Genomic DNA, 144179 nt, shown 5'->3' with positions numbered 1-144179 from the left:
AGTCACAGAATGTGTACCATATGGTAGTTAAAGTGAATGAATTAGGGCAACACGTGTCAAGAGGAAGAAAACATAAAATCGAGTGTAAAAAGCGAGTTGCAGAGGGAATATATAGCAGGAGGTCCTTTTCGTAAAGTTTAAAAACCTACAAAGCAATGCGCTAAATTCTTTATCGATTCATAAAGATCTAGAGAAAGCACAAGATGCATTTGATAATAGCAAATTCATGACAGTGTGCTGGGGAATGGGGCAGGCTAGTCAGGGTGGGCTTAAATATCTGTATCTATAGCCATATTTACAGCTGTATCTGTAGCTGGATATCTTCATTTCTTTAAACAAAATGGCAAATAGGACAGTGTTAAGATTTTGATAAAACTGGTAGAACACAGTTGTTTGTTCTCTGTACTCAGCTGCATATTTGACATATAACATTAAACAATTTAAGCTTGGATCCAAAAGAATACACCTTCTCCCACAAAGAGAAAGAAGAGAAATAGAAAGCAACAGCGTAGCCCAGAGAGAAGGAGCTGGGAGACCACTGCAATGTCCAGGCAAGAGGTGATGGGTCATGCAGTGACAGGGTGGCAGTGAGAATGGAGAGGCCACCAGATGGAGGTGATTATTGGTTGTGGCCAGTGGGAGAGAGAGTCGAATCCAAGTGACTCCTAGCTTCTGGCTTGCATTACTGAGTGGGTGGTGGGGCCGATTGCCAAGGAAATGTAGAAGAAGCAACAGGTTTGGCTGGGGTGTGGTGTGTGGACATCTGTTTCAGGCAAGATCAATCAGAGCCTCTTCTTCCGGGAAGAAACGTCCAATACGCCATTTGATATTCAGGTCAGGAGTTCAAGGAAGGGTCTGTGGTAGAAATATAAAATTGGTTATCACCAGCATTTGGGGGAAACCATGAGAATAAATAATGTGATTATAAGTTTTATCAGAGGACTACATACAGATGTATAATATGGATAACACTGAAAATAAATTTTTAATGAAGATGAGTTCAGATATGAGAAGTATGATATATAAGTAAAATATGAATCCTGACTTTTACTCATAGTATTTCAAACTTTTTAAAAGGGTGTAGTAATCACGGGGCACCTGAGTGGCTCAGTCGGTTAAGTGTCTGCCTTTGGCTCAGGTCATGATCCCAGGATCCTGGGATTGAGCCCTGTGTGTCGGGCTCCCTGCTCAGTAGGGAGTCTGCTTCCCCCTCTCCCTTTCCTGCTACCCCTGCTTGTGCTCTCTCTCTGTCAAATAATTTTTTTAAAATTTTTTAAAAAAGAAAGTAGTAATCTGTCTTTGACAAAATACATGTCTAAGATCTGGAATATGTGTTGTCTTTTTTTTTTTTAAAGATTTTTTATTTATTTATCTGAGAGAGAGAATGGGAGACAGAGAGCATGAGAGGGGGAGGATCAGAGCTCGGAGAAGCAGACTCCCCGCCGAGCAGGGAGCCCGATGCGGGACTCGATCCCGGGACTCCAGGATCACGACCTGAGCCGAAGGCAGTCGCCCAACCAACTGAGCCACCCAGGCGCCCCTGGAATATGTGTTGTCTTAACCCCTCATCACCGTGACGAGGAACTTAATAATGATCCTTGAAAAGTCTATGATCTCTTTGCTGGGTGGTTTGGAACCAGCAAAAAGGCATGGCTAAATTACCAATGGGAAACCGACCTGATGTTGGTAACCCAGCTAATGCTCAGAATCACCCAGGGAACCCGCAAAAGCAGTGCAGATTCCAGACCAATTGAACTAGAACCCTGGGGCTGAGGCCTGGGAATGATCATTTCAAAAAACCCTACAGGTCAGGCTGGTCCTCAGCCAGGTTCAGGAGACAGAGTAACAGCTCCTGGACAGCTGTCATCGGATGTAGTGGGGATTGTCCACCTCCATTTGACTACTGATCCTCCCCTGGGACCTTGGGCAAGTGATTTAACCTCTTTATGTCTCAGTGGCCTCATCCCTATAATGGGGATCAAGAGAGCACCTACTCTTAGGGTAGTTGTAAGGAGTAAATGAATTAATGTATGCCATGTACTTACAATACTGTCTGGAGTAATAGTGTAAACATGTAATAAAAGATAGTTTCTGTAATTATTATTTTTATTAACGTATGTGACGAGGATACTGGGACACCATTTCTACTACTACTTTTGCTAACTATTCTAATAATTTTTTTAAAAGGGAATAAAATTTTACACTTGAGTCCTTTGTACTGTCTTCACTTCCCCTATCTTCCCAGCCTCTTGAAGTAGTTACCTTGTCTCTTTTATTTCTCTGGCACAGGAAATTTATCCTGAAGCTATTGGAAACATGAAGGCGTATTTTATGCATGAACTAGTCTGTGAGAGTTTTGGCATTCGAGAGAGGATTGATTTGTATTCAAATGGCTCTTATTATTATCCAGGTCCCTCAACAGACCCCGATGATATTTGGAGTTTGAGACAGTTTCAGAGGAAGTTTTTCCATGGTTAAGAAATTTACTGTAAAGCAAACTTAGTTTGTTAGACTTCACATCCATGCATGCCCTGAAGACCTAATTATAAGGACTCCCTAAGGTAGATGTATCATATTACACCCACTTTTTCAAAGGGAACACTCCTGAATTCTTGCAGTGTATATAGATTCCTAATGCGAACATGGTCATAAAGATGAAGAAAACCCCACATGTGTATTATAGATATACTCTTTACCAATCATCTTGCTAATCACCTCATACTAACCATGCAACTTGGGTGTATTTTATGAATATTGCATTGACTCATTTTTTAAAAATTATATGTTTCAATTGTACATTATAATTCAACATTTGTATATACTACAAAATGGTCACCCCCAAAAATCTACCTACCCTTCATCACCCTATAATTGACCCCCGTATCCCTTTGTCCAACCACCAATCTGTTCTCTGTATCAATGTGTTTGTTTTTGTTTTGTTTTGTTCATTCATTTTCGTTGTTTTTTAGATTCCACATGTGAATGAAATCATACAGTATTTGTGTTTCTCCTTCTGACTTTTTTCACTTAGCATACTACTCTCAAGCTCCACCCATGTTGTTGCAAATGGCAAGATCTCATTCTTTTTTATGCCCGAGTAGTATTTAGTATTCCGCTGTGTGTGTGTGTGTGTGTGTGTGTGTTTAGTTTCCATATCTTGGCTATTGTAAATGATGTTGCAATGAACACAGGGGTGTATTTATCTTTTTGAATTCGTGTTTTCATATTCTTTGGATAAATCCTCAGTAGTGGAATAGCTGGATCATATAGTTCTGTTTTTAATTTTTTGAAGAATCTCCACACTGTTTTCCACAGTGACTGTACCAATTTACAAATCCCACCAATAGTCTGCAAGTGTTTCTTTTTCTCTAAATCTTCTCCAACACTAGTTATTTCTTATCACCTTGATAATAACCATTCTAATAGGTAAGAGGTGATATTTCATTGTGGTTTTTTTTTTTTAAGATTTTATTATTTTATTTGACAGAGAGAGAGAGAGAGTACAAGTAGGCAGAGAGGCAAGCAGAGAGGGAGAGGGAGAAGCAGGCTCCCCGCTGAGCAGGGAACCTAATGGGAGGCTCCATCCCAGCACCCTGGGATCATGACCTGAGCCGAAGTCAGATGCTTAACTGTCTGAGCCACCCAGGCGCCCCCTTCATTGTGGTTTTGATTTGCATTTCCTTAATCATCAGTGATGTTGAACATCTCTTCACATGCCTACTGGCCATCGGTATGTCTTCTTTTCTCCTTTTCTTTTTTGTTTTCTTTTGATTTGTTTTTGTCTTGTTTTGTTTTTCCCCATGCTCACCTGCAGCTTACTCACTGCTCTTATATGTCTTCTTCGGAAAAATATCTATTCAGATCTTCTGTCCATTTTTTAGTCGGTTGTTCAGTTTGGGTTGCTGTATTGATTCATTTTGATAGTATTCCTCTACATTGAAAGTTACTCAGTAGTTTTAATTTCCTGAGAAGTTAATAATTCTAATATTTTTGCCTATTAAGTGGTTAATTATGTCGAAGTCACTACTAAAGCATATTTAGAGAGCTAAGTAAAAATATAGCCAACTGAGAGAGGGCATGAAATGGTGCAACATTAAAATTTCAACACATGAAAAAAATGCTCACCATCACTGTCATTAGGGAAGTACAAATTAAAGCCATAAGGAAATACCACTAAACACCTGCTAGAATGACTAAAATCAGGAACACCGATAATACCAAGTGTTGACAAGGATGTGGAGAAACTGGAATTCATATACCATGGGAATGTGAAATGGTATAGCCACTTTGGAAGCAGCTTGACCATTTTTTTTTTTCTTTTTCTTCTTCTTTTTTTAGAGGGGTGGGGCAGAGAGGCAGAGGGAGAGGGAGAGAGAGAATCTTAAGCAGGGCTCAATCTCACAACCTGGAGGTCATAACCTGAGCCGATATCAAGAGTTGGACACTTATTTTTTTTAAAGATTTTATTTATTTATTTATTTATTTATTTATTTATTTAATTTATTTGTCAGAATGAGAGAGAGAGAGCATGCAAGCAGGGGGAGCGGCAGGCAGAGGGAGAAGCAGGCTCCTTGCTGAGGAAGGAGCCAGATGCGGGACTCAATCCCAGAACCCTGGGATCATGACCTGAGCTGAAGGGAGATGCTTAACCAACTGAGCCACCCAGGTGTCTCAAAAGTTGAACACTTAACTAAGCCACCCAGGCACCCCGCAGTTTGATCACTTCTTACAAACTTGAACATACACTACTATTTGACTCAGCAATTCCACTTTTAGGTATTTACCCAAGAGAAATGAAAATCTATGTTCCCACAAAAACTTTAATGCAAGTATTTATAGCAGCTTTATTCATAATTGTCCCAAGCTGGAAATGACTCAAATGTCCTCCAAAGGGTAGCTGGATAAGTACTTTGTGGCATATCCATATGTGGGAGGCTGAATAATGGCATGCCTGAGGATACCCATGTCCTAAAACCTGGAACCTCTGAATGTTACCTCATACACAAAAAGAGACCTGCAGATAGGATTAAGTGTCTTGAGATGGGGGGATTCACGTGTGTCCTCACAAGAGAAAGGCAAAGGGAGATTCGACTCCAGATCGACACAAGAGGAAGCACTGCAAGCCTAAAGCTGGAGACTGGAGTGATGTGGCCATAGACTGAGCTTTGCTGGCAGCCACCTGGGCTGGAAGAGGCCAGGAAAGGCTTCTCCCCTGAAGCTTCCAAAGGCCCTGTCACCCCCTTGATTTAGGCCCAGTGATACTGATTTTAGGCTACTGGCCTCCAGAGCTATGAGAGAGTACATTGTTTCAAGCCACCAAGTCTGTGGTAATTTGTTATAGCAGCCGTAAGAAACTGATACCCCATGCAATGGAATACTACTTAGTGATAACAAGGAATGAACTATTAATATACACAACAACGTGAATAAGTTTCAAATGCATTATGCTCAGTGGAAGAAACCACTCAGAAGGCTATATGATGTCATTTATATAACGTTTTCAAAAAGGCAACACTATAGGGGCACCTGGGTGGCTCAGTCCTTAAGCGTCTGCCTTCAGCTCAGGTCCTGACCCCAGGGTCCTGGGATCGAGCCCCGCATCAGGCACCCTGCTCGGCGGGAAGTCTGCTTCTCCCTCTCCCACTCCCCCTGCTTGTGTTCCCTCTCTCGCTGTGTCTCTCACTGTCAAATAAATAAATAAAATCTTAAAAAAAAAAAAAAGGCAACACTATAGGGACTGAGCAAAGCTCAGTAGTTGTCAGGGGTGGGGAAGGGTTGGTTGTAAAGGGGCAGCATAAAGGAGTTTTTTGGGATTATGGAACTGCTCTGAATCTTGACTGTGGTGGTGGTTATGTACTCTATTTGTCAAAACTCCTAGAACTGTACACTAAAGAGAGTAAATTTTACTGTGCGTGAATTCTAAAATAAAATTTAAAAAAGAATTCAAGCTTTAGCAGCTGGGGAAAATGTCAAAGTGCTAATTTTAAAGATCACATAACACAAGTCCCTGCCCTAAGAGGCACTGGTTTTCAGTTCAGACCTCAATCAGAAAATTTCTCTTTCCACTAAAGGAGACGTTAACCCTTTGGTAGCTGGCAGTATGAGAACACAGAAGAGCAGAACTGAGATCATCTTCTTCAGGTGACTGACGAGAGAATGCAGGGAATTCATTCTAGAGGGAAGAGAAAGCTCCTCACCCGGAGAATAGAGGGAAGCAGCATTCCTAGGTAATAGAGGTCTGCATTTGTATGGCGTATTGGAGGGAACAAACTTCTTCAAGAGCTGTCCTTAATGTGAATTTTAAATAACCACATAAAAGAAAGACTGAGTCTTTCTGCAAAAGGCCCAAGATATGAGAAAGTGACACCATACTGGTGATCTGAGTGCGTCAAGACAGAAGAGGCACAGTAGAACTGGGGCAGCCCTGGGGTGCCTGGCGGGCTCAGTCGGTTAAGCGTCTGCCTTCAGCTCAGGTCATGATGCCAGGGTCTTGGGATCGAGTCCCGCATCAAGCTCCTTCCCCATCAGAGAGTCTGCTTCTCCCTCTGCCTCTGCTGCTCCCCCTGCTTGTGCTCTCTCTTTCTCTCTGTCTCTCTGACAAATAAGTAAAATCTTTAAAAAAATAAATGAATTTGAAGCTCCCTTTTAGGTATTGTTACCATACAGAGTTATTAATGAGAAGCAAGAAAATGTGGGAAGATGTTTACTAAAAATAATAATGTGAGTTTTGAAACATTGTAAATACTCCCTCTCTGTGGGGTCCAAAAACTTAAGCTGTATAAAATGCAGAATCTTGTTATTCAGTCATTGAAATGACTGTGGGCAAGCAATGCAGACAGAACAGGGCAGCAGAGAGGTCTAGGAGCACAACTGTGCCATTTCATTCTAACCTGGTTCCTGTTGAAGCTTGATATCACCTGGTGGCAGTTTATTGACATTGCTGGAAATAATTCTGGGGCCTGTGGCTGGCTGAGTCTTCTGGGACAGCAGCAAAGATTCCAGGAATCTCTGTTAGTTGGCAGTTATCTTGATGGCCTACTCTAGAGAGACCGAGACAAGAATATACTGTACACCCAGGGACTCCTTTCAACCTCTGTATTTCTTAAGGCTGGAATTGTCTGCCATTTCCCTGCCTGACCTAGTCCTCATTTTTATATTTCTCTGCAGAAGATAAGAATTTTAACTGGCCCCAGTTTGAGAAACAAGGTTTGAAGGATTGTGGAAGCCAATTGACAATTGCATTATGTTTGAATTCATCTCGTTGCAGGATGTGTTATCACTGTTCTGTTTTGTTTTGTTTTACAGTAAATGGGATTAATTCATTATATTTGACAGCAACTAGAAAGCTGGCCAATTATCTGTTAAGCAAGTCCTAGTTGGTGAAGAAAAAAATGTTGTTATCTTAAAATGTGGTGAACTAAGCCTGCTTGCTTGCTTTCAGATCTGTTCCTCATACTTTTGCTCTACAGGCCTATTTCCTACACCCTTGTATCAGTTAGAGTCTAGGTGAGTTTGGCCAGTGGGAGGCAGAATAATGATCCTCCAAAGATGTCCATTCCTTAATCCCCAGAGCCTGTGAAAATGTTAAAATGTGACATGGCAAAAGGGGCTTTGTAGATGTGATTAAGGTTATGGATCTGAGATGGGGAGATTGTCCTGGATTACCCAAATGGACTCACTCTAATCATATGAGCCCTCAAAAAGAGAACCTTTTCTTACTGGGGATGGGAGAAATGAGTCAGAAGGGGAAGCCTGAGAGATTGAAGCATGAGAAAGACCTGATCTGCCATTGCTGGCTTCGAAGATAGAGGAAGAGGGCCACGACAAGGAATGCAGGCAGCCTCTAGAGGTTAAGAATCACCCCCGTTTGACACCCAGCAAGAAAACAGGGACATCAATCCTACACCTGCATGGAGTTGAATTTTGCCAACAATGTGAACGAGCATGGAAACAGATTCTTCTTCAGAACCTCCACAATCATCTGCAGCCCTGCGGACCCCTTGACTTCAGCCTTGTGAGACTAAACAGAAGACCCAGCTGAGCCACACTTCCTTGGACTTCTGACCTACAGAACTGGGGCCCCTGGGTTCTGTAATATCAGTTCTTGATATTAGAGAACTAATGAAAAATGTCAACCTAATGAAAAATATCAAAACTAATGAAAAATATCAAAGAAGAACTAAATAAATGGAGATATTTCATGTTCGTGGATAGGAAAACTCAATATTGTCAAGAGGTCAATTATTCCCAGCTTGATCCACAGATTCAATGCAATTCCAATAAAAATCCCAGCAAGTTATTCATGGATATAGACAAGCTAATCGTAAAGTTTATATGCAGAGACAAAAGGCCCGGAATAGACAACACAATATTGGAAGAGAACAAAGATGAAGGACTGAAACTGCCCAACTTCGAGATTTATGATAAAGCTATAGTAATCAAGACAGTATGTTGGTAAAAGAATAGACAGGTGAATGGAACAGAAGAGAGAGCCCAGTAATAGGACCATGTAAATATAATCAATTGATCTTTGCCAAAGGAACAAAGATAGTCTTTTCAACAAATGATGCTAGAACAGCTAGACATATACATGCAAAATAAAAAAAAAGATCCCAGACAGAGACCTTATATCCTTTACAAAAATTAACACAAAATGGATCAGACCTATATGTAAAATGCAAAGCTCTGAAATTCCTGCAAGATAATATAGGAGGAAACCTAGATGATCTTAAGTCATGATACTTTTTAGATACAACACCAAAGGCATGATCCATGAAGGAAATAACAGATAAGCTGGACTTCATTAAAATTAGAAACTTCTGGGGCACCTGGGTGGCTCAGTCGTTAAGCGTCTGCCTTCGGCTCAGGTCATGATCCCAGGGTCCTGGGATCGAGCCCCGCGTCGGGCACCCTGCTCCGCGGGAAGCCTGCTTCTCCCTCTCCCACTCCCCCTGCTTGTGTTCCCTCTCTCGCTGTGTCTCTCTCTCTGTCAAATTAAAAAAAAAAAATCTTTAAAAAAAAATTAAAAACTTCTGTTCAGTGAAAGACACTGTCAAAAGAACGAGAAAACAAGCCACAAACTAGGAGAAAATATTTTCAAAAGATACATCGACAAAGGACTGTTATTCGCAATATACGAAGAACTCTTAAAACTCAACAAGAAAACAAGCAATCCAATTTAAAAATGGGCAAAAGGTCTTAACAGACACCTCACCAAAGAAGATAGGCAGATGGTAACTAAGCACAAGAAAAGATGTTCAACATTGTATGTCATTAGAGAATTGGAAATTGAAATGAAATATGAATACATACCTATGACAATGGCCCAAATTCAAAACACTGACAACACTAAATGCTGGTGAGGATGTGGAGCAAAGGGAATTCCCATCCATTACTGGTAGGAATGCAAAATAATATAGACACTTTGGGAGAAAGGTTGGCAGTTTCTTACAAAACTAAACATACTCTTTTACGATCCAACAATCGCACTCTTTGGTATTCACCCAAATGAATCGAACACATGTCTACACAAAAACCTGCACATGGGTGTTTATAGCAGTTTTATTCATAATTGCCCAAACTTGGAAGCCACCAAGGTAGACAAATAAACTGGTACACACAGACAATTGGATATTATTCAGCGTTGAAAAGAAATGAGTTGTCAAGCCATGAAGAGTGATGGAGGAAAATTGAATGCATATTACTAAGTGAAAGAAGACACTCTGAAAAGGCTACATAGTGTGTGATTCCAACTACATGACATTCTGGAGAAGACAAAACTATGGAGATGGTAAAATGATTAATGGTCACCAGGGATTAGGGGAGAGGGTGGGATAAGTAGGCCAAGCACAGAGGATTTTTAGGGCAGTGAAACTATTTTGTATGATATCACAATGGTAGATACATGTCATCATACATTTGTCAAAACCCATAAAATGCACAACATCAAGAGTGAATGTAATGTAAACTAATATAATGTAAACTATAAACTTTGAAAATAATTTGTCAGTGTAGGTTCATCACTTGTAAAAAATGTATCACTGTGGTGAGGGTTTTTGAGAATGGGGGAGTTTGTGCATATGTGGGGGGGGGCCGGAGGTTTATGGGAATTCTCTGTACTTTTGCTCAATTTTGTTGTGAACCTAAATAAAACTGCTCTAAAAAATAAAGTTTATTAATTTAAAAGATCCTCTATGCTATTTTAGTGAAGAGTCAGAGTAGGTGCTATCTTTGACAATTAGCTTTCTTGGCCAGTCTACCTGACACTCAGAGAAATTCATTCTGGAACCACACTGGTGTTTGACCTTATTTGACTGGATACCAGATCAAATGTCTTAAGTGGCATCTTTTTCATGCATTCTTGAGAAACGCATAAACTGAAAAATGATTTTTTTTTGCCAAATCAAATAGATAATGTACCCAACACGTACCCTTATCAGTTTAACACAGGACGATTAATCCAACAATTCAACTTGTAATAATTTATTCTGAGAAAATAATCATTTAAAGAAATTCAACACAGGGCAACCCTCTTGGGTCCCCTCCCTCCTCGGGAGCTTTGTACTATCACTTTGCTATCGCTCAATAAACCTTGCTTTGCTGCCCACCACTCTGTCTGGTCTACTTCTTCATTCTTCGAAGCGGGGTGACCAAGAACGGCGGGCACCGACAGAGAGAAAATCCTGTAACACCCATGCTTTAATAAAACTACCATTTTGCACCTAAATAAATAAATAATAAAGAAGTCCAACACAGCATTGTTTAGAATAGTAAAAATAAGATACAATTTAAATGCTGACCAGCAGGCAATCGGTTATAAAAAACAAAGTGCACATATACTATCTAATAATGAAAAATGTTGATGCAGATCTATATTTATTGACAGGGAAAGAGGCCCACAGCATTTATTGTAAGAAAATAGCAGGTTATAAAACCATATGCATATCTGTGTGTGTTCCCAAATGTTGATGCAGATCTATATTTATTGACAGGGAAAGAGGCCCACAGCATTTATTGTAAGAAAATAGCAGGTTATAAAACCATATGCATATCTGTGTGTGTTCCCACACAGTACCCCTAGGTGGTAGGTTTTGGAGTGTATCAATTTATTGCTTTTCAGCTTCGAATTCATACTTCATTCCCCATTCTGCAAAAATGGAGATGGGCCCCTATATATTTTTCCTTTGCCGGCTGATACATATGTTAAACTTTACTGCTACAGGGAGCTTTCATTGTAGAAGGAAGGGTTTCCTCCCTTCGTCCAGTGTACCGCTTTGAAAGGTTCCTGTCTCCAGAAACTTCCCCCAACAGACATACCGAACCTCTCCAGTGGTTTTGCAATAGAATGCTTCCAGGGAGACAACTCCCTGTGATTAGCTCTCCCCAGAGAGCAGATTTTGAGCAAGTTTGGACCACACAGCAACACAGTAACTTCCCTGCTGACCTGTGGTCACACCCTGCCCAACAAACCCTCTCCTCAGCTCTTGGTGGGGAGGGTCCGTGGACCCTCTATCTCAGACCTCGAGGTTGTGGTTGCCCCTCATACCTGCTCTTCTTATATTCTTTAGAGCTCTCTTTGTTTCCTACCAGCTGACTCCTCATTACTCCAATCCCCTGCCGTAGTTAGTAATTCTTTATATTAAACTTATCCTGCTCAAAAAAACAAAACAAAACACAAAAAGCAAACCCTAGATAAAATTACCTATAACCGTACTCTTTCTGTGATAACTACCATTTACACCTTGATGTATATACTCTAAACCTTTTCTCTTGTATGAATGTGTATGCATGTATTACATGTGCATGTATATACATATAAAATACATATCTGTGTCCATATATAGTTTTTAAAACAAAAGGTAAAGCACATTATACAGGTTATTTTGTTATTTTCTGTGTCAGTATTGACAATGGCTCCATTGAGGTATATATATATACTTTAAATTGTTAAAATTTCCCCCTCATCTGGGACATTTAGCCTCCTTTCCATCTTAAGTTATTATGAACAGTGCTGCAATGAACATCTTTGTGTCAAATATCTCTTGTCTATTCTACCAGATCCACTCTCTACTCTTCTCCATCCTTTTCTCAGCTCTGCTCTCCTTTAGGGAGAACATTAACTGGTTCCTCTGCCCTCTGGTTTCCAGTGAGGTCCCGCCAACATGAGCTCCTGTAGGAGATTGGAGACAAGGACAAGAGTGAGGTCAGGGTTTTAATTCCTTGTTCCCTACTTGTGAGGTCTCCTAGAGCTGGCTGAAGGTCACTGTTCTCAAGGTGGCCAATCCTCTCTTCCCAGTTCTCAGAACCAGTCCCTCCCTTGTCCTTTTTCCTCTGGGCCTAGGGGTGGTGACAGCTCTGCGCCTCCGCAAGCCCTAGGTACCTGCACCATCCCCTGTGGTTTTCCTACAACTCCTCCGTTTCTTTGTAAATGAACCCCACGTGAATTATCCTAGTTTGAGTGTGCCAGTTGTTCTCTTACTAATACAACCTTTAAACCTAAATCTTCGTGTATATCTTTAATTATATTCTTCAAGTAAATTTCTAGATGGAGAATTTGCTAGGACATTGAGTGTACCTGTTTGGTTTTTTTTTTTTTTTTTTCTGCAAAAAAGTTTATTGTTTCCATTTGGTGCATGGCTTGGGAGAGGGCTCCAGGGTGGTTAAAAAGCTGCCTTGTGGCTGCAGGGAGAGACTCAGGCAGAAGCCCTGGCGCCAGGGTTTGCCAGAGGGGCCCCTCAAAGGCTGCTGGGCTTCAGGGTTGTGCTTGAGGGTGAATCTTTGGATGAGATCCTCACCCAGCCCAGCCTGGGGGCAGCTAGGCTGCGGAGGTGAGTCAGGTGGTCCCCATCTTCTTGATGTGCTTCACCGCCTCATCTAGGAAGTGGTTCTCCAGGAAGTCGCAGAGATGGGGGTCTGCAAGGGCAGAACCCAGGGCATGCAGATCCAGAAGGGCCTGGTTCCGGTTCTTCTCCAGAACCAGGGTGGCTTCTATGGCATCCAGGGCTTTACCCCACTCATCTTGGGAAGTTTTCTGGACAAGGACGAGGCTGCTGCTCTGGTTTGGCATCTTCAAGAGATGTTCAGCACCCTCAAGCTTCTCCTCAGCCAGCTCGAGGAAGAAGGAGCCCACGTCCTCCAGAGCCACATCTTCACCATCAAAACAGGAGACCAGAGAGAGGTAGGTGTAGGAGGCCCGCAGATGCATGTTGACCAGGTGGTTGACGGCGGCCTCCACCTGGGTGGAATCATTCTGATGAATCTGGGAGCTCAGGGCTGATCCATAATAAGGAGCTAAGCTTAAAATAGGGTGTTGGCTGGTCCCAGAGGCAGAGGTTGGCCGAGAAGATGGCTCCCAAGGTTGTGACTGGAGGAAAAGTCGGAGGCTGGTCAGAGGTTGGTAGAGGAGGCATCCCTGGGTTGTTCCATCCAAACACTGTTGAAGCAAAAGACAGATCCATGGAACCTCCCAGCACACTGCCTGAGTAAACCTGTTTTTAAAATGTGTGAAACATGTTTTACTGTTCAGTTCAGATGGAAGGTTTCTAATCTTGGTGATACAGGGGGTCACCCTCTAAAAAATATGTAATCTTAACTCTGGGTCCAACCAGATGAGAATATACATAAAGATTTAATAAGGATAAAGAAGTTGGTAAGGAATACAGCCCACCATTTAACCTGGTCCCTGAGAAGTTCTAGAGACCCCAAATCTTCCTGAGCTTTTTAATAAGCCCATTTTGTGAAGGAGTATTACTAGGATCCAGCTAGAAAGTGAACTAAAGAAAGAAATCCAATCAGTTGATATTGGTTTATTGAGTAGAATAAATAAGACTTCCACATGTCAATTGTTATCTGAGCTTCTGTGAGCTCATTCATCAAATTTCCAACACGGGTGACCAAAATTTGTCTTCACGTTTCAATGTGAGGCCCAATTCTCATGATGATGATTTCTTATACCTGAGCGTTTCTAAGATAATTTAAAACAGGTGTGGCAGATATGACTTATAAACTCAGGAAGCACAAGAAATGTTGCACCTTTTCCAAGGTGAACCATATGAAACTGATGTTTCATAAGTTAAAAATTGTTAAATATCAGCAATTTCATATGCTTTACCATAGTACTTTTCTCTAAATCCATTTAATTCTATTTTGCACCTTCATCTTGCCATATGGGCTAGAAAGATAACCTTAGCTGTTTGTAGGACTCCTCTACACCTACTCTTCATCTACCCCTGTCCTCTCTCCAACCTCCTCCCCTGCTTGAGAATATGTCAGAGTTTCTGGGTGACTAGGGAGTTGAGTGGGGAGGAGGAGAGCATCTGTTCAAGTCAATGCTGTGTCTTCCATGTTCTCTGTCTGCCTCTGTTCTTCCTAGGCTATTCTGGGAGCATGGGAATCGAGAAGCTGCCTAGGGATCTGTCTGCTGAGGCAAACCAGTCAGCAGTTTCTTCTCTGAGGTCTTATTGTTCCCATAGTTGCACAGCTGTGAGTGCAAAGGGGTTTCCAGATGATCACACTGAGGCTTACCACAAAGGAAATGGATCACTGTCCCCAGTACCTGGAACATCATAGGTACTCAGTAAATATTGATTGAAGGAATAAATAAATGATCTGAAGTTGGCAGACTAAGCAGAGTGAGCAGAAAAATAGCAATAGCAAACACAGGATTCTTAATGTGACAGGCGTTGTTCTAATCGCTTTACATAAATTAACTGTTCTTGCAATGACCCCAAGACTAAGGTAACTAAGCAGAACTAAAGGACCTGCTCAAGTTTGTGTCCCACCTCCGTAGTGTGACTCAAAAGCCTATCTGCTTAAGTTCTAGTCCATACTGCAGCCCATTCTAACTTTGGAGAGAAGGAGGTAGGCCTTCGATGTCCTTGGGTGTTTCATTTGCTTCAACACAGATTTTGCTAGGGACATTTCTCTCTGATACTTAAGATCACTAACAAATCCCAGGCAACATCCGGCTGGCAGCAGCCCACTGGCATTCCTATCTGGCCCGCTCCGCAGGACTGGTCATGTGAAAGCGTCAGCTAACAGCAACAACTGCTGCGTGATGAATGGCTAGAAGTAGGGCAGCTAGAAGCGTGACGGGGACGAGGAATGCAATCAGGAAATGCTGACCTGGAACTTGGAGTGGGGTAAGTCGCGCCGTGATGGATGGAGGGCGGCAACTGCACGTACAGCTTGCTGGCACACATCGTCCAAGAAGCGCTGCTTAATTTGAATCGAAACAGGCAGCTTGAGAGTGTCATTCTTCAGTATGATAAAAACAACAACAACAACAACAAAAACCATGATGCAGGGCAATGCACCCAGGGCCATGCACCCAGGGCCATGCACTATGAGACTTCTGAGGCAGGAACAGGCAGAAGAGCCTTCGAGCTGAGAGCTAAAGGGCACGTCTGAGCCGATCTCCAAACAAAGGCTTCTGTTTAATTTTTGGCATGGCAGTTCTAGAATGTACTGAGGTGCTTGTGCACAAGAGCAAAGTATGGTCGGTTCCCTTTTTTTCACGCATCAGTCAAGGGCTCCCTCTGTTATTTTTCCCCTTCCCCATTGTGGTCCTACCTCTTGCATCTCAGCCCAGGTCAGAGATCTGGGTGCCCCGGGTAGTGGGAGACTCCACCCAGCAGGAACATGATCACCCTGAGCAGTCAATGTAATGTTGGGTCCATGCTGTGTGGGCTCCATGTTGTTCTGGAGATTTGCACCACTTATAAGGAGAAGACACTTCATGTGTCTGTGACTTTTCATTAAGTCCTCAAATGAGACTTAAAATGGGTGTTTAAAAATTAACCCCCTTTCGGGGTGCCTGGGTGGCTCAGTTAAGCATCTGCCTTCAGCTCAGGTCATGATCCCGGGGTCTTGGGATCAAGCTCTGCATCGGGCTCCCTGCACAGCAGGAAGTCTGCTTTTCCCTCTGCCTGCCACTCCTCCATGCTCGTGCTCTCGCTCTCTCTCTCTCAAATAAATAAAATCTTAAAAAAAAAAAAAAAAACCCTTTCAGATACATGGTTTGCCAATATTTTCTCCCATTCTGTAGGTTGCCTTTTTAGTCTATTGACTGCTTCCTTTGCTGTGCTGAAGCTTTTCAGTTTGATGTAGTCCCACTTATCTATTTCTGCTTTTGTTGCCTATGCTTTTGGTATGATATCCAAGAAGTCATTACCAAGACCAACATCAAGGAGCTTTTCCCCTTTGCTTTTTTCTAGAAGTTTTCTAGAAGTTTTCAAGTCTTAAATTTGTCTTTAACCCCCCCCTTTTGGGGGGAGAGTCTGTGGGGGTGGGGAAGAGGGGCAGAGGGAAAGGGAGAATCTCAAGCAGAATCCACGCCCAGTGTGGAGCCCAACATGGAGCTTGATCTCGTGACCCTGAGATCATGACCTGAGCCAAAATCAAGAGTTGGACGCTTAACTGACTGAGACACCCAGGCGCCCCAAGTCTTTAACCCATTTTGAGTTGATTTTTGTCTATGCTGTAAAGTAGGGATCCGATCTCATTTTTTTGCATATGGATGTCCAATTTTCTCAGAACCGTTTATTGAAAAGGTTGTCTTTTCTCTCTTGTGCATTCTCAGCATTGTTGTCAAAGATTATCTGATCATATGTGTGTGGGTTTGTTTTTGGGCTTTCTATTCCACTCCATTGGTCTATATGTCTGTCTTTATGCTAGTACTATACTGTTTTAATTACTGTAGCCTTGTAATATGTTTTGAAATCAGGAAGTTTTTTTTTTTTTAAGATTTTATTTATTTATTTGAGAGACAGAGAGACCGCGCACAAGCAGGGGGAGGAGCAGAGAGAGAGGGATAAGCAGACTCCCTGCTGAGCAGGGAGCCTGACGAGAGGCTCCATCCCAGGACCCTTGAGATCATGATCTGAGCTGAAGATAGCTGCTTAATTGACTGAGCCACCCAGGTACCCTGAAATCAGGAAGTATTAATAACTTCATCTTTGTTCTTCTTTCTCAAGATTGCTTTGGCTATTTGGGGTCTTTTGTGGTTCCCTATGAATTTTAGGATTATTTTCTCTATTTCAGTAAAAAATGTCATTGAATTTTGATTGGGATAGCATTGACTCTGTAGATCTCTTAGGGTAGTACAAACTTTTTTTTTTTTTTTTAGTACAAACGTGTTTAAAATATTAAGGCTTCTGACCATAGAACTCAAAAGTAAAAAACCATGAATAAACTACATTAAAAATGGACAAAGACCTTAAACAGACATTTCTCCAAAGAAGATATCCAAATGGCCAACAGGTATATAAAGAGGTGCGCAGGGCTCCTGGCTGGCTCTGTGGGTAAAGTATGCAACTCTTGATCTCAGGGTCATGAGTTCAAACCCCAAGTTGGGTGTAGAGCTTACTTAAAGAAAAAAAAAAAATGCTTAACATCAGTAATTATTAGGGAAGTGCAAATCAAAACTACAAGGAGATACCACTTCACATCCATCAATAGCTATAATAAAATAGATGTCTGTCTTTTTCTCTTAGAGTTGTAGGGATTCTTTACCTATTCCGGATACCAGTACTTCGTTGGATATATGTATTGCAAATTTTTCTCCCAGTTCTACCCTGCATTTCATTCTTTTAATGGTGTTTTTTTGACTAAGAGAAGGTCTTAATTTTAATTAAGTATAATTTTTATTCTTTTGTTTTGTACTTTTTTCTTATATTTTATACCTCAAGTTTATGAAGATGTTCTCCTACGTTTTCCTCTAAAAGCATTATTTTACTTTTCATATTTAGGGCTACAATCCATTTCAAATTAATTTTTGTGTGTCTAATGTGAAAGAGGCATCACATTCTCCTTGTCCAATTGATCCACTACTATTTACTGAAAGGACAGAATGCACAAAATTTAAACTATGGATATTATGTGAGGAATGGAAGGCAGCAATATTCCTACACGAGAGAATGGAAGGCAGTGCTACAAGGAACAATATATTTAGGAATGAGTAAATAGGTCTGTTTGAGGTGGATATCGAACTTTAACATCCATAGTATTACCTATTAAAAATACTGATTCCCAGATATGCAAACCCCCCTACCTCAATTCAGATCGGGTCTGATGTGGATCACAAGTAATTTGTGGACTACACTTTGAGAAATGCTGGTAAAAGCACGCAGGTGCTGTATGTCTGTCTTTTTCAGATCATGCTGATATAATTTAAAAACCTTGTGGAGTTCCTGAGTGTCAATTTATAATCCATTTCATCATATAGACGTCAGACTCACAATTCTCTTTGGAATAAGCTTTCCTCTGTCTTGGACTCCCTGTAAAACTGCTGTGGGATAATGGCCTTAGATTCTTCTTAGAAGCCCCGTTGCTGAAACAGAGAAAGTCTGCAAGAATACTCTTAAAATCCTTAGAAGCCTTTCTGTCTGTCTGCAGGATCTATGAGGCACTGCCCTAAGTCTTCCTGACTTCTAAATAAAGGATCTTACAGCTCTATCCTAGATTTGGTCTCTGCTCTGGAGCCCTTGAGAATTGTTTGCCACTCACAGTACCCTCCTACAGCTTGATGAGACCAGATTAACTACAGGATTTATGAGAAGAAACCAGGAAAGAGTTGACAGATCATTCAAACCAGAAGCTGTTGTGTAAGGCTTCAGCTGCTGATTTGAACTCCTTTTATTTTTTTATTTTCTATTTTTATTTTTATTTTTTTTTTAAAGATTTTATTTATTTATTTTGACAGAGAGAGACACAGCGAGAGAGGGAACACAAGCAGGGGGAGTGGGAGAGGGAGAAGCAGGCTCCCCGCCGAGCAGGGAGCCCGATGCGGGGCTCGATCCCAGGACCCTGGGATCATGACCTGAGCCGAAGGCAGACGCTTAACGACTGAGCCATCCAGGCGCCCCTTGAACTCCTTTTAATCAAAACTTTCTTTTCTTTTTTTTTTAAAGATATTATTTATTTACTTAAGAGAGAGAGAGTGAGTGAGAGAGAGAGCGTGCACATGAGTGGGGAGAGGGGCAGAGGGAGAAGCAGACTCCCCCCTGAGCAGAGAGCCTGATGCAGGACTTGATCCCAGGACCCTGGGATCATGACCTGAGCCGAAGGCAGACGCTTAACCCACTGAGCCACCCAAGTACCCAAAACGTTTTTTTTTCTTTCAGAGATATCCATGATTTCTCTTTTCCCAATATTAAATAACTTTTGACAAAAGTATTTATAGAACTTCTTAGTGGGGCATTCTTAATGCTTGGATCTGGGCTTTTTACTAATCTTGACATTGTATCCTCTACTGTCAGGCTAGGAGCTGAAAGGAGTTTGGTGTTGTTGACCCTCCTACTCCTGTCATCTTGGTTTTTTTCAATTTCCCACACCAGCGGGAATTCAGATCTCCCATAACAGTCCCAATGCACTCAAAGTGAGGAAATAAAGTAATAAAATAATGAATTTTAAAGTCAAAGAAGGAAAAATATGGTTTAAAAAAATCCTATTCTGTGGCTTTTAGCTGACAGTCGGAATCTCCTTTCCAGGTAATATCATAGCAAGTGGACTCTGATAAACCCTTGCATGAGTTTCTAAGCATGATGAATATTTCTTGGTCATTGTTTAAATTCAGTTTGTCGTTCCTGCAAATTCTGCTCTTCTTTATTGTTGTCATTGGAATATTAGAACTGATTCATAAGAACATAACACAAAACTAATAATCTATTTACCCCATTATTTGGTGGAGAGTAGCACCAATGGAGGTTTTGTGGGAGGGTATTGTTTTACCTTAGTTATTGCTGACCTGAATGAAATCCATCTTAATCTTGAGTTCTACTCTGTGATTGGTGCTATAAGCCAAGTCCATCTGCAAACAGATCTTTTGACAATCACTGATGTCATTACCCAGACACAATAGAAAATGAGACCGATGTGCAATCCTTAGAAGACCAGGGTCCCTTGTCAACAAACCCTAATTGAGTAGTGATTTTTGATGAGATGCTAAAGAACACTGAGCTTTTTCTAGGTTTTGAAAGTCAGAGCTCACAATCATTTTACATGCAAAAAAATAAATTACTCACTGGATTAAATGTACAAGTATAATTTTTGGTCACTTAAGGAAATGAATGCTTTGTGAACATGACAAATCATAAACTAAAACAAAAATAAGTTTAAATAACAGTGTTGTAAATGAACATGAAATGCTGGGTTTGGATGAGATGATTTCTATGGTTTCTTCCATATCTAACATAAATTTTCCCTAGTGCTGAAAAATTTGGATTTATGAGAATTCACCAAAAAAGATAACATCCATGCCCTAGAAAACATGGGAAAATATGAGTGAAGATCATAACTGAGCTGAAGCATGTGACTTCCAAGGCTTTCTCTTCAACTTGCCAAGAAAGCATATCTCTGTCCTCAAAGGCATGTAAGCCAGTGAAGATAATTGTGAGAAGTGAGCAAAAGACGGGGCAAGCCAATGTTACCATCAAACATTTCTCCCTAGGATGCAAAATAAGTTTGGGTGTCATTAAAGATATATTTTGGGGGCACCTGGGTGACTCAGTTAAGTGTCCAACTCTTGATCTCAGCTCAGGTCTTGATCTCAGGGCCATGAGTTCAAGCCCCACATTGGGCTCCATGCTGGGTACAGAGTCTATTAAAAAAAAAAAAAAAAGATCTATTTTGGGAGGGTAGTGATGGATTTAGCCTGATATAAACAAGATCCACCCTAAAGCAATTTTACTGAATGCCTACAATGTCTCAAGCAAGTTATTTGGGTAACGAACTGCCCCAGTTTGTCTAGGACTGCAGAGTTTTCTGGAATGGGAGACTTTGATAAAGTTGAGAAAACCTCAGGCTGTTTTGTACAAGCTGGTTACAGTAGTTGTAAGAGAACTAAGCAGAGGCCAGATACCCTTGGTACAGATCCATCACACAGTCAGTAGAGTATATCCCTCCTCTTGTTCAGTGGCTTGAGAAAACACAAAATGGCCCGATGGAAACCTCAATTTTCAGTTCAAACTGAACCATGTTATGTCTCCTGGGAGAAACCTTCCCCCTTTGGGAACTAAGACCTCTAAACCTGACGAGAGCAGAAGCAAAACTGTAAGTAGATGATGAGGTCTAATAACAAGAAAGGCTACTCTCCTGTCTTCCCCTTGGTTTCTGCACCTATATAATCTGTGGGGTCAAAAAAAAAAAAAAAAAAAAAAGGAGCCATACATCTTGGCAGCTGATTTGGAGCATATACTGCACTTTGTAGAAGAGCACCCTCATGTTGCAAGGCACTGTCTTTGTCTCTCATTTGTCACCAAAACAGGGTCTTTGATAGCCATTCCAACGATTCTATAATGTTAGCCACTTCTAGCAAATCCCTTGGGTCTTAGCCCATTGCCTCACTCTTTTTGCTGTGAAATGAGTTCTTTTGTCAGTACAATATTGTGTGGGATTCTGTGACAGTGAATAGGCATTCAGTAAATACACAGATGGTGGTGATGGCAGAAGCATTGCCTGCAGGGGAGGTAAATCCCCATCTAGAATGAGTGTCTATTCCAGTGAGGCCCTATCACTGCTCCCTTCATGATGGAAGGTGTTTAATAAAAATCAACCTGCTATCTGACGGCTGCTGTTCCACCCATGGTGTGGTGCTGTGTACCAGGGTTCAGTGTAGTTTTCTGCTGGGTGGTAGGCTGGGCACTTAGCAGTGGTGGTAGCTAGATTAGTCTTGGTGAGAAGTCCACATGCTTGAACCCTTGCATGACCTCCATCCCTGCTTACTATGGCTGTTTTATTCACAAGCTCATTTAATAAATTGCAGGGTGACCAAGGGAAGAGGTTGGCATACCCATACTGGCTCTTCTTGCTCCCCTGATTATAGAGAATGGCAATCTTATACCCTAGATGAGCATTCACATGGAAAAGAAATGTCCTTACATTCTATGTCGATTATTAAGTGGACATATCCACATGCTTCTTTCCCAAAACTCCTTGTTATCAGTTCTTCAATCTTGCACCTTCTAGGTCACTAACCTCCAGCCCATGAATCTGTGTAGACCTAAATATATAAGCATCTCTCCTTTCAGGCAAAGTGCACACCAAATAGATGGCTTGACTTTCTGCCCACTGGGAAGATTTATCCTCCCTATTGTCCTTCAGGGCCATCCTTGAATGGGATTATGATTCTGCAGCAGTTGACTTTCAACTGGTGCCCACATATTGTGTAGTTGCATCTCTAAACCAGGCTCAAATTTTTGCTTCCTTGATCAAGTGGAATTTCGTATGAGACCATAGGTGTGAGTGAAGGAGAAGTGGCTCCGGTGTAGATAGCATGTTTGTGTAACTCATTTGTGCTTTCAGAACCTGCTCAAGCTAGATCTTACATAAGCCATATCTTTTTGATGATGAACATCCTTTCCTACACCCAAAATGGGTTGATGGGTTGGATTACATCATTTATAATGGGCAGCTCAGGTCACCTGGTCACTTGGTGTAGTTTCATGGTCGGGTACTTGAACTCGATTAGGGCACAGTAGCATTCAGTATATCCCAAAACCTAGATGTCTGTACTCTGATTCTTCTACTGAGACTTGCCGGACGCCATATACAGTTTTCTCATCTCCTGTGGATACCTCCAGCATTATTGAATCTGCTGAGTCATAAGTTTCAAATTATGATAGGACACAAAAGCCCTGGACAGAGTTCTTTCTTGTTCTGGGCCCCACTCGAAGTTAGCAAACTAAATCACTCAGTAAATTAGTTAGAGTAGCAGACCCAAATGTGCTATCTATTGCCCTCAGAGTCCAAAGATACCCACGATGGTTACTTTTGGGTATCAACTTGACTAAGCCACAGTATCCAAATATTTGGTCAAATATTATTCTAGATGATTCTATGAAAATAGTTTTTAGATGGAATTAACATACAAATCAGGAGATTTAGGGTAAAGCTGATTATCCTTCCTAATGTGGTGAGCCTCACCTAATCAGTTGAAGGTTTTACTAGAGAAAGCCTGACCTCCCTGGAAGAAAAGAAATTCTGCCAGTAGACTGCCTTGGGACTTGAACTGCAACATTGGCTCTTCTCTGAGTCTCCATCCTGCCTGCCCACCTGTAAGATTTTGGACTTGCCAGTTTCCAGAATCACATGAGTTAAGGAATCACCAATTCCTTAAAATAAATCTCTCTCTCTTTCTCTCTCAATATATATTATAACCTATTGGTTCTATTTCTCTGGAGAATGTGGACTAATACAGTTGCCTTTTCCTTAGTGGTAGGGGTTGCAAAAATGCACCAACTTGGCCCTCGCTTGGGAACACAGATTATAATATAAGACAAGGGAGGAACTGCAAAGTGAGAGAATAAAGGGACAAGGCTGGAACCCTGAGGGACACCAACACAAAAGTGACAGAGAAGAGAAACTCAAGAGGAGACTGAGAAGGAGCTTCAGGCTACAGAGAAGGAGAAGAGAAGACAGAAGAGCCATGGAGTTATGGCCCCTCTAGTCAAGGAAAGAGAAGCATTTCCAGAAGTAATCAGTGGTGTCAAGTGACAAAGAGGGGTTAGCAGTGGAGAGATCATTGATGACAAGTGTTTCAGAATCCAGCTGTGGTTGCAGGAGGAGTTTACAGTAGTACAAGGAATAAGTGAATGGGTAGTGAGAATACAGTCAAGTAAGTTGCCTCTTAATCAAGTAATCAACCAACCAATCAAAAACCTGGCTTTACAAGGGATGGGGTAGATGGGGTGGTCTAGAGTTTGAAGGAACTCCTCTTCTCGCTCCATTTGAGTGGAGAGAGCCCTGAATGCATGAATGGCTGACAGAGAGGGAAAGAGTGAAGATACAGACAGAAAGGGTATTGCTGATTAAGTGAGGTCCCTGAGGAGGCTAGGAAGGCTGACATCCAGAGTTCTGTGTTATCAGAGTACGCATCCAGAGGAATTATTCTACAGCCGTCAGAATGATGATTTGTAATGGAGTTTACAATATGTTTTCTTTGTCTCATAAATACAAAATTTCCAAAACAAGGGTACCCGAGTGGCTCAGTCGGTTAAGCGTCTGCCTTTGGCTCAGGTCATGATCCCGGGGTCCTGGGATTGAGTCCCTCATTGTGCTTCCTGCTCAGTGAGGAGTCTGCTTCCCCCTTTCCCTCTGCCTCTCCCCCCTGAGCACTGGACACTTGGACACTTAACTGACTGTGCTACCCAGGTGCCCCTGGAGGACACAATTTTTTAGATGCACATTTTATATTTAAAAATCTAATGTGATGCTGATTTGGTTTGATTTGATCTGCCCTCCCCAGGTCACACTCTTAAGAATTATTTGGGCAGTAGTGGTGATGGTTTATGCTGAAATATCCATGTTCTCTTGCCTGACTCCTTAGGCCATGGTTCATCCCTGCAGCATGGCTGGTTAGGATGAAGCTTGTAGGCAATAGTGTGAAAGAGAGTTTTATTTTGTTTTGTTTTTATGTGACACTAAGCAGCCTGCATGTTGACCACATTTTTTTCTTTAGGCCTTATTGGATAGCTAATACTAATGAACAGATCTAACCTACTAAACAAATGACACCTGTCCTGTGAAGACTCAAGAATGAAGAACTAATCTTCTTCGACCCTGAGCATTATTTAGGTCTCTGATTAATAAAAGTGTAGCATCCACTATTAAAGAGTGCCATGAAAATGTTAAGAGAGGACCCCCAAACTGAGGCAAGAACTGGAAAGTAAGACCATGTAGTAACTGGATTAGAGAAAGGAGAACATCGTGAGGGTGATTTTCCTAAACTCCTCAAGTACTTATAAAGAAATGAGACCATCACAGAAGGTACAAGAAAAGGTTTAAAACCACACTGATTTTTGTCCTTACATTTTTCTGTTTTCTGCAAATTTTCTGTAACAACCATATGTTTCTTTTGGATTTTTTTCTTCAGCATTTTATTGAGGAAAAATTGCAAACACACAGAAAAGTTGAAAAACAGTGTAGCGTACACCTGCATGCCTACCTCTTAGACTCAACAGTTGTTGACATTTTCTCATATTTCCTTCATCCATATATAGTTTTGGGGAATCATTTGCAAGTATGTTATAGACATCATGATTTTTCACCTAAATACTTCAACAGGTGTTTCTGGAAAGGGATCAGACATAGTGACTTATTGCAACCACATATATTGTTACACACGAGAAAATTAACAATAGTCCTCTAATATTATCCAATACTCAGTCCATATTCAGATAACCCCAAATTGTACCCCAAATGTCTTTCAATAATATTTTTTGCATGATGATCCAATCAAGGATAACTTATCACATTTCTTTGTTCTGTCTCTTTAATATGTAGCAGTCCTGCCAACTTCCTGAGTTAAAGTCAGAAAAAATAGATGATAAAAAACAGGACATTACCTAAAATTTTTGCATGTTACTTCATTTGGCATTTATAATCACACTTATGATAAAAATGTGCACAGATTTTTAAAAATGGAAGAAATTTAAAAATGTTACCTCTTGAGGTAGGTCTATAGGTAATAATTTTTTTTTAATTTCTATTTATTTTTCTTTGCCAAGTGTATTTTAACAATGAACGTGTAATTAAAAAGGTGTCCAAGATGGAGGTTAGACTAACAGAAAGATTACACAGTGGCGGGGGGGGGGGGGGGCAGGGGACACTAAACATTTTAACACTGAAGTAGTTGTTTGAGGAAGGATGTTGAATTTTATGTAATGTTTTTAGAGATACGAATGATTTCTACCTATCTGGTAGGAGTAGGAGTGGTTTGGCCTGAGGTGACAGGAGAGATGTCAGCTCTCTTTTTTTTTATGCTGTACAAGCAAAAGCAATTTATCCACTAGCCTGTTGGCATGTCAAGGGTAGAGTGGAAGAAGCTTGGATTTGGGAGTTTCAGATTCAGCTTTGCCACTAACTAGCCATTTGACCTAGGCAGGTTACTTGACTTTCTGAGCCTACTTTCTCAACCATAAAATGGGCATAATTACATCTCACTCAACTGTTGTTAGAATTAGCAATTATAAGCAGTATATAAAAAGTACATGATATCATAGTTATAATTCAGATATAATTTAAACAATACCTTATTTAATATTTATATTGAGTAAGAACCTGTCATAAGGTGGTTAGTCTATAATAATAGTTATATTATTATTGTGTTTCAAAATATTTAAAAATACATGATCTCAGTGCACCTGGCTGGCTTGGTCAGTAGAGCATGTGACTCTTGATCTTGGGGTCGTGAGTTCAAGACCCAAGTTGGGTGTAGCGATTACTTAAAAAAAAAAAACAACCCACATGATCTCATTTAATTCTCACACTAACTCTTAGAGCTAAGTACTCTTATCCTCTGTAATCAGGGAGGAAATGAAAACTCTGAGAGGTGAAGTGACTTGTCCTAAGTCACACAGTTAGAGAGCAAAACCAGGTTCTGTGACTGCAAATTCAATATTTAACAAAAATTCTTATAAGGAAGTATATAAAATCATGGAATCAACAATTAAAGAGGTTGGGGTGCCTGGGTGGCTCATTCGTCAAGCGTCTGCCTTAGGCTCAGGTCAGGATCCCAGGGTCCTGGGATCGAGCCCCACATCGGGCTCCCTGCTCGGTGGGAAGCCTGCTTCTCCCTCTCTCACTCCCCCTGTTTGTGTTCCCTCTCTCACTCTCTGTCATATAAATAAATAAAATCTTTAAAAAAAAAAAAGAATTAAAGAGGCTTTACATTTAAAGGTTGTTTCTTCCAGTTACTACATATACTTGGACACAGTGTACATTTTTCAATACTGAATTCTTTTTTCTTTCTTTTTTTAAAATTTAAATTCAATTAGCCAACACATGGTACATCACTGGTTTCAGATGTAGTGTTCAACAATTCATCAGTTGTGTATAACATCCAGTGCTCATATCATGTGTTGTCCTTAATGCCCATTACCCAATTATCCCATTTCCCCACCCAACTCCTCTTCAGCAACCCTCAGTTTGTTTCCCATAGTTAAGAGTCTCATGGTTTGTCTCCCTCTCTGATTTCTTCCCATTCAGTTTTCCCTCCCTTTCCTTATGGTCCTCTGCACTGTTTCTTATATTCCACAAATGAGTGAAACCATATGATAATTGTCTTTCTCCAACTGACTTATTTTGCTTAGCATAATACCCTCCAGTTCTACCCACATCGATGTAAATGTTAAATATTCATCTTTTCTGATGGCTGAGTAATATTCCATTGTATATATATACCACATCTTCTTTATCCATTCTTCTGTCCACGGACATATCGTCTCCTTCCATAGTTTGGCTATTGTGGACACTGCTGTTATATACATTGGGGTGTAGGTGCCCCTTCGTTTCACTACATCTGTATCTTTGGGGTAAATACGCAGTAGTGCAATTGCTAGGTTGTAGGGTAGCTCTATTTTTAACTTCTTGAGGAACCTCTATACTGTTTTCCAGAGTGGCTGTACCAGCTTGCATTCCCACCAACAGTGTAAGAGGGCTCCCCTTTCGTCACATCCTTGCCAACATTTGTTGTTTCCTGTCTTGTTAATTTTAGCCATTCTGACTGGTGTGAGGTGGTATCTCATTGTGGTTTTGATTTGAATTTCCCCGATGAAAGTGATGTTGAGCATTTTTCATGTGTCTGTTGGCCATTTGTATGTCTTCTTTGGAGAAATGTGTTTTCTGCCCATTTTTTGACTGGATTATTATTTTTTTGGGGTGTTGAGTTGGATAAGTTCTTTGTAGATCTTGAATACTAGCCCTTTACCTGATAATGTCATTTGCAAATATCTTCTCCCATTCTGTATGTTACCTTTTAGTTTTGTTGACTATTTTGTGGTGCAGAAGATTTTACCTTGATGAAGTCCCAATAGTTCATTTTTGCTTTTGTTTCCTTTGCCTTTGGAGACGTGTCTAGCAAGAAGTTGCTGTGGCTGAGGCCGAAGAGGTTGCTGCCTGTGTTCTCCTCTAAGATTTTGATGGATTCCTGTCTCACATTTAGGTCGTTGATCCATTTTGAGTTTATCTTTGTGCATGGTATAAGAGAATGGTCCAGTTTCATTCTTCGGCATGTGGCTGTCCAATTTTCCCAGCACGATTTATTGAAGAGACTTTTCTTTTTCCATTTCAATATTGAATTCTGTTAGAGTTTACAGGATGGTGGCTGGTAGCGATTTTCATATTGCTGATTTAGTTGAATGTTATATGTGTGCTCATTATTTATGCTAATGACAGAAAAGATATCATGAGTAAGTGAAACCTATATATAAATGAAAACTTATGTTTTAAACATTTGTGTATCTAAGGGTTTATACCTTGGGAGTTAATATAGTGCAGTGGGACATGCATGAGAATTGGAGTCTGGGTTTAGGTGCTGGTTTTTGAGTTCTGTGTCCTTGAGCTAGTTACTCAGTGTAAGCCTTGTACTATATTATAGGGTGGTTTTGGTAATTGTGTGAACTAGTATACATTAAATACCTTCACAGTGCATAGGCATAATCAATACTGGTTCGTCTTTCCTCATTTAATCCACCAGTTTTCAAACACTGGACAAGTCTTTGAAGATGCGAGACATGAAAGTGGTTTTAACATTAAATAACGCTACAAAGTAGATTTATGTCACTACCCATTCCTGCCCAAGTTTCCCTCAAAGTCCCCAGTGAAGTCTTGGGGTTATATGGGTAAAGTCGGAACTCCCTTCTGCTTATATGAGACTCTAATATTTCTTGCAGCTATTTAGAAGTGGAAGGAAGATTGTTCTGCTTATCTATTATTGATTAACAAACCACTTAAAAATCATAAAAATTATATGGGGTCAGAAATTCAATTGGGCCTTGGCTGGGTGGATTCTTCTCCTTCATGTGGTATTAAGTAGGGCCACTCGGTGCTATCTGGGGTTCTAGAAGCCTTCATTCATATATTTGGCACAGTGGTAGGTACAGTTAGAAAGCTAGGTCCAGGTGGGTCTCTCTTCCTTCCCATGTAGTCTCAGGACCTCCCCACATGGTCTCTACAGCAGGATAGTTGGACTCCTCACATAGTAGCTCAAGGCTCTAAGATCAATTGTTCCAAGGGACAGGAAGTGGAGCAGCCTGTCTCTTAGAGCCTGGGCCCAGAACTTGGGATATTTACTTCTAACATATCCTATTGGTCACAGCAGTCACAGATCCTGCCCAGGTTCAAGAGTAGGGGACACAGACCCTACCTCTCCATGCAAAGAGTGGCAATAATTTGTCATGAAAGCACTTAAATACCATATGCTTGAAGCGACTACATGTCAAAGAGGTACAATGCAGATTTCGAATAAGCACAGTTATGTGCCAGATACTTCGTTGGAATAGCTGATTACTTGTAGATCTGCAGCTGCAGATGCTCCTATGTACTTACACTTTTCATTACTTGGGAGGAGAAGGTATACCTGGAATCTGCCCTTTAGTTTTAGTTGTGTAAATTGCTTCATTATACTTTCATCTCTGCCATCCCTGATCTGGTGGAGTAGGAGATGTAATCTGTTATTCACATATTACTCAGATCTCTACATAACTCACCACTTCTGGGAAATCTTCCCTAGCCAAAACAGGAATAGCCAGCTTTCTCTCTCTGCGCTGGAGAGATATGTACTGTCTTTAAAACTTTTCCAAAATTCAGAACAGAGAGAATTATTATTGGAAGGCACGCTCCAGTAAGTTGCACTTTGTTAAATTAAAAAAAAGATGAGTACTCTTTAAGTAATAGTGTTACACTTAACAATTTTCAATCAAATTTAATTTCTTAGTTGTTACAGTTAGAGATACCTCAGATGCAAATCCTTTTTAGCAGGTTAGTTGCTGTCTCAGTAGCTTTGGAAGGTAGTAAGCAGCAACCAAGATTAATTACATTTTAGGTTAATGTGTTATAGTTAATTATACCATACTATATTTCAAAACTTAGAGGATAGGTCTTAATTCCTAATAGGGCTTACCATGCATAACAATTCTAGTTAGTCTTTTCGTTAAGATGTGAATAAATAGGAAGCTTATAAAAATGAAGCAACTAACCACTTTCCTTTTAAAAAGTCAAAGTTCAATCACCCAGAAAAATCGAAATAGCTGATACATTTATGCTTCTTTGTTTCAAACTGTAGAACACAAAAATTAGCATGCTCTGACTGTAAAACTTAGTATATTTAGGGTAAACATGTCCCCAAACTCCACTTATTGTCTTATGTACAAATGTACTTAAATATTACTCTCTCTAAAATGACACTGAGGTTTTACTGAAGTCAGGAAAATTATAGAAATTTTTATTCTAGCCTAAAACGTGCTTTAGTACTAACCAGAGGGAATTAGGTGGCTATTTGCAACCTAATCAAGAGTCCTTAAACTCCATTATACAAATGATGCACTTCCCCCTTTGTATTGGGTCTAATGGCTTCACTCTTCAATAAAGCTGGATCCTTTGGCACACACTCAGGAGACAGCCAGTGGTTTAGAGATAGATTGCTTTGGGGGCATTGGAGCAGCTGAGAGACTGAGTTATCCTACTGAAAAAGGAAAAAGAGGACACTTCTGGAGTTAAAATAAGACAGAATGCATCTTTGGAGGATATAGTGGCTGGAGACTGGCAGAATTCTCAACATCTCAGGCTAACACATACTTGTTCATTTTTCATTTGTATTTTGGAGGTGCTCTAGAAAGCTTAGGCAAAAATAACTAGAATTCAAATGTACAGTGCGTTTTTTAGCCAGCCCATATACAGGAAATTCTCTGTTGGTGTAGGAATTGTTCTGATGTTCATTCTTTAAAGATTGCTCCTCTTCCCTCTTGGTCAGGATGTAGGGGGAGGAGTTAGTGAAGAGTCCCTAATTTTATTTATCTCGGTCCACACTCTAAAAGCGTTTAAATCATTTTGAGTTCCCATAACGTTTCAAGAGAGATTGGGGTGTTTGTGTGTGTTCTGGGCAGTGCCTGGCATTTTGCAAGAGACTGATGAGCAATAAGTAATGATAATCAGCACATCTCCTTTGCCAGGAGACCAGGGAAGATCGCTGCTATCCTCTCAGCAAAGAGCAAACTAATAAGCAGGGATTCGGGCCAACCTCTCCTTTCCGCTGCAGCTTCTTGTTATTTACTCCGGCTTAATGAATGGCCACCAGCTGTCAGACACAACAGCTTCATAATATTTGCACACAATTTGTTTGGGTCGGTTTTTAATTTCTCTCTCCGCTTGAAGCTGGAGTTACCCGAAGGAGAATTCAGAGAAACTCTGCAGACAGAGGAGCGGAAGATTTCGTTTTCCAGTGTTTTCTGGGAAGAAATTTGGGACAGACAGGGTGAAATCGGGTACCATTTGGTTAAGGTTTAAAAAAAAAATCATCCAGTGTGGGGGGCCAGGTGGTTCTTCAGTGGGAGGGCCACGCAAGACGAAACCAGCTTTGGGGAAAGAAGGGAGAGGGAGAGAGAACGAGAGCAGGGCTAATGAATGAAGGGAATTCCGCTGAGCCGCCAAACCCTGTGCTCCCACCTCCCACCTCCCATCTAGCTGCGGGACGTTGCCTCGAGAGGAAAGCCTCGGAATCCCGAGCCAGCCCCACGCTGGGGCTTACCGGAGCCCGAGGACCCGCCCGCGGGGGAGCCGAGGCGGCGGGCGCCTGTCCCTTTAAGGGGCCGGTCCCCGGGCACCGCCGGCCCAGACGCCGGGACGTGCCGGGGGCCGCCCCGCCCCGAAGCCGCCCGTTTCCTGCCGGGCGGCGCGACGGCACCTGAGCAACTGCGGCGGCGGCGGCGGCGGCGGCGGCGCCTCGGAGCGGGCGGCCCGGGCTGTAGTGCCCGTGCCGCCTCGTCTTCCCGGTCTCCTTCCCCGGCTGCGCTGGATAAGGGTGAGCAGCCTGCGCCGGGCCGGCCGCGGGGACCGCGGGGTGGGGGGAGGACTGTGCCAGCTGCGGTGTCCCAGGGCGGGCGGGAGGGCCGCGCCGGACGGGGGGCGCGGCCCCGGGGCCCGGACACCGCCCGCTGCTTGTCGCCGCCCGCCGGCTAGGCCTCGGGCGCCGGGTCGCCACGGCAGGGCTCCCGTCTGAGCCGGGCCGCCACGCCGGGCGGGCTCCGAGGGGCGGCTTGGCCTCGCCGCGCCGCCCAGGGCCCGACCCGGGCTTCGCCGAGACGCCTGCGAGCGCGGCCGGGGAGTACCCTGGGGACGTCTCCCGGTGCGAGGTTGGCCGGAGAGGGCCCTGGGGTGACCGAGGCGCCTATTTTTAGCTGGGCCTGAGGGCCCCCAGGAGGAAGGCGGATTACCGCCTCCTCGGCCGATGGACAGAGGGAGCCCGTCTCCGGCGGCGTCCCTGGGCCGGAGCTGGGCCATGCTTACGCCATGCTGGAATTTCAGTTCTCGCTGTCCCTCCGGATACTTAGGGAACCGGCGCTGGCCCCCTTCCCAGTGCCCCCTCCTACCGCCGTGTGCGTGTTCCCGGGTCGCGGTGGGGGGCGGTTGGGGCTGGGAAAGCGGCGTGAGGGGAGTTTGGAAAAATGTGTGGACCGCCCTCGAGACGGGGGAAGTTATCCCTTCCTCTCCCCGAGGGGTGTGTCTTCCTTAGTGATTCCCCCTCCCCCTTTCGGTTCCCAACAATGAGATTTTTGGCGTTGGGGAGCTCGGCCGAAAACCAAACCCGCAGCCTAGAAAAGTCGTTCGGTAATCAGACACCTGGTGTGGGATGTGCAGCCCCGCACGTTTGTCGTGAAGGAGCATGTGTGCACGGGAGACGGGCAGCTCCCCACGCGGGGAGCGGCACCTAACCTCGTCCAGCTGCAGCTTGATGAGGTGAAAGAGCTGGCTGTTTAATTTTAGCCATTCCTTCTCCCGGGAGGAAGGAGGAATCGAAATTCGTATTTGGGCCTGTATCAGAGAAGGATTCCTTAGCAGACATGTGAATATGCACTGCCCAAAGAGCTACCTGTTCATAAAGTTGTGAGGTTTTTTGAGATGCTTTGTGGAAAGTCCTGAAAATTTTAGACACCCGTACCCTGCTATAGATAAATACCTTGGTGTGTACGAAACACTTTGAATTGCGTAGGAATTGATTTAAAGTTCGAGTTCTTGCTAAATTAGGTTGCACTTGTTCTCTCTACCTCGCCTAGCCGGCAACTGGCAACACTGTCTCCAGCTTGGCTAAAACGGTTGCTAACAAGACTGGGATGATCTTCCCAAGAACAACATTGAGTACTCTGGAGTTGATTTGTATTTGGGGTGGACGGGCATTGCTATATAGACTTTGATATTTACTGTGTTCTCTGATAAACAACCTGCCCCCTCTACCTTTAGCTTAGGATCTAACAAGAAATAGCTGGGCTTATTGTTTGTAGGTTCTAAGAAAAATTCATTCCCCTCTGTAACATTGAATTAGAAATGACTTTTCTAATTTTGCAGCATGAGCAGTCATAACAGTTATCTGTCAGGTATGCTTGGAGAATGAGGTGTTCTCTTTACCTTTCTGAGACTCATACTGAAACTTGGAATATAAGAAAGCCTAACGAAAAATTTTCTTAAATGTATTAAGCACTTTAAAGTTATAAAGGATATCGAGTATTACTTAACCTTTTCTTGATGACTCAGGGTCAACATTTTTTTGTGGAGAACCATGAATTTATGATTTTGTTCCCAATTTAGTTTTTTCTATATCATCCCTTAGCATCAGTGTCCCTTCTGCTTGATGATGCAAGTGTTTTCTTGGGTCTCACCCCAAGTCTCCTTCCAGTTTGTAGGCCTTAATCTACTTTCAGTAGGGAAAACATTTTAATAATTAGATGTTAAATAGAAGTCAGTATGGCTTTTCTAAAGGGCCTAAGAAGTGAAAGCTTTTTTGAGGTTTAACTTCTAAATGACTCATGTTAGATTGTTACTGTTATTGAAGTAAAAATTGAATTTTACTTGAAAAGATATGGAAGATGTATTTTTAATTGAATGTTTATTATAATTTTTGTATAGCAAAGAAAATTTTAATCTAAAAGATCTCATAATACTTTGTAAAAATTTAAATTGTTAGTAAATTTAATGTTTCCAGGGAAGATTTTGGGTTTTTTAGGGATCTGACCTCTAATATGTAATAAAGAAATGTAGAGAGATCATGCTTTGCAGGAACATTCAAATATTTGAGGATAACATCTTATAAGCTGCATGTTCTTGTACTGTTTATGTTTTTAATTATTTTGAAGGTAAATCCAGAGTATACTTAGAGGTTAGAAGCAAGTAACTGGTTCTTTATAAATAACATTGATTACTCTTATGCATAAATAGAGTTGGGTTTTATTGCTTTCTCTTTCAGTTTTTGTGAACATGATTTTGGATGTTCTGATCTTAAAAATGTAGTTTATGTGCAAATCAAAGGGAAAACATTGGTTTAGATAAGAGTATAAGCTACTTTTTCTATAAACAGAATTAAACGGGAAAAATCTTAAGTACTATGAACTGAGGAGTTTGATTAACTTAACCTGCTGTATCTGAGCTCTAGAAAAAGAAAAGTAATGACAATTTATAATTGTTTGCATGCTAGGCTGTTCCCCACTTGATGTTTAAATATTTTTTGGTGTTTGAAAGAAAGAGCAGTGCAAACCATTTAGGCCCCCCCCCCCGCTCCCGCCCATAGTTTAGGTTTTAATGTTCAAAGGGTAAAATAGGCAAAATGACTAGTTTTAGTAGAGACTCCAGTGGGAGATAGAGTATTCCTAGGAATTTAAGAACTGTTCACTCCTTTTGAAAAAGTTGTGATTTAATATTTTACGTATCACCTTAACTACTACAAGTGGATTAAGAACTTTCAACTTAAATCTGGTTTCAGCAAAGTGATCTGTATACTAAGTAGAATTTTTTTTTTTTTTTTTTTTTTAAGATTTTATTTATTTATTTGAGACAGAGAGAATGAGAGAGAGAGAGCACATGAGAGGGGGGAGGGTCAGAGGGAGAAGCAGGCTCCCTGCCGAGCAGGGAGCCCAATGCGGGACTCCATCCAGGGACTCCAGGATCATGACCTGAGCCGAAGGCAGTCGCTTAACCAACTGAGCCACCCAGGCGCCCTATACTAAGTAGAATTTAAATTAATTTGTTTATACTCCCCCCTCCTTCCAGGACATTGCTTTTTGGGTTTCACTCCTCACTAATTGCTTTGCTCTTTCTGTCTTATGATTCATCCTCTACTCTTGAAGTAGAAATGCTCAGTTCTTGGTTCACTTTTCTTTTTATACTCCCCTGGTGATCTCATCCAATGTCATAAATACCTATATGCTGATGGCTTCCATATTTATATCTCCAGCCCAGGCTTTCCTTTTGTACTCTATACAACCTGTTCTGCATTTCCACTTGTAGGTGAAGTAGTCATAGTGAACTTCCATTTTTCTCTTTAAAACTGCCTCAGGTGCAGTCTGCTCCATCTCATTTGATGGCAGCTCCATCCAACATTCAGGCGAAAGAAAAGTTCGAGTCATTCCTGACTTCTCTCTTTTTCTTTAACACTTGGCATTCTTGGCTCTATCTTATCTTGGAAATATATCCAGAATCAAGTCACTTCTTACCACCTGTATTGCTCGCTAGGTGGGCCCAAGCCATCTTATCTTTTAGCATAGATTTCTGCGATCAGCCTCCTGATTGGCCTTCCTGCTTCTTCCCTAGCTCCCTGTGGTCTTTTTCAACTCAGCAGACAGATCCTATCACTTCTCAAAACACTGTAATGACTTCTCTTGTGCAGAGTAAAGGCCAAAGTCCCTATGGCCTGCAGTGCCTTACAGAATCTACTCTTCCCATTCTCCTTTAACTTGCAAGTTAGCTACTACTCTGCTCCCTGCTTATTACTCTCCAGCCCCACTTGCTGTCTGAAGGCCTTTAAATGACTGTTGTCCCTCCTTGGATCACGTTTTCCCTAAGATATCAGCATGGCCAACTCTCTAGTCTCCTTCAAATCTTTGTCCTTCAAATGTTTTTCAAAAGGTCTGTCTTACTGCTTTATTTAAAGCTGCATTCCCTTGGGGCGCCTGGGTGGCTCAGTCGGTTAAGACTCTTGGGGCACCTGGGTGGCTCAGTCGGTTAAGCGGCTGCCTTCGGCTCAGGTCATGATCTTGGGTCCTGGAATCAAGCCCCGCATCGGGCTCCCTGCTCAGCGGAGAGCCTGCTTCTCCCTTTCCCTCTGCCTGCTGCTCGGCCTACTTGTGCTCTCTCTCTCTCTGTCAAATAAATAAAATCTTTAAAAAAAAGTTCAACTCTTGGTTTTGGCTCGGGTCCTCATCTCAGGGTGGTGATGCCGCCCCTAGTGGGCTCCAAGCTTAGTTGGGGAGTCCGCTCGAGCTTCTCTCTCCCTCTCTCCCGCTCCCTTTCTCTCTCAAATAAATAAATGAATCTTAAGAAAAACATAAAGCTGCACTCCCCTACTTAATGAGTCTTGTATCCTGCTCTCTTTTCTCCACGGCATTTGCCACCTTCCAACATAGTATATAATTTCCTTGTTGATAGTGTTCATTGTCTCTCCTCTCTGCCCCCAACACACACTATAATGTGACCTCTGTGTAGGCAGGACTTTTTGTCTGTTTTGTTTATTGATGGATCCTAAGGGTCTCGGGCATGTATTCAATAAAGATTTATTAAATATCTGTTCATTATAAGTGAATTAAATCCTTATCCTGCAGTTTCTTACTGTCATGGATACCTCATTCTTGAACATACGGAGTTTTCAGTTTGCTTCTTTCCTAGGAACAGAGAACAGAAGAAAAGTTGCAGGAGGCCTTTGGGAACCCCTTGTTGGGAGGTAGTGATGTTAGAGTGTTGTGGAGATCTTCTGGACCTTCCCTGTGCGATTAGGACCATTGGTTAGGTAACTTAAAAAGTTGGTTAAAACAAGAACTCAAATATCTGTGTACCTTAAGTGTTTTGTTTTAAAACATTTATTTTTGTCTGTCTTTTTATTTGGATCCATCTCTTGTCTTTGAGTAGGAGTTACTGATCTCTTTTCTATAAATTATACCCTAAAAACATTGCCTATGGTTTCTAGTATTGGTTTCTTTAAAACGGAATGAAAATATAGGCACTGGGAAACTTTCCAAGTTAAAAATCATTCTAGATTTTCCATTCATTCATTAAGGCCTTCCAAAGGATATAACTTCATTTTTATAGAAATAATAGCTTCTGTTTTTATTCTGTTTAATGAATTTATAGAAATAAATGAGTATATCAAAAAAAAAAAAAAGAAATAAATGAGTATATAGGAGAGTAGACTGCTCGCCAGAAACAGTTAGCTTTCTGTAGACACTAGCCCATGTATTTTTACCAAGGGGAGAAATGTCATTTACTCCAGTGAGAGAGGTCCTTTAAGATAGCTTCCATATTGAATAGGTTTCATGGGGGCTATAGGATCCTAGCTGCCTACCATTACTGGAGGAAAATGTCCATTATCCACATTTCATTATTTTGACTGGTTAGTAACAGTTATGATTAGTTATCAGAACTTACATGATTTTCAGTAATTGTCTATCAAGAGACCTGATGTTATGCTGCATTCTCACTGGAAAATGTGGGACAGTTATTACTTATTTTTGCACCTGAGTCACTTAAGTCGCCAGGGAAACAGTCTGGCCTGGTGTAATAAGCTGGAAGTCAGCACTTAGGAGACCTACAGGTCTTAAACTTTAATAACTTAAAGATTTTATGCAAGTTTTTTTTTTCTCAGTACTTTATATAATGTAGGGTGTAATAGAAAAAGCATGGTAGGGAATCTGAAGAGCTTAAGTTTGGTCTTGCTAGTTAGTACCACTTACTGTATGTGTGAACTTAACTATCTTACTTAACCTTAACCTGCCTAAGGCTCATTTGCCTTGCTTGAATTATCTTACTAGTTGCTACATAAGTGATAGCTAATTATTAGAGTGCTTATTTGCTGTAAGTCTCTGTAAACACTTTATGTACAGTACCATATTTAATCCTTTCAAACAGTTTTATGAGATAGGTACTATTTGGTGGAAACTAGGGAGACAGGTTAAATAATTTGTCAAAGAGCAGCAAGTAAGAGGAGGAACCTGAATGTGAACTGAGGCATTCTGACTATCTAGAGTCCATCCTCACTCATTGAGCTGTTTTTTTAAGTATGCTTTTTATAAACAAACAATAAATAAAGGGGTGCCTGGATGGCCCAGTTGGTGGAGTGTGCCATTCTTGATCTTGGGGACATGAGTTCAAGCCCCACGTTGGGTGTAGAGATTACTTAAAAAAAATAATAAAAATAAGGCACTGTCCATGTGCAATTTTCTATTAGGTGTTAGAAAGCTACATTAATGTTATACAGATTTTTTTCTCCCAGAGTTAGAGGATTGGCTCTTAACATTGGTGACTTAAATTTGAGAACTTGAAATTTTTTGAGTGGAGAAAATAGTAAAAACTTAAAATCAAATGCTATGAAATGTTTTATGTAGCAAATAGGTAGACTATGATCTTTCTAGATTTTAAGAAGTTTTTTCAGTTTCAATTCCTGTGAATGTGTATTATGAGTTACTGCCATGTGATCTTCTAGGCATCGCTCAGTGGCTGTATCAGAAAGGCTAACCGTTATCACCCTGCCTAAAATATTCTTTGTCCTAGCCTTATTTTTCTTCATTGATCAGTTACTACTACCTATCATAGTATATGCTTCTTTATATTGCTTGATAGCTGCCTCACCTATAAGAATATAAGCACTATGAAGTGGCAACTTTGTCTTGTTTACCACTGAACTGTATCTCTGGTAGGTGGTGTTCATTTCAATGAATGAATGAGTTGCTTAACTGAACATGATTAGGACTCAACTGAGCCTTCTGCTTATCATTTGTGCCAGTCTTCTCTGTTAGCAAGGCTAGTTGATTTACATGAAATGCCATGTAAAATGAGACTTCCAGAATAAGGGTTTCAGGGTTACTCTTGGGAGCAGAATGGAAAGCTATTTAATACACGAATTTCGGAATTCGTGTATTAAATACACGAAAATTTATCTGTGCATAGTACCAGTTAACTTTGTTCATCAGTAGTGTAAGTGTACTGAGTAAAATGTGTACATAATTTAGTGATTACATGTGTTTAGATCTAGTCTTTGAAATAAACTTGAACAAGCTAAGCTGTACATTGAAAGCTCCCAAGTGTTCTGAATGCTGTGTTGCTGAACATTTAAAATATTTCCTTACATTTTTAATATCCACACACAGGTTGAATTCATTTATGTTGCTTCTGACCTGTACTTACTTAGTTTATTGGGAAGTCATGTTTATTTGAAATTTGCTCTATAATTCTTTTACAGTTTTCATAACAATGTCTGAGGTTGACTGACGGTTACGATTTCTGTGATGCGAATTTCTCAAGCTTGTCATATCATTTGGTACTCTTCATTTCTGGGTACAGTTTCAGATACTCTGGTGTATAATACTTGTGGTTGGTACACTGTTCTGATGAATGGGAGTAATTTCTTAAATCACTTTCAGTTTGACCTAGATGTTAACTGTAATTTTAAGTTTAAATTGGATCCTTTGTAAAAGTGACTTAGTTCTTTTGTTCCTTTGGTGGTTGGGGGTGGGGGAGGGCCCAAAAAATTGCATTTAGTTTTAACCTGAACAAAGTCTTTCTGAACTTGAAATTTTTGGAGCACTTTTCAAGTAAAATACACATTTAAGATTAGCCTTGGAATTATGTAAAATATAACCCATGCATTTACCTTGTCTGATAGGGGTAGGGGAGAAAAGAAATACTTTATAAATATAAAATAAATGTAAAATGAGCAAGGCTTAATTCTTGTCTGCTTGTCTAGCATTATTTATCTGGCATAAATTGAATAATTATATTCCATATTCTTTCAATTTTATTTAAGCAAAACGTCCCAGCAGCATTTAAAAAACATACTACTTTTTAAAAAGATTTTATTTATTTATTTATTTATTTAGTAATCTCTACACCCAACGTGGGGCTTGAACTCACAACCCCGAGATTAAAGAGTCAATCACTTCACCGACTGAGCCAGCCAGGTGCCCCTAAAATAACACACTACTTTTTGTGTAAGGAGTTTTAGTTATTACTTTGAGTTACTTTATCTGATTTCTTAAGGTAGCTTTGTGCTAGGTCAAGAAAATCCTGGGTATTTTTGGTAAAGGTTTTAGAAATTTCTTATTTTAGATTTTGAAGTATTTGCTTTTATTTTTGGGGGCGGAATTTGTTTCAAAGTATAACTTTCTATAGGTATTCAGCACTGTCATAATTATATTGTATAAATTTAAGAAGCGGGGAAGTATATGCCTGTTTGCTCATTAGTTCTAAATTTACGTTTACCTTTTTGTACTTGTCATCTTTTTATTTTATTGAAAGTTGAAACAAATATTGAGGGGCTCCTGGGTGGTTCAGTCAGTTGAGTGTCTGCCTTCAGCTCGGGTCATGATCCCAGGGTTCTGGTTTTGAGCCCCGTATCTGGCTCCCTGCTCAGCAAGGAGTCTGCTTCTTTCTACCCCCCTTCTCTACCACTCCCCCTACTTGTGCGGGCTCTCTCTCTCTCAGATAAAACAAATACTGAATGATTCATGTGTACAAGAGAATATAGAATGTGTACAATTTAAAGATTAAATATAAAAGAAATACCCTTGTACCAAATACCTGTGTACCTTTCATTCAACTTTATTTAAAATTTTTTTCTTTTAAAATTAAGTACATAAAAATAGTATATAAGATATATGTAAGATAGGGGCGCCTGGGTGGCTCAGTTGGTTAAGCGACTGCCTTCGGCTCAGGTCATGATCCTGGAGTCCCGGGATCGAGTCCCGCATCGGGCTCCCTGCTCGGCGGGGAGTCTGCTTCTCCCTCTCCCACTCCCCGTTTGTGTTCCCTCTCGCGCTGTGTCTTTCTCTGTCAAATAAAAAAAAAAAAAAAAAAAAAATCTTAAAAAAAAAAAAAAAAGATATATGTAAGATAAAGAGTAAGGATATAGTGAACAGCCTTGTACCTAATCCCCAGTTCAAGAACATTATCCTAACATTTAATTTCTTTATGTGCTCTTCCCCGCCAGAAGTAACCATTATATTTGCTTTTCTTGTAGTTTTGCCACATATATTTATATACCTAAAATATTTTTTTCTGTTTGTTTTTGAACTTTCTGTTTTGTTTTGAACTTTATAAATGAGATCCTTCTGTATGAGTTTATTTGCAACTTTTTACCCTCAGCTTTATGGTCCTGATAGTCTTTCACCATGTTATATATAGCTCTAATTCATTCACTTTCACTGCTGAATGGAATTTCGTTGTATGAATATTTTTCACTTTATTACCTGTTCATAGGCATTTAGGTTATTTCCACTTTTCTTTTGCTATTATAAAAAATGATGCTGTGAGCACCCTGCATAGGTCTGTTGGTACACTTGCATACATAAGTGTCTCCAGGATAGTGTTTTAAAAAACATTTTTGTTACTACTTACCGTAATAAATTTTACATTATGAGACTCAGTACATTATCACATGTGCCACATCTATAACCAAAAAAATTTGTTCAAAAAAAATACCTATGTGGTGCTAGTCCATTTCATTAAAAATAAGAATAGTGATTAAGACCCACTAAGTTGATTTTTGCTACCCACTAATGAGCTAAGATTCGCAGTTTGAGCATATTGTTTTGGAGCTTCTGTTCACACTAGGAGTGGGATTGCTGAATTGTAGGAGGGGTACATTTTCAGCTTTATTAGGTAGTGCCAAAACGTTTTCCAGTGTAGTTGTACCAGTTTATTCCCCTCATTAATATATACATGTGATGGCTCACATTCTTGCCTATACTTGATAAATGGCGAATACTAAAGTAAGATACCCTAATGAAATGATACCTTGTAGGTTTGCATTTCTGCTTTCTGAGAGGAAACATCTTTTCTAATGGTGCTGGCCATTTTTTCCCCTTTTCTCTGGAATGGTTGTTTATTTTTCTGTTGGGTTGTTTTTCTTTTTGAGTAAGAGGAGTTCTGTATATGTTTTGAGTATTCTTTGCTGATTAGTATCACAAATGCCTTCTCCCATTTTGTGGCTTCTTTTTTTGTGTGTGTGTTTGTCTTATATATTGTCTTAGTAAAAGTTAAAAATTGTAGTTTAATTGAATTTATCCGTATTTTCCTTTTATGATTTATACTTTGCATCTTAAGTTATCCTTCCCTACTTCAAGGTTCTAAAGATATTCTTAGGTGTTCTTTTATGTTGCCTTTCACAATTCTTTGCCTGGAATTGACTTTTGTTTTTTCTCTTTTATGCTCCTGTTTTCTTTTCCCTAAAATTTTACTGCTTAGTATTTGCTTGTTTTTTAAGGCTAAAATGTGTGAATTTACTAGATGCTTTGAAATAAGTCTTTGAGTTACTAGTTTTTTGTTTTTTTTTAAAGATTTTATTTATTTATTTGACAGAGAGAGAGCGAGGGAACACAAGCAGGGGGGAGTAGGAGAGGGAGAAGCAGGCTTCCCACCAAGCAGGAAGCCCGGTGCAGGGCTCGATCCCAGGACTCTGGGATCATGACCTGAGCCGAAGGCAGACGCTTAACGACTGAGACACCCAGGCGCCCGAGTTACTAGTTTTTATGCACTGTCCACAGCTTGCTTTTATAGAGTCATAAGAAAATAATTATGTAAGAATGTTAAAGTATGGATAAAGTTTAAGGTATAGCTAACTTTGAAGTCTCCATTCATTCCATGTGACTTTATAAGAGATCTGTAAACATTTTAGTGATGCCAGTGTTTGCATGTGGTTTCCTTAAGGACATTTGTTGTGAAGCAGTCTGGTTAATTACTTCCTTAAGTAGCAGCTCTTTGTGCTTGATATTTTGCAATTTCAGCACAGTGCATTGTGTGGACAAACTTCTGTGTATCCCAACTAGTACTAAGAGAATACATACACTGTGAGGAATCTGATCTTCAAGTTAGGAAAATTCTTAGCTCTTTAAATATGACTTCTATTATTTTCATTTCTCTTTTGAAAGAGAAAGTTGGGGTCTTTGTATCTTAATTGTTCTTTCAGTTTTTTTCTCTATTTTTCTATGCCTCATACTAGATTTCAGTACTATGTAGCAGTTTACCAATACTACTCTACTCAGACTTTATTTTGTCGGTTGAGTCTACAGTTTTCATTTCTTAGATTTGGAGTTGCTTTTTCATATAGACCTATTTCAGTTCTTTCTGTTTTTGATTATTTTTCTGATTATTCTATAATCTTTTTGCTACTTTAAAAAAGGAGTCTCTTATCTCTCTGACATCTTCAGTATGTTCAAATTTAAAAATCTTTGTGAAGACTATTTTGTAAAACTAATATCATTTGGTGTTAATTAATTTTTTTATTACTGCCCCCCCCATCATTTCTTCCATTTTTGGTTTGTTAGGCTTATTTTGAGTGGAGATTTTTTAAAACTTTTTTCCATCAGTGCTAACCCCTTGTGCCCCTCGTTCAAGTTATTTAATTTCTACCAGGCCCACGGTGCCTCTAGACACAGTGAAAACAAATAAACAAAAACCCCAAAAACACAAAGTGGGTAGGTGTTTTTAATATGCAGCCATGTGCTAAGGAGATGATTACATGTATTGCTCTTATTTTTTTTTTAATTTAATTTTTTTAAAGATTTTATTTATTTGAACGAGACACAGTGAGGGAGGGAACACAAGCAGGGGGAATGGGAGAGGGAGAAGCAGGCTTCCCGCCGAGTGAAGCTTGATCCCAGGACCCTGGGATCATGACCTGAGCCGAAGGCAGATGCTTAACGACTGAGCCACCCAGGCGCCCCTATATATTGCTCTTATTAAAAGTAGAATGAAGTCTGAAAAATGATGGCTACTTATGGGGGAGAGAAGCATAGTGTAGAAAAAGCACAGGGTATAATCTGTGCTTTGAATTTTCCTTTTTGTGAAGATTTGACTTTGGAGCCATTTAAATATTTTACATAATTATTAAACAAAAATTTAAAAATCCCTAAGAATCAAAAGTAAAATGAAACCACTGAATTTTACTTGTATTCACTTGGTGGACACCAGCGTGACCTATGCCACGTGACTTTAAAACATGGTAGCTTGACTGTATATCCCAATTAGAATATACCCTAGGAAGAGAGCGGAGGAGGAATGGCAAAAAAGGAAAACAAATCTTCAACTATTATCATAATTTTGGTAGTAATGTGTACATTGTTATTCCAGTACTGAGTAATGTGTGCATTGCGGGCTAAATGAAATGAGTGATTACGTTGGTATTACTGAAAACTGAGATTTTTAGCATTGTTGAAAACTGATGTAGTGTTAAGGTCAGTGAAATTAAGTAAAAATCCCATAGTACTAAATTTGTATGAGTCATGCCATAATTTAGCTTATTTAAAATGTATGCATTTTCTAGCCCAAAAGACCTAGAAACAATGATCAACCCAGTAGCAAAAAAACACTCCTGGTGCCTATAATGTGGTCTTTAAATACCTTTCACAATAAAAGTAAGCTAGTGCTTAGAATGGGCATTTTCTAAGACGGGAATTGTATGAGACGAACCTACAAACTAATGATTAATTTCTGTGTTACAATATTACTGCAAGGTTAGAAACAACACACATGTATTATACTATGGTTTCTGTGGGTCAGGAGTTTGCTTAACTGGGTCCTCTGCTTAACTGGGTTTACAGTGTTTAACAGAGCTGCTATTACCGTGTTGACCAAGGCTGGGGCCCCATCTGAAGCTTAGCTGGGGGAAGAGCTGCTTACAAGTTCATGTGGTTGTTGGTAGCTTTCGGATCCTTGAAGGTTGCTCAAGTGAAAGCCTCAGTTTCTTGTGGTTGTTGTCTAGGACGCCCTTCTTACCTCCTTGCCATATGGCCCTCTCCATATGCAGCTTACAACATGGCAGCTTGCTTCTTCAAAGCCATTGAGGGAGAGAAAGCATGTCCTAGTAACATGGGTTACGGTCTTAGGTAATGTAACCATGTATATGTAATCACTTAGATCCTGTCACCTTTGCCCTACTTTATTGATTAGAAGCAAGTCACAGGTCTCACTCACACTTAATAGGAGGAGATTGCACAAGGGTGAGAACACCATGAGGCAGGGGCCAGGGGACCACTCTAGAGTCTGTTTGCCACAGCCTAGAACATTTCCGAAGTAATAGAGAGGACCAAAACTGTGAGGGTAGTGTCAAAACAACCCAGGAGCCATCCTGAATAATATCCCATTGGCCAAAAAGGGGGGAATTTGAACATCAATAGATAGTAATTAATGAATTGAGACCAATCAGATGTTTAACCTGTGAATTCAAGATACTAAAACATTAAAAAAAAAAAACCCTTTAATTAGTTGCTGTTGGACCAGTTTATTATTTTGACAACTAGTGAATAAAGAAAAATAAACATTTGTCCTACTCATATGATTTGTGTCTCAGGGTAACCAAGTAGATCAGGAGAGAAATTTCTGTAGATGTATTTTACCTAGTCAAGAAAGAATAATAGAATACCGCCATTTTGTATCTCTTAATAATGTTTAGGCAAAGATCACCAGTAGCTGCTATTGTCACTACAAAGGGGGAGACATCTGGACATTAGATACATACTTTTAGAAGTATGCCATGCTATCTGTGCCATAGTCATAAGTCATAATCCTGAATCTGATGATTTTTTTTTAAAGATCTATTTATTTGAGATAGAGCAGAGAAGAGAAGGAGCAGAGAGAGAGAGAGAGAAACTTAATCAGACTCACGCTGAGCACAGAGCCTGATGCGGGGCTCGATCTCATGACCCTGAGATCAGGACTTGAGCTGAAGCCAAGAGTCGGTCACTTAACCAACTGCGCCACCCAAGTGCCCCCTGATGTAGCCTTTAAATTTACCAATTTATAGGAAATAAAAGGACAAAAAACTTGTTAAATACTATGAAGATGCCATCAACAGAATTCATACTGGGAATCCCTACAGGACCAACGGGTTTTTCCAACCCCAAATTCTAAGAATGCTAAACTGAATAATAAAAAGAAACCAAGATGATAAATGAATCAGTCAACAAAGAATAACTGAAAAGATATTTACAAAGCAGTTGGATTGATGTGAATACTGGCTTCATACTTGATACTAAGGAGTTGTTAATTTAAAATTTGCTGTAAGACTGGATGTTTTGTCCTCTTTCCTCTCCAGGTTCAGAGCTTTTATAAAGCTGTAACTCTAGGTAATAGGTTTGCAGCCTGATTATTTTTCATCTCCTTTCTCTTCCTCTCCTCTCCTTCCCACTTTCTCCTCCTCCCTGTCCCCACAACCTGTGCAAATTCTATTCCCATTCCTACCCCTTGGTGTCAAGTAGTGAATCTGATTCATTTCTGTTGCTGTTACCTGTAGGAGGTGAATTTCTGACTTTTTGCCTACTGTAGAGCCAGTATCTGGACATCATCTCCATTCTTTCTTTCCTATACTGCATTTAGGTATTGGTTACTGTTTTGGATTTTTACTGTTTCTGATTCAGGTAGAGGTTATTTTAGTTTTGAGTTCAGCCATATCTTTGTTAATCTCTTTTTATGTTTTACCTATCATTTTAAATGTTTGGAATAGAACCATCCTTATTGGAAGTCTTCATCTTCATTTTTACCTATTATGATCCTAATTTGTTGTTTTTTTTTTTTTTTAAAGATTTTATTTATTTATTTGAGAGTGAGAGCGAGAGAATGAGAGAGGGAACACAAGAGGGGATAGGGTCAGAGGGAGAAGCAGACTCCCTGCTGAGCAGGGAGCCTGACGCGGGACTTGATCCCGGGACTCCAGGATCATGACCTGAGCTGAAGGCAGTCGCTTAACCAACTGAGCCACCCAGGCGCCCCTAATTTGTTTTTTTGATGCTCAGTTCACAGTATCCTGACTGCTCTAGTTCTGTTATCTGTTCTCTTCCTTTGTGCAACTCTGCCTTTTTTTAATCTTGTTGGGTGTTTTTCAACTCTATAGAACAAATCTGATTTTAGTATTACACTAATTTGTTATGATTGCAATCAGTTAAAATCCATAAGCCTTGAAGTGTGTGATTCTTGTTCCTGCTAGTTGATATCACTCGTCCTATGCTGCTTTAGTCTATTTTGGAGTGTAGGTATCCTTTGTTAGTCCGAGGCTCTATAATTTTTTCTTTTCAAGGTAGAACTGGTATCCCTTGCTGTCTTAACTCTTGTTTGTTGCCTCAAACTCAGAATCAAATGTATGTATCCTTTAATGTCTTGAATTCATTCTTGAAAACCCTGCTGCTGATAAGCAAAAAGCCATTACATGAAAACATATTTCCATTAATTAAATTTTTTTTTAAAGATTTTATTTGAGAGAGAGAGAGCACAAGTGGTGGGCAGAGGCAGAGCCGGAGAGGGGTGTTGGGGAGCGGGAGAGGGAGAGCAGAGAGCCTATTGCAGGACTTGATCCCAGGACCCAGGATCATGACCTGAGCCGAAGGTAGACACTTAACCGACTGAGCCACCTAGGCGCCCCTCCATTAATTTTAATGGGAAATTATGCTGTTTTCTATTGCAACTGACCAACTTCACACATAAGAAAATAATTTAGCAATGAAGATGAGTGTATGTAAATGTAAACAATTTGAAAATAAATATACTTTGAATGTAAAGTGTAATTGATAAAAGTATTTGTACTTGCCAAAAGTGGAAGAGAAAACTTGGTGGTGGTGGTTGGTGGGGTGTTTACTCTTTGGAAAGTTTATTCTTTTTGTACCATTTTCTTCACTCATATCAGCCTTTTTGATGCTCAAGGTTATCTTGCATTTTTTTTTTTTTTTTTTAAGATTTTATTTATCTATTTGACAGAGACCGGAGAGAGGGAACACAAGCAGGCAGAGGGAGAGGGAGAAGCAGGCTTCCCGCTGAGCAGGGAGCCCTGTGCCGGGCTTGATCTCAGGACCCTGAGATCATGACCTGAGCTGAAGGCAGACACTTAACAAGGGTTATCTTGCATTTTATCTGCACTTAAAAGTCAAATTATGGCACAGATAAGCACCTTTGGGGGAAGAAAGGCCAAACAGAAGTCCTTTAAACTGTGGAAATAGAACACAGGCAGAAGAGACTGAAGAATTGTAGGAGATGATAGCTCTGCATTCCTCTTGATATGTATACAAAGCAGAATGTTCTGGGTTCATCCAGTTGTGTGTACTACATGGATACCTATATATAACTGGAAACCATTATGTTGAATAAGTTTTTGAGTGTGTCTTTAGCTGAAATCATACTGTTAAAATTTCATTATAAAATATTTTGTGTGTGTTTTATTTATTTATTTATTTTAAAGATTTTATTTATTTATTTGAGAGAGAGAGAGACAGCGAGAGAGAGAACACAAGCAGGGGGGAGAGGGAGAAGCAGGCTTCCCGCGGAGCAGGGAGCCCGATGCGGGGCTCGATCCCAGGACCCTGAGATCATGACCTGAGCCGAAGGCAGATGCTTAACGACTGAGCCACCCAGGCGCCCCTTGTGTGTGTTTTAGGTGAACAATCACTAATACCAAAAAAAAAAAAAAAGAAAGAAAAACCATTGTTAGAAAAGGAACTGAAAGTGTTTGGTGGCAAAGGATAAAAAGTCTTTTTTTCTTTTTTTAAATTAAGATTTATTTATTTTAGAGAGCAAGCGAGCGGGGGGGGGGGGGGCAGGGGGGGAGAGAGACTCTCAAGCAGGCCCCCTGCTGAGCATGGAGCCTGATGCTGGCTGGACCATCCTCACCACGGTGAGGTCATGACCTGAGCGGAAATCAAGAGTCAGACGCTTAACCAACTGAGCCACCCAGGCATCCCTAAAAATCTTTTATGAAATATTATTTAGTTGGTTTATCCTTTGTTTTCCTCTTTTGAGATACTCTTATGTTCACATCATTATAAACTGGCAAGTCTTATTATCCAAGAAATTGATTATAATGTTAGTAAGTTCAGACAAAGAACAGACTCTTTTGACTCTTAAGACACTTTCTAAACCATTAATTGGCAACTTTGCGATATGATCATTTAACCTTTTAACATTTAACTGATTTATACTACTATTCAGCCATGTTCAGTATTTACCTATTTTGTCTCCAAGGGTAGCTTGTCTACTTTATCAACTGTTCTGCTAAAATCAGACATTCTATAATGTGTATTGGGTTTTCCTGATTTAGTAAGCATTTTGTGTATATAAAAAAAAAGAGGGGCATTGGAATGACTTGTTTATAGTGAATGACTTTTTATACATGTAAATTTTTTAGTGATATTGTCTGGATTTATCCACAATGAATTTACCAATTTTAGTTTCACTACTTCCTGCTATTTTCAGTACATGACAGCTTTTACTTTTTTTTTTTTTTTAAAACTCTTCAGGCATCTTCTAATAAAACAAATCTTTCATGGATCTTGAAATGTAGGATTGTGGCAGCTGTGTACTGTCTTTTGAAGGCAGTATCTATCTTTGCATGGTTGTTGTGTAAACATGGTTTCTAAGCACAGTCTACAGAACAGGATAGCCATAGGATAGGAGTCTCTTCTTGTGGCTAGATTTTACTTTTTCCAGCATTATGGAGATGTAATTGACATCATGTTATGTAAATTTAAGATGTACAGTGTAATGATTGGATATATGTATATTTTGTCAAATGGTTACCACAATAAGGTTAGTAAACATATCCATCACCTCATATAGTTTTTTTGTGTGTGTGTGATGAGAACTTTTAAGATTTACTGTGTTAGCAACTTTCAAGTATGTAATAGAGTATTGTTTTTTTTTTTTTTTTCAAAGATTTTATTTATTTATTTGAGACAGAGAGAATGAGAGACAGACAGCATGAGAGGGAGGAGGGTCAGAGGGAGAAGCAGACTCCCCGCCAAGCAGGGAGCCCGATGCGGGACTCGATCCCGGGACCCCAGGACCATGACCTGAGCCAAAGGCAGTCGCTTAACCAACTGAGCCACCCGGGCACCCCTGTAATAGAGTATTGTTAACTCTCGTCACCATGTTGTATATTAGATCTCCAACTTGGAAGCTTCTACCCTTTGACCATCTTCACCAATTCTCCCGCCCTCTCTTTGTAAACACCAATCTACTTTCTGTGTCTTCGAGTTTGGATTTTTTTTTTTTTAAGATTCCACATATAGGTGAGATGTTAATAGTATTTGTCTTTCTTTGTCTCCCTTATTTCACTTAGCGTAATGCCCTCAAGGTCCATCCATGTTGTTGCAAATGGTAGGATTTCCTTATGTTTTATGGCTGAATAATATTCCTCTGTGTGTGTGTGTGGTGTGTACATTTTCTTTATCCATTCATCTGTCAGCAGACATTTAGGTTGTTTCCATATCTTGGCTATTGTAAATAAAGCAGCAATGAACATGGCAGTGCAGATATCTCTTTGAGGTAGTGATTTCATTTCCATTGGATATACACCCAGAAGTGTTCGAGGAACCTCTGTATTTTCCACAGTGGCTGTACCAGTTTACATTCCCACCAACAGTGCACCAAGTATTCTTTTCATGTCCTTGCCAGCACTTGTTATCTGGTCTTTTTGATAATAGCCATCCTGACAGGTGTAAGGTGATACACCGTTGTGGTTTTGATTTTCATTTTCCTAATGCGTAGTGATATTGAGCCACCTTTTCATGTATCTGTTGGCCATTTGTATCTTCTTTGGAAAAATGTCCATTCAGATCCTTTGCCCATTTTTTAAATCATTTTTTTGTCATTGTTTTGTTTTTTTGTTTTTTGTGCTATTGAGTTGTTATAAAATTTGGATATTAACCCCTTACTTGATATGTAGTTTACAAATATTTTTGTCCCTGTAGGTTGCTTTTTCATTTTGCTGATGGTTTCTTTTGCTGTGCAGAAGTTTTTTAGTTTGATGTGGGCTTTGCGTTGGTTGCTTGTGCTTTTGGTGTCCTATCCAAATATCACTGTCAACACCAATGTCAAGGAGCTTTGTCCTTATGTTTTTTTTCTAGGAGTTTTACATTTAAATCTTTAATTCATTTTGAATTAATTTTTGTGAGTGTTGTAATATAGGGGTTCAGTTTCATTCTTTTACATGTGAATATTCAGTTTTCTCTGCACTATTTATTGAAGAGACCATCTTTTCATGATTGAATATTCTTAGCTCCCTTGTCAACTATTAGGTGACCAGATATGTGTGAGCTCATATCTGGACTCTTGATTCTGTTCCATTGCTTCATGTGTCTGTTTTTATTCTACTACCACACTGTTTTGATTACTGTAGCTTTGGAGTATAGTTTGAATTCAGGAAGTATGATTCCTCCAGCTTTGTTCTCTCTCAAGATTGCTTTGGCTATTTAGGGTCTTTTGTGGTTCCATATGAAATTTAGGATTGTTTTTTTCTGTTTTATAAGATGTGCCATTAGAATTTTGATAGAGATTGCATTTAATCTATAGCTGTAAGGCTTAGGGCAGTATGGACTTTTTAAAAAAAATTTTTAAAAGATTTTATTTATTTGAGAGAGAGTGCGCACAAGCAGGGAGAGCAGCAGGCAGAGGGAGAGGGAAAAGCAGGCTCCCTACTGAGCAAGGAGCCCTATGCAGTTTGATCCCAGGACCCTTAGGATCATGACCTGAGCTGAAGGCAGACACTTAACTAACCTACTGAGCCACCCAGGCGCCCCCAGTATGGACATTTTAACAATAGATATCTTTGTGTTTATCTGTATCTTTTTAAATTCTTTCATTGTCTTACACCTTTCAGTGTACACATTTTTCAATTCCTGGTTATGTTTATTGAGTAGTGTTTCTGGTGCTATTATGAATGGGATTGTTTTCTTGTGGCTGTATTTTAGATTTCTGATACCTGATTTCTGATATCTGATCACCTTTTGAAGTTCTTAAATATTTCTCTTGTCTGGAAGGAAGTCTTGGTAATCACAATTTTGAAGGTTCACTGTATTCAAAGCTTCGATTATGTTAACTAGATAACTTAGAAAGCAACTTTGAGTGTGGAAATTCAGTTGGTGAAATCTCAGAGACTTGACTTTTTCTTGGAGATTGTTCTTAGTAAGGTAACTTTTCTCACTGTTTTTTGTGTAGGCTGTTTATTGGGAGTCAAAGAATAGCATCAACAGCAAAACAAAACAAAACAAAAACCAAAAACAAAACTTGGGCTTTTTTTTGGCTGTTGTAGGTTTAAATATTTGTTAAAATGTAAAAGTTGCACTTCCAGTTTATGGTAGTTTTAGCTGGACTTTTTAATTTTTAGCTTTCTGTTATATATTCCTTTGTAGCTTCAAGAACATTATAATGAAGTCCATATTGTCATAAAAGGTCCTTGATTTTTGTTTTTCAGAGTACTAGTGAACACAGGATTAATGTGTATTATATTTATGAAGGTTTATTTTGAAAGAAAATCCAAAGGGAGGGACTCATAAGGACTACCTGTATAAAATTATTTGTTTTGAAATTATTTGTGTCATGAAGTAAACCTTTTCTTTCCAGATTTATGCTGGTTGCCTTTTAGTCATTTACTGTTTGACAGTGCTATGCGTTGAACACCATGTTGGGCTTACAAACAGTAGGTGGGAGAGAACGCACAGATCAGTAGGAATGTCACTCATTTGGTGTGTTAAACTTTCAGTAGTATAAAGTAAACCTTGTAGTAAGTAAGTAGAAATCTTAAGTGAATGTTTTTTTAAACTGTAGTTCTCAAGGTACAGTTTCAGAGAAAGGTGACTAAGATTGTGAATGTAAAAGCAAATGCTGCTTCAGTTCAGTGAATGGGAATGGGAAAATATTCTTAATTTTTTAAAGATTGTTTAACTTCAGTTTAGGTTAATAATTATGTAAGTGATGTTCCAGAAAAATATGAAAATGAAAACATATAAGTAGTTGCCTTGCCCTTTTTTAGTTCCATCAGTTTATATGTTTGCAGTTTGGATATGTGTAAGATTTTGCTATTCACAATTTTGCTGTTTGTGTAGACTTTATATCTTTACTTTCTCTTAAGCAGAAGAGGTAGGAATTTGTGGAGTGACATTAAAAAATTGAAATACAGACTGTGGAAGTATAGAAATTGAAATGTAGACTGAAGAATAGATTATATTGTCTTAGAAAAAATAATCAGGCTTTTACTGTTTGGTGCACTTGGTTGTAAAATACTGTATAGTTTTGTTTTAATTTTATATGGTTTTGTATTTGGAAGCACTGAACACTTTGAGGGGCCAGAAAGAGAAACTTGTTTGCTAGCATTTTCTCCCTGGCTTCCTAAGAAGTTTATTAGGAAAAAGGTCAGCTGTAATCCCTAATGTAATGAAAGAGTTTTGTAATATTCTCAGTCATATTCTGATAGGAAATATTGATCATTTCAAAAACTACATTTTGGATTATTAAATTTCATATCAAGTATTTTTAATTGTTTGCTAACATTAGCAGTCGGTTTTGTTTGTACACATAGCTGACAGTTTTTTCTGCTTCTGAAAACTAGATATTCCATTGTTTAGCTGGATCTGGAATTTTGTGTTAATGGTAATTTTTTCTATGAAGATTTTAATCCATTATTCTTTGGCTTCTGTTGCTGAGTAATATGTAAGTCTAATTTAATTTCTTTACAGATTTAAGACCATTGCATCTTTTGTTATATTGTTTTCCTATGTCTATATTTAAATATGTTTATTCTGTTTAGATTTTATTGCCCTTCTAGAATTGGAAGGTTCTTATCTTTCAATAGTTTTTGAAAATTCTCAGTTATTATCTCATCAGATACTACATTCCTTGGTTCTTTTCTCTCCTTGAATTCCCGTTTGACCTTCTGGACCTTTTCTCATTCTTTCCTTCGTGTCTGTTAGTTTTTCTTTCATGTTTTCTCTAGTGTATTCTTTTGTGCTGCATTGTCAGTTTTGATCAGATCTTTCTGTTTTATAATTCTTTAGTTACCATTATCAGTCTATTTAGTTTTAAAAGTCTGTGTGTCTGTATGTGTATGTATGTAAGGATGCTCACACACAATTTCTTCAGTTCTTTCTAATCTCTGTGGTCTTTGTTAGGAGTTTTTAATTCTTTTTCTTGTATGTGATTTCTTTTATGCTTCTACCAAATGAAAGTTTGTTTTTTTTTATACTTACATTATTCTATTTGGAATTCTTGGAGATATAATCCCTGTTTGTAAGTTCACCTTCAGCAGGAGTGTAAATACTGTACTGTTCAGGCTTGACTGGGTAGAAGGAATTTTTTTCCAGAGGATTTCAGGACCTTGGCACCATTTTTGTGTTATTTTTGATTGTGAAGGGGTGGGAGTGTGCTGGGCTGGCAGAGACTGTGGATGCAAATCTCAGAACCCATGGTTATAAAATCTTTATGAACTTTGTTCGCTTTTGAATGGTAGGAAAAGTGGGACAAACTTTCTCTTTTCCTTGTGTAAATATGGGAATTTCTTCCTCTTAATTTAGCCTTTGCTGACTGTGGAACCCTTGAAAGTCTCAGTTTTAATACCTATCTCACTTCCACTTACCCAACTGCAGCTCAGTGTTTTCTGTCTTTGCCTCAAATGGCCATTAACACTTTCATTTCCTATTTGATTTTCCCCCTTCCTTAGGATTTCCCTTGAGTACCAGAAGAATTGCCTGTTTTAGAGCAAAACAATTTTTGTTATATTTATTTGGAAGAATTTTTGCTCATAATGCTAGACATGGATTCCTCAATTTGGTTTTTAAGTCATAATTTAACTCAATTTAAAAACATAAATTATGTTATAAAAGTAATGTGTGCATGATGGGAAAATGTAAACATTCTGGAGGATAAAAAGCAAAAAGTTATCAAGAAAAGTACCCAGAAATTACCATAGAGTTAATGGTTTCTGATGTGTCCTAGGAGTTTTCTAAGCATGTATGAGCATGACTCTGTCAAGTAAAAGGTAATTTTCTCTCGATACCACCTGCAACTTACTTTGTGTGTTTGATTTATGTACAGTATTTCTCTTAATATCTTACCATATTACATGTGAAACTCTACTACAGGCTTATTTAGTCATTTCCCTAATGCTGGACATACAGTTCTTTTTAGTTTTTACAGAGTTACATTGCTAAGTGAACACTCTTGGGTGTATCTTCGTACTTGTGTGATTGTATCTATAGAATATGGATATCTAGTAGTTTTTCTAGAGAAGGAGTTTTCTCTGTCGAAGAGTATTCACTATTTTTATACTGTATGATTTTTCCAAATTTCTCTCTAAGGAGATTGCACTATTTATAATCAAATTAACACTAAATGAGAATACTGGTTTTCGTACTTCCTGGCCCATGCCTAATTTTTTAAGGCAGCTTTATCAAGGTATAACTCACACACAATAAACTGCAAATATTTAAGTGTGCAATATGATAAATTTTGACGTGTACATTGCTGAAACCACTACAATCATAATGAACATACATGCATCACCTCCAAAATTTCCTTGTACCCCTTTGTGATTCCTCATTTTCACATTTTCCTGCCCTGCCAACTTAAGTAGAAATTTGCATTTCCTTAATGTGACTGAGGTTGTGTTTTTATTTTTATATTTATTTATTTTTAAAGGTTTTATTTATTTATTTGACAGAGACACAGCAAGAGAGGGAACGCAAGCAGGGGGAGTGGGAGAGGGAGAAGCAGGCTTCCCGCGGAGCAGGGAGCCCTATGCGGGGCTGGATCCCAGAACCCTGGGATCATGACCTGAGCCAAAGGCAGATGCCCAACAACTGAGCCACCCAGGCATCCCTGAGGTTGCATTTTTAAAAAATACATTTATTGTATATCTTTTTTTCCCTTGAGAACCTTCTAAACATGTCCTTTGGGTTTATCTTTTTCTCACATTTTAAGTGGTATCTGTAAGTGAAGGCAGTCAGACCTTGGTCATTTTTTGGGATTTAGTCACTTTTCTTTTGCTGTAAAAATCTTTAATGTTTCCTAGTCCGATTTCTCAGTCTCCTCCTTTATGGTGCTTGGTTTTACTTGAGACACAGAAAAGCCTTTTTCAAAACAGGATTATTTAATTAATTTTTTTATTTGTGTATTTATGTATTTATAAAGATATTATTTATTTATTTGATAGAGACACAGTGAGAGAGGGAACACAAGCAGGGGTGGGAGTGGGAGAAGGAGAAGCAGGCTTCCCACGGAGCAGGGAGCCCGATGTGGGGCTCTATCCCAGGACCCTGGGATCATGACGGGAGCGGAAGGCAGATGCTTAACGACTGAGCCACCCAGGCGCCCCTAAACAGGATTATTTTAAAATGCAAAGATACACACTTGTGTCTTCTAGTTCTTCATGGTTTAACTTTTTATCCTTTAAAACTTTGATCCATATATTATTGAGGTGTAGGGGCTTAGTTTCTCCTGAAAATGGCTGTCAGATTTGTCAGTACTGCTTATTAAATAACCTATATTTTCTGTGTATTGATTTGAAATGGCCCGTCGATTATATACTAAAGTTTTCATATGTATTTGGTCTGTTTCTTCTGTGTTTATTTGGCTGTTCTTGGGTAAGTTTTAAAAGTTCTTGTTTCCTAAGTGAAGCTTTTTCAATAGTTCCCTCAGTCTTTTTGGATAGTATTTGACATTCTTGTCTCATCATTTGCATTTCATGTTTGGTTTGTGAAATGATGTTTTTTAGTATTATGTCTTTCCTGGGAATAGGCAAGAATAAATATAACATTTTATCATTTTAGTATTTTCATTGTTGAGTGACCTAAAGAGATGAACATAACAGGCTGATATTAAGTGCAACTTTAACACTCTAGTCAGGCTTTTCTAAGGGATGACAGGTTTTGAAGTAGGTTTTCTGTTTACTGGTAAATTGAATTGATACCAGACATCAGTTACTAGAACTACTTTTTGGTAGTGGGATTGGATGACCTATATGGTGAGGTTAGGCAGGAGTAGGACCATGGGAAGAAGTTATAGGGAGATAAGATTTTGGATCAAAACTAGGAAAAATGTTCTAGCAGCTTTCTAAAGCCATAAAGGGGGCTTATGGGAAGTGCTCATCCCAGGTTTTCAGAGACTCACTGACCATTCAGCTGGATCCAGTCTTTGAATGGCTAACTAGATGGACTTTTCTAACCCCAAAATCTTGTGAAAAAGTGAAGGTAGGTCAAGATTGTAGATGGTAGGGGAAGGAAGTCTTCTGTATATGGTATAGCTTTTTTACAGTTAAATTGTTGATATGAATTTTATGTCCTAATGTTAATTTTTGAGCAGTTTTGATGACTTATTGATTTGAAATACTGAGTATTTAGGGGCGCCTGGGTGGCTCAGTTGGTTGAGTGTCTGACTCTCCATCTCAGCTCAAGGGGTTGTGAGTTCAAGCCCTGCATTGGGTTCCATGCTGGGCGTGGAGCCTACTTGAAATACTGTGTATTTAAAGTGTGCTTTTGGTGTTAAAGTTTTTGATTTGTTTATCAAAAGTTAGATTTCTTTACAGAATAAACTTTTAACCAGATTACCACCTATGGAGGTGTTATGCAATGTTGTTTCCTAAGAAAATGGACTAGTTTGGGCTTGATGGTTAAGCAGAAGTCTGAAAGATACTGGTTTAACTTTCAGCACCTACCAGCTATGCAGACCCTTTTTAATTTCTTGAAGAAGCTGTTCAAACTGATTTATCTATTCTTGTATTAAAGAAAAACAAGTAAGTTTGGCTAAATAAACTGTAGAAGTTTCATCATATATTGTGACATGATACCTAATGGAGAAATTAAATTTTATTACTCATCTCTGGCATTAGTTGGATTTGTTTCAGATTGGAGTAGCAGTACTTTAGAATGGGTATTGCTTGAAATAAGAGGTGTGTTAATAAGGTCTAAGTTACAGAAATAACTGTGTGTTGCAGTTTAAAAGGAGAAATTGCACCACAGCTTTGAGATTTCAGTGTAGTCTGTAAAGTTAATTTTAGAAAAGCTGTTGTAAATGGAATTCCCATGTCAGGCAACTCTGTTTCATTTACTAGATTATCTTTTAGTTAAATCTTTGAATTTTTTTCCTCTTATTTTAAAAGATAAATTTATAGTTTTACTGTGGACTCTGGGGCCATTATGCTTTTGGTGTAGCAACTGACTAGACAATGGAAATTTAGATGAGTTTTTATATTTTGATGGCCGTTTCAGGAAATGGCTAATGGCTTCGGTTTTTCTCATTGGTGTCTTTTTCTTACTGATTTGTAGAATCAAGTTTTTAAAAAACTCTTACTACAGATGTAATACACTTGTAAACTTTTAACCATGTACAACTCTACAAAATAAGGTCTTTTTTTTCTTGTTTTTTTAATACTTTATACATTTTCTTAATGTATAAAACTTTAATCTGATCTCTTCATTTGTTGTAAATTATCCAGCCTTTCCTTTATTGACTTGAAATAACATATAGTAAACTAAATATCTATTTGGTTCTGTTTTAGATTTTGAGTTCTGTTATTGTCCTTTTATCTGTATCACACTACAGTATATTGCTGCCTCCCTTTAATTGTTACTGTCTCCTATGTCATAGAATTCTGTGACTGTGTACATGGAAAGTTAGGAGAAGGGGGACTAGCTGTAGGAATGGTACTTGAGCTGGAAGAGTAGAACCACATGGAGACTCAGGTTTGGTTTTTATGCTCTGATTTATTGATACTGTGTGCTTAACTTCCTCAGCAAGATCATGAATTCATTTAAAGTCGGCAAATCAATTTGTGCAACACTGCTAAAACATCCTGCATTCTCCATTCACATTTTTAAATTTAACTGGACAGTCAATTTATAAAGAATAAAAAATTAACAATATAATTATAGTGTGTTCGATAGGACCTCCAATACCATCATTTTTACCCTTACTCTGGACTAATAATTGTTTACCATTAAGAAAATGGTAGCATTGAGGAAGAGAGTTTTCACAAACTTCTATATCGTATCTACCTCCTTGTGTGTGTCGGATCCTATATACTCTTCCTTCTGTTTTTACAGAAGTTTGTGCTTCCACCTAAGGCCACTCTCTCTACTTGTACACCAGATCCTATTCTTGCCCTTTGAAACCGTTGCCCTTCATTCTCCTGCATCATCAATTTTTCCCTTTCTACTGCATCACCTTTGTCAGCATATTAACATGCTGTAATTTCTTCTATTTTTAAAAATCACACTCTCAAGCTCATATTTCCTTCTAGCTTCCATTTCATTTTTCTCATCTCTTCATAGAAACTTCTCCAAAGAGTTGTTCACACTTGCTGGCATCCTTCTCACTTTTGGATTCATTTAAGTCAGGTTTTGATCACAACAACTCTACTGCTTTAGCCAAAATCACCACTGATGTCTGTGTTGCTAAATCCAACAGTCACTTTCTAGTTTTCATTGTACTTTATTACCAACGCCATTTGATAAATTTGATCCATCTCTCCTCCTTCATACACTATACATTTAGCCACCAGGGTAGTATGCTCTTGATTTTCGTTAATTGGCTTTAGGTATAATTCATGCGCTGAATACTCCTAAATTTGTATCTCCAGCTTGCATGTCTCACCTGTCACTCACTCTTTTGTTTAACTGTCTCCTGGACATCTCCACCTGTTTAAAACCTGTCTCCTGATCTTCAACCCCAATCATGTCCTTTCCACATTTCCCTCATCTCAGTAAAGGGCAATTCTGTTGTTTTTGGTGTAGTCTGAAATCTTTGGAGTTGACTTTGTCTTTGCTTGTTCTCTCACACCCCACATTTTAGTCCTCAGCAAATCATCTTGTCTCTGCCTTCAAAATGTATATAATTTGACAACTTCTTAATAGCCCCCATGCCACCAACTTGCTCTAATCAGTCATCTCTTGCTTCGGTTATTTCATTCATCTCCTAACAGTTTTCCCTGTTTTCAGCTTCCCCTACATCCTTTTCTACTCAGAACCTTCCACAAGTTTCCTATATTACTCAGAGTCCAAGCCATAGTCCTTACAGTTGCCTTTAAGAAACTGCATGATCTGTTTCACTGCCCCTGCTACCTTCAAATGATCTCTTTAACTTCCATCTTCTACTTTTTTTATTTTTTAAAGATTTTATTTATTTATTTGAGAGAGAGAATGAGAGAGAGAGAGCACACGAGAGGGGGGAGGGTCAGAGGGAGAAGCAGACCCCCTGCCGAGCAGGGAGCCCGATGCGGGACTCGATCCCAGGACTCCAGGATCATGACCCGAGCCGAAGGCAGTCGCTCAACCAACTGAGCCACCCAGGCGCCCCATCTTCTACTTTTTATCTTGTTTATTATACTTGAATTACACTGTCCTTACTGTTCTTGCTCGAATATGCCATGTATTTTCCTGTCTCCTTTACTGTAAATTAATTGCTGGCCTGTCTTCCCTTTAGTATAATTAGATGGCCATAAAAGGGCAGGGATTGTGGCTTTTTTTTTTTTTTTACCTTTTTTTTTTTTTTTCAGAAAACCCTAGAAAACAGTGCTGACATATAATTGGTGCTAAGTGTATGAATGAATGACAGCCTATTGTGGAAGACTGTATTTAAAAAGATATTTTCATAGGTATGATTTGAACTGGGATTTGAAGGATAAGTGAAGATTTCATACAAAGGACAAGGCAAAGTTTTTTAGATTTGATAGTAGGGAGGAGGTGAAATAGAAATTTTTTTGAAAAATGACGTTTTGGTTTCTTGATTTAGAACCTGTGGTAGCTTCTTACTGCTGATTTTGTCTCAGTTGACTGCTGATCTTTAGCTGGTTGTGCTTTATAAATTCTTCAAAATCATATCTAAAACTCCCAGACATGAATCTTGATCTTGGCAAGTGATTTTATCATTTATGGACTCTTCCAAGCTAGAAATGAAGAGTGTGTTAGTCTCCTCCCTCACTTTCACCGTGCTTTAAGAGTTGCTTTGTCCCTGTTAGTTGTTCCACCCAAGTGTCCCTGTCTGCATTGACTTAATTTGGCCTAGTGAAATAGTAATTTTAATTGGCTTCCTTGTATCTATGTTTTATGTATCTGTTGGATTTAAAACTTTAATTATATTTTTATTTGTAGATGTTCTAGTTGATTCATATCTACCCAGTTACTTTTGATAGTTTCAGTTCTTTGCTTATTTTTCCAATTCCCTCTTATTTATGTGTGCATGTTATAATCTATTGGTTCCGGTATCTTAAATTTTTAGGGATCTAATTCCTTACTTTGCTTTGTTGCCTGTTGCTCATGGTGGCTTATCTTGTGTTCTGTCATTTTGGATTATGAACTCCTATCTGGATGACGGTCTTTGGGTATCTTGAGGAGCCTTGCTTGAGAGAGCATTCTACCAGAGAGGGTGTGCATTTACTTTTAGCCACAGGCACTGTGGGCACCACCATCTTGGGGCCACTTAATTTTTTTGGCTTGGTATTCCAAGATCATGTGGGTTTTTTGGACCTTAAGAGCTTTGTAAGAAAAGACCCTTGGAGCCAAGGCAGAATAGAGACCAAAAGTCAAGACTCTCAATTTCATTTTAGTGCTTTATTATATTGCTATTCATTGGTCTTAAAATTTATTTTGGCTTAGGATATATCTGGACTGTAACATGCATACTGTATTTGAAAGGTTAGCACCAACACAATGCCTACTCTTATATTTTAGCAAGAGGAGTTCAGAAAATATTATAGATACTTCTGTTGTGGAATGGAAATCTGATTAAATGATACTTGTCCACCAATAATAGACTTTTTATCACTGTGCTTTCCATAAGCCATTTTTCATAAAAAGATTAACTTGTTTGTTATACTTGAATTTAAAAAATGTAAGATGTTATCATGGATTTCAAGGAAGGGAAGCATGGTCTGAGTAGTGGCATGTTTGGAATGCAGACTGTTTAGATTCAGTGCGATCAGGTTACAGATAGATCTCTTTTTTACTTATGAACAGTATTTTTACAAAGAACCTGTAATAAGAGCTTTCAGTTTAGGCTTCACAGCCACTTACAAAATTGTATCTATGTTGTATATCGAATAAAGCTCCTGTAAGCTACTCTGTGTGTCTCTATATATTTTAAAGATGTGTTCATTTAGTTGTGCAGACAGTATTGATTTATATAGGAACTTTTATGAAATTTAGTATTCCTGGGTTGAAAACTACCTTTCCCTCTATTGCTTTTTTACAGATGTGCCTGTTTACTAGTATGTTTGGTGTACATCAGTGGAAAAAAATTGACTTTCAGTTTGTTTGGATTTTAGCCTAAATTTTGTTATATTTTTCCTGATAGTTCTTTGAGTCATCCCAGTTAACATAACTTTATCAATTTTATCAACTTATCAACAGAAGAATTGATAAAATTAGGGTTGTTTTGGATGCTCTTTGCTTTAAATCTTTTTAGTTTAAAGAAAATGATGGCAGAAATGAGTAACTGAAATGCTATGGTAGGAAGAAAGTAGAATTTAAAATCTTTACTTGAAATTCAATAGTATACCTATCAAATTGTTTTAGTTTTCCCTTCTTAGAACATGTAACCAATTCCTTTTTATTTGTGTTTACTTAAACCTTTAAGAGTGTAATGTGCATTCAGGATGGTTATTTAAATTTCTGTTTTAATGTAGCAGAATTTAAAAAGTTGAACAGTTATGCAGGTGTTAGAGGCAGTTGAAAATCCACATTTAACTTGTCTGCTCCCAGATTTTAACTACTAATAGCCTGTTGTTGACTGGGAGTCTTCCTGATAACAGTTAACGTATTTCATGTAATATATGATTATATATTGTAGTCTTAAAGTAAGCTAAAGAAAATACTAAGATAATCATAAGGAAGAGAAAATACATTTACAGCACTGTGTTATATTTATTGATAGTGAAAGTTTATGTATTGAAAAATTGCTTGTAAGTGGACCTACACAGTTGAAAACTGTGTTGTTTGAGGGTCATCTGTACATTAAAAATATTTGTGATCTCTAAAAAATGATTCTCATTTTTCTGTATAATCTCAGGTTATATCTATATGTATATAATTGTGCTCAACATAAGTTTTAGCTTTTTGTTATTGTAATGTATTTTGCTGCATTACACTGTCTTAGTTATTTTAAATGGTGTGATTTTTAAAAAAAGATTTATTTTAGAGAGAGTGAGGGCAAGAACGCTAGGGGGAGGGGCAGAGGGAGAGGGAGAGTCTCAAGCAGACTCTGAGCTGAGCTTGGAGCCGGGCTCGATCTCACCACCCCGAGATCATGACCTGAGCAGAAACAAGAGTCTGATGCTCAATGGACTGTGCTACCCAGGCATCCCAAATGGTGTGATGTTTAAATGTGCGATGTTTCTGTAGATGTTCCACACTTAGATAATTTCATTGCTTTACCGTTATAAACAGTGATTCTATTATTATGTATATAGTTTTATCTTTTTTGATTAAGCGGTTTGGTTGAAATTATAATAATTGCTCCTAGATTTTTATATAATTTAAAATTTTAGGTTTTACATTATTAATATAAAAAGGTTGTTGGGTCTTCTGAGAATTTTTCAAGATTTAACTGAGTAAGCAGCTCAAGTTTTGCATGAACAAAATAAGTTATAAGAAGACCAGTAAGTGGAATCTTAAAATTATTTGATTAACATTCATAATACATACTCAGATGAAACACAGAGTCCTATGTACTCAGATGAAACAGAATTTTATATATTGTTTCTCCATTCTGTTAACTTTCTAAAAAAATTTTTAGGTCCTTTATTGGTACAGCTGGGATGAAAACTCTCATCTCTTTTTCTAGAGCAGGATTTTAAATGTGGGATTCATGTATACCCTTTAGGGAGTCCAGAAACCTTCTGTACACCTTAGCATGTTACACTTTTTTTTTTTTTAAGATTTTACTTACTTGTCAGAGAGAGAGAGCACAAGCAGGGGGGAGCGGCAGGTGGAGGGGGAAGCAGGCCCCCCGCGGAGCAAGGAGCCCCATGCGGGACTCGATCCCAGGACCCTGGGATCATGACCTGAGCCGAAGGCAGACGCTTAACCAACTGAGCCACCCAGGCGTCCCTACATTTTTGTTTTGAGGAAGTGGATTGGTCTTTGATCAGTTTTTTGAAGGATTTAAGTCTAAAAATATTAAAGCCACTGGTATGGAATATGGTTTGAGAATAGTTTGAGCTCCATTTCTTATTATCCCATGGATATCTCATTCCTGCTTTACTTGTCCACCACTGGCTGTTAATTACATTCAGATTGGAATCTGTTAAGGCTTAAGGTATGATTAGGTTCGAAGTTCATTAATATTACAAAGGGAATAATAGGGGAGAAATTATTAATGTTGGTAAATTTTGCTGTCATCTCAAAACCTGAGTTGCTACTTGTCTCTCCGTGTTTTATCAACTCAACAAACATTACATTGAGTTGCATATTGTGGACTGAGAAAATTTTAGCAACTTGATTCCTATCATCCTGAGCTAAATTAACTTTGTCTCAACTTCTCCTACCCCTTCCTTTTATTTTTCCATTGTCTTCCCCTGCCCCCACCTAAAATCTCTTCCTGCCTTTGCTCTTCTCTGTATTTTTCTGGATTTCATTCCCAGTGAAATGAAATTTTGGCTCTTTTCTGTCCTTAAATTACTTTTTTTTGTTTTAAGATTTATTTATTTGAAAGAGAGAATGTGTGGGTGCACGCACTTGAGGGAGGGTAGAGAGAGGGAGAGGATCTCATGCAGAGTCCCTGCTGAGCACAGACCCCTGTGCTGCTTGATCTCATGACCCTGAGATCATGACCTGAGCCAAATCCAAGAGGCACTCAACTGACTGAGTCACCCAGGCGTCCCTCTCCTTATATTACTCTTCTACCTCTGTATATAATGTGAAGTTTCTTATTATTTTTATTTTTTATTAGTTTATGATTGATATTATAGTACTTACTTGCCATTTTTTATTTTATTTTTTTAATATTTTTTTAAGATTTTATTTATTTATTTGACAGAGAGGGAACACAAGCGGGGAGTGGGAGAGGGAGAAGCAGGCTTCCCGCTGAGCAGGAAGCCCAATGCGGGGCTCGATCCCAGGGCCCTGGGATCATGACCTGAGCCGAAGGCAGACGCTTAACGACTGAGCCACCCAGGCGCCCCTGCCATTTTTTAAAATAAGCAAAGAATTAAACATTTTTATGAATTTCTTTTAAACAAAAAAGTATAAAACTAAAATAGTAAGGCAGGTTAGACTATACCCATGATTCTGGCACAACTCTTTAAAAAATCATCTTGATGTATCCTATTATACATAAAATGTCTTGGTCATACAAGTAAAATTATGATTTTGACTATTTAGCTTTATTGAATTTGACAAATTCTGGTTTTAAGTATTTACAGTTTTAATGGCAATATTTCATTGAGTTGATATTTGCTAATTGAACCCATTCTGATGTTGGATGTTTTATGTCTCTCTCAGTTTTTCGTATTATGTGTAATGTTGCTGTGAACATCTTTATATGTGCTTTTCCTTGCAAATGTCTTGGGTTAAAGAATCAAGATTATTGGATTAAAGAAAGGCAAGCATTTTCTTGACTTTAAATTTGTCTCGGTGTTCTGGTTAGGCTCCTGTAGATGTGGAAAGCAAGTTCAAGAGAAGGTGAATTGAATTGGGTGGAGGGAATCTACCGAAAATCCAAAAGTGGGAATCATAATTCTTCCAGGCTTATATGGGACCTGGAAAAGGAAATCAGAAAATCATCAGAACATTTGAGGAATGTGTGTTTCAGAGTTCTTGTGGTCTCATGGCTTCTCTTTTCCTTGAACGTTTGCTTCTTGCTCTGCTTGCTTTCCTTAGACCTAGGCTGCACATGGCTGCAGTTTGCTTTTCATCAAGGTCATTCTGACTTTGACTTGACCTTTTTTGTTTCAGCATCTATGGCTGCTGCTAAGTGCCTCTGCATCTTTTCTTCCCCAAATTAAAAATCGGACTACTGACTTGTCCTTTTTCTCCTCTCAACTCCCCAGCTAAGTTGGACAGGCTATGTGTAGCCTATGGGTGGTAATGTTAAAACAAACAAAAAACCAAAAATAGAGCATGGTCGCTGCTCCTTGAAAGCATTTCTGGTTGACCAGTAACACTTAGAGACACAGTAAAATATTTCTAATCGATTAAAGACCTGGAGAGTTCATGAATTATCAGGGAAGAACAATTCTGTATAAAGTTTCTTTTAGTATTTTGTTAGCGTGTGATTCCTGTTCCCCTTCAACTTGTTAAAACCTTGTCTAAGTAAGTCTAGGGTTGTGTTAATACCATTAAAAATTGCTTATGGAAGTATGAAATGTTAAATGCTATTTTATTTGATTGGATTTGGTTAGATTTGATTGTAGATTTGGTTGTAGATTTATTTATTTAACAGCACACAAACAGGGGGAGCAGCAGGCAGAGGGAGAAGCAGGCTCCCCACTAAGCAAGGAGCCCGATGTGGGACTCGATCCCAGGGCCCCGAGATCATGACCCGAGTCAAAGGCAGGCTCAGGCTTAACCAACTGAGCTACCCACGCGTCCCTACAAATGCTGTTTTAGTCATAAAGATCAAGAGTGTGCCTAATAAACAGTTTTGTTTTCAGGTTCCATTTCTGGCTATTTTCAGACTTCTGGTCATTGCTGGTGTAACTTGAAAAAAGTACCCACATTTTAAAATAAGATATAAGCAAACTGAAAGACAAACTAAATAATTTGCTTAAGTTTATTATGTTATCAATATAAGATTTCTAGGTCTGTCTTTCTTGGCAGTTAATAGAGACCACTGTGAATAGCTCTATTTTGTCTTGGAAAATTGTGGAGTCCTATTAAAATGGTTCTGGTGAAGTCTTATATTCATGAAATTCAGATTTATTCAACTTTAAAGCTGATGTTTTCTAAGGTCTCTAAAATCTTAGAATGATTCCTCTGTTTAGGTGGAATTTTGTTTCTCTAATCATTAACTGTTTTTGAGACTTCAGATGGATAATTCAAAAACTTAAAATTCTCAGATTCACTTATTTATACATTAAAAGTACAAAAGCTGAATTTAAGTAGCTTTATCTTAAGCATGTCCATGGGCTTAATTTCATCTGCATTCAATACCTTGCCTTTTTCCACAATAAATTTGATAAGAGTTACAAGATTATAAACCATATTTATGTGGCTTATACATATTCATAGGAATAAGGATAGCTAGAGTCTAAACATCAGAATCATTCTTACTTTGAGGTTTAATTTTAGCTGTAACTACCCTTCAGATGAGGGATTGTAGTGTCTATATTCAAGGCAGATCTGGATAATCACAGCATACCTTTATTTTCTGTAACTTTTGGGTTAATCTAAAAGTAAGATTTACTCTATTGATGAGGCAAGTCCTCTTTTATCTTTTAGCATTTGGGAAAGATTAGGATGGCCAGCTTTGTTTTTGCAGTATATACTTTGTTTGCAGTAAGGAGTACCATGAAAAAAATTGGAGAAAATAATCTAATTTGTAATTTATATTGATACCAAATGATACAGCCTAACATTTTGATTTTGACTTTATTGTATTTCTGTATTTGTGATGTATCCCATTACATCATGAGGCTGTTAGTCCCTGAAATGAAGGTGCTAGGATTTTGTGAATGGGCTTAAGGCTCTAAATGAAGGAATAAACCCCCTTCCCCCCCCCCCCCAATTAAAAGTATGATACTTTTAATGAATACCCAGTGTTTCAGTAATAGTTAATGCCTCTATTTCCACATATAGTTCTATTAGTTAACGTGTAGTAAAAGGAAGAAAGCTAAATACTAATAAAATGTCAAAAGTTGATATTTGGGGGAAAAAAGTAATGGATGTCTAGCTCTTTTCCTTCCATGAGGATCTTTTTTTTTTTTTTATTTTTAAAAAATTTTTTTTTAAAGATTTTATTTATCCATTTGACAGAGAGAGAGACAGCGAGATAGGGAATACAAGCAGGCGGAGTTGGAGAGGGAGAAGCAGGCTTCCCGCCGAGCAGGGAGCCCCACGGGGGACTCCATCCCAGGACCCTGGGATCGTGACCTGAGCCGAAGGCAGATGCTTAACCCACTGAGCCACCCAGGCGTCCCCCTCCCATGAGGATCTTTTCACATGATTTAAAAATAGAAGGATGTGTTACACTCTTTTTAGTTATTGCCACACATTTTTCTTTCATAGTGTATTTGAATTGTAGATGGCAAAATAATTGTGTGATTAACCTGCTTAGATTTGTACATCAAGTTAGATCTGAAATACTACTTGAAAGAGCAGAAATTTGCATGTTTAATTTTACAATACTGACTCAAGGTTGTTTTCTCCCCCCCCCCCATTTAGGTTTTATAGGATCACATTAACAAGAGCACCATGGAGTTTTATGAGTCAACATATTTTATTGTCCTTATTCCTTCAGTAGTTATTACAGTAATTTTCCTCTTCTTCTGGCTTTTCATGAAAGAAACATTATATGATGAAGTTCTTGCAAAGCAGAAAAGAGAACAAAAGCTTATTCCTACCAAAACAGATAAAAAGAAGGCAGAAAAGAAAAAGAATAAAAAGAAAGAAATCCAGAATGGGAACCTCCATGAATCTGATTCTGAGAGTGTACCCCGGGACTTTAAATTATCTGATGCCTTGGCTGTAGAAGATGAGCAAGTTGTACCTGTTCCACTGAATGTGGTTGAAACTTCAAGTAGTGTCAGAGAAAGAAAGAAGAAAGAAAAGAAACACAAGCCTGTAGTAGAAGAACAGGTCACCAAAGAAAGTGATGTGTCAAAGATTCCAGGCAAAAAAGTAGAACCTGTCCCAGTTACTAAACAGCCCACCCCCCCCCTCTGAAGCAGCTGCCTCAAAGAAGAAACCAGGACAGAAGAAGTCTAAAAATGGAAGCGGTATTGTAATCTATTTAACTATATTGTATGATTGTATTTGCTTTAATAACTTTAGAGCTTGAAATATAGATAGCTTGTTAGGTGTGTACACTGTATTAGAGACTAAGTTAGAAACCAAGAACATTGTCATTTCTACTGTATGTTTGCTTTCATTAACGTTAATTGCTGATAAAATAATTATTGATCATAAAACAGCATTTAAAACTAAACTTTATATTAGAAATATAGAAAAGACATTAAATGGAAATATATAAAATCCATCTGTTTTACTAAAACCACTAAGGATGTGTAAATATCAGCAGTTAGAAACTTATTTCAACCAATACTTTCTAATCAATGTGACAGGAATTAAAGATGAAAAGATAAATTAGATACTGTTTTTTGCCTTTGATTAATTTTGCAAACATTTATCATGTAGCTTTTTTTTTTTTTTACTAGGCATTATACTAGGTACTAGTACTACAGAGATGAAAATAGTGCATTTTTAAGCTGTAGACACATGAACATAGTTTTCATAAAATGTCTATTGTAATATATATATATTTTAATTAAGTAGCCTCCATCCCCATCATGGGGCTTGAACTCAAGACCCTGAGGTCAAGAGTCGCAACTGAGCCACCAGGTGCCCCTCTTATAAAATGTTTAGAATAATGATCTTGGTATGTCTAAACCAGTGTAGTAGTTCTAAGGTGGATCACTTAGAGGACGTAGTGCCTGAAATTAATCTTAGAGGCTACATAAATACTAGCTAGTTTTTTGGGTGGTAAGGGAGAGGGGTTAATAGATATAATGGAGGGATACCTGAGTGGCTCAGTGGGTTGAGCGTCCGACTCTTGATGTCAGCTCAGGTCTTGATCTCAGGGTTGTGAGTTTGAGTCCACGTTGGGCTCCACGCTGGCTGTGGAGCCTACTTAAAAAACAAGACAAAACAAACAGATGTAATGGAAAGCACATAAGAAGTGGTGTCATGATGTGTGAAACTGCAAACAGTTTGTATGAAAGGACTTGTGTTTACCATTAAGTTGTTTGTGTGTCTTTTGGAGTATTAAATTAGTTATATTGGATCTTAGATATTTGTTTGCCAGCTATGATCAAGGCATGGTACTAGAGAAATAAGAGTAAGCACCTCTGTTCTCCACCTTAGGGGGGGGGGGGGGAGAAGGACATGTAAGCCAGTAATAAAACGTAACTTGCATAAGAGATGTATGAAGTATAGAAGAAATGCAAGAAGCCTAAAGGACTACTACTTATGGGGACCAGGGATGAGAGCTTTACAGGGAGGCAGTGGCTGAGGTCTTCCAGAATGAGTCACTTCACCCAAGCAACTAGTGGATCTCATTCCATATTGGCAGAATATCATGTGGAAAGGCACAAAGAAGAATATAGTGTATTGTTGAACCATGAAATGTGAGGTTGTGAGTGGTAGGACACAAAGATGAAAAGATATGCAGGGGCTAGATCATGATGGTTTTTGTATATAGTGTTAAGGAGATGGGATGCTATAGCTTAGCCATTGTTGAAGATTTTCAAGCAGGTCCGTTTACATGGTCACATTTATATTTTTGAACTGTATCTTTGGCAGAACTTGAGGACAAGTTTTATGGGGCAATGTTTGATGTAGATAGACTAGTTAAGACATTATTTTCCACAGTTAAATTGGAGGATTGATATGGTGGTGGCAGAAGAAATAAAAAATAGATTAGAAGTTTGCCTGGCTGGCTCAGTCGGTAGAGCATCCAACTCCTGATCTCAGGGTCCTGCGTCCAAGCCCCACATTGGGCATGGAACCTACTTTGGAAAAAAAAAAAGAAAGAAAAGAAAGTAGATTAGAGGTCTACAAAGTAAAAACGACATAACTAATCTTATTAGATAAGGTATGGTGGATTAGGAGAACGCAGGATCAAAGCTAATTACCAAGTTCTAAGTTTTTCAGGGTTGGCATACTAAAATCTTTGAGCCAAATCTGGCCTGCTTCCTGTTTTTTGTGGCCCATGAGTCAAGAATAGTTGTTACATTTTAAGTGATTTGAAAAAAATTCAAAGAAGAATAATATTTTGCTAAATGTAGAAATTGTATGAAATTCAAACCTCTTTGTCCGTAAATAAAGTTTTTTTGAATGCAGCCACACTCATTCATTAACCTCTCTCTATGGCTGGCTTTCATACTGCAACAACAGATGAATAGTTTTGACAGAGTCTGTGTGGTCTGCAGAACCTAACCTATGTAATGTTTGGCCCTTTACAGAAAAAGTTTGCCAACTCCTGATTGGTAGATGGTTGGTAGCACTCAGATTGGGAATATTGGAGAGAGAGTGGATGTATATGGAGAGGAGAATGCATTCAGGTTGTTTCAGGTTCCTATGGGGGGCCACTTACATAGGGAGCAATTTAGGATGCAATAGGATATGTAAGCGCAGAGAGGTAAGGCTAGAATACAAATTCGGAAGCCTTAAGCATGACAGTAGTAATTGAAGTTACGGGTGTAAATAAGAGCATCCAAGGAAATCATTTAAATTAAAGACTCTACCCTGAGGAATGCCAGCATATGAGGTATTCTGTAGGAATAGCTCACAAAAGAGTCTGAAAAGGAATATTTCAAGTGTAAGAAAGAATTATGGGAGCTGATAGAGAATTTTCAATCTTATTTATTGTGGTAAAATAAACAATAACCACAATTTACCATTTTAACAGTTTTTAAGTGTATAGTTCTGTGGCATTAAGTACATTTACGTTCTCGTGCAACCATCAACACCAAGTTGTCTCAATAACTTTTTCATCTTTCCCAACAGAAACTCTGTACCCATTAACCAGTAATTCCCCTTTCCCCTCTCCCCCAGCCCCTGGCAACCACGATTCTGCTTTCTGTTTCTGTGAATTTGACTACTGTAGGTACTTCATATAAGTGAAATCATACATTATTTGTCCTTTTGTGACTGTCTTATTTCACTATGAAGAGGAGAGAATTTTAGGAGGTAGAGATCCAGTAGTATGGAATGCAAAATAGAAGTTAAAGAAGAATTAAAGGATATTGGTAGAACATAGCATTTGGGACACTAGGTTGCTGTGTAAATCCTTTCATGAATATAATGGAGGAGATAAAAATCAGGTATCACTTAGTTGATGGTAGAAAAGGAAGTACAGATCATTCTTTTGTCAATATAAGAAGGAAATGGGTGTGGGAAGCTAGGAATTACAGTGGTGGGAAGGGTTTTATTTTTTAAGGTGGTGGAGATTTGAAAATGCCCATAGGCTATGTAGATTAAGAGTAGCTGAGAAATGGGATGTAAAAGACGGAGCAAGTACTTAGAAATCTTGATGAAGTTAAAAACAGGTGTAACAGAGTAAGAAAGCTGGAATGGTGTTTTTAGAGAGTTTAAAAATTTGAAGGTAAAGCATTCTGGGAATTATTCATTAGTAATTGAATCTTCTGCTGTGTTTGCTATGATGACTTTTCGTTTATTTTCAATAAAGATGATCAGGATAAAAAGGTGGAAACTCTTCTGGCACCTTCAAAAAAGCAAGAATCATTACCCCTCCATCAAGAGACTAAACAAGAAAGTGGATCAGGAAAGAAGAAAGTTTCTTCAAAAAAGCAAAAGGCAGAAAACGGTGAAATGTGTAGATACGTATTTTATAAATACTAATTCTAGAAATGTATTTTAAAAATACTAGGACAAGGGCCCTAGAGACCTCGTATGCTCTTTAATTCCCAGCTTAATGTATACTATAACTATAACAACTGTTAATGCTAATGCAAGTCCAGGGATATCTTGAGCCTTGGGGTTTCGCAGTGCTTTGACAGATGGCCATGGTCTAAGTTTGTGATGAAGAAGTTTATCTGAAATTTAAAAAGGACAAAGCATTTATTAAATATTCTCATTCTTAACTGAGTTTTGGAAGTAATGTAAATAGCACACAAATTATAGAAGAAAAGTATTCCTGAAACATTTGTACTTTTAAATATCACTTAAAGATTTTGCTGGAGGACATTGGCTAGATCTGTCATTACTCTATATTCCCAATTATTTCCTCAGCATAGTTTGTATGTATATATCAGAAGCATCCAGTTAACAGTGATGGAGCAATTTTTATGTGTTCAGAATTGTCTAGGGAAAGCAGTTATGAAATGAATGTAGATTAAATGGTGATATTCAAATAATATTGGGCTGTGGTATCAACTAGTGCTAGAAAATAGTACAATTGGAAAGGGAAAAGATGAAATTCTGTTATTTGTATTAAAATTATGACGTATCTAGGAACTAGGTATAGAAAAGTATTACCCACAAATATTTGATGATCTTAAATATTTATTAAAATTTTAAATAAAAAAACTATATGCCCAAAAGTTTTTTTAAAAAAGAAGAGAGATTTCCATATGTGTATGGAAATTTATGTCTCTAGTCAGCAGACATCAGACTTTAGTGTTCAAACTCTTAAAGTTCTTCCCATTAAAATTGGGAACAAAGTGTGAGGAGGCTTCCTACCTCCACTCTTAATGTTGTTTTGCAAATTTTAACCATTTTAGTAAGATGTGCCATGGAAATTACAGGCATAACTTTTAGAAATGAGATGATATCTGCAAGGAACAATGCCTGATTTTTGTACCTGTAAAGTGACTCAATTAAAAAACTAGCATTTGCAGTAAGAATTCAGTAAAGTACCAGCATAAATACAGATTAATAGTTTTCCTTGGGCACCAATTAAATGTGAATGGATTTTTAGTTAAAACAGGAAGAAGTGACTAACTAAAATGTAAAGGATGTAGAAGAAATCTTCAGATACTATTAAAGAGGAGATAGGCCAACACACTTTTAGTTAAATGATGTACTGTAAAATACTATTGAACTCTGGTACTGCTTTAATTAGAGTGGTTTGACTTGTTAAGTGATAAAATAGGAATTTAAAGCCAAGTTGGTGTTAGATATTTGAAAATAACTGCATTTATCATTAAATTTCAATGTGTGTGCTTGTTATTAATTACTCCATTATATAAAGCCCTGAGTAATTATAATTTTGTTGAATTTAAATTGCAGTCTTGGTAGATGAACCCCTTATTCACGCAACTACTTATATTCCTTTGATGGATAATGCTGATTCAAATTCTGTGTTGGATAAGAGAGAGGTTATTGATCTAATTAAACCTGACCAAGTAGAAGGAATCCAGAAAACGGGGGCTAAAAAATTGAAGACTGAAACTGACAAAGGTAACACATGGCATGCAACCGTTTGTTGTATTGAAGAAACACATTTTTGAGTTCTGGTGGAGTCAAGTAAATTTTGTCATAGAAACAATGAGTTGTAAAAGAATAATAGAATCTTTGTAGTGAAAGGCTTATTGGTAGTTTTCTAGTCCAGTCTGCTAAGTTCTGTAGAGCTGGCCCCTTGAATTTGACTTGCCCGAGATCTCACAGTTATTTTGCTCTCTGGTGATTTTTCTTTTTTTTTCTCTTCGACTGTTGTCTCTTGTGAGGTTTCTATGCTAATTCACAACCACCTTTTATTATTACCTTTTTTTTAAGAGCAGCGGTAGCTTCACAGCATAATTGAGTGGAAAGTACAGAGAATTCCCATATACCCCTTGTCCTCATGCATGCACACATCTGATTTTTTTTTTTAAAGATTTTATTTATTTGACAGTGAGAGAGACAGCGAGAGAGGGAACACAAGCAGCGGGAGTGGGAGAGGGAGAAGCAGGCTTCCCGCGGAGCAGGAAGCCCGATGCGGGGGCTCGATCCCAGGACCCTGGGATCATGACCTGAGCCGAAGGCAGACGCTTAACGACTGAGCCACCCAGGCGCCCCCACATCTGATTTTTTAAACTGACATGTTACTGAATTATTAGACTTCTTTGGGTCTAATGGATTGCAGTTACTTTTTTTTTTTTTTTAATTCTTATGTTAATCCCCATACATTACATCATTAGTTTTAGATGTAGTGTTCCATGATTCATTGTTTGTGCATAACACCCAGTGCTCCATGCAGAATGTGCCCTCCTCAATACCCATTACCAGGCTAACCCATCCTCCCACCCCCCCTCCCCTCTAGAACCCTCAGTTTGTTTTTCAGAGTCCATCGTCTCTCATGGTTCGTCTACCCCTCCTATTTCCCCTGCTTCATTCTTCCCCTCCTGCTACCTTCTTCTTCTTCTTTTTTTTTTTCTTAACATATATTGCATTATTAGTTTCAGAGGTACAGATCTGAGATTCAACAGTCTTGCACAATTCACAGTGCTTACCAGAGCACATACCCTCCCCAGTGTCTATCACCCAGTCACCCCATCCCTCCCACCCCACCCCCCACTCCAGCAACCCTCAGTTTGTTTCCTGCGATTAAGAATTCCTCATATCAGTGAGGTCATATGATGCAGTTACTTTTTAAGAAGAGGAAGTTTGTGCTTGATATTAAGAAGCTCCCCGGGGAAATTGGGTGAATTGGGATGCTTGATGCATAGATTTTTTAATTTTTATTTATTTTTTTAAAAAGATTTTATTTATTTATTTGAGAGAGAGACACACAGCGAGAGAGGGAACACAAGCAGGGGGAGTGGGAGAGGGAGAAGCAGGCCTCCTGCCGAGTAGGGAGCCCGATACGGGGCTTGATCCCAGGACTCTGAGATCATGACCTGAGCAGAAGGCAGACGCTTAACGACTGAGCCACCCAGGCACCCCGATGCATGGATTTTTTTTTAAATGTCAAGATTGTTTGTATTTATTTGATATTTATAAAATCAGATTTCCTTTTTATAATTATCTTTGTGGTTATTTTTTCATCTGTAAAATTTGATTTATATATCATGAGTATTAAGGTTGAATGAGAAGATTTGTGACCATATCTGGTATAGATACTAGCATTCTTGACATTTGAATGTTTTTAAAGTGAGGGCATACTGGCACTTTAAAGTATTCCACAATTTGACCAAGTTTTTAGTTAATGTAATTATTCCATAGTATATTAAAGATGATGAACACTTTTTTCTCTCTTGACTGGAACATTTTTATTGTTTCACCTGAAATGTAAATCTGTTTTCTCTTGGTTATTGACTTTTTGGGTCAAGAATTCTTTTTTTTTGTTTGTTTGTTTTTTTAAAGATTTTATTTATTTATTTGACAGAGAAAGACACAGCGAGAGAGGGAACACAAATGGGGAGTGGGAGAGGGAGAAGCAGACTCCCTGCCAAGCAGGGAGCCCGATGCGGGACTCGATCCAGGGACTCCAGGATCATGACCTGAGCCAAAGGCAGTCGCTTAACCAACTGAGCCACCCAGGCGCCTGGGTCAAGAATTCTTGATGCTTACCTTTGCTGAAGTTATTACTTGTGTTTCTTAAATGCCAACTCTTTATTTTTTTTTAAAGAAAATGCTGAAGTGAAATTTAAAGATTTTCTTCTGTCCTTGAAGACTATGATGTTTTCTGAAGATGAGGCCCTTTGTGTTGTAGACCTGCTAAAGGAGAAGTCTGGTGTGATACAGGATGCTTTAAAGAGGGTAAGCATATTTTTGATTATGGGCGTATTTGGGAACAGTGATTAGAAGTTCATCAAACAAGGAGTGCCTGAGTGTCTCAGCTGGTTAGGTGTCCAACTCTTGATTTTGGCTCAGGTCATGATCTTGGGGTTGTAAGATCAAGCCCCGTGCTGGGCGTGGAGCTTGCTTGAGAATCTCTCTCTTCCTCTACCCCTCCTTCACTGCCCGCACTCTCAAAAAAAAAGAAAAAAGTTCACTGAACAAGATTTTTGCTAGAGGAATAAAATCACATTACCATTATTCATACTCCAAAGCACATAGTCACATTTAATTCTGGAATGGCTTCAGAAGTTATTTCTTATATCCATACTAATCAGTACACTTATTTAGTCAGGTGTCTGAGTCATCTGATATTTTGACAAAAGTGAAATGCTTATGATAAGTAAGATGATTTATAGGACATTTGGCATTTAACCTTGCTTTGCTCTGCTTGGAAGTATTGAAGGCAAAGTCAGGTGATTTCTGGATAGACTATATGGAATGTTTCTGTGACTCAATATAGCACACTTCAAAGAACCTGGGAATCTGTGTGTGTGTGTGTGTGTGCGTGTGTATGTATGTGTGAGAGAGAGAGATCATCCTTCTAAAATAAGTGATTTGTATGGTAGAGTTAACTGCTGTGACTGACTAAAATTTGTAAAAAAAAAAAAAACAAAAAAAAAAACCCCAAAACAAAAAACAAACAAAACACCACCCCCTCCCCCGCCAGAACAAAAGACAATCCATGGAGTTAAAATTTAATTTCTCATGGGTCATGCTCACTATATTATCATGTATACTATGTCATACTGGGAAAGGTGACAAGTTTTCAGATGTTACTTGTGTGCGATAAGATGACATGGTATCTGATATTCAATATTAGATGCTGGACTTAATTGTTATTCTAAACACACACATACACACACTAACACACACACACACACCTAACCACTCACCTGCTTTAAAACCACAAGTGGCTTCCATTTTTTCTTCACTCCAAGCCATCCCCCTCACCTGATTACCTCCAGTAGTCTCCTAGTTGATGTGTCTGTATCATTTCCTCATATAAGGCTAATTGAATTCCCAGTCTAAATTGTTCATCTGCTATTCTTTCTCCTAACTATGTGGACTTTCTTGTCATAGCATTTATCATAGCATATTAAGTCTGTCTATACTTCCGAGGATCTATTGACAATGTGTTTTACCACTCTGGCATTTTATAATGTAGTATGCTTGTTGGACGGTCTCCACATGGTGCCAGCAATGGCCCAGAGTAAACAAGGTATTCCAGGGTTAATCAGGGTACGTGTGGTAACTGCGTGTGACTTTGGATACAAAATCAGATTATTCTGTTGCAAGAAGCTTTCTTGAAATTCTTAATTGAAGAATTTGCACTTTGGTTTACTTTAATTGGGTAAGTGTGTATCTTAAAAGTGTTCTTAGTTATTTGTGGGGATAAGGGAAAAGCCTCCAGTTGAAGTTACTATGCCTGATGTTTGAAATTACTGCTTTTTAAAATTGAAAATAATTGCTTTAAGTGTCCTCATCTGAGGATGTTGGTGGTGATTTATGCGGGCAAGAGTAATTATTTTATTGTCTGAGGGATAGCTTTGAACTCTAGAGACTAGGTGGTAAATGAACCTCCCCTTGACAGCTGTTTTAGGCAGGCCAAGGAGGAAGTCGGGTACTCTTAAAGATAGTGTTTTGAAATAGAGTATTTTGCAACTTCACATTTTTCTCCATCTTTGGAACTGGGCTTTCTTTTAAAATTTTATTGTTCTGGGTTTCTCATGGAGTGGTTCTTTTCTCATCTGCAGGGACTCAGTATCTTTGGTAGGTCCTCTGTATCTGCAAAAGTAAGTTTAGTTTCCCCTTTTCCTGTCATAGAAACTGTCTTGGTCAGACCTTTTAATAGATGGCAAGGTTCCAGGTATAAATAAATCCCCACACCTAATAAAGATTGCTCCAGGTAAGGGTGAAGATAAGTGCAGGAGCACCAACATAGGATGGAGATACAGGAGTTAGAGGACTTGCTGACCAGTTAGATACGGTAGCTGAAGAAGAGTCTAGAATGAATGCTTGTTCTTGCTCTTGAGTAACTGGACAGATTGTGGTGACAGCGGTATTTATGAACACTTTGCTGAGGAGGAGAGAGTAGAGGATTGTGAAAATTTTTAGGAGGTTGTTTTAGGCATCCTTTGGATCATTTAAGTGGGTATATTCATTTCACAGTTGAATATATGTTTCTCTGGAGTTGAAAAAAGATCACTTAGGGTGTGACTTAGGAAAGTAATCTGCTATCACCAATACACATGGTAAATGTGTATTAGACCAGAGAGGATGTGGGGAGTGCTAAGAAAGTTCAAGAATGAGCCCTGAGAAACACCAACATTTAAAGGGCGGGGAAAGCCACCACAAAAGGATACTGAAGAGGAGGAGAAACACCAGGAGACAGTGGAATCACAGATGCTTAAGGAGGGTAGAGAGTTCAGGGGTGAGGGGAAAAGGCAATAATGACATGCTTTAGAGAGATTAAGGAGGATTAGGATGGAAAAATTGGATTTGATATCCCCAGTGAAAGCAGTTTCATTGGAGTATTGGACTGTAAGTAAGTATTGAATAAATAGGAAAGGTGACTGTGTGTCCAGTTTGAATAACCTTAGATGGGAAGAGGAGAATAAACGCTAAAGGGGTTGCGTAGTTGAAGAGGAGATTTTATGTTGTGTGCATGTGTGCACGCATGTGCCTTTATCTTTAAACTACGAGCCATTTGTGTTTTATATTAGACCTAGGTTAATATAGTGGGTTCTAGAGTCAGATTTCCTGGATTCAAATCTGAGTTCTGCCACATTGGGATTTATTTGGCCTTAGGTAAGTGACTTAACCCCAGTGCCTCAGTTTCCTTATTTCCCAAATGGGAATGATAATCAGGTTTTGAAAGTTAAATGAAATAATATACAGTGGGTGCTCAGCGTTCCTAGCATAGAGTAATTGCTCAAAAATGTTTGAGCATATGGTGATCCTTTTGCAATAAGAATATATTTGATATTTTAGTTGATTATTAATTTCTTAGTGTTGGCCTTTAAATACACTTGCCTCAATTATATGATTTTTTTTCAACTTTATTAACTCTTGACTCTATGCTATATCACAAGAGGAAGTCTGCCTACTTAAATTTTTTCCTACACTTTCTCCTTTTTGCCTCTCAGCTTTTGTTAATTATAGCATTTGTTTATCAGATACTTAGAATATTTAATATTTTGTGAATGTAATTTTCATGTTTGTTTTAGTCATAATTTTACGGGTTAATGGTGGGTTTAAAGCTTGATAACTGTTCTTTTGTCATAGTCTCTGTATTCATCTCTTGGTTGGCTAAAGTTATTTTTCCTGGAATTTCTTCAAGAAGGGCTCATAGGAACTATATTTCCTTAAAATGCTTTTTTATTATATTTGAATGATAATTTGGTGGGGTATAATATTTCTGGGTTTCACTTTCTTGAGAATTTTTCATGCTTGCTTTACCATTCCCTACTCATATAGCTGGATAGAGGTCTGAGACCACACTGAATTTTGCACTCTTCTCATGTATTTTTGTCAGACTATACTCTCAGAATAAAAACATCTTTTGGGCAATCTACCCAAGTATTTATTATTTATTGGACTTTTCCAGTGTCCACCCTACTGTACAAACATCAAGGGATTCAGCTTCTTTTAAGTTCAGTAAATTTAATATGGTTTTGGCCTTGACTCCTGTGTCCTCCCTCAGTATTTCTTTGGATAAAGCATGTCTTTTCAATCATGAGATTTGTCCTTTAGCATAATTGAAATAATGGGTATCGATTACACATATCTTTGCCTATTGTCTTTATCTTTCACATTTTAATCCTAAAAAAAAAAAAAAAAGCTTTTGGTTTATTTCTCTTTCTTAATTACTTTTCTCCATCCTGGACTCTCTGTCTCTTACTGTAGTTCAGCAGTGTGTCTTTTTCTGTTCTCTGCTTCTAACTGGATTGTATTTCTGAGGTGGTGTTGCTTTTACTTCCACTTCGGGTTTTGCCAGCTCATATTTCATCTCCTTCTCTGGTCTTTTCTTTGAGCTTATCTTTTCTCGTGAGCTCTGTTCTTTGCTCTTGTTTTTCCAGAAATGACTGCTGTAAGATTTTTAAAAATCATGGCGATATTTTTTAACACAGTTTTGTCTTTTGTTTTACAGTCCTTTTTTGGTGACTTTTTCTTCACTTGTCATTTATTTTTGTTATTTTCCTTCCTTTTTTCATGTGTCTTGCATGGACCCTGTTTTCTTTTCTTTTTTTTTTCCCCCAAAGATTTTATTTATTTATTTGACAGAGAGTTCAGAGGGAGAAGCAGGCCCCCTGCTGAGCAGGGAGCCCAATGTGGGGCTGGATCCCCGGACCCTGGGATCAAGTCCTGCATCGGGCTCCCTGCTCAGTGGGGACTCTGCTTCTCCCTCTCCCTCTGCTGCTTCCCTTGCTTGTGCTCTCTCGCTTTCTCTCTCTGCCAAATAAATAAATAAAATCTTAAAAAAAAAAAAGACTTCACTATGGAGTCTCACTATAGAGAATTTCTTTCGACTCTTCCTAACTAGCTGCTCTCTTTGTAAAGTTTGTATGATTTCTTCTTTCTTGCTTCTTGAGCTTTCCTTCCAAGAAGATTCCTACCTTCTTTGTTCCTGATGTCAAGTGGAAGATTGTTGGATTTTCCTTTCAGGATATGCCGGTTAATTTCAGAGAATTAGGCACTGGGGTACTTCTATAGTCTAGTATATTTTGACAGGGTTGTCAAGCACTTGTATTTGATCTCCACTACTTTTGGCAGTCTTTTCTGATGTTATGTTTTGATATTACAGATGATTGTTTCATTTTGGTTGTTTGCATTTTGGCTTCATATTCCTCTTTTGATCTTTTTAGGAGGAGGAGGAGGAGATTGCTATCTTGACTCTGGGTTTAAAACTGGAGTCTTAGAATTCTTTGTAAAAAATTTATTTATTGGTTGATATGTGTCCTATTGTATGCATCAGAATATAGAATGATACAGTGACTTTCATGAATGATATTTCACTGACTAGTACTTGACCATGATTCTACTTTATATATAATTGTGAACTCTGCATTGGTAAGAACACTTGATATTAGATATTTCATTTTCATAATTTTCATTAGCTCATGTTAACTCTTACTAATTCTGTATTGATTTCCCAATTGTAGTCAAGTAAAGGAGAATTGACTGCAGTTGTACATCAGCTTCAAGAAAAAGACAAGTTACTTGCTGCTGTGAAGGAAGATGCTGCTGCTATTAAGGATCGGTGTAAGCAGTTAACTCAGGTGAAGACATTCTTGTATTTAAGGGATATATGTTCTGAATCAGAAGCAGTGAAGGATTTCGGAAATTGTCTGTAATTATAGATTTAATTATTTGTATACCAAATTTATACCCAGTAAAAGTCACTTTCTTATAGTATTGTGGTGGTGGTGTCTCACTTTTTCATGTTATAGCCTACAATTGAATTACAGTTGAATTTAAAATAACAGTGCTCCTAAATATATTAATTTCAAATAACAGAAGCATTTGGGCATTGGGGGCATGTTTCACTTGTATCTGACCTAGAATTAGTCTCTAAGGAAGCACAGAACTAGGTGTGATCTTGTTTAAATCCAATAAGATAAATGTGGAACTCTTAATAGGTAATTTTATTTATAAAGGGTCTTGTGACATTTATAATTTTTAATCAGTGAAGTTCTTCAAACCCCGGAAATTTTACTCTGAGAGGTAAAAACAAACAAAAAACCTTTAAAAAATTATGTAAAAATCATGTTAAATGATAAAAATTTCTAATTAGAAAATAAATCAGTCCTGGGGATATAATGTACAGCCTGGTAACTATAGTTAGTAATACTGTGTTATATATTTGAAAGTTGCTAAGAAAGTATATCTTAAAAGTTCTCAATCATGAGAAAAAAAATTGTAACTATAGTGGTGATGTTAACTAGACTTATTATGGTGATCCTTTTGCAATATATATAAATATCGAGCCATGTTGTATACCTGAAACTTATATAATGTTCTATGTCAATTATATCTCCAAAAAAATTATGTAGACTGAGAACGTAATTGAAATTCTATGGAAAATGTGGTCTTATTCTTCTTGGGGTACTTGTTTCTCCTTTTAGGAATTAAATACAGTAAATGAGGTTTTTTATCATTCATGAAGCTACTTGATGACATTATGAGGATGGCCTCATTTGAATATAAAACCTTTTATGTGAATTTGAAGTAAATGTTAATGGAAAAACTTGGTCAGATTAAGATTAATCAAAGTTGTTACTAAAATAAGCATGTTGCCTTACGATTACACACTTCAGTTTTATGTGGCTATGGTTTTCTGACTATAATTTTAAAAATTAAAAAGGTATCCACTTCATAGTAATTCATTGAGCTATATACTTAAGATGTGTGTACTTCTTCCTAAGTGTATTATATACATCAGTATAACACTTTGCAGATGGACGTAAACTCTTCTGGGAGGAAACCATCAAGTACATAAAAGTTATAAATTTTGAGGGTGCCTCGGTGGCTCATTCAGTTAAGCATCCGACTCTTGATTTTGGCTCAGGTCATGATCTCAGAGTTGTGAGATTGAGTGTTGTGTCCCACGCTGGATGTGGAGCCTACTTAAGATTCTCTTTCTCCCTCTTGCTCTGTCCCATTCCCACCCCCCAGCCCCCGCATGTGTGCATATACTCACTTAAAAAAAAAGTTTTAAGTTTTTTGTGTCTTAGATGAGGGGGTATAAACTGATCATGCTTGCAGATAACTTTAAAGTTGGTTGGCTCTCTTTTACTTCGATAATATTTGCTCTAGGAGTTCGTGATAGTTGCAATATAAAATGAAATCACCCTTTTAAGATTTGACTTGGGAAGATAATAAAACTTGGAGTTCTGATTTTTTACTTTCCCTTATTCCAATCTTCCATTCTGCTATGAACATGTCTTTTTCTTTTCTCTCAGGGAAGAGACTTCTTTTTTTCTCTGCTAGGTTATTTTTTTAGGCCTTTTCTAAACCCTAAAAGCTAGTACCTGCAAATAATAGAAAACTAATTGTTTTGCCTTATAAAACTATTCTTTCTTATACTCAAGTTAGACTGTAGGATTTATTCTAGGTTCAGCTCTTTAACTCAGACCAGAAAGTGCATTTGGAATAAGAATAAACAGAACAGCAAAGTGTTTATGAAATTGGTACAGGTGGATGCAGGTAAGATGCAGAGACAATTTCTTTTTTAAACCTTTGACCTCAAGCATGTACTTATTTCAGAATTCATGATTGTCTTATATCATTTTTACTGATGCTAAAAATGTTTTTTTATTATAATCTTATGGTACTTATTTTTTTTAGTAGGTTTTCATAATTTTTTTTTCTGGTTTATTCTTCTAGGAAATGATGTCAGAGAAAGAAAGAAGCAATGTGGTTATAGCAAGGATGAAAGATCGGATTGGAACATTAGAAAAGGAACATAATGTATTTCAAAACAAAATGCATGTTAGTTATCAAGAGACTCAGCAGATGCAGATGAAGGTACCTTTTCATTTTTTGAAAACAAAATGAAACTTTGCATTCATTAATTAGCAGACTTTAAGTGCCTAATATGTGTAAGGCTGTGTGCTGGGCGATGGTACCTTGGCTAAACTGGCTCCTTGTCTGTAAGTGAGCACCTTTTCGAGGGGGGGATGAGGCAGAGGCTAGAAGCTGACAAGTAAATATTCCATTACAATATAGTAGTCCTGCCTTATCCCCATTTCACTTTCGGTGGTTTCAGTTACCCATGGTCAACCATGGCCTGGAAGCAGATGATTCTTCTGACATATTGTCAGAAGGTCAGCAGTAGCCTAACACTGTGTCACAGTGCCTATGTCATTACCTCCCATCTCATCACGTAGGCATTTATTATCTCGCATCATCACGAGAAGGGTGAATTCAGTATAATATGTTTTGAGAGAGAGAAATCACTTCATGTAACTTTGATGACAGTATATTGTTATAGTTCTATTTTTAGTTATTAATCTCTTAACTGTGCCTAATTTATAAATTAAACTTTGTGATATGTATGTATGTACGTATGTATAGGGAAAAGACATAGTATACCCATGGTTTAGTACTCTGCAGTTTCAGGCATCTATTTGGGGGTCTTTGGAAGGTATTACCTGTGGGTAAGGGGGGGGGATTACTGTAGAGGTAAGCAGTGGGTGCTTCGGAACCATTGGGTTGGGGAATAGGGAAGATGAGGATTATAGGGAAGTCTTGTTAGAAATGATATGCAAACTGTGTTGAATGTTTTAAAACAATTAGGCATTATCAGGTAAGAGAGTGAAGAAATGGGTACTGGGTTATTACTTGGTGTGATTCCTTAGTCCCATCCCTAGAGGTGATTATTGTTCAGTGGGTCTATTTTGGGGCCCAGGATGTAGCTTTTTAATGAGTGCATCCCAGGTGTTTCTGATAGAGATTGCTCAGTGATAACAGTTCATGAGAAATGCAGTAGGAGTTGTGTTTGGAAATCAGGGCTAGAATGAGGAAAAGATCTAGAGATGTAAATAGAGGCCCTGTCTTAAAGGGCCTTATATACCTGAAGACTGGGGAGCCATTAAAGGAGTTAAGCAACTCAGCAGTGTCATTATATTAGTATTTTTAGTTATTACTCTGGTAGCAGTGTGGAGAGTGGAACAAGATAATTGCAAGGCTTTTGCAGGAATCCACGTCCTAGAACAAGGGCCTAAAATCAGATGTTGACAGTGAGGGGTTGAGTTTGAGTGATCCAGAAGAAAGAGTTAGTAGATGGGGGTTGGTGATGGAGTGGAGGAGAGAGCAAGAGAGAGCTGATAATGAAGGATGACTTCTAAGGTTTTGGCCTAAGTGACCATCTCTTGGCTTACTTTTACCTCTCTTCTTTGAGCGTTTCAGAAGGTTCAGTTCTTACTGTCTTTTCTACATACTACTTGTTTCCATGATTCCAGTTAAGTCTGAACCAGTGGTTGGTTGGTTTGTGCTTTCTCTAAGATTGAAATACCATTTTTATCATTGATGAAGAACATGGTTTGGGTCGGCTTACCTAGTGGGTGTCTAATATTCCCCCTATTTGAGCTTTCTGGGCCAGTGATTTTTTATTTTTTATTATGTTAGTCACCATACGTTACATCATTAGTTTTTGATGTAGTGTTCCATGATTCCTTGTTTGCGTATAACACCCAGTGCTCCATTCAGTACATGCCCTCCTTAGTACCCATCACTGGGCTAACCCATTCCCCTACCCCCCTTCCCTCTAAAACCCTCAGTTTGTTCCTCAGAGTCCGTAGTCTCTCATGGCTCGTCTCCCCCTCCCCTTTCCCCCCTTCATTTTTCCCTTCCTACTATCTTCTTCTTCTTTTTTTTTTTTTTTAACATATAATGTATTATTTGTTTCAGGGGTGCAGGTCTGTGATTCATCAGTCTTATATAATTCACAGCGCTCACCATAGCACATACCCTCCCCAATGTTCATCACCCAGCCACCCCATCCCTCCCACCCCCCACCACTCCAGCAACCCTCAGTTTGTTTCCTGAGATTAACAATTCCTTGTATCAGTGAGATCATATGATACTTGTCTTCCTCTGATTGACTTATTTCGCTTAGCATAATACCCTCTAGTTCCATCCACATCGTTGCAAATGGCAAGAGTTCGTTTTTTTTTTTTTTTTTTTGGATGGCTGCATAATATTCCATTGTATATATATATACCACATCTTCTTTATCCATTCATCAGTTGATGGACATCTAGGCACTTTCCATAGTTTGGCTATTGTAAACGTTGCTGTTATAAACATTGGGGTTCACGTACCCCTTTAGATCACTACATTTGTATCTTTGGGGTAAATACCCAGTAGTGCAATTGCTGGGCCACAGGGTAGCTCTATTTTCAACTTTTTGAGGAACCTCCATACTGTTTTCCAGAGTGGCTGCACCAGCTTGCATTCCCACCAACAGTGTAGGAGGGTTCCCCTTTCTCCGCATCCTTGCCAACATCTGTCGTTTCCTGACTTGTTACTTTTAGCCATTCTGACTGGTGTGAGGTGGTATCTCATTGAGGTTTTGGTTTGGATTTCCCTGATGCCGAGTCATGTTGAGCACTTTTTCATGTGTCTGTTGGCCATTTGGATGTCTTCTTTGGAAAAATGTCTGTTCATGTCTTCTTGGGCCAGTGATTTTTTGAATTATTTCCATTGCTAGCTGATGCTTCAATTTGGAAGTTCTCGTCATCACCTCTAATTTAACATATGTCTAAAATCAAACTCTTGCTTTTGATTAAGTTCTTATTTTCCAACATCTGAGGCATTATTATCCTTATGCTTGAATACTTTGCCTTCTCTCTCTTGCTCAGTTTACAGTTTTTTTCTGAAATCTTTAAGATACTTTATTTCAAGGTACTCTTGCATTCAGTTCTTAGACATCACCTCAGTTTATTATTTCATACTGGCATAATTATAGTGGCTTTTCAGTCTCTCATTTCCATTCTACCATGTAAATAGTATCAGATATTTGTTTCTAAGATATTATTTTGATCACATTGCTAGTCTCATGCTGAAAAATTTTAAATTCTTCTTCACTGCTATCAAAGTCCCAGTGTTTTCCACAGAAAAACACTAATAGCAAAGAAGAAGTGAATGAATCTGTTGTCAGGTTCTTAGAGTTTCCACTGCTTTGTGCTTTCATTTGACCCAATCCTCTATCTTTCCAACCCCCAGCCATTTGATATATTTTTTTCCCACTAGTAAATGGGTTATTGAAGAACTGATTTTCCTAGTCTCAAGTGATTTTTTTCTTTTCCTTAATTGTTACTTATATTAATTTGGAAATTAGTCAAGTATTTGTAGTACTCTTATTAAGGGTGGAAGGTGATTTATTTTTTCTTTTAGAGAAGCCAGGATATAGGTTCTATGTGATTTGTTCTCTGAAAAATAGATATATATACTTTAATTTCTCTCACTTGAATAGTTTTCTTAAAATTATTAAGATTATTCCACATTCTAAAATGAGACCTATCCTTATGGGAATATGAGATTCAGTATTCTTTCTCTTGGTTCTATAATTCTGAGATAAGAAATAAAAGGCCAGAATATTTTAGTGAGTAGATTTTTGCGTGATGAATTTGCCATCTATTTGGTTATAGCTCAGTTTGTAACTTAATATAAATGTGTTAAACATATTTTCAGTTTTTAAACTTTGATTACAAATCTTTCATTGAAAACTGCTGACATGAAATTGATACAGAATCAAGATAGGGTTATTCTGTAGGAGTCTGTTGGGTAGGAAAGAAATTCTAAGTCTTTTCTTTCTTTCTTTCTTTTTTTTTTTTTAAAGATTTATTTATTTATTTGAGAGAGCGAGAATGAGAGAGAGTACATGAGAGGGGGGAGGGCCAGAGGGAGAAGCAGGCTCCTCGCTGAGCAGGGAGCCCGATGCGGGACTCGATCCCGGGACTCCAGGATCATGACCTGAGCCGAAGGCAGTCGCTTAACCAACTGAGCCACCCAGGCGCCCTAAGTCTTTTATTTCTAAAACAGGATTTCTATTTGTATTTATTTTACATTTCCAGTATGGTATCAGCTAGTATCCACTTGCATTCTTGAATGTTGTGGCAGCTTGTATTTACTTTGCATTCACCACAATAAAAATGTAATTCATCCTTTAAATTTGTTTATATTTATTTGAGAAAGATGGTCCAAACTTCATTCTTTTGATTCTTTTTACATTCTCATTATAATAAAGTTTCTTTTAAGTTCATTTTGGCAGTCTTTGTTTCTAAAAATCTTATGTTTGTAAAATACTTTTAGTTCCAGCAAGTTCGTGAGCAGATGGAGGCAGAGATAGCTCACTTGAAGCAGGAGAATGGCATACTGAGAGATGCTGTCAGCAACACTACAAACCAGCTAGAAAGCAAGTATGTTTCCAAATGCTTTATTTTTAATTGAATGGCAGAATATTTTCATTGAATGGCGGAATATTTTCTTGGACCATCAAAATGGTGTTTGATAGTGTTTGGTTAGACTTCTGTGTTTTACGTTTGTTTCTAAAATGAATTTTCAAAAACAATTTTCTTGCTATGTGAAGAACCTCTTCAGCTAAACTCTGTGATAAATATTAGTGCTAGCAGTGCAACATTGTCTACACATTTATGAAACTGAATATTTAAGTTTTAAAACATCTATCCCCTTTAACAGTAGTTCTTAAACTTCATTATTCTGAAAGGCATCTGGCATGTTCCTTAAAAAAGCATATTCTTGAGTCCTACCCATAAAAGATTATGATTCAGTGGCTTTGAGGTGGAGCCCAGGAATCTGCATATTAAGACATATTCCTTGTGATGGTGATGAAATTGGCTCTGGGCTTTCCTTTGAGAAACTGCCTTAGAGAAGTGTTAGTCGCATGCTTACAAGAATAAGCACTCTGACTGATTTTAATAGATTTTCAGAACACCAGTTTGAGGGTGACACTGTTGACTTATGCTCATGAGTATGTAGCCATCCATTTTTCTTGATTATGGTGATTTTAGAATTTGTGTAATTGTTACCAGAATGATTCAGAGATTATAGTCAACCAGACTTCATTATTAGTAGTCACTTAAAACATTCTCTTTTCACTTGGCTGTAAGTGGAATTACTCAGAAAAACAAATATCAAATATGTTTTGTTTATTCTTTTTATGTGTTTGTAATAATAGGAGTTTCCTAATCCAGTTACTGTTTTCAGGCAGTCTGCTGAACTAAATAAACTACGCCAGGATTATGCTAGGTTGGTTAATGAGCTAACCGAGAAAACAGGAAAGCTACAGCAAGAGGAAGTCCAAAAGAAGAATGCTGAACAAGCAGTTACTCAGTTGAAGGTGATCTATTCCCATCTTTATTTATCATTTCATAAATAATGTAGATATTATTTTTTTAATTTATCTTTATTTATCATTTCATAAATAATGTAGATACTCAGTTCAGGGACCTAAATATGTATGTAGGTTTGAGAAATGTAGTTTGAGGCTTAAAGGAATCTGTAGTCTAAGTGTTCTGCCTGTGTAGAAGCATGTGCAGTAATGAGAGAATTGAATATAGGCTTGAGTCTGAAGTTAAAGACTGAAGATAGGAAAAATGAAATTTGCTGATGGACAGATACAAACAGAATTTCTTCTCTGGGCGGTTAGGGTTCACATGTGTGAGGCAAAAATCAAGTGGTAAAAATTACCTTTAATATTATTTATCATCCATAACTTGGATTTTTCAGTAAGTTCAGTAGAGCATATTTTTCTTCCAGCATTGGAATAGATGATTTTCCTTTGCTTTAGCACAAGACCAAGAAATGCTCCAGTAGCTTTCACTTGAGCTGTAGTATTAAAAAAATCACAGTTTCTTTAGATACCAGAATGGTACTTAGTACCATGAGAAGCTCCTGCTGAGAAGTGATGCATGGGGTTGCTCAGGCTACAGAGGAATAGATTTGTTTCTTTTGCACCTTATAGCATATGCACATTGAGTAGAATGGTGAATAGAATTGTCCTTTCCTCCTTTTACTGGGGAGAGGATTTATTGAACATATAGTTCAATTTGTGTAAGTCCAGTGTATTAGATTCCTTCCTGGGTCATTGGTAGAATCATACCTAATACCAGTTCCAGAGTGGTAGGGGTTAAAAGGACTTTGAGAATAATTGAATGTGGAAAATAGTGCAATTTGTTTTCTTGAAGTTTTTATGGGTCCCTGTGGGAGATTGATATAATTGTCCTTTTATTCAAAATTTGTCTTGCTGGTGTGTTTACTGCTGGTACTTATAAATATGGAAGTTCCATATGGATATGGATAAGCAGATAAATGATACTAAAGACCATAGTCATCATTGAAGTGTTGTGCTCTATCTCAAAATTTGAATTTTAGGTTCCTAGTGGGATTTAGCAGTAAAGATACCATCCTGTCTTTTGAAAGCCTATCAGCTGAAGAAAATAAAAATGGGAAACAGATCATAGCTAAATAGGTCAGATATATACATAGTAGTAGCTATAGTGATCTACCTGCACAAATATTTGGTTTTTGTAAATCCTGCATTTTGGAGGGTAGAATGACTGTGGCTGATATTTTTGTATAAGTCTGGGCATATCTGCATATTTTATTAATGTAGGAGACTGATGGAATAAGCAGTTTTATGACAAGAGTAAAGAGGATGTTTTTTTTTTTTTTTTTTTTTTTGAAATCCTGTGATTGTGCTGACTTAACCTTTTTCCAGGTTCAGCTACAAGAAGCTGAGAGAAGGTGGGAAGAAGTCCAGAGCTATATCAGGAAGAGAACAGCAGAGCATGAGGCAGCACAGCAAGGTAAGGGGAGAGGTATTCATGTAAATTTAGTATATAGTCCTGGGTTAAATTTTCTCCCCTCTCTATATACGAAGAAAGTATGATTTGACCTTTTTGTTAAGGCCAATAAAAATAGCTTTTGCACTTTGGGAGTACCTTTATTTTTTTAAGATTTCTTAGAATTGGGCGCCTGGGTGCCTCAGTTGGTTAAGCGACTGCCTTCGGCTCAGGTCATGATCCTGGAGTCCCGGGATCGAGTCCCGCATCGGGCTCCCTGCTCAGCGAGGAGCCTGCTTCTCCCTCTGGCCCTCCCCCCTCTCATGTACTCTCTCTCATTCTCGCTCTCTCAAATAAATAAATAAAAATCTTTAAAAAAAAAAAAAGATTTCTTAGAATTTCTAAAATAAATTCTCTACTAGCTTTATCCTGAAGCATTAAGTTGCAGATAAAATTATAGTTTATAATAGGGTAATAGGAACCTAGTTTGTGTGTTTTCGTTTCTGTAGTTATTTCCTTTGGTTCCTTGATTACCTCTTTATTTTTTGTTTGTAAGGAAGCACTCACTTTCTGTATTGTGAAGAGAAAGTAAGAGCATTACCATTTCAAATAGTTGACTTAAAACAGTCTACTTAAATGCTAAGTTTCATTACTTATTCTTAATTTGATGACTCCATCTGGGAGATAATGGAGCTTGTATTGTGTGTTATTTGTCTCCATTACTCCTTTTCTCCTGTAGGAGTCAGTGTAGTAAATTATAGTTCCAAACAGTAGGATAGATCATACAATTTTGGCTTTTTAGATCTTTGGTTTCCTCTGATTCCCCATGCCTGCCGTCCCTCTATTCCCGTATTTCCCTTTGGTTCCATATTTAAATATACCCGAGATACTTAAAGGCCTTTTTCTTTATACATAAAGTTTATGTCTATGTTAAGATACATTAGCTTATTTTTTAAAGTTATATTTTTTATTTCATCAATGAAGCACATAGGAATTTTGACAAAAGAATTGAGCTATAAACTATATTTCTCTATAAACTATGTAACTGTAAACCATAAAACCTCACTCTCACTAGAAGCAGTCATTTTTGCTTTTGGTATTCTCCATCATATTTCTAAATACACATACTATTTGTACACATACTGCTATCTCTTAATAGGTATCTGTTGACTTTTATTTCGGGGAAATGAGGTCTTAACTCCCACACCATTCCTCCCACCTTCCCCTCATTCTACCAATATGGTTACACATACTTCTGGATCATGTCAGTATTTGTTGTTGACATCATTATGACAGTGTAATTCAGTGCTGAGCCAAGAGAAATATTAAAACTGCAGTTCTTCTCATGAATAATGTTGTTTAATTTCTTGAGCTAATTATTGCTTTATGTTTTTAAGTTGTTTGATCCTTATTTTATGATTTAAAATTTTACCTATGGTTAAACTCTAACCCTCTCTCCTCTGCCCACCTCTCAACATATGAGGTAGTGGAGAGCCTTTTCAGTTTTTCCTTCTGGAGTCCTTCGTCTTCCTGTTCCAAGACTTGTGTGTTTTCTAGGTTGGCTCCATAGCTGTCTTCCTGCGACTGTGTTCTGGATACTGTCACCACCATCTTTCTTGCTTTCCTCCCTCATTTAATCGCATATCTTTTAGTCCCATGAGAGTATGCCTTTAAGTACATTGGTTAAGGCTTTGCATATCTGAAAATGTTTTTATTTTTTCTACCTTCATGCTTGATTGGTAGTTTGGTTGGATGGAGAGTTCTAGGTTATAAATAATTTTTCCCACAGAAGTTTGAAGGCATTAATTCAGTGTTTTAACTTTCACTATTGCTGGTAAAGAAATAATTATGCTCTTCTGAGTTCTAATCCTGGATATGACCATTATGTTTAATTATAAGGAGTTCTTTTTTGAGTTGTGTTTCATTCTGTTATTAGTGTCTTGTTATGGCAGTAACATCTTAAAATATGCACACACACACATTTTCTCTTTTTCCCTATATTTGCCTCTCTTCCTTGGTGGTAGTGGTGGTGGACTTGTTTATTTTATGGGGCCAAGAGGTAGCTCTTACGATACCTAGTATCTCCATTTCCTGAGCCTTTCCAGATTTCCTGAACACCTTCCCCTTCCAAGTTAGTGATTATCTCTCCATTCATTTTATCTTAATTTCTGGATTTGGAGTTAGTTTGATTGCATCAAAGATAGTTTGTGTTTGTTTCTCATTTTCTTTGTTGTTTTGGGGTCATTGCTAAGAAGAGAAGCAGACAGAAAAGTTGTACTTCATTCTACACCAGGACATTGTCAGCCATCAACATCTTTCTCTGTTTTCCAAGTAGGAAAGTATACGGAATTTATAAGAGATTCACTGATAACTTACTAAAGTGTCTTTGGGGAAATAAAGAATGCTTTCAAGAAATGATACAATAGTTTTAAACATTCATGTACCATTCACTTAACACATTTTTGAGTATGTACTGTGTACCAAGCCTTGGACACTGCTCTGGATATAGAGAAAAGGCAGTTCTGTTTTCAGAAAGCTTACTTCCTGGGCGAAGAGAAGAATTAGTACAGTGTGGCAGGTTCTATGATAAAGGTAAGCCTAGAATGCACAGGGGAGCCATGTGCAGGAGGGGAAGAAGAGGAGAGATTCAAGGAATTTTTTTCTGGAGGAGATGATACCTGTGCTAAAGATGAGTGGTAGTAACCAGGCAAAGGAAGAGAACTTTGTAAAATACTATGTTTTGTTACAGATTTACAGAGCAAATTTGTGGCCAAAGAAAATGAAGTACAGAGTCTGCATAGTAAGCTCACAGATACCTTGGTATCAAAACAACAGTTGGAGCAAAGACTAATGCAGTTAATGGAATCAGAGCAAAAAAGGGTGACCAAAGAAGAGTCTTTACAAATGCAAGTTCAGGTATCTAATTCTCTCTTTTTAAAAAATAAAGGTAGGCGGTGGCTGGATGTGTCTCTGTAGAAGAGAACGGATAGTCTACCTTATCCTAATTGTGTAGTGGTGATGAATAATTATAACTTAATTTTTGAGCAGTTGTCACAGTATGGTGTGTTTGAATATGTGCTTAAGGATGTCCTCACAGTCTTAAATTCTTTGTGTTAGATTAGGGGCAACACAACTTATTCTTAATTTTTACCTTCTACAACAACTCTCAAAATAGAGTCCTTAGTCATTGTTGTTTAAATTATGGCTTTGGAATCTAAGAATGCCTTTTTAAAGATAAACAAGTTTGTACCTCATTTTGTTCATGTACATTGGTATATTTGTTAACAGCACACTTTTCCCCCCTCTCCTTTTTGGTTGTTACTTATGAAAGGATATTTTGGAGCAGAACGAGGCTTTGAAAGCTCAAATTCAACAATTCCATTCCCAGATAGCAGCCCAGGTAATTGTGCTTTCATATTGCTTGTCATTTCTAATGTATATTATAATAATATAATATGAAATATATATAATTTAATAATGACATTATATAATAAATAATTCTTAGCCATTAAATTAATCACCTGAATGCCTGTTGAGTGCGCCAAGCACTGGATTAGTAGTTGGGAAACTAGTCCATGAATCAACAGTGATGATTCTGATAGCTAAGCACTCAGATAATTATGTATAGTGCTGTGGGAAAACACCAAGAAAAAAAGCCAAATCCAACTAATGGAGAGTTTCTACCATAGAAGGAAGAAATGTGCATAGTCTTGACACAGAACAGAAGAAATGGCCAAATGGTGTTAGGAATAGTGGTTTATGTATTAAAAATGCTTACTAAATACTGACTAACCATAGGGAAAACTTTATATACACTCAGGTGGTAGCAGTATGTTAATAATGTAATACTATATGTTAATACATAATCTCAGATTATGTAGGCAAAAAGATCATTTTAAAACTTCTGTTTAGTGAGTGGGGATACCTTCCAGAGTTTTGCAAGTTGTATTGTTTTTCCTGTATATTTGGTACTTGTCAATTATATAATTTCCAGGCCTGGCAATTTGTTTTCATTTGAACTGTCTTATGCTATGTAATTCCCTAATACTGGTTGTTGGTGATCAAAGTTGCTTTCAGAATAATAGCTACTATTTACTGAACACTCGTCATGGGCCAGATACTGCCTTGACAACTTGATATACATTAATTTCTTTTAATTTTTAAAGCTCTGTTTGATTATTGTACAACTTTTAGACTTCTTCTTAAATGCTTTTATGTTGACACTGTTTTTCTTTCTTAGACCTCCGCTTCAGTTCTAGCAGAAGAGTTACATAAAGTGTAAGCCTGCCTTTCTACACTTCTCTTATAATTGCTTAGTCACCACTAAATGATACCTGTTCCATCAGCACTTATGATTTACTTTATATTCTGACTTGTTCAGAAAATACTCTTAACTAGATCTGGAGCAATTTTTGCTCTCCTCCCTCCCTCAGTGAGTTGAGTTCCTAAACATTGCACATTTTGTGTTTTTATGTCTTCATCATAAAAAGAGTTGGGGAGCCTTTTTGTATTGGGAAGAGAGAATTGTGGTTTGAGATTAATGGAAGTAAGTTAGTTTTTGTGCCTAGTAAGTAGTTTTACCTATTCTGTATTTCAACTGTATGGTGGTATACCCAAAACAAGGTTGTGTTTTTAGTATATTTTTTAATTTGCATAGACAGGGCTCACTTGAGTTCAGAAGACCTAAAGTCTGCCTTTGGCATTACCAGGTTTGCGAGCTTAAAATAATTACTTCTTTTGACCTCAAGTTTTAAGAAAGGGGTATGTATCTTAGGGAGTTGTAGTAATGTATGTGATAGATATTACTAAACTAAAAGGAGCTACAGAAATGGAGGGTGCAGATGCATGAGAAACTACTTAAGTAAGCATGAGCATATTTAAGGCTTTTAATCCTTTGATTTGTGACTTGACTTCAAAATGTTTATATGTAAAAATGTATTTCCTGTTAAAGGATTGCTGAAAAGGATAAGCAGATAAAACAGACTGAAGATTCTTTAGCAAATGAACATGATCATTTAACAAGTAAAGAGGAAGAACTTAAGGTACAGTAATCCTGATAAATGGCAACAGTATTTTATAAGCATTGAATTATGGTAATCAGTATGACCATCTATGAAGAATGGAAAATACTCTAAAGTCATTTGAAAAGTGTCTACTCTTTATTAAACTACAAAATCCTCTTTAGCCTTTCAAGAAGAGAAGTTCAGAGGGCTTTTCTCACATGATGTAATTCACAGTAATTTGGGAAATATGCTAAATAACAGGGATTGATGATTTCCTTTTCCTATTTAAGAAATTGTGATTTGAGGCCTTTGTTTTGAGACCTTTACTTAGGTAGAAGAGCTGCTTTACCAATTTTAAAGTCAGTTATGTTAAATATTTTTAATATTTCCTTCTTATTCTAGGATATACAGAATATGAATTTCTTATTAAAAGCCGAAGTGCAGAAGTTACAGGCCCTGGCAAATGAACAGGTAGATCTTTATTGCTGTTGAGCATTTACTTCAGAATTTGACCTTGTCTATACTTACTATTGCAAGCCCTAATTTCATTCATATACATAGTAAATATAATAGTTACTTGTGTTTGGCTGCATGGCATATTGTTGAAAGCCTCTTCTATTTGACCGTGTGACATCAAAACCCACCCACATAGTACTATTTTCATGTTAAAACTCATGTTTGATCAAATGAATTGATCACATTTAAGATCTCAGAAGAATCCATGAAAACTTTGTTAATGTGCTGATTTGTTTTAGCTTTTTGCTATTTAATCAAAAAAAGGATATACTTTTATTTGGATAAAATTTGACCAGTGAGAAGTCCAAAATACTGGACAGCAAAATGTATTACAGAAATGTGTAGATATTGCTTTAACTTTTACTTCAAATATATGGAAATACAGCTTTTTGGTATATAAAAATAAGGGAAAGAATAGTTTGGAGTGCTTCCTAAGAAATGGTTTAATTCTCATCCCATTCCAAACACAGGCTGCTGCAGCACATGAACTGGAAAAGATGCAAAAAAGGTGAGTAAAGCGTTGCTGTACATGGAGCCATTCGTACATTTATATTCAAGTATAATTGCAGAAGTTATTGGTACTCATAACTGATAGTTGTGCATATAATTTATGTAAACCTTTGAATGTATGAATTATTTTGATTGATTTTTTTTTTCTCATAGTATTCATGTTAAGGATGATCAAATAAGATTGCTTGAAGAACAGCTGCAGTGTGAAATTTCAAACAAAATGGAAGACTTTAAGGTTTGTGATTAAGCTTGTCAACTGAGCTTAGAACAACCTTCTATAGTTTTCAGTTGAAGTGAGTCTAGAAATACTAGTTTTTTATATGAAATCACCCTGAAGCAATGTTTCTATAGTTTATTTGGGCTTATACAGACAGTGAATGTTATCATACACTTTTTGCCTAGATTATCTTATCTGTTCTTATAATAGACTTTTGATATTTGTTTTGCTTCAGTCTTTGCTGTAGTTTCCAGTTGGTAGTTTGTGATGGTTTTAACTGCCTCCATTGTCGGTGCAGTGCTAGCTTCTGGTCACGGCCGCTCAGCTTGAGTATTGGAAAGCAATCTCATTGCTGGGGTGCGTCTCATCATGTGTATGAGACTTGCATTCTTCTTCTTCCTTTTTTTTTTTTTTCTTTTTGCTTTTATTTAATAAGAATCCTGTAAATATTCACTTAAGAAAGGAGAATTTCCCGGAATCCATTGGCACAAGTGGTTTCAGTTCTTTGAAATACATGTGAAACACTGTTTTTGGATAAAGCACATGACTGAATTGGGGGGCTTAGTCGAAACTTGTTTTAGAGGTCATTGTACATGTAGTTTATACTAGTACTGTATTTCTATATTTTGGAAATATATTCACTGAAAATGAAAAATGAAACCACATGAGATTTGCATTGTTATATCAGTATATAATTCACCTGTCACTTTAAGAATACTTGAAGGGATGATATGGGTTTGAATTGGGGGGAATTGATTTTTTTTAACCTATTCAAATGATTGCTTTGTTATCTTTTCTTAAACAGTAAATTGAGATTTCTTTTTTCAGATTCTAAATGACCAAAACAAAGCATTACAATTAGAAGTTCAGAAGCTACAAACTCTTGTTTCTGAACAGGTAAGGCTTTTCTTGAATTACAAGGCAGAAATATCTAATATTAAAAAGATCTGGTTCTTCTTAAATATTAACCAACTCGTTCATTTTGAGGAGTTTTGCTCAAGTATGGATGTATCTTTTCATTGCATTTCTGTTCATCTTGTGCTTATCAAGTGTCTAAGGAAAGTATTTTTTCTTCCCTGAGGGGAAGCTAATGCTCACTTCCTTTTTATAAGCACTTAAAAAAAAGTGCAATAGAATACATAAAAAGCATTTAAGTCCTTTTGATACATTTGGCTCTCAGGGTAAAAATCTTTCACTTTTGGAGCCTTTTTCCTAAGGCAACATGGTTTCTTAAAAAAGAGTGGGTTTGAAACCTGCTACCAGCACTTAAAAGCATAGTGATGTTGATCAAATTGCTTAACCTTTCTGAGACCTTTCATTCCAAATCTTTCACACTGAGATTTTATTTACATCATAAGCTTGTTAGATTTAAATGGGGAAGTTTATGTGTAGTGCTTAGCCTGGTGATTGGCATTAAGCAGGCATCTTAAACCTTAATTACTTTCCCTTGGAATATTTATTTTTTCATCTCCTCTCTACCTCCTGCTGTCATCAGACTCTTCTATATTTATAGCAAGCCATCAAAACTATAGCAGCCTTAGTAAGCATGGCTTCATAAACTAGAGCCCCAGGCAGTGTCCATCCTATGGCTGTTCCTAAGAGTTGACTTCAGACTTTTCTCCTACAGAGCTCTTCAGATTGCAGTGTTTAAAAATATTCTAGAAACTCTTGATATTAGATGACACATTAAAATAGAAGCTTTGAATGTTTTTCTAATATTGTTAAATTTGGGAGCTTGTATTAGAAACTGAAATGTAAGTTACTGCAAATGATAGCACTTCCTTTCACAGATGCATGCTTTCTTTTTTATTTTAAAATTCACATTGTGCAGGTATTGAATTGGTGTAAAGTAGCTGTGCCAAATACTGTGGAAGTATTTGTTAACATCTGTTTAAGAAATAATCTACTTATTCTCCTCCCCCTCTTGAATATGTTAGTAAGTGCCTTGAGTATTCTTTATCACTTTGTATATAGTTTATCCTTGCAAACAAAAGGCAGTAGAGGAGATAATGGTAAACTGATGATATTTAGTGCAGTGCGGGGACATGACTTCATGCCACTGTAATCCTAAAATAATTTTTTAAGTCTTATTCTTAAATCTTATTCTTGTTTCTCGTTGTGGTATAGCTTATAAAATACATTTCATCAATTGTAAGAATTCTTCCCCTCAATTTATCATCTCTGAAGTCTGGCTGTATCTTACAGTCTCTGGTTACAGTTTAGCTGGCAGCGTTTAAAATTTTAGTAGCTACATAAAATACCAGGTGTGAGATGCAACATTAATGACTTGGAAGAGGTAAAATGTGATCGATGATTTTTGGTTGTTTTACTTCTTACCCAAAAAAGCAGAATGTTGAGTTGTGAGTTGGTTATAGAGATTCTGGAACACTTATTTCAGTGTATAAGGTTTTAAATACTTCCTTAAATTAACTTCACGGGAGGTAAAACAAATGCCTAGAAATGTATGACTCTGTCCTGGAATTCCAGTATTAAAGGTGCTGGTAACTATTTTTATTTTTTTTTATTTTTTTTATTTTTTAAAGATTTTTATTTATTTATTTGAGACAGAGAGAATGAGAGAGACAGAGAGCACATGAGAGGGGGGAGGGTCAGAGGGAGAAGCAGGCTCCCCGCCGAGCAGGGAGCCCGATGCGGGACTCGATCCCGGGACTCCAGGATCACGACCTGAGCCGAAGGCAGTTGCTTAACCAACTGAGCCACCCAGGCGCCCAAGGTGCTGGTAACTATTACATGTAAAAAAAAACCAGGAATCTTTTAACTTTTAGAATCTTTTAATCTTTTAGTTCTGTACTAAAAATGTATTCTCCATCATTAGACAAGAACAAAACCACTAGCCTTATATTTTTCTTTTCCTTAAAGAGAATATGATGACTTAAGAATTGCCATTCTAATATCTTACATAAAATTCCCCGTATGTGTGGAAGTTAATATTAAAAAAGAAAACCCCCTAATTTCTACCTTAACTGAATCAGCCTTCTATCTACTACTAAGGTTTCCATGTACTTTTAGATATTCTGTTAAAATAACAACTTTTTTCATGAGATAGGTTTTGTTTTAATGAAGAATAGTTTTAGGAAGTTAAATGAACAGTCCACAAAACAAAATTTTATAGCCACATTTTTAAAATTTATTTCAAAGAAGTTGATTAGGGAAAACTTACTTTGTGGTACTAATTTAAGATTTGCTCTTTGGTAATTCTTAGAATTTTTCTTATTCTTAAAGCTCTCTCTTTTAAAAATAGTTTAGAAAGCATGTAACTATGATGGTGTATTTTGGTTATAGTTGTGACTTAGCTCTCGGCAGACCAAAGAACCATCTCTTTGGCTTCTTCTCTGGTCATTTTTATTGCTATCACTAGTGAAAGAAGAGATGAAGATTAGTATAATCTTAATTTCTTCGATTTCCACCTTTCTTTAACCCCTTCCTATCCAGCAGTCAGAATTCTAAGTGACAGTTGAGAGATAAACAGTTTAGTTAGGGGAAAAAAAAAAAATCAGTCTTTTTGCTCCATGGATTTTTATCTGGGAGGAAAAGATTGAGCTTACTGAAACAGAAATCAGTGATGGTGCCAAGTTGTTGTTTCTTTAGGTGTAGGAGGCAGAAAGACAACAAATACCAGGTAAGATAACCTGTTTATACATTAAAGAAGGGAAGGCTCCATGTGGATATAAGCCTGTATGATAATCCCAGTGATGCAAATAAATCAGTTACTAGGATCTCATTTATTCAAAATAAAATAAAACTTCTGGGGAGGCAGGGTTCTGAGTTATCCTTTTTTTTTTTTTATAGCAAAGGAGCAGCATTTTTATTCTTTAGTAGATTTTTATTAAGTAAAAACTATAGGAGTAGGAAATTTTTTCTCTTTGCCCTTTTGCCTGTTTGTGTTTTATTGCAAAAGAATTTATTATTTGTTTATTATTGTATAAAATGTAGTTTTGGAAATCGTCTGGGGAGAACAAAATTGGATTGGGTTAGGCCAATAATATATAAAGTAAAAAGGTTGTATGGATGCTAAGCTGGTCACTTTTTCTGCAATTGAATATTTGATAAGGTGATGAGCAACAGTACATGTTAAACTAACTTTGTTAAAGGAAATTAATTTCATTACATGTTTACATGTTTATGAATTGAGTATATGCTAGATGTTGTGCTCCATGCTGAAGCTACAGAGATGAATGGGACTTGGTTCCTGCCTTCAGGAATATGGCTTTTAGTGTGGAGATAGATATGTAATACAGAAAAGTATGATGAATAAAATTTTTGAACTGTGGTACAGGGTTAGAGGAAGAGATAATGAATTCTATCTGAAGGACAGTGAGGGTGAAGAGGTACCACAGAGAAGGGCCTGCCAAACTTCCCCAGCAGCTAAAGGGAAATCCAGGCTGAGGGAATACAGTGTTAAAAGTCATGGCGGTGTGTGGCCAAAATGGTGTATTCAGAGTTAACTGGCATGTTGTAGAAGTGCAAAGTATGCAGTGTAAGGAGTAGAGAAAGATTGGCTAAGGCCCGATTATGAAGGACTTTTGTATGCTGTGTACGGACCATGAACTTGATTTAGCATGTTGGTAAATCCCTGAAAGATATTGCAAGGATGAATAAGTATTTTGTCAGCATTTTAGATCACTCTGGTAACAATGAGGTATTTGAATTTGTGTGGGGGAGAAGTGTGTAGGACTAAAGGTATAATACAATAAGTGATTAAGGTGCAGATAACTTGGACTTAATAGTGTTGTCTTTTTTTAATTGAGATGTAATTGACATAAAACATTAGTTTGAGATGGGCTTATGTGTAGATAATGTGAAATGATCACAACAATATGTCTGGTTAATAGTTAACATGCATCACCATACACAGTCACAAATTTTTTGTTAAATCTTTTTTTTTTTTTTTTTTTTTTTTTAAGAGAGAGTGTGTGTGTTAGCTGGGTGGGAGTGGGGAGAAGTGGTGGGGGAGGGGCAGAGGGAGAGGGAGAATCCCAAGCAGGCTCCACAGCCAGCGTGAAGCCGCGATGCAGGGCTCAATCTCTCGACCGAGATCATGATCTCCTCTGGAATCAGGAGTCCAGTGCTTAACTGACTGAGCCACCCAACTTCACCTGTTCAATCTTATATGAGATGGCCATCATCAAAAATAAAGATGGACAAAAACCCATCTTGGTGAAAGATTTGTAAACTTGTTGCATGATTTATTTTCATAGTTTATAAACCTGACTTAATATACTTTGACAGCTTAGTCTCCTTTCTGGTGATAGGGAAATTTTTCCCATTGGGAAGTTCTTCCTGTATCCCTCACAAAATATTCCTTATAGGCAGTAGGCAGAGAGAAGAATAGTGCGGTACTGTGATATTTGAGATGAATGAAGCCGAGGGCCTAACCTAAGGCATTGAAGAAAAGGGGGTTAATTTTGGAAATATGTAAGAAGTGGAGTCTTAGGACTTGGATTTGGCAATGGAAAAATTAATAGTATTTGTGAAAATGGTTATAATAAAATTGGGGGAAAAGTAAGAAACTAGCAAAATTAGGAGAGTACAGGTAGGGAATGGGATGGGCAGAAAAAATGTTCAAAGCAAAACACCCGAAGCCTGTTTTGGTAGGCTGCTTAGCTGCCCGAAGGCTTGGGAATGCTAAGGAGGAAGCCCCTCTTCTGGATACAAAATAAATTATAGCAGTGGGGACTTTTGTGTTTCTGGGGAGATGCTAGAAGGGAAGTGGTTAAAAGTGGGGGTCAGCTTACATGTCATGTTTTAATGCCTTACAAAGAGAATATATTCATGTGTTGCTCCTGCAATTTATAATCAATTTTAAAACATTCTATATATTGGTCTAGGTGGTGGTCACATAATATCTACATGTTAAAAATTAATTGATTTGTATACAGGAGTTTTGTACTTGCCCATATAAATATTACACCTGAGTTTTTAAAAAGTCAAAAAATCAGTTTAGAAGAAGAAAGAACAAAGTCTCCTTCCTCATCTTCAAGGCTTTAGAGCCTTGGATTTTTCATATTTGAAGAACAGAATTGACATAGAATTAAGGCAAATTCTCTTCTTTATTCTTTTTTTTAAAGATTTTATTTATTTGACACAGAGAGAGATAACGAGAGCAGGAACACAAGCAGGGGGAGTGGGAGAGGGAGAAGCAGCCTTCCCGCCAAGCAGGGAGCCCGATGTGGGACTCGATCCCAGGACCCTGGGATCATGACCTGGGCCGAAGGCAGACGCTTAACGACTGAGCTACCCAGGCGCCCTCTCTTCTTTATTCTTTTTTTTTTTTTTTAGATTATTTATTTATTTATTTGACAGAGAGAGCGAGAGAGCACAAGCAGGGGCAACAGCAGAGGGAGAGGGAGAAGCAGGCTTCCCGCCAAGCAGGGAGCCTGATGCGGGGCTCGATCCCAGGACCCTGGGATCATGACCTGAACCGAAGGCAGAAGCTTAACCATCTGAGCCACCCAGGCGCCCCTCTTCTTTATTCTTAAGATTTTCTTTTATGGCAATTAAAAACCAACTCATTTTGCTAGCTCATAGTATACTTTATCTTTTTCTGTGTCTTTTGTGTAGCTGCTTCTCTTCTGTCTTGTGTTCTCTGGATTAAATAATTCTTTAATTATTAGCAGTCTTCAAGTGTAGATCACCTTCCTAAATTTTGGATCTAATTTAAACAATTTTCATAGAATTATATTTTTAAACTAGTTTTGCCTCATGCAAACTTAGTAAAATTAAACTTTTTCCTTTTTTTGGGTGATTTTTATTTTAGCCTAATAAAGATGTTGTGGAACAAATGGAAAAATGGTAAGAGTTTAAGTTTTTCTTATTATATTTTAATGACTCATTTCTACCAAATTTGAGGTAACAGAATTATTAACTATATTAACCTAGATTCTTAAAGTGCTCTTTGTACTTCATAATGGAAGAAAGTGGTATGCTGTTGATTGGTTTGATTTGGGATTACATTAGGTTTGTGGTGTTGGTGTGGCAATGATTTTATTTATTTAGGCTAGCCTAAATAAGCATGTATTACTTGAACACATTTTACTTATTGGTAAAGAAGTACATTTAGACCATGATCAAAGATCCTCAGAAACCTTCCTAGAATTAAGTTTATAAGAAATGAGGGACACAGGAGTTGATTGATAGAAAATATTTAGCAGTGATAGCATTTACCTTGAAAAATAGTTAATATGTTATAAATTTATGATTTCAGTATTCAAGAAAAAGATGAGAAGTTGAAGACTGTAGAAGAACTACTTGAAACTGGACTTATTCAAGTGGCCACAAAAGAGGAGGAACTGAATGTAAAACATTTTTGTACATTTGTTTTCCTTGTGGTTTGTCAGTGAACATGAAGGGGATTACTGTAATTTAAGATTTTTCCCATAACTTTTAAAACTTAATATTATTTATCCACATTTAATGCATATATGATACCCTTTTTCCATTAAATTTAACATTTTATTAGGAATACAAAAATGCATAGTTGATTGTAGCATTCACTATCTTAATGAAATAGACACTTTTTTTTTGGTTTGTAATTTATGCTTCCACACCTCCACCATGCCCAAATGATAACTAACAGACTTCATAAGTTCATGAAATAGTATTGGAGGCCAGGGAAAGGAGAGACTCCAGTTTTGTTTTGTGATTATCATTAGTCCTAACTAACTTGATTAGGACAGGGTTGCTGGAAGAAATGTTTAAAGATGTATTTGAGTTTAGGGGGAGAAATGACTTTACAAGTGGTATACTATGTGCTCTTGAGGTTGTGGAAACATAAGTAGAAATACTTGTGGGGATAAATGAATTAAATGGCTATCTCTAGAAGTTACAGAATTGTAGACATGTGACAAGGGCCTTCCAGAGAGGGAAAGAAGCAGCTAAAGAAAAATGAGAAATTAGGATATTTTGAAGATAGCTAATTTTTTAGAAAGTAAAAGTGTGTGACGCTTCTGTATCTTTGAAAAAGGCATTAAGAACAGAAAATTCATCTCTGACGAAAGAAGTTCAAGACTTAAAGGCTAAGCAAAATGATCAGGTAATGTATTCAGTAGATCCTGCAACTGTTCTCTTTTAAACAATGCACAGACCTGTTATGTTCATATAGAGCAGGTCTGTTGTTTATTCCTCCTTTCACCAATGTGGAATTTGTCAATCATAGTTTTAATCTGTGAATGATTAGGGACTTGATTAACAGTACTAGAAGCTGCAATTTATTGAATAATAGCTGTATGCCAGGCCCTGGGTAGAGTACTTTAGATAGGATGTCATTGCTGCTTACTGAAGTGATAAAAGTTTTGAGTGTACAAATATAAAGAAAGACTCTAAATAGCAGTAGAAGAAGCTGTCTGAAATAGGCAATTTCGTAGGTGTATTTTCTTCTTATCTGGTTAGAATTTTTAATTGTAACATGTATCTATTGATTTTTCTTTTGGCCTACACTTAACCATCAGTAGCCTTAAAGCTACTTTCAGAGTGCTTTTAATTTTCATAATTATAACATTAAAAAAAAAACCTAGAAAGAATCAATTCCTGGGTTTACTGTTCTCATTTGGATTTTGGTATAGTGGAAAATTTAAGGATAATATACTTTTCTATTTCTGAATTCATTTATATCTTGAGCAAATTACTAAGTAGGATACTTTCCTATTTCCAGGTTTCTTTTGCATCTCTAGTTGAAGAACTTAAGAAAGTGTAAGTGATGACATTTTTAAACTGGTCTTTCTCTTTTGGTCCATTTTCTTAGTGCTCATAAATCTTGTTTTGTGCAATTTAAACAGCTGTATGTTAGTTTAACCTTCACTCTAGAATTTTTTACTGATGGATTAAGGGAATTTAGCTGTGCTTTCCTTTTTTTTTTTTTTTAAAGATTTTATTTATTTTTTAGAGAGCGAGCGAGAGGGAAACAGCATGAGAGGGGAGAGGGTCAGAGGGAGAAGCAGGCTCCCCGCTGAGCCTGGAGCCCGATGTGGGACTCGATCCCAGGACCCTGGGATCATGACCTGAGCCGAAGGCAGCCGCTTAACCATCTGAGCCACTCAGGTGCCCTAGCTGTGCTTTCCTAGTGCAGTGTGATTGCTAAAACATCTATTTCTATAATTGATTCCATTCATTTTCTTAACTTACGGCATCAAATTGTTAATTTTCTGTTTCTGCAGTAAGAACTATTAAAAAAAACAACTAGGTTATACTGGATATAGAGAGCATGTATCCTCTTCTTGAACACTATAAATTTGATGCCATATTGTGTATACGTTCTGCCACTGCTTTCAGAACTCTGGAAGCCAGTATTGTTGAGAGAAACTTGATTCTTCCCAGTGTTCTTCAGGGTGCAAGTCTTATTAACATTCTCTGTGCACTTTCAAAGCAGGTCACCTGCTTCTCTTTGTGTGTATCAGCTTTAGCCATCTGGTATTTACTGATTAATTCTCATTTAGGAATACTCCCCCCCCCCCCCCCGCCCTTTTTTTAAAGAGGGGGTGGGTAGGGGCAAAGGGAGAGAGAGAGAATCTTAAGCAGCCTCCACACTTAGTGCTGAGCCTGACTCTGGGCTTGATCTCAGCACATTTGAGATCATGACCCAAGCGAAAATCGAGAGTGGTATGTATGCTTAACCGACTGAGCCACCCAGGCACCCCTCTAGGAAGACTTCAAGTATTTTTTTCCCTTCTTATCTGCAAGATACGTTGCCGTTTTACTTAAAATGGGAAGAGTTGATTTGGATGACCCCTGTTGGCGCTGTTTTTTTATGTCTTGGTGGATCTTGATGATTTCTATTAAAGTTCAGTACTGCATTTCTTCATCTAAGGATTCATGAAAAGGATGGAAAGATCAAGTCTGTGGAAGAGCTTCTGGAAGCAGAAGTTCTCAAAGTTGCTAATAAGGAGAAAACTATTCAGGTATTGGGAGAGAGAAAACTGTGTGTTGGGGTTTTTTTTTTTCTTTTTTGTTTATCAACTTTAGTGAATATCATTTAATTTCATGTGTTTGTCTGTACATTGCATTTTATGTCAATTTCTGTGTTTCCATTGTCCAATCTTGTCTGTTTTGTCATTGTCAAGGATTTGAAACAGGAAATAGAGGCTCTAAAAGAAGAAATAGGAAATACCCAGCTTGAAAAGGCTCAACAGGTAAAAATCCCAGAGCCATAGCATGACAGATTTCTTAGTGTATGTGTATTTATGAGCTATTTGGTTTTTTCTTGTTACTCAGAAAAAACTTTTAGTAGTATGCTGTAAGTATTTTGGGTTATGTACTTTTATTTATTTATTTATTTATTCATTTTTGCTTGATTTGAGAAAGTGTTCTTGATATTTTATTCAATATATTTTTTTTACTTTTAAAGATTCTTTTCTAGAAAGTTTTCTGTATTAATGTTTCATTTTAGTTTGCCAACTTAAACACAAAACAGTTTGGTAAATCTTTTTTTAACCTTTTTTTTTTTTAATTGCATGGATTAAAGTTTTGTTATAGAATATGTATTGCTCAACCTTTGTTTAGAGAACAAAGTACAAAGTTTGTTGGGGGATTTCAGAGGTAGCTGAGATTACTGGACATAGATGGGTTTTGGTGAATTTAATCTGATAAAGCTTCACTGAAAAAGGAGTGAGATTGCATGGAAGTGAGGATTCATCCATTCATCCAACAGAGTTATTCAACAGTATTTCCTGAGTTCGTTCTACTTGTGAAAGCACTGTGTTAATGATTTAAGATCATGTGTTGAAAGAAACAGGGTATGATGAAAAGATCACAGTTCTCTAATATAGACTGAGAGGTTAGGAAAATCTCTTGAGGAACTGACATTTAAGCCAAAATCTGAAGGAACTATGAGAAGACAGTGGGGGATAAAAGTTGCTGTTGAATTACTGTATATGATTAAAAAAAAAAAAAAGGGAGCACAATGTTGAGTACTGTTGAGTAGATAAATGGCTTTGAAGACTGGAAAGAAGAGCTCTGATACAGTAGAGAGGTATATGTACAGTTAATACTCTAATTTTCACAACTTTAGAATTACCACATTATTTAGACTTACTCGCATTTTTATTTTGTTACTCTTACTGTCATTTGAATTAAGAGAAGGCGAAATCCAAACACCTCTCATTTCGGCATGAATAATTCAGCTAGGATCTTTGTAATTTGAAGTGTACACATTTTAAAGTTTATCATAAAACTAAAGGTCAATTGAATGAATTATAAATTGCTTTTTTTCTGCTTTTTTCTTTATATTTCAGTTATCTATTACTTCTCAAATTCAGGAGCTTCAGAACTTGTAAGTACCATTTCTCTCATTTCCCTTTAATATATTTTTTCCACAAGTTAAATACAAGTATGTACAAGTCAAATACAAATCAAATACAGTTATAATGAAAATCATAGCTTCTTTTTATTTAATTTCAAGTAGTATTTTTAGGAATATGAAATTATATCTCAAAAAGTTATGGTTTTAAGTTTTTCATTAGGATTTAACTTAAGCTTTTTGATGGGAATGGGGATAGAGTGGAAAGTCTTATTTTTCATAATTTATAATCTGAATATGACCTCAGACTGAGATGTTGCTCTTTGCCCATTTTAATAGCCACTGTGAAACTGACTATATATTTCATAGCCAAACCAGAGGTAATAAGCTATCTAAATTTGCTGGTATTGATTTAAACAGGATGATACGGGGTGAGAGTAGGGCTACCCTAATTTATTCAATATCTGGATCTGCAGTGATAGATGGAACTTTTTTCTTTAATCATCCTATACCTTTTTTTTTTTTTAAGATTTTATTTGAGAAAGAGCACACAGAGAGAAAGAGAGAAAACACAAGATGAGCAGGGGGAGGGGCAGAGGAAGAGAGAGAAGCAGGCTCCCGGTGGGCTAGATCCCAGGACCCTGGGATCATGACCTGAGCTGAAGGCAGGCGCTTATCTGACTGAGTCACCCAGGCACCCTAATCGTCCTATACTTCTTAATTTATTATCTGCAAAATCTTGTATGCTTTTATACTTAAAATACTTGTTTTTTAGTTTATTTTATGTCAGTTTGGGCTGTAAGTACAACCTAAAATCTACTTCTCCAGTCGCCAGTAATTTTGTTTTGTATAGTTCTGTAATATTTTCACTGATAGTTCTTATTAACTTATTTTCAGATTAAAAGGAAAGGAGGAACAGTTGAATACCATGAAGACTGTTTTAGAAGAGAAGGAGAAAGACCTAGCTAATCGAGGGAAATGGTTACAGGTGAGAAGTTAAAAACAAAAGTAAACGCCTTTTTTGTACTTGAATATTCATCAATTCAATTCATACCAATTCTTTTTCAGGATCTTCAAGAAGAAAACAAATCTTTAAAAGCTCATGTTCAGGAGGTAGCACAGCGTAACTTGAAAGAGGTATAGTATAAACAGATTACCAGCATATTACATAAAAAATGAGGGGTCTCTTTTTTACCATGCTAGAAAATAAAGAAGTTAGTATCTTCTCTGAGTTTACTTGCCATAAAAATTATTGTACCATAGTTGTGTTGTTGATAAAATAAGTTAAATTTTATCTTTGTCAAGTCTTTTGCCTGATTGTCAACCTAAGCCTAAAAGCATTTCCTGTCCTTTTTGAGATTGACTCTTAAGTATGTGTTTAATTGGTGTATTAATCTGTAATCCTTTAAGAAATGGATATAAAAAATAGTTAAATAAAGTTCATTCTATCTTTGTTTTATAAATGGCCTAATTTTAACATATAATTATGTTTTTATTTATTTTTGTTTTTATTTTATTGGTGTTTTGTATATAGAATACGTACTTTGTAGTACCTGATCTTTTTGATGTTAGAATTAAAAATGTGAATCTGTTTCTTAGGCATGTTCTGCATCACGATTTGAAGAACTTGAGACTGTGTAAGTATAATTTTAGCTAGCATTTTAAAGAGGAACTTCTCATTATTTTGCAGAATGTACTTGAATATCATGATGAGTTTCTTTTTAGTCATTTCTTTTTTTTTTTTTTTTTTTAAAGATTTTATTTATTTGACAGAGAGAGACACAGCGAGAGAGGGAACACAAGCAGGGGGAGTGGGAGAGGGAGAAGCAGGCCCCCCGCAGAGCAGGGAGCCCGATGCGGGACTCGATCCCAGGACCCTGAGATCATGACCTGAGCCGAAGGCAGTCGCTCAACCGACTGAGCCACCCAGGCGCCCCTTTTTAGTCATTTCTTGTTAAATTAGGAATTAAAGTCCAGAGGCAAATAAGCTAATAAGTCTCTTTTGAATATAATAAAACAGAGTCTCTTTCAGTGCTTTCAGATACCTGGGGACTTTATCCTTTCCAAGCCCTTCAAACCCATCAACCAGAAGATAATCATAGTTAAAACCTTGATGAAGATTATTGAATCTCTAAAAAAGTAACTTGATTATTGAGGAGAGTAATATCTGTTGTCATATCAGTTACTGTGCTAAAGAGTAAAAATACTGAGTCTGATCAGCATAGGAGGTATTGGTCTTAATAGATGTTCATCCTAGAAAATTTTTGTCTTAAAAAGTCTGTTCCCTTAAATTTAAGCTAACTAAATCAGTTCACAGTGGTGAGAAGGATACCTGGACTTCATCTGTTTCGCATGCTATAGAATTATTTTTAAGAGATTCTGCTGCGATGCCATCAATCTTTATGGATGTTTAAGAAGTAGCGCTTTGAAACGGGGTCTTTAAAAGTAAGACGTTGAGGATATTAGGTCATTGTCTTTATGAAGACAAAGGAGATGTCTCTATTCTTGACACCTAAAATTCTCATTTGTACAGCTAATTGTTTATCATGGGGGCATTGTATAATTATCAAGGTACTTTTGTTTCATTTGCTAATAGCTTAGAGACACAATTTCTGGCCCATTTGTAGTAGGTATATAATTCATTAAAGTATGTGATTTTAGATCTATTTCTGCATCACAGTTTTCTTTTTTAAAAAAGTTAATAGGGGCCCCTGGGTGGCGCAATGGATTAAGTGTCTGCCTTCAACTCAGGTCGTGACCTCAGGGTCCTGGGATGGGCCCTGTGGCAAGCTCCCTGCTCAGCAGGGAGTTGGCTTGACCCTCTCCTTCTGTCCCTCCCCGCCTGCTTGTGTGCTCTCTGTATCAAATAAATAAAATCTTTTGAAAAAATAAATAAATAAAAGAATTTGGTGGGGGGAGCAATTTTAGGTTTACAGAAAATTGAGAGAAAAGTACAGAGTTCCTATTTTCCCCCACCCCCAACTTGTTTCTCTTGTTATATCTTGCATTAGTGTGGTACCTTTATTACAATTGAACCAGTGTCTAAATATTGTTAGTAACTAAAGTCTGTAGTTTCCATTAGGGTTCACTCTTCTGTGGGTTTTGAGGAATGTATAAAAACATATATCCATCATTACAGTATCATACAAAATAGTTTCACTGTCCTAAAAATCTCCTGGCTCTACCTATTCATCCCTTCCTTCTTCCAGCCGCTACCCCTACCACCCCCAATCTCTGGCTGCCACTGATCTCCATAATTACTGTCTCCATAATTTTGTCTTTCCCAGAGTGTCATATAGTTGAAGTCCTACAGAATATAGGTTTTCAGAATGGCTTCTTTCACTTAACAATATGTATTTAAGTTTTGCTGGGGTTTCCCCCCCCCAACTTGTGTGTGTGTGTGTGTGTATGCTTCTTTGTCATTTTTCATATAGACCTATAAACATTTTGAAGTTCTTTCTACATTAAGGTGGGATAAAAATAACTTCCGATTCAGCAAAGATACTGAGTATATCTGTTTTGTGCCCTGTGGCACGGCAATACTGAAATGGCTAATGCCCTGAGGAAATAGATAAACATCATTTTAATAATGTTGAGTGTTATGCTAGAGGTCTGTTTAGGATGACAAGGGCATTGCGATTCACATGAGGTAGATAAAGACTTAAATCTGTGTTGGGTAGGGAGAACTAGGTTAAATTATATGTAGCATCGCTTTACAAAGGCTTGGGCATATTGTAAGTTCCTGGGTCAACTAATTATGGCTTTATTTTTTTTATTTTAGATTTTAGATTTTCTTCCTAGATAAAGCCATAGTTGCTTAAGAAATGTTAACTATGAAATAAACTGCAGCAGTTTTATGATGTACTTTGAGTTGAGTGATTCTGGAAATAATGTTTTTTTATTTTTTATTTATTTTATTTTATTTTATTTTATTTTTTAAGATTTTATTTATTTATTTGAGAGAGAATGAGATAGAGAGCACGAGAGGGGGGGAGGGTCAGAGGGAGAAGCAGACTCCCTGCTGAGCAGGGAGCCTGATGCGGGACTTGATCCCAGGACCCTGGGATCATGACCTGAGCCGAAGGCAGTCGCTTAACCAACTGAGCCACCCAGGCACCCTATAATGTTTTTTTAAAACAAATTTATAAGTTGGTGTAATCTGGGGAAAAAAGAGCTGTTAGACATTGTTTCTGCTATCTTTTTTTCCTTAGGGGTGATATTGAAGTCTGGTTGTCCTTTTTATGTGTATAACTAAATATAAGGTCTTTATAAAAATTCTAGGTTGAAAGAAAAGGAAAATGAAATGAAGAGAATAGAAACTATACTAAAAGAGAAGGAGAGTGATCTTTCTAGCAAAACAAAGCTGTTACAGGTGAATATATTTAGTTAAAATTAATTATTGTGTGAATTATTGTCTTTGCATATTTTAAACAATTTTAACTACCACAAAAGAAAATAGGATAGAGACTCTTTCCTCCCAGCCAGATACTGGGTCTCATTCTTCAGAAAACTAACAATTTTTTGTGTATCTTTTGAGGAAAGTGCCCATTCATAAAATATGTTGTGTGTACTTGTTTTAAACACACTGTATTTATACGCACGTTTGTATTTGCTTTTTCTCCCTCAATTATTAATGTTTTTTAGATCTTTCCACATAAGCACATTTCTGTCTTCAACTTTAATGGCTTTGTGGTACTCTGTTGTAGCATCTACCATCATTTATATTAACCAATCCTGGTTTATGGATGCCTAGATTATTTAGAGTTGTGCTTCCTATTACAACAGTGAATATCCTTGTGTGTGCATTTTCAGTACTTTTGCTAGTATATCTATATTTAAAATTCCAGGAAGTGAAATTTTGGGTCAAAGTTTTATGCAGTTTCTTTTTCTTTTTGAAAAGAGGTAGTTAAAATTGAAAATCCATATCTCCTCATCTCCATGTTGTTAATATTGAAAATACTTACAGAACATTAATTTGAAATGATAGCAAAATTTAGATGGCTGCATTGTCTCCAACCACTCTTGCTCACATTTCTGGCTCCAAGTGTTAGTTCTGTTACGTTCTCTTTCTCTGCCAAGTGGATTCATTTTTAATATTGTTAGATAATGTCAAATCACCCTCCAAAAGTGTTTTAACAGATTTACACCCGTAGAGGGCCATTTCCTTTTTATTCTCTCCCAACACTGACAAAGATGAAAACATTTGGTATTATGATTGAAAGATGGTTGGATTGTTTTAATTTGTATTGATTGTGAGAGAAGTTAAGTACTTCATTTGTCTATTAATTGGCCTTTAATTTTTCCCACATTTTTCTTCTGGGTTGACTTTTTCTTACCAAATTATAATTTTTTTTTTTTTTTTACATAATAAGAGAAATTAACTTTTTGTCACATAAGAAGTGATTTGTTTTCTTAAATTTTTCTTATTTCATTTGTGTTTTTCCTTCCTGCTTTTGGAAGTTTGAAACTTTTATGTATTCAGATATAAGTAATTTCCTGAGAAGTCTTAGAATGAAAGATATCTCTTACTCTATGATTATAAAAATATTTTCACGTTTTGATATGTTTATAATTTGCTTTTTTGTTTGATGTCTTATTCATATGTAATTTAGTAAGTTATGAGAATCACATTTTAACCTTGAGAAAAAAAAAGGTTAGCCACATTATTAAAGAATCCATTACTACTTTACTGCAGTGGTTCTGCTGTCCAGGGGACAATGTCTGGAGACATTTGGTTGTCACAGCAGGTGGAGGGGTGCTAGTGCATATAGAGGTTGGAGACCATCGATACTGCTAAACATGCTAGAGTGTACAGGACAGTCCTGTTAACAGAGAAATACTCAGCCCAAAACGTCACTTAGAATTTGCCCTGCTGAGCTGAAACCTTACCCTATCCTAAATTCTTAGAGGTATTTGGATTTGTTTCTGGATCCTGTTTTCTTCCATTGAGACATACTCCCAGATTGGTACTGAATAATTTTTTCTAATTTATTTATTTGTTTATATATATTTAACATATAATGTATTATTTGTTTCAGGGGTACAGGTCTGTGATTCATCAGTCTTACACAATTCACAGCGCTCACCATAGCACATACCCTCCCCAGTGTCCATCACCCACCCACACCATCCCTCCCACCGCCCTCCACTCCAGCAACCCTCAGTTTGTTTCCTGAGATTAAGGGTGTCTTATGGTTTGTCTCCCTCTCTGGTTTCATCTTGTTTGATTTTTCCTTCCCTTCCCCTACGATCCTCTGTCTTGTTTCTCAAATTCCTCATATCAGTGAGATGATAGGATAATTGTCTTTCTCTGACTGACTTATTTTGCTTAGCATAATACTCTCTAGTTCCATCTACCTCTCGTTGCAAATGACAAGATTAATTTATTCTAATTTTATACTGTATTTTAAAATAGGGCTTATTACTTTTAAAATGATCACTTTAAAAAAACTATTTTAGAATTTCCCTGGTTTGTATGCTACATTTCGAAAGGTTATATGGAAAATAATCTCTGTGCAGGTATTCATGTTTAATTTTTTAAATAGGAAGTACAGGATGAAAACAAATTGTTCAAATCTGAAATCAAGCAACTTAAGCAACAGAACTACCAACAGGTAGGTACTATTAGGTAGCTTGCCTTTCATTTATGTCGTAAAAAGTTATATAACCCATGACTGTAAGTATTCTTAACCATTTTGCCTTTTTATGGAGACTAAAGTATCTTGTTTTATTTGTAAGTGTTTAGAAGATGTCCTTAAAAAAAAAAAAAGCAATTTGCTATACCATATCCAAGATAAAGTAATCTATAATTTATAACATATATGCAAATAATATTACTATCTATATTCCAGCTCTTTTATATATCTGTGTTTTCACATCCTCCAGAATGCTTTTCTTAGCAAGTCAGTTAAAATCCTATAGAGGTCAGTTTAAATGTAGGTGTATACCATATTTCCCACCACCCCCCCGCTCAAATTTAGTAATTGGAGAGAAACTAGGAAATGTGTAATGTTATGAATAATAGTTGACCACTATTTAAAATACTTTTTCAAGGTATAATTCTGCTTGGTAAAAATAAAATAGAAATGTGTAATTTTTTTTTTTAAGATGTTACCAAAATACAGGTTGATTTTTCTGAACATATGTAAGCTAGAGAGTATTATGAGGGGCCAAAGAATGTGTTCTTCTCAACAAGATGATTATAGTATAGTAGTTCAGTTTGGGAGATTGTAGGCATTAAGGAATGTAAATACTGTATGTGAAGGTCTGTGTACTTACACATATTATGTAAAATTTGTTTACATGCAAGTTAACTTAGTTTTTCTTTTGATTTCATCTTACAGTATTTTTTTTGGCTTTTGGAAGCTTAATATAGTCAAATAAGAATTGTACAGTGGGAAGATTTAGGGCATTAACTCAGTGCTTTACACATAGTAGGAAATTGATAAATACTTGTTAAATGAAGAGATTATGTAGTGGCAAGGAAGATTTGACTTAGTACTCAGTACGTTTTATAAATTTATACATATTTTTATTAAAATTACTTGGTGACAGGCATACAGAATATGTAGTATTTTTACCTTTGTTAATTTATATCTGAGGAAGAGCTTAATTTTTTGTAGTCTTGTAGAAATAACTTTGTTTTGAAATTACATTTAACTCTTTTAATAGGCATCATCTTTTCCCCCACATGAAGAACTATTACAAGTGTAAGTAATAATTTTGATTCACAGTTTGAAAAGTGGTAATCGTTTTTATGTGCTAAACAGTTCTCAGATAAGAATTTAATGTAACTTCTAATGGCATCTAATTTTTCTAATTCTATATGGATATCTTGAACTATAGGTCACTAGCATTTAGCTGTGCCCTTGGCCAAACTGCTGTACATTTTTATGGTATTTGGAGTTTGTTGAGGGAGATCTTGAGGTTTTTAGGACTTTAGAAAACATCTAATAAAGTTAAAATATATATTTAAGGCTTTACTTATTTACCTTAAATTATCTTAGTTACCCTTCTGGTATCATTGTGGAATTGAATGATGCAAATAAGTTTCTGCTTCTGCATTAAAAAACAAATCTCAATCTTTATAGTTGCTTGCTTTTTTAAAAAGTTTTATCTTTTTTTTTTTGTTTAAGAGAGAGCTGAGAAACAGGATAGGGACAGAGGGAGAGGGAGCGGGAATCCCAAGCAGTCTCCATGTCCAGCCCCCCAGGCACAATCTCACAGCCCTGAGATCGTGACCTCAGCTGAAATCAAGAGTCAGACGCTTAACTGACTGAGCCAACCAGGCGCTCCTGTGATCGCTTTCTTTTAAAGAGACTTTTCTATTTTTTGGTGCACATTTATTTATTTTAGAGAAAGCTCGAGAAGGAGGAGGGGCATAGGAGAAAAGCAGAGACTCCCTGCTGAGCAGGGAGCCTGACGCGGGTCTCGATCTCATGACCCTGAGATCATGACTGGGGCCGAAACCCAGAGTTGGATGCTTAATCGACTGAGTCACCCAGGTGCCCCTTAAGGAGACTTTTTTTTTACTGAAGCATTTTTCTTTCATTGTTGGCTTGTATTTTTCTCTAAGAGGGTATATATTTAAGGTCATTTCAGCTAAGTTGGTTATGTTTGAGCATTCTAGATGTCAACCACATTAAGTGTATTAGGTGATAAAAAGTAAATATTCTTTTATCTTGACTCATTTACAAGGTTGTTGGTTTACTAGTTTAGAATTATTTACTGGTAAATTGAGTCTGGAGTTTGTACAGAGCAAAGGTCAGCAAACTTTTTCTGTAAATGGCCTGTAGTGAATATTTTAGGTTTTGTGGGCCATAGAGTTCTGTTTTGTATCCCCCCCCCCCCTGCCTTTTTCTCCCCCAATTCTTTAAAAGCATAAAATCAGCTCTTGGCTTGAGGGCCAGACCAAAAAAGACTGTGGTTTGGGCCCAGAGCCCTAATTTGCCAACCTCTTATATATAGAGCCTTATTCTTAAGAGCTATTTGTAATTTAACTTTCTACCCAACCTGCTCTCAACTATAACAGAATTGAATTGTGAATCTTTGCCATTGCTTTCTGCATTTCTGGGAATTAACTAATGCATTAGAATTAGAAAAACCTGAATCCTGAGGATGTTACGAAAATGATACCTACCTCACATTAATAATCATACTTTTGTTGTGGGTTAGCCATTTAAAGAAAGTCATAACTGATTTCATTACCTTTTGGGAAAAATATTGAAGGGAATGTGTCTACAACAGTTTTCACTCTTCTGAAAGTAGCTACTTCCCTGCCACAGATAAAAATAGAAACAACTATAACTGCAGCAGTTCATATATTCATGAACTGCTTCTTAAGGGGATGATTTTTCTTGAGCACAAATATCAGCATGCCATATTGTAAAAGTCATTTTTGAAAATAAGAATGCATCACAAATAGGTTTTCTATGGTGACAGTTAATAGCTAAGCTTAAAAGAGTTTGCCTTTTAAGTTAATACATTTTGCAAAGCATCATCTACTTGCTGTTTTTATTTTGTAGTAATAAATACTATGTTCACTGTTTACCTAAAATGTTGCTATGTGTATTCATGTTCTGGTTTAGAATTTCAGAAAGAGAGAAAGAAATAACTGTTCTTCAGAATGAGTTAGATTCTTTGAAGGAGGCTGTTGAACACCAGAGGAAGAAAAACAATGTAAGCAAATCTTTGTCAGAATAAAGCTTTTCTTTTTATTACTTCACTGAAATGAAGTATGCTTCACCATTTTTTAAAAATTTACTTCTACTGTAGTTTTCTTAAATATTTGTAAGAAAGTACTATTTTGTGTGTACCTTTTTTTGGGAGGATTATTAGAGTAATTTTATTGGAGAACAGATATTTTAATGAATAAATGAAAAGACTAATTTGTATACTTCTAATTATCATTTTAGATATTGAAAGTATAATTATTACAGCTTCAGATTTTTAATTTTTTTAAAATACAACTGACTTTCTGTTGAACTTTTATTTGAAAAAATTATTTTTTCATTTCAGTATTTTAAAATCAATGGCATCTCCTTTTCATTTGACTGGGCTAGCCTTTTTGTAAATTAAAAGTAACCCAGTATTGAAACCTAGTATTTTTAGTAATTAGTTTTTTCAGAGCCTTCTGGAACCTCGTCTTTTAAACTAACAGGTGGTTCAAATTTTTGGTAATTAGCGCTTAGGGGCCTCAGAACATTTATACTAGAATGGGAAGCGATAGCGCCCTAAGAAATTCAAGTCCTAATACTTTTACTGAATAGACAAATAGTGAATTTAGGTGATTTCCTCAAATTCTCTCTGACCAGAAGGTGATACCTGTAAGTAGAATCCAAACATTCTTGTTAGAGAAGGAATTTTTGCACACAAAAGTATGATTGCTAAGACTTGAGCAAGGTAAAAATGTTAGTGAAATCTCTTAAGGGTATATTGGTAGGAAATTGATACGTGTTTTCTAATGCAAGTTTAATTTTTCAAGGTTTGCATTAATTTGTTAATTTAACAAGTTGACATGTACTTGCACCCCTGAGTTTGTCAAAATTAGGTATGTGAATTGCCCTTTGTATGTTTGTGTAACATTCCTAACAGCATCGCTTGGCACAAAACCTGAGGCGAACCTGCGGACATGTTCAGTGTGTTTTATCACCCGGATTCTGAGATGAGGCCACAGTGAAACGAGTCTGACGCTGCAGCACTGCTGCAGGCACTGGGGCGTGTGAGAAGAGCCAGCCGATTGCGGCGTCGGTCCATGCTAGTTCGGCCCCTACCCTGGCTGTGTATATTTGGCCACATTTCTTAACCTACCGCAGCTGTGGTTTCCCCATCTATAAAATGGGAGTAAACACCTCTTAGGGTTGTTAGGAAGATTAATGAGAATTTATGGGAAGCACCAAGTTCAGTGTTGGGCACATAAGTAAGCATTCAGGAGATGGTGATTATTGGCTTTTTATTTGTTTTTAATCTACTCTTTAGGTTTCTAAATCTGAAGAAAGACTGAAATATAGCAGATTGTCCTTACTGGTATTTGCTAATGAAATGCTGTTAAAATAGATCTTTCAGTTTCCCATGACTTCTGTTTCTCTTCCAAGAGAATGTGGTTTTTAGCCTTCCAGCCTCCCTGTTTTCAGCCTTGATCAAGTAGCTCATATATTCATGTCAGGTTGCTTTATGGCATACACATTTGACCATGCCGAAAGAGATGGGCAGGCACAGGGAGTGACTCTGTTATTCCTAGGTAGACTGGAAATGTGTTAATTCCATAAAACCTGTGTAGAGGAAAAAATGTTGGAAAGTCTGAGTGATAATGGGCCCTGATTAAGAATCACATGTAAAGCTTTTTGCAGTACTTGTGTATTTGCCCTGTCCTTAACCCCTTAATATTTGGTGTACCTGAAATCATATTTTTATCTTGGTTTGTGTTTACTTTTGAATGCTTTCTTCTTTGTCACATGTGCACAGTAATTACTCTATAGCTGGCATATCTGGTGTGTATACTAAAACATGGGAAGTGGGCATCTTTGTTTTCTCATTCAGACTTCTAAACATTGCTTTTTATTTTTTTGCTAATATACATATTTCCCATTGAAATAATTTTGCAGTAACCAGCATTTAAATGCAGTGCAAAATACTGATGAAGTAAAAAAGCAAAAATCTTTCAATAATGGATAAACTGAAATCATTCTTTCTAAAAATGATTAGGACCTTCGGGAGAAAAACTGGGAAGCAATGGAAGCATTGGCATCAACTGAAAAAATGCTGCAGGACAAAGTGAACAAGACTTCCAAGGTTGTAATGCTAACTCCTAGAAGCAATCCACTGAACAGAGAAAATCTGCAGCTTGTCTTAAAATCAGACTAAAGCATTTAATTTTACTGCAATTTAAATATAAAATCTCCTTATCATCCACATTTATCATCTCTGTCATCTCTGCTTTTTTCATCTACTCTTTGAAGCTTTAATTTTGAACATGCAGTTTGTTATGATTACCTGATTGTTTGAGCTTTGGTGATTACTGCTTTACACTGAAGAATCTCAGGAGACCTATGCTACCCGAGTAAGCTCTTGTCACTGTACGCCTCGTGGGTTGGTTAAGGGCACTTGGTAAAAACCCTGGCCCCCCAAAATCTAACTGAATTAACAAACGCATTTGAATACATAGATGTACACGAACTCCCCTAGGTTCTTTGGGGCACACCAAGATGACTCACACAAGGTAGAAAATGATCAAAGTGTTAAGTACAGGGAAGGGAAGGGATCAATTCTGGGTGCTTCCTTAGAAGAGGTGGAGTAAAAATTAAACTTCAGGTTTTGAAGTGGCTAGACAGTAATGAGGCATGTGTTATGTTTAGTATGGAATATTAATAGAAGGGATAATTCTCTTGACCTGAGTATTGAGTATGTAAAGTACTCCTGAAACATATATATAGCTCCCTCTGTCTTCAAAACAATAAAAGATATTCTCCATGAGTTCAAGTTGTTCCATGGGTTTGAAGACTCTAATGACTTATAATTGAGAAGAGTTGTTTTTAAAGATGGAGACAAATGAATGTGCTGGTTCAGTCAAGCATTTTGAAAATTTCTACCAAGAATAAATGTGAACAGGAGTATTGAATTTTGTAGATGGGTTAATAAAGTTAATTATGTGATTTAGTTGAGCATTCTGTAAGTATTTTTTGGACCATGGTAATCTGTTGAATTTTAAATGTAGGTCTTAATGACGTTTGAAGGACTTTTTTTTTTTTTTAAGTAGAATAGTTTCTGTAAGGTTTTTAAATTTTTTTAATTTATTTTTTTAATGAAGATTTTTATTTATTGACAGAGAGAGAGAGTACAAGGAGGCAGAGAGGCAGGTAGAGGGAGAGGGAGAAGCAGGCTCCCCACTGAGCAGGGAGCCCGATGCGGGACTCGATCCCAGGAACCTGGGATCATGACCTGAGCCGAAGGCAGATGCTTAACCGACTGAGCCACCCAGGCGCCCCTCTGTAAGGTTTTTTTAATCAAATAAATGATTGTCATTATTTTTCCTCTAGTGTAATAGATTTGTATTTACTTCTGTACCTATTCACCTGCCTTAATTTTCACTAAAACCTAAATTTGAGACAGGTGGCAGATACTGGGGACTAGAGAAATCTAGGCCAGGGAAAAGAATAAGTGAGGCCAGGTAGGTAGGACATTATTGTTTTATTGTGAGTGGTTGCCGTCAGTTCCGTTAGCAGAGGGGTTCTGGTGTAGTTTCTGGTTGTTTCTGTTACCTTATTTTTCACTGTTAACACCTGCCTTTGTAGCTTTTATTTTGTTCACGAGACTGCATTAAATGCGAATCCCTTACTTAATATCATGCCATTCCGGCAAGAAATTATAGGCAACTGTTCTAGGCATTCTTGCAAATTGTTTCCAAAAGAGAACTAGAATTTATCCATGTTTCATCATATGCTTGGCGATGAGTATAAAAATTGACCCTTATTTCAAAACTCAACGCCAAGTGCCTGGTGGCTTCTTGCATAGCTAATGATCTAGAGAGAATAGAATTTATAGTCTTTCTCTATTTTAATGGAATTTAGACTGTTTTCAGATAGGCTAGGGGTAAAGTGATGTTGATAGACTCAGAACCATAAGTTATGCTGGGAGGAAAAAGAACTATGTAGAACTCCTTTAGTGTTTTAGATGATAGAAATAAGTAACGGTAACTTTATCTAAAATGTAAGAGAGGATGATACACTGCTTTTTCAAGATTATCTTTAAAGTAGTAAGTACTCTTGAGCTACTATAAATGATAGGTTCACATGAAAGATACTTCATAAATATTACACTTAGATAAAAATAGCAATTTTTAATATTAGATCTTTCCCAGGTATTAAAGTGGAATGGAAAGTGCTATCCACAACCAAACTACCAAACTAGATGGAAACTTTTTAGCAAAATTAGTACAAATCAAAATTAACTTCTCATTTTTCTGCCTCTTGTTATAAATTAGGCACATTTCTTTTACTTAGATTCTTTTTCCCTTGGAAAGTTTTCCAAAAAACTTCGTTGCACAGTGCTCTCTTCCTGTTTTTCTTTAGTGATTGTTCTACCACTTCTATGGTCAGATGATAAAAATGACCTCTTAATTGTGAATTAATTCTGAATTAGCAGTAAATCATTTTCCTTGAATGAATGTATCTTATGCAGTTAGGTGTATTTCTGAAAAATAGTGGACTTTATTGAATCACTGAAAACACTCCATTAAAACATCTAGTAAAATACTGCCACTAATCTTGAATAAAGTTAAGTTTTTTGTGTGTGTTCAGAATGTGATTAATCTCTAGCTTTTTATTGGGTAATTTTAGATTTTCATGTTTAGATTTTCTAAATTGATGTGTATGCATCTTAAATCAGTAATGGATTTCAAAGGTCACATTTAAATGGTGCGGGAAAGATAAGGTTGAGATGTTGCTAGCTCACTTGCCTTCTTGTCACCTGTTGAACTTCACAAGTGTTTTTTTCTTGGCTTGGTTTAGATGTGCATTTTTTGGGTGTCGTTTTTTTTTTAATTTTGTAGAGGTAGTTGGACTATTAGATTTTTATTTTGCGTGTGATCAAGTCATTACCCTAATTTTGACAAACCATGATTTTGAGTTAATAATTGATATCCATTATAGTTGGTTTTAAAATCACCAAATTTAGACATGCATTTGTAATACCTTTAAATTTACAGCTGACAAGAGTCCCTGTGTCAGAATTAGTCTTCTTGATGCTTGGTATTGGGGAATTAATTGCCATCAGTTTTTCCTCTTTCTTTCCTGTTTTTCTCATATGTACCACCCATCAAATTTTGATGGCCTTTTTTTTTTTCTTTGTAATGTCACTTGACCTTGAAGCTGGAAATGTGAAAGTTGCCATTTTAATCCCATGGTGTTACAGTCCATCAGTGATGCATTTTTTTTTTATAGAGAGAGATTTGCCAGCCAGTAAGCCTCAGTTACGTTGCCCAGGTAGATTTTTTTTTTTTGCATGTAGTTTAAGTTTTAGCTTAGGAAGTGTATTTTTAATTTTTTCTTGTTTGTTTTTTGCATTGTTTCTAGAAGGGCAAATCACTTGATTTCTAACAGCAAGGAAAATGTCCATATTATCAGATACTACCTTGGTTTAACTTGAGACGTTATTTAGGATGCTTTAGAGATTTTGCAGATTTTTTCTTATGGAAGCATTTTAACATTTTCAAAATAAATTTTAGCTTTTGTCAGTATTAAGATGAATTTTTAAAGTACTGTGACTTTTTCCTCCCTTAGAGCTTAAAAGACTTTTTTAATTCTATAATCTTGTAAGTTTGACTTGGTTCATCTTCTGCTTTAGGAAAGACAACAGCATGTGGAAGCAATTGAATTAGAAGCTAAAGAAGTTCTCAAAAAATTATTTCCAAAGGTGTCTGTTCCTCCGAATTTGGTAAGATTGATTATTTCTCTAAACAAGTCCTCTTTACCGTTACTTAAGGAAGTTGTGAATAAGCAGCATTTGCATTCTACACTTGGTTTAGAAGTACATCTATTCCTTAATCTTTTCTGTTGTTAATATGGGGTGCTTTTGAGTAGGTAAGATAAATAACCTGGTGCAAAACTCATTTCTGTTTATTCAACTGATACTTTTGTTGTATGCTATAAATTTTACATAATATAAATATATTTATATTTACATAACAATTTACATAATATAAATATGAAATTATTTAGAGGATTGTAAACATTTGGGAAAGAAATACTAATGTTTAATAGGCCAGTTATGTTTTTAATAGCTTTATTCAAAACAGCATAATTTTGTTATTTTAATTTCATGTATTTATATATTTATTTTTAAGTGGGCTCCACACTGGGGATGGAGCCCAACATGGGGATCAAACTCAGTGATGGTGAGATCAAGACCTGAGCCGAGGTCAAGAGTTGGACACTTAACTGACTGAGCCACCCCGGCGCCCCAAATAGAGCTTAATTTTAAATGATTGCATCTAGTTTTAGGAACACTTCATTTTTTTTTTTTTTTTTTTTTTTTTTTAATATTTTATTTATTTATTTGAGAGAGAGAGAATGAGAGACAGAGAGCAGGAGAGGGAGGAGGGTCAGAGGGAGAAGCAGACTCCCCGCTGAGCAGGGAGCCTGATGCGGGACTCGATCCCAGGACTCCAGGATCATGACCTGAGCCGAAGGCAGTCGCTTAACCAACTGAGCCACCCAGGCGCCCCATGGAACACTTCATTTTTTAATTAAATGTGTTTAATACTTTGAACCAGGCTTCTTTCATTTCAAAGCTCAAGATTTTGGTCACCTGTTAACTTCTTTAAGGAAAGCCTTGAAGATAATACAGAACAGCTTGCTTTACTTCGGGTTAAGTGAGAGAGAAAAGTTGCTTTGATTCAGAGAATTACTACAGTGAATATTTGAGAGCAGAGAAAGCCAGTGAGAGTGCATGTAGTTTGCTAAAATGGTGTTGTAGGGTCTTTCTTTAAAATTTTATTTTAATGGTAAATTGTATAAACACTCAGAAGTAGAGAGAATAGTATAATGAGCCTGCAGTACACAGTCTTGTTTTACCACTTCCTAGATTATTTTGAAGGAAGTCAAACATCAGAGCATTTCATCCGTAATTATTTTAGTATATATTTCTAAAAGATGAGGATTCCTTTAAAAATTACATTAAAAATCCTTAATTTCATACATTTTGTCAATGCATTTCTCCCTTTTGTCATATAAATTTTCAGTTTCAATGAAATAACCACATACTATAGTTTGTTGTTATCAGGACCTAAGTAAGGTCAATATGTGATTGGTTTAAGCGGTCTCTTAGATCCTTTTGATTCCATGGATCCCTCCTGTATGTCAGCAACATCCCCCTCTCCCCCGTTTTTTTTTTTTTTGGAGAGGGAGAGAATGAATTTAAACAGGCTCCATACCCAGCGCAGAGCCCAATGTGATGCTCAATCTCATGACCCTGATGACACGACCTGAGTTGAAATCAAGTCAGATGCTTAACCAACTGTGCCACCCAGCTTCCCCCCCCCCCCTTTTTTTTTTTAAACCTAATGGTTTCATAAGAAATTTCCCAGTCTGGATTTAACTAAGTGCATCCCTGTAGTGTCAGTGTGTTCTCTGTACCTTTTATATCCCATAAATTGGTAGTCAGTAGAGGCCTGATGAGATTCAGGTTCAGTACTTTAGAGGTAGGATGGAGTGGGGCAAGACTTCTTCATGGCGGTGTTGTGCACTTCTATCATGAGGTCTGTAAATGTCTGCTTTTCCTTCTTTGGCCCATTGGAACTTATTTAGGCTGGCTATCAAATCCTTTTTGACACAGCACTGCTAAACTCTCACAGCTTCTTTGCTTTGTGGTATAACAAGATGTTTTTGATTTATCATTTACATTTTCTGCTCCAAACTTAGAATCAGCTGTTTCTCCAAGGAGCTCTCGGCCGTTCTTTCTATGGGTGCTAGGTGTGTGGTATAAGTAAATTTAATAGTCTGTTTTATGTGTAGTCTGAGTTTAGCTGCTGCTCTCAGATTGTATCTACATACAGTCTACATTTAACTTGTACAAGAAGCAACAGTTCTTTAGTTTCCTTTGTAACTGTTGTGGATACATTCAGGTTTGATCACTATAGTAAATGTCTACCTCTGTGGGTTCAACTGATGAGACAGCTTGTACTGGACAGACTTAAGGATACACTGTTAGTTCTAGTGCTGGTCTTACATGAAGCCTAGAAAAAGGGGTTGCTACTTATTTCATAATTTTTCTTTTGTGGCCATGACCTGTTTTTATTTCTTTATTCCTACTTTATAATTTTATTAATGGAAATAAAATTGGGGGATTTATTTATTTGGCAGTATTGAGCCGAGAGAGTTAGTGATTATAATATCTATTCTTTTTTTTTTTTTTTTAAAGATTTTATTTATTTATTTGAGAGAGAGAGAATGAGAGAGAGAGAACACATGAGAGGGGATAGGGTCAGAGGACGAAGCAGACTCCCTGCTGCTTCTCCCTCTCCCTCTCCCACTCCCCCTGCTTGTGTTCCCTCTCTCTCTGTCAAATAAATATATAAAAAAAGAAAAAATTGTGTAAAATCACCAGCATGAAAAATTCTTCTTAATGTAATAGACTCATTCTTTTTTTTTTTTTTTTAAAGATTTATTTATTTGAGAGAGCGAGAAAGTACATGAGAGGGGAGAGGGTCAGAGGGAGAAGCAGGCTCCTCTCTGAGCAGGGAGCCTGATGCGGGACTCGATCCCAGTACTCCGGGATCATGACCTGAGCCGAAGGCAGTCGCTTAACCAACTGAGCCACCCAGGCGCCCTGTAATAGACTCATTCTTAACGGCAGTATTACCCTCAACAGCCATATAGTTTTTGGCACTATAAATATTTATAAATCACCATAAGACTTGGCTAATGATATTTGGCTTTTTTTCATCCACTTGTTAAAAGTTGAATATTTCTGCAGGTAGTCTGTTATTTGAGAAGTATATTAACTCTACTAAAGTGAACATTTTTAGATTTTTGAAAATGTGAAGAATGGGATAATCTATTTAATTTACGATGATAAAACAATGTTAAGTTTGTTTGGGCGCCTGGGTGGCTCAGTGGGTTAAGCGTCTGCCTTCTGCTCAGGTCATGATTCTGGAGTCCCGGGATTGAGTCCCACATCAGGCTCCCTGCTCGGCAGGGAGTCTGCTTCTCCCTCTGCCCCCCCCCCCCCATGCTCTCTTTCTCTCATTCTCTCTCTCTCTCTCTCAAATAAATAAATAATATCTTAAAAAAAAAAACAATGTTTGTTTTTAAGTTAATATAGTCAGTAGATATAAAAGGAATTTTACACATGAAGTAAAATCTTTTTACTATTTTCTTTTGCTTTTCTGCTAAGCAAATCAGTATAGGAGAGATCTAAACTATATGACCTAGAGGAATGTTTCCAAACTTTAAGCAACTAAATCATCTTTTCAGCTGACTTTTAACTTTTATTGAATTCCAGTATTTGAAGCTAAGTAGAATTTTAATGGTATATGTTTAGTCTTGGATCAAATTTATAATGTGAGAATGTAATTTTTTGGGGTGCCTGGGTGGTGCAGTTGTTAGGTGTCTGACTCTTGGTTTTGGCTCAGGTCAGGATCTCAGGGACGTGAGAACAAGCACTGCATTGGGCTCTGCACTGAGTGTGGAGTCTGCTTAAGAATCTCTTCCTCTGCTCCCCACACCCCACGTGCTTGCTCGCTCACTGACTCTCTCACTCTCTCAAAAATAATTAATTAAAAAAAATAGGCTTTTTTGACCACTTGGTACTATGGGGTCTTGTACTTTGGGGTGATCTCAGCATCCAGCTGTATTTATTTTTTATTCTTACTTGATGGAGTATAGAGAATCCTGATTCAGCCATATACTTAAAGCTTTAAGTTTGAGCAGTTAATAGAAATTTCATGTGTTCTTTTTTCTTGGAGTAAACTAAACCAAGGGGTTTAAATCAAATTTCCTCTTATTCTCTTTTAAGTATCTAACAAATACTCTTATCAGAGTTTAAAATTTGGACGAGGAGCATCAAAAATGTAGCATAATTTATTCTAAAATCTAGAATGACTAAAACCAAAATATATATATGTATGCCTTGTGTTTGCATCAGCTAACCTTTCAGCACAAATAGTTTTTGTTGGTTTTATTTATTTATTTATTAAGATTTTATTTATTTGAGAGAGATAGCAAGAGAGAGCACGAGCAGGGGTAGGGGTGAGGAGAGGGAGAAGCAGACTCCCTGCCAAGCAGAGAGCCTGACGTGGGGCTCAATCCCAGGACCCCGGGATCATGACCTGAGCCAAAGGCAGATGCTTAACTGAGCCACCCAGGTGCCCCTTTGTTGGTTTTAAATAAGTAAATGTTTATATATTCTTACCACTTCTCATTATGATTTTAAAAACACTTCATTATATGTGTTTATTTCGAAGTATTTTCAGAATCCCTGGAACACCTTCATAGTGTTTGAAATCCTCTGAATAAAGTATTTTCATTTGAACTTTATTAGTTTATGAACTCAGAATACTTAGTTTTTTTTTTAAGATTTTTTATTTATTTATCTGAGAGAGAGAATGGGAGACAGAGAGCATGAGAGGGAGGAGGGTCAGAGGGAGAAGCAGACTCCCCGCCGAGCAGGGAGCCCGATGCGGGACTCGATCCCGGGACTCCAGGATCATGACCTGAGCCGAAGGCAGTTGCTTAACCAACTGAGCCACCCAGGCGCCCCAGAATACTTAGTTTTTGAGAAATGGTTTACCTGAGTAAAGTTTTGAAAGTAATTTATTTTCAGTTTTCTCTGTTTTAAAGATTGAATGTACTCGTCCTGGCACTAGTAAGTGGTAGAGGCTGGAATTAAGTGAGCCCAGATCTCTCTATATAAGTCCAGAGTTCAATTGCAGATATCCTTGGTCAAGGTAAATAAGATGTGATTTTGGTGGTAATACAGAGGTGTATTTTCAATGTTTATTTTCAAGGCTGGGGTAGGTACAATTTATGCAGCAGTTATGTTCTTTGAAATTTCCAGAAAGGTGGTGTTTGTCTGTAGGCTTTTTTCATAGTCATCTAATTTGGTGGTTTCAAATGTTTTACCTATTTCATTTAGATATTTTTGGAAATTGGTTATTTTGACTTTTCTTTTTTACAGAGTTATAGTGAATGGTTGCGTGGATTTGAAAAGAAGGCAAAAGAATGTGTGGCTGAAACTTCAGGTTCAGAGGAGGTTAAGGTTAGTTCAAGAAATGAAGTATCTGTGTTGTAACCAGACATGGAAGAAAGAAGTAAATCAGAATTGTCTTTAAGAGCTTGGAAAGATAAAGTACATATTATGAATAGAATAATAATGACCTTTTGAGAAAGTGTAAGAAGGTGATTTCATTTTGTATAAATTTTGATAGAAATGCTACAAGTCTTCATTGCATTTGATAAGTATACAAAGCTAATGTTTGCTGTTTCTTTAACTTTGTATCGTAATCATTTCTAAAACTGTATATTTAACTATCTCTTACTCTCTTTTTAGCCTGGGTTTAAAAAGTAAAGATCAGTTGAGGTAGGTAGGTAGAAACTGACTGGTTTGCTAAAGTATCCCCAAATACCTCATTAAGAGTGTTCAGAATCTAGATGTGTTTTTATCTTTGCTAAAATTTGGAAGATTTTTTTGTATCTCAAGTGGCATGAATAAAATCCTCTTTTCCATATGTGAGTAGCATAGGTGTTGTGACTTGACTTCACGTGTGGTTCTGCTTTGATTTTACCATCCTGCTAAAGAGTGATAAGCCTATTATAAATTGTGTAATATATTTTGTAGTAATCAGACTCAGGAAGTTTTATTAGTAAAGACTGAATGACCAAAAAGGTTATTGAACTTGATTGCTGCTTAAGAAGGTTGAAATGTAGTGTCTCACTATAAAACAGTTAGAAACCATTTGTCATAATATACCATTAAATATTGCAACAAATTTGAAGCACACAAAACTGGTAAAACTAGAGAATTTTTCTTTATTTCATTCTTTGTAGGTTCTAGAGCACAAGTTGAAAGAAGCTGATGAAATGCACACATTGTTACAGCTCGAGTGTGAAAAATATAAATCCGTCCTAGCAGAAACAGTAGGAAATGATTTTTAATCTATATTTTGGTTTTATTTTTAAATTATTAACTTATTCCTTAGTGGCTTAAATAGTTTATCTTGTCATTAGAACATGAATTTTTCAAAACAACTATACTTTTGCCCGTAGGAAGGAATTTTACAGAAGCTACAGAGAAGTGTGGAACAAGAAGAAAATAAATGGAAAGTTAAAGTTGATGAATCACAGAAGACTATTAAACAGGTATCTAAAAAAGCATAGAGCAAGTAGTTCTCAAGAGTGTGGGCCCTGGATCCAGCAGCATCAGGAACCTGGAAACTTGTTAGAAATGCTCGTTCTTGGGCCCCATCCAAGATTTTCTGAATCTGAAACTCTGTGGGAACAGCAGTCTGTGTTTTAAAGAACTTCCACAACTGATTCTAATGCCCACCCAAGTTTGAGAATCAGTAGTTTAGGGTGTGATTTAAGGTAGTGATCTAGAATGTAAAATGCTTTGGAAGTTGTAGAACTACTGTGCGATAAAATAAGGCAAAGAATTTGGGGTTCAGAGCAAGCTTTGCAATGTTGATATGTGACCCATGATATAGTATTCAAGAAAAAGTTAATGAGTCCTTCTGTTCATGTGATCTGAATGTTCTTGGGCAGTCCTAATTTTTCTCCCATTTACTTGGCTGTGGTAAAGAGTGTCATCTGTGTGGTAGTCATCTTTGTATGGTGACAAATGGTAACTAGACTTACTGTGGGGATCATTTTGTAATGTATGAAAGTATGGAATCACTATAATGTACGCCTAAAACTAACAGGAAATGATATGCCAATTATACTTTAATAAAAATATGTTACAATAAAGGGAAAGTAAAGAGTGTCCTCTGTTGCTCACTTGTTTTCCTGGGCCAACCTGTGCAGAATTTAGCATTGCTGGTGGTATTCTATGTTAATGCATTTGGGGATTAAATATAGCCAGTTACTAGTTGGTTGTTAAGAAAAAAAAAATAAGCACTTCTAGCTGGGCCTTAATATAATATCATGCCAATGGGATAGGTTTTGATGACAATTTAAATCAAGTTAAATGTCTTGCCTTCATTTTCAGGGTCTTTTGAAACTCAGTGTGGCTTTAAAATGAGATGCATTTCAAAACCTCTGAAGAGTCTGATTAAAATTCTACAAGATAGAATCTCTGTATTCTTGATTTACTTGGTCATATAATTGTTTCACATTTCAGATGCAGTTGTCATTCACATCTTCAGAACAAGAGCTAGAGCGATTAAGAAGAGAAAATAAAGACATTGAAAATGTATGTTATTTCATCGCTTGACTTACAACCTGTGGACTCATTTTTAGCATTAAGCGTTGTCTTAAGATCTGTGTTTTAAGATTTCTTTAATGATGTAGTTGTTACGCTTTTAAGAATATCTTGGGTAGTGTTTGAGATGATACTGTGTTTTATTTGTAAGTGTGGTAACTTTCCATTGTGGGGGAGCATCATGAAAGGAATTCTTAAATTTAACTTTTCTTTGTTGCATTGCTAGCTGAGAAGAGAACGAGAGCATTTGGAAATGGAACTGGAGAAGGCAGAAATTGAACGATCTACCTATGTTACAGAAGTCAGAGAGGTACTTAGAATTTTTTTGACTTTGCTTCTCAGTTTAAATTAAGTTTATAGTAATGATAAAATATTTCAGTGTAAGTTGTTTGTGGCAGAGCCTCCAAGTAGCATACAAAACATGGGATATCATAAGGAGATCAATCTTAAACTCTAAACTTCATTGCAGCTGAAAGATCTGTTGACTGAATTGCAGAAAAAACTTGATGATTCATATTCTGAAGCAGTAAGACAGAATGAAGAGCTAAATTTGGTAAGAAGCTTGTTCTCCACTGGGTATCAAGTAGGCTCTGAAAACACTTGTGTTGACATGTGGAGAAACCATCCAAACTTTTTCTCCTTGCTAACATCTTTAGCTTGGCATTTTTGTAAGTTTAAGATAATCTTCGTATTCTGATGACTCCTAAGGTGATCTTTCTTTTCTTGACTCCTAAGATGATCCTTCTTTTCTTAGCTCCTAACAATGGCATGTTTGGCTTGCAACTCTTTTCCAGAAAGAAATTCATGCTTTATAAAACCTAATTCCTTGGACAGTATTATTTTTAGTGAATAAAGAAGTGAAACAAATAGATAAAGATAGCCTAAATTGTGAAGATTCTCTTCTCAGAGTTATGATAGTTAACTGGACCTCTTATTTTCTAACCTGGAAGGAGATGATTGAAGGTTGAAGATATGTATTCTTCATTCAAGGGCAATAATTCATTCCAGCTTCTTAATTTAACTGGTCTTTCTATAGATTATAGATAACAAAAAGCTTGTGAAATTCTCATCAGCATAACATTTAGAGCATAGTAATTCTAAAACTTAACGATAACTAAGGTTAGCTAAATGCCTTATAATGACATAGAGTACCCTGTATTCCCATTCTTAAAATTTCTGGAAATTTACACTCCTTCTGGCAAGCTTAGCTGTTAGATAAATATGACTAGCTCATTGTATGTTTCAAACAATCCTTTTGTCTTTCTATGACTGAAAAATTGTTACAACACATGACTAAATTGAAAGTATCTGAATAAACTCTAGGAAGATTGTAGTTAGTTTTCTCCTTACCCCAAGTTAACCCTGCCTAGTTTGGAACTTTCTTAGTACTGCTGTGTGTACTAAGAAAGAAGACTTCTTAACTCATTCATTTGTGGTTGGTCTTCTGTATTATGGCAGTGATTTATGGGAATGAGGGCTCTTTGAAAAGTACACATAGAGCCCCCCCCCTTTATTTTTGAAATAAAATTTTGGTTTTACTTATCTTCATTTTATTTAATTGAATCATTGCCACTGCAACGTGTGACTAGTTTTATACATATGCTTGCTTATATATTGCACACATCAGGACTGTGATTAGGCCATAGCTACAAGCTATAAGCCTCACCCTATAATGTGTTTTTAAAAAGTCATTTTTAACTCCGTTTGTTGGAGATTTTACTTTTAACTTTGGTGCTTGGTCAAAGCTGACCCCAGCAGTAGCATCAAACCCATAGGATTATGGTCGACTTCAGCCTAATGTTCTCTTTGTGTTTTTGCCTCTTTACTTCTGTTAAGGGGCCATTTTAAATGGTACTTGTTTCTTATTTTTGCCTTGAATTTGTAATCTTTATTTTAGTCTTTCTGCTTGTTTGCTCAGGATAACTGTTGCCACATTTTAAGATAAAATAATTTTGTTTGCTTATACATACATTGTATGTTTGGGGGTCAAAGGAATAATTATCTGATGTACTAAATAGAGTTAAGTGAAAGAGCAAAAACTGAAGCATTTGGGTATTTAGAGAGTTCTCCAAATAAAATTTCCAAATGGAATGTCCCTCACTAATTCCTTCTCCAGTTTGAAAGGTTAGTATCTTATATTTCTCCCTTTTGGATCTCCAGAAACTGTTTGGGATGGTATGCCTGTCGGTGTGAGGCAAAATCAATTAACTTGATGAATTTAATAAAGTTATTGTCAGTGTAGTCCATTTCCCTCATTCATATTTAATTGGAGCATTTATCATGAGAAGAGGCATTATATATTGGCACTAGAGTTTATAGAACTTTATAACTGGACAAATTGGTTCTTGAGAATTGTATCTTAAGACATCGCTTTAACAAAACATGATAAAATTAAAAAAAAAAAAAAAAGACATCGCATATTGTATAATTAGGCCCTTATGGTCTTGCACTGATCTCTTTAGTGATGTTTTAAAGGATGATCAACATTTAAATTTTTGAAGTTTTCATTTTACTGGATTTGTAATCTTCCATTCAATGTCTTTTAAAATATTACACAATTGACTCTTAACTGTATAGGTCAGAAGGCCTTAAAAAACTAATGAATAAAATTTCTGGCTACTTGCCTTTTAATTTAATTTAAATATGGATGAAGTACTTTATGAATAGTAATACTTTTAAAAGGCACTTTACTGGAATGTGATGGTTTTATTTTTACATTTACAGTTTTCTCCTCTGAACCCTAGTTTGTTTCTGTAGCTTTTCTTATATTTAGCTTTCCAGATGGGAACCTCCACTGCTTAGCTTTTCTATACATCTGGTGCAGCATATTGGCTAATCCACTGTGCATAATAACTGTTAGCAATCCCATTCTTTCTCATTCATTCTTCTAGAGGTCTCAGCACAAAGAAGGATGCAAATTAAGTTAATTGTGGTGTTCCTTTATTTTTACAGTTAAAGACACAGTTAAATGAAACACTCACAAAGCTTAGAACTGAACAAAGTGAAAGACAGAAGGTAGCTGGTGACTTGCATAAGGTAAGACACTGCTTGTCTTGAAGATGCCATATCATCATGCTGTTGTGCCTTGAATCTTAAGTAAACATACTGCTAATTCTGGATTTGGTTTTTTTGCATATTAACGTGTTTATAAATTTAAACTGTTTTACAGTTGCATTTTGGAACTAAACTTTTTGGCTTGTTTTTCGATTGTTCTTAATTTGCTTCATTATTTCAATACATATAAGTAATTGCTTTATAAAGTATAGATTAAGTTTTAAATGCAATTGAAGGTACTCTTTTTTAAAAATTTGGTTATATCCATGTATTGTTTTGTTGGGATTTTCTTATGTAGTTGCTTACAAAGTATGTTTCTTTTGATTTTTATAGATTCAAAATGTGTAGACCTCTGATGTTTCAGAAATTTGTTCCTTTCATTTATTTCTTTGTGGAAATACACTTTCTTAATCTCATATATAAATAGGGAGTTTTTAAGATTACATTTCTTACTCTCTATATTAGGATGGCAAGTTTTTTGTAATTCTGTTTTTAGATAGTTTTAATAGTGCAAGTCACATGCTTATCAAAGCTGCTTTAGAGCTATGATTGTGTTTGTGGGAGTCATTAGCAAAACACATATGTCACTTTTTTAAAAGTTGGAAGAAATATTTTTGTTTTGTATGATACAGCTTCTAATTGTTACATAAAAGTCTAGGAATCCATTAAGAGTACATTTAGCATGATGAAAAAATAAGTGTAGGAGTCCAGAATTGCTTCAAATTATTTTGGCGTTGCTGTTACCAGTAGATAAAATGTGAACTCAGGATGTTTGTTTCAGAAGTAGGTTCATGATACATTGTCAAGGATAAGCAATCTGACTTACTTTGATATAGGTGATTTTAATTTTTGACCTCTTGATCACAATATAAAACATGCATTTTTAGCCTAGCAGTTTCGTGTCTCAGGGATTAAGGATATTAAACAGGTGCTCAAAGATACGGATGTGCCGTGTTATTTATGATTGCTAATACAACAGTAGAAGACAGTGACTGCCCCTTATCTGTAGACCAGAAATACTGTGCAACACTTGATTAGAAATGTACATAAATAATTATTGATATAAAAAGTTAACAAAATACTTCGTAAAACAAGCAAGTATAAAATAGCAGGTATGTTAAAAGCCCATTTATATGAAATTTTCTGCCCAAATTTTTTGTTAGCACTTATATGTATACAGGAGGGATCTGGACAAGAGGGTCAGAGCAAAGCCACTATTTAGGATTTGTGGGACATATATGGTTTCTCTCACATACCCTTCTTTGTATGTTTAACACAACCCTTTAAAAATGTAAAAACCACTCTTAGCTTGTGAGCTATACAAAAACAGGCTGTGGCCAGATTTGGCTGATGCATGATCTAGACTAATGTTAACCTAAATATCAACTGTGGCTATTTCTTCTTTTAATTTCTTTATACATTTTTCTCTGTTGTTTGAACTTTTTAAAACAGCATATGTTTTTATAATCTGGTCAAGGAGGAAACTTTTAATTTTGGAGGAAAAAACTGAATAGATTGGCTTTCCATTGTATTTTGAGATGAGCTTTAATCTTGTAAAAAATATGTTAAGAAAATCACTCTTTTTTTTTTTTTCTCATAATACTCCATTGTAGTATTTAGAGGCTACCATGTTGCTTTTCCTTACAGGCTCAAAAGTCACTGGATCTTATCCAGTCAAAAATAGTAAAAGCTGCTGGAGACACTACTGTTATTGAGAATAGTGATGTTTCCCCAGAAATGGTATGCATTTTCTTTTACCCCAGATCTCTAGGCTAATTACCTTGTAAATTACATGAAGAATAAAAATGTGCTGGATCTGTTTCTGACTAAAAAAACGCCTTTGTAATGTACTTCCATCAGTTATGTTGCATTCTTACTGAAGGTCATCTTTTCTTCCAGATATTTTATCTCTGAAATGCACTGTTTTTATTAATGTTTGTTTTCACTTGAGCTTGTAAGATAGTACATTAATTGTAATGTTTGTGTTGGAAGTATTATGGTATACTGCTGAAGAATGTGGACTTTGTTAGATTGCCTGTGCTTGAATCCTGACTCTGCTACTTAGTAGCTGTGTGACTTTGGACAACTTTCCTTAGCCTCTATGTGCTTTGGTTGCCCCATCTGTGAAAGGCAATGATAATAGTACCAATCCTGTAAGGATTGTTGACGGGAATAAATGAAATGCGTTACTATCTAAAACACTTAGAATAGTGCGTAGCACTTAAAACAGTGCTGCCTAGCATTTAGGGCTCAATATATGTGAGCTTACTTTTACTGTTATAAATGTGCTGTCCTTTGGTGTCTGGCAGATTTTTTTTTCTGAAAGGAGAAATGGATTTACAACTACTAAACAGGCTCTAGATTTTTGCCTTTGTTGGCCTAGTGACATAACATAGCTTTCTTTGGTGCAACCTAATTTGCATTACTAGATAGCAAACACTGTTTCTGTATGTGGTTTTTGTTAATTTTTATGTCATTTTCAAGATTTTTCATGTTTGTATTTAAAACAATAAAATATTTTCTGTGTTAGGTTGCAAATGCCTTTTCCTTATGTTTGGAGTTTTTTAAATCACTTTCCTCTTCTTTTTAGGAGTCTTCTGAGAAGGAGACAATGTCTGTAAGTCTAAATCAGACTGTCACCCAGTTACAGCAGTTGCTTCAGGCAGTAAACCAACAGCTCACAAAGGAGAAAGAACACTACCAGGTATTAGGTAAGAATAACTGAAGTACTGTTGTCTGTTTATGGCTAGTTGACAGAGTGTGTGTGAGTGTATTTGTAGTGGGGGTTTACCAGGACTACGGGAGCTCCCGTTGCCTTCCTGGAAGTAGTCCCTCTTTCTTTCTCTCAACACCTGCAGATGACAGCTTTAGCTTTCTTGGAGTTTTATTTCCATTTCTTCCATATTTTGGTCTTGCAGCTTGGAGGGGGGAAAACCTTTTGTTTTTGCCTCCTTTGATCTTCTTAAAAAACAGACTCTCTTATGACTTGTTTACCTAAGTTTTGTTGCATAGTATGGGCAACTACTTCTTTAGTTGATCCTGATCTTAGTTCTGGTAAAGTGTCTGTGTGATTTTTTTTTTTTTTTTCTTAATGACTTGGTAAAATAAAGTGACTAATATTTTTACTGATAGTAGATGCTGAATTGAAAATCAAGTCATCACAATTTCTTTAAATTGGAAATTGAGTTTTTACTTAAGTCTGCTTATAAGGTAATCAAAGAAATCCCATTTTTTAACTCCTAAAGTGAGTCTTAATTGAAGATAAATAAACCTGTTTATCATTAACCAAACCATATTATGAAATTTTATTGCCCTCCAGATATATTAGGTGTCCTGGAAAAGTTGGATGGATCACCACATTTTGGTTATAGGGGCATTCTGTCTCACTTATAGAATGATTGTCATCTGGTCTGCCTTAGCATAAACTCTCCTTTAAAATGCTGTTCAGGTCAGTTAGCTCCACAAGATTTCGTAGACAAACCCAGCTCATTCTTTTAACCTGTCTGCAAAAATAATTATACCTTAATCTTTTATCCTTGGTAAGCTAACCTCTCCATTGCCTATAGTTAAACTTCTGCCACATTACTTCCCTTCTCTAAATTAGAAAATAATCTGCTTCCTGCGTCGCTGGTAACTCTCTTTCCCATGTCTTCAGCCTTATTCTCTTCCCTGCACATGCTCCTTCTGTTCAGTCTTGAAAACCTGCTCTAATGTCTTATTTTAACCTTCCTTCAGGTTACCACCTTAATTTTTTTTTTTTAAAGATTTTATTTATTTTGACAGAGATAGCGAGAGAGGGAACACTAGTGGGGGTAGGGGTGGGGAATGGAAGAGGGAGAAGCAGGCTTCCCGATGAGCAGAGAGCCTGATGCGGGGCTCAATCCCAGGACCCTGGGATCATGACCTGAGCTGAAGGCAGACGCTTAATGACTGAGCCACCCAGGCACCCCCCACCTTAATTTTTTTTACGTCACTGTTTAACAGAGATTCTTAAAATAAGAAACTATTCTCAGAATATCTACTTCTTTAATTGCTATTAACAGCTCCATGTACTCTAGAATGCCATTCCAATGAAAACTTTTTTGCTGAGGTCATTAGTGATTTCTTGATACGGAAAGTATAAGAAAGTATAAATTTCCAATATAAGAGACTAAAAGTAGTTATGAAATATGCTAAATAGGCTGAAGTCAGTCCATAGGCCTTGGTGTAATAAGAAAAGGGCTTGGCTTCATTTCTGAGAGCCTAAAAAATTATAAGATTACTTATTACCCTGTGCCTTTCAACCTTGTCGGTATTATCTCTCCAGCATCTCAGAGGTGTTCTTTAATATTTCTTTTTCTTCCCAAACACATGGTATGCTTATATTAAGTCTTAGGAACCTATTTCCACATTGGTCGTTTTCCTATTAAATTTGAGACTTATACTGATTGTTGGCAGTATAACACTTTTATTTTTCAGATTTTTTCTTCCTGATTTATGAAATTGTAGCAACTTGTTAAATATGTATATCCTGGCAACACAGCTAAAACTGAACTGTTGTTTGGCAGGCAGCTCCCCAAAGTGATAACTCTTTGGTCAGCTAATGAATGTAAGTCCAAGTTTGGCAGGTGAAAAGGTGGTTGAGCATCAGCAGTGCAATGTGAAGGGCAGAATGGGTTGGATAGAATGGATTGTATGAAGACAGGGTCTGCTAGGCACTTGAGAATTCTTCCTTCTATAGGTTCTACCCAGCATTGGCAGTGGAAACCCCTCCCTACAGATTCCTTGGTTCCCACAGCCTTCTTTGTTTTGTTTTTTTTTTTTTTTAAAGATTTTATTTATTTATTTGACAGAGAAAGACACAGCAAGAGAGGGAACACAAACGGGGAGTGGGAGAGGGGGAAGCAGACTCCCCGCCGAGCAGGGAGCCCGATGCGGGACTCGATCCCGGGACTCCAGGATCATGACCTGAGCCGAAGGCAGTCGCTTAACCAACTGAGCCACCCAGGCGCCCTTTTTTTTTTTTAGATTTTATTTATTTATTTGAGAGCATGAGAGGAGAGGGTCAGAAGGAGAAGCAGACTCCCCTCTGAGCAGGGAGCCCGATGTGGGACTTGATCCAGGGACTCCGGGATCATGACCTGAGCCGAAGGCAGTCGCTTAACCAACCGAGCCACCCAGGCGCCCCCACAGCCTTCTTTGTACCCTTTAAATGTTTATTACCCGGTTTTGAACTTCAGCCATCATTTTTGCTCGATATATTCTCCCTCTTGTGAATTATTCATTTATTTATTTATTTCCTTTTATGGGGGTGGGGTGGTGGGAAGAGACAGAGGGGAGGGAGAGCAGGAATCTTAAGCAGGCTCAATGCCCAGTGCACAACCTGACACAGGGCTCCATCTCACAACCCTGAGATCACGACCTGAGCTGAATTCAAGAGTCTGACATTCAACCACCTGAGTCAACCAGGCACTCCTCTTGTGAATTCTTTTAAAACTAGTACTGTATTGGATGAGAAAAACAAAAAACAAAAAAAACCTACTACTGCCTAATGATTAAATTGAAAATATAGCTTGTTTAATCATCGAAATGTAGGTAATAGGCTAATATCTGATGTCAGGAAACTTACTTCTTTTTAGTATATACCACAAGTACATATGAATTGTTTAAAATAATGCTATACATATTTGATAAGGGAAAAACAGTTTCTAAAAGGCAAAAATGGGATGATGATATGCAGTTATTTAGTGTTCTAAATCCTAATATTCATTACTTAGCATTTCTCTGAGCTGTAGGGGTATGTGTATTGATCTTATATCCTTAATTTGTAAGACCTTAACCTTTCTTTTCTTTTGGAAGTCTTCCTATTTCCTATCCCTCCACCCCCAAAAAAGAAGATTGTCACCTCTTCCCTTCCTTTGTATGAATTAAGATACTTTTTTCTTTTTTTTTAAGCTTTGGACTAACAACACTAGTACTTGATAGTATGCTTTTTTTTGTTCCCAGATATCTATTTTTCCTTACGTTTCTTTCATATTTGCTTGTCTTCTAAGTTTTCAAACTGTATGTCTGACCATATCAGAAGATTTCATTACTCCAGTCTGTTTGGGCTGCTATAACAAAAATGCCATAGACTGGGTGGCTTAAATAACATTTATTTCTGACAGTCTGTGCATGGCAGAAGGGGCAAGGGAGCTCTCTGGGGTCCCTTTTAGAAGGACACTAGTCCCATTCATGATGGTGCGGTCTTTCAAAGGCCCCACTTCCAAATGCCATTACATTGGGGGGTTAGAATTTCAATATATGAATTGGGGGGTGGGCACAAACATTCAGACCATAACACTCAGGTTCTCTTCCCTTGGAACCAGTTTATGGAATCCTATGGAGGAAGAGGTTTATTTTAACAGCACTTATGAGTATCCTGCTAAGCTTGAGCAGGCTTCTGACTTGTGGTCATTTGCTTAATCTTCACAATAACCCAGGGCATTGGGTAGGTAGGTGGTATTATTTGTTTTTTATTCCATTTTACAACAGACCCACAGAGGTTCTATAGTTTGCCCAAGGTCATGCAACTAGTAACTGGGTGAGCTGGGATTTAAATTGTGGTGGTCTTTGCCCAATGCATACACTCTTAATCAGTACTTTTCTTCTCTAATTCAGGCATTCTGTGCCCTGACCTCTTTTTCTTGCTGCTTTTTTTCCCTCCTCATTCTGTCTAATCCTTTGTTGCCAGCCTCTTATAGTTTGTGTTTTCAATTCTGACTTTGTCCTAAAGTTGGTATTTTGTCAGTAGTGAGTTGGAGAGGCTCTTAATGTTATCCAGAAAAAATTGAGGTGAAGTTTTGTGTATGTGTTTTGTATGTATTTGCTCCCCTATTCCACGTGACCAATAGATTTTTTTACGATGTTGTCTCTCGTTTCTGAAAGAAGGATGTTCTTTTATAGTGGTATTGAAGTATAAGGATTAGTGTTCCAGATAAAAACTAGCTTTTATTTCTACACTTTACACTTGGCTATCACGTAGCTCAGGCTTTCATTTTCGGTGGTGTGTTTACATAGCACTCAATAGCGTCCTGTACCAGTGGGCTGTGTACACTTTCTGATCCACTGTTAATCTTGTTCTTAATTAGAGAACACGATAGCCAGTGATAACTTTGCTTTTTCACTTTCTCATTCTTTTCCCCTTGACTTTTTATTTTGAAAAAGTTCACACATAAAGAAAGGTTGAAAGAATAGTGCAACACTCGCACATCCTTCACCTGCTTCATCTCTTTCCATGTATATACGTATTTGGTTAATGTCAGACCGTTTGAAAGTGACTTTCAGATATCACATTTTATCCTTAAGCACTTGGGAATGCATCTCTGAAGAACAAAAGCATTCTCTTACAAATCCATAGAACCACTATCACATCTAAACAAAACCAGTAGTTACATAAAATTATCCATTATTAAACCTGTGTTCAAGATCCCCAGGTATACCGCAAGTATTTTTTAGCTATTTTTCCCAAACCAGGATCCAGTCAGAATTTATATGTTGCATTTGGTTAAGTCTTTTTAGTCTCTCTAATGACTTTTGAAGTTTAATTTCTTATAGTCATTTTATCTGACTTGGAAAGCTTCCCATGACCTCAGAAAATTTCTGTCTGAAACTTTATTCATGGGGGAGAGTTGTAAATTTCAGTGCTACCCACTTTATTAGCTTTATATTTTCTTGAGAAGAACTAATAAAAATGGATTCCCAATGTTCTCTTATATTTTCTAATAGTATTTTTAAATCCTCACATTATTCTGTTTGGTTTGAGGTTTTCACTCATATTTTTAAATCCACCTCAAAAGCTTCTGAATCCTGTGATTTCTCTCGTTTTTGATTACCATTAGTATAATTGCCTTGATCCTAGTTGAAAGAGCCATGCTAGATCAAATAGAATATGTATTTTTGGTGTTTGACAAATGTCTTCTGATTGCCTTTTGTTTCTTGTTTTAAAATGAATTTCTTTCTTTCTGATCTTTTACAGAGTGAAGTAACTGGGAAACTGTTCATTCAAGGATAACAGAAGGCATTGTATTATATTTTGCCAAATTAAAGCCTTATTTATGTTTTCACCCTTTCTACTTTGTCAGAAACACTGAACAGAGTTTTGTCTTTTCTAATCCTTGTTAGACTACTGATTTAAAGAGAAAAAAAACAACTCTGTAGACACCTTCAGAGTTTAGTTTTATAATAAAAACTATTTGAATAATTAGACCTTTACATTCCTGAAGATAAAATAAACATGTAATCTTTTATCTTATTTTGCTCAATAAAATTGTTCAGAAGATCAAAAGTGGTAAAGACAATATAAAATTTAACATTTTAATACTGATGTTGTACACTGTTTTACTTAACATTTTGGGGAGTAACTGCCTCTGACTTCAAGAAAACACTTTTTTGTTGCTAATGTAATCCGTTTTTTGTAATGGCGTCAGCAAATAAAGGGATGCTTATTATTCAAACTTGCTCTAATTTTCATTGTGCTTTAACAGATCTCATTAGCCGTACAGAGCACCATAATTTAGAACACAGTTATTAATTGCAACTCTTGGACAAGGTAAGATAGGTATTGTTGCTCATACGACTTCTGTAAGGGGAGTTCTGGGTCTTCTGCGTGGCTCCGTGTGGTGTGAACTTTGTCCAGCAGTGCTGTGCGCCACAGAAAGGAGGAGGCAAGAATTTAGCATTCAGACCCACTGCTCCAGCTTCAGGTGGAAGAGCTCTGCTTTTACACTTACTGTTCATAACCAATGATAGGGGACTTTTTAGTGTCCTTGTCAGGCACTGTGTTACACAGTTTGCACATGTTATTTTTTGTTGAAGAAAGTTTTTTTCTTCATTTTATTTTATTTTTATTTTTTTAATTTTATTTTACTATGTTATGTTAATCCCCATACATTACATCATTAGTTTTTGATGTAGTGTTCCATGATTCATTGTTTGCGTATAACACCCAGTGCTCCATTCCGTGCGTGCCCTCCTTAATACCCATCACCAGGCTAACCCACCCCCCCACCCCCCTCCCCTCTAGAACCCTCAGTTTGTTTCCCGTAGTCCATAGTCTCTCATGGTTCGTCTCCCCCTCCAATTTCCCCCCCTTCATTTTTCCATTCCTACTATCTTCTTCTTTTTTTTTTTTTTTAAACATATAATGTATTATTTGTTTCAGGGGTACAGGTCTGTGATTCATCAGTCTTACCCAATTCACAGCGCTCACCATAGCACATACCCTCCCCAGTGTCTATCACCCAGCCACCCCATCCCTCCCACCCCCCACCATTCCAGCAACCCTCAGATTGTTTCCTGAGATTAAGAACTCCTTTTAATTAAATAATTTGATGCAAGCACTAAACCTTGCAGATGCTAACTAACCGCTGAAAGCTATCTTGTGCCATTGAGAGTAGAAGTGCCTGTGAGGCCATAGTGTGGTCTCCTTGCTATTTCAGTAATCCTTCTGCTTAAAATAGCTCTTTTCTCTTGGATATCAGTCCTGGCTTGCTTCTTCACCATCTTGAAATCTGTTTGAATGTCCCCTTTCTCATCAGGTCTTTCTTGACCATCCAGTATCCCCCTCTGCCTCCCTATCCACCTACCTATTTTTGTTATAATGTCTATAGCCTCCAGTATATACTTGGTCATACCTCTTCCTCCCACCAGAAAGTAGCTCCATGAGGGCAGGAATCCTCTCCTCTATTCTTTGCTTTTTCCCCAGCCCTGAGCAAGTGCCTGACACTTGTGCTCAGGTACTGAAATGAATGAATGGATAAAATTCATTTTTGTAGTTTGAGAATTATCTGAAGTGTGGTGCCTTTTCATATCATCCCGTGTACACCAGATAGTATTTCTTTTTTATTTATTTATTATTTTTTAAAGATTTTATTTATTTGACAGAGAGAGAGACAGTGAGAGAGGGAACACAAGCAGGGGGAGTGGGAGAGGGAGAAGCAGGCTTCCCGTGGAGTAGGGAGCCCCACGCGGGGCTCGATCCCAGGACCCCGGGATCATGACCTGAGCCGAAGGCAGACACTTAACGACTGAGCCACCCAGGCGCCCCCACCAGATAGTATTTCTAAAGTATGTAGAGATAAACTGAAGAGGCTGCTCACGGACAGTGAGGACTGGCTGAGGATTTGGACTACCCCAGGCCTTGCTGCTTTCAGCAAACCACTGGAAAACTGATCTGAAGGCCAGATA

At 37.3% G+C, this 144179-nt stretch overlaps 2 protein-coding genes across 2 annotated transcripts; one reads left to right on the top strand and one right to left on the bottom strand.

The window, feature by feature from the left end:
* Positions 1-12832: 12832 nt before the first annotated feature.
* Positions 12833-13204, bottom strand: LOC110590680 (ferritin light chain-like). Its single transcript, XM_044918116.1, has one exon. The coding sequence runs from the start codon at positions 13202-13204 to the stop codon at positions 12833-12835; it is 372 nt and encodes a 123-aa protein (XP_044774051.1).
* Positions 13205-31661: 18457 nt separating this feature from the next.
* Positions 31662-142441, top strand: KTN1 (kinectin 1). Its single transcript, XM_044918208.1, is given in 45 exon segments — positions 31662-31792; positions 68085-68573; positions 68575-68638; positions 72109-72246; positions 73671-73841; positions 75991-76121; positions 81365-81481; positions 83589-83729; positions 88020-88126; positions 88935-89067; positions 90448-90535; positions 93261-93427; positions 93843-93911; positions 94752-94789; positions 95463-95553; positions 95917-95985; positions 96501-96538; positions 96694-96775; positions 97586-97654; positions 103536-103570; positions 103983-104073; positions 104742-104810; positions 105429-105466; positions 106581-106671; positions 106834-106902; positions 108004-108041; positions 108906-108996; positions 109077-109145; positions 109608-109645; positions 112290-112380; positions 114554-114622; positions 115680-115717; positions 117596-117686; positions 119712-119798; positions 123348-123437; positions 128679-128759; positions 129548-129637; positions 129767-129859; positions 130839-130910; positions 131146-131229; positions 131389-131472; positions 133872-133955; positions 135621-135713; positions 136564-136677; positions 141970-142441. Coding segments are annotated over 44 exon segments (4098 nt in total). The 5' UTR covers positions 31662-31792; positions 68085-68114; the 3' UTR covers positions 142006-142441.
* The last annotated feature ends 1738 nt before the right edge of the window (positions 142442-144179 follow it).

This window comes from Neomonachus schauinslandi, chromosome 9, assembly GCF_002201575.2.
Source record: "Neomonachus schauinslandi chromosome 9, ASM220157v2, whole genome shotgun sequence".
NCBI lineage: Eukaryota > Metazoa > Chordata > Mammalia > Carnivora > Phocidae > Neomonachus > Neomonachus schauinslandi.
The sequence above is the reverse complement of the archived record's forward strand: the minus strand, read 5'-3'. Positions and strand labels throughout refer to the sequence as shown.

Bases quoted from the DNA above. Each gene is read 5' to 3' on its own strand.
- LOC110590680 (XM_044918116.1), bottom strand. From the start codon at position 13,204: ATGCATCTGCGGGCCTCCTACACCTACCTCTCTCTGGTCTCCTGTTTT.